The sequence below is a fragment of the Haemorhous mexicanus genome, chromosome 1, assembly GCF_027477595.1.
Source record: "Haemorhous mexicanus isolate bHaeMex1 chromosome 1, bHaeMex1.pri, whole genome shotgun sequence".
NCBI classification, from domain to species: Eukaryota; Metazoa; Chordata; class Aves; order Passeriformes; family Fringillidae; genus Haemorhous; species Haemorhous mexicanus.
In genome coordinates, this window is record NC_082341.1 from 64,407,318 (window position 1) to 64,529,213 (window position 121,896).

Consider the following 121,896-nt stretch of genomic DNA (forward strand, 5'->3'; position numbering starts at 1 on the left):
ACTGGGATAAGCCTATCCTTCACCTCCCAGGCAGGAGGTGCTCACGCAGAAGTTGGGTCAGTATTCCTGCGGGAAGTCTGGGGCTTCCTGAAAAACACTAGTGCTTTCTACATAGCACATAGCTCAAAGTGTGGTGAGGCCAACTTTTAAAGTCATGTGTTCAGTAGGTCATACTCAGAGAACAAACAGAGCTCCATTGAGGGTGATGAAGCCAGAGGTGTAAATGACTGAGTCCAAGTCTGACCGATTTATTGAGCCAAGGTTTCTGCTAAGCTTGGAGAGTGGAGACAGCTTGTCTGTAGATTGCCACAGAAATTCGTTGTTAGACTTCTCTGGACATTTTTCATATTGTTTGTCTTTGCCTCCAGAGGCAGCGTTTTCCTAGTGAGACACACAAACCCAAACCTGTTAACATTAAGTGCTTTTGTAAATTCAATTAGTAACTTGATTGAATTTATGGAATCAAACATGAGGAAGAATGGATTCATCTAAGGGGTAGAAGGAAAGCCATGCTTCTATAAGACTATGACATTAGTTGAATTCTAATCAGCTTTAAATTTGAAGTTCAGATTGTGGATGTTTAGTTTGGGAATGGTCACTTTTGTGTCAGTTCAAAATTGCTTCGAGGTGCTGTAGAGTACAGTGAAAAAATTCCTTGTTCATAATTGAATTAGCACTTATTTGCAATTGTCTTGCTAACGAAATTGGTTTAAATTTACTGGAGTTAAACAGTAATCAAACTCCAAATACAGACACTTTTCAGGCTTCTGCTGAGTCTACTTCATTCAAAGAACTGGAAATCATTTCAGAAGAGTTGTGGGGTATTTTTAAGACCTTACAGAAGACACTGATAGAATGCTATGAAGCAGCAAACAAGGAGTTGAGATTTGTGGTTCAGAGGACTGCACAATTCTGAGGAAAGGCAGGCAGCAATATTAGCAATGATTCATGAAACCGATATTTGGAAAATTATCTTTGCAACTTAAGGGCTGTATACTTATATTTTCACTTCCACTAACAAAATATTAGATTCAGCTATTAGCTGAAATATTTTCACTTGGAAAACTCCATCTTGCCATAGGTGTCTAGGAAGACATTTTGGTCCCAGGGTCAAGGCTTTTGGTATGTACTTTATCATGCAATACCTTTTCCATACTATGTACTAACAGATGTTTTAGGATAACTTTGTGTGAAAGACAAGTATTTATATTTTGCTAACTTTAGGAAGTGGAACTAGCTGAAGTGGCAATATTCACATTTGCACATAAGCAATCTAACAGATGAATTAGTTCCCTGTAAGAATATTTAAACATAAAACCCAGTAGCTACCTGGTCTGAATTGCAAAGAGCCTCAAAGATAAGTTAAAGTCCCCAGTATGGGTCATGATCATGTTCATTGGACAAAATACTAAATGAATTGGTCCTGGTTTACTTCCAAATATGTATATGTGTATAGGTAGCAGAAATGTGCTGGTTTACACCCAGCTTTAAGAAAGATTGTTGGGATGTCTGTTAGATGGGAAAAGGGAAGGTTTGGGGATCACAATCAAAGTATAAAAACACCTGAAGCAAGGGAGGGAAGAGGATAGAGCCAGACTCTTTTCAGTGGTGCCCAGTGACAGGACCAGAGGCAATGGGCACAAACTGAAACACCGGAGGTTCTCTCTGAACACCAGGAAACACTTTTATTACTGTGGGGGTGATTGAGCGGTCACACAGGTTGCCCTGGGGGTCTCTCTCTTAGAGATATTTAGAAGCAATCTGGATGTGGGCCTGGGCAGCTGGCTCTAGGTGACCCTGCTTGAGTGGGGGTTTGGACAAGATGATATCCAGAGCTCCCTTCCAACCTCCACATGGAAACTAATTGCTGTTGCGATTGAGTTCAGATCATATGTGCCAGACCTCCCAGCCAAAGGGAATTTGGTTCTCTTTTTTTTTTACTTTTCTCTCTCTTTTTTTTATGCCACTTGGTTATGTGCAGAGGGTAGTGAGATGTATTCATCTTATCAGCATACTTCCTCCTTTTGTCTGCAGGAAGTGCTCGGCATCAAAGCACTGAAGAACAGTTAAAATGTACTCAGCAGGTCCTTGATTCTCTATTAGTGCTGTTAGCGATTTTTTGTAAAGCAGGTCCTTATGTGAAGGCACAGGAGAAAGCTGCTCCTGTGATCTCTCTGATCACTCTTTCCAAGCGTTACAGCTCCCAGTATGGGGCTAGTTGGGTGTATCCCAGTGAGAGGTTCGGATCTTTATGTGATAATGGCCTCTGTTCCAGCCTTTCACCATGGCATGCTGATGAACTAGGTAGGAATACTCTTTGCCTGCAGAATACTCTACATCATTACTTGCAGTGATAATATCATCACTTGTATATCCTTAAACCAAAAAGAGAAACCACTTAAGTATAATCTCCTCTAGAAACCTGTGGGTAACCAATTTGATTTCACAGAGTCATTCCAGGACCACTTAGATTCATAAAGGCCCACATACAGTGTGACCAAACATGCAGTGGAGTACTAGTGCATGTCAGTTTGCACAAATATGCCTGCACTAGCTATTAAATCTTCACAGTAGACTTTGTACCAATTTATCCTTGTCCTTTTCATTTTATATTTGAAATTATAATTAGTAACAACAGGTGCAGACTTGATTCTCCCTGCAGAAAAGTAAAATGCTATTGGAGAGCTAGCAAGGAGAAGGAATGCAGATTTCAGAATGGTACATGGAGCAGCTACACTACAATTGTATGCTGGATTGGCTGTGGCTCTTCTGAGCCATCACAACTTGTCTGCTATTTGTATCAAGTTCAAAGTTGTCTCCATAAGAAACATTCCATTTCCACACAAACCAAAGATGCTTGTTTACTCTTGCAGCTCTCCTTTCATCTTTGTTACTTAATGATTCTTGGCTTTTCTCTCTTTGCTGTCTTCACTGTCATGTTGATGCAGCTGATAGTGAATGCTGTCCTTATTTTAACCCCAGTCATTTTATGTTTGGCTTTTCAAGCATCCAACCCACAGTGAGTCCAGAATCTGACATTTAGCTACATTAATTGCAATGTGGGTGCATTGCAGTAGCTTTCATACACTGGCTGGCTGTTTCATCATTTAGAGAAATTTCCTCTACTTGCCACTGCCTAATATGCACGTTTAGACTGCTGGGCACCAGTAAATATGTATGCTTCATTGCCCTTTTAATTTTTTTTATTAAGTCTGAAATCAGCTACAACTAGTTTTCTCTCACACAGATTCCTTACGCATATCCTGTCTACTTTATTGGTTGCTGATGGGAAATATAGGAAGGAAGTCGAGGCGAGGGTTTTGAGAGGGTTGAGATTACAGAGTAACTCAGTAACTGTACTGTCTCAGTTTACCACTACAGTTGGACAAATGACAGGACTGTTAGTATGCACCTAGAGCCACTACATATTTGAAACTTAATCTAGTCCTGTCCCAGAGGCCCTGGAAGCTCAAATTTGGATGCTACTGTTGTCCTATTATATTAGCAATATCTATACAAAGTGGTGCCTCAGCTTACCAAGACCTTGGGTTCTGTTGACTTTGACAAAGGGAGAGGAGAGATGGAAATTGTGCAGGGTGAGGTCTCTAGGTGGAATCATTTAATGTCTTGTCTATGTTCTGGTACCACCAGGCTCAAGTATTTAAATGGTCTTAAGTTAATTCTTCAAAGGGTTTATGTTGTGAGATGCAGGACACTAAAGCAAATTATCAAGTGATAAAGCAGCTGTATATTTTTTTTAATAGTATTTTCTCATTTTTGAGTTCCGAGGTGCCAGTTTGGTCATGATTTGAAGTGATTGTGTTGTTTTGAATGTTGTATTTTTTGTTTGTTTGTGTTTTCTTTTGTGTTCTTTGTTTTTTGGGTGTTTTTACACCACTGTTAGTTTAATAGAGAAAATTTAGATCTCACATAACTGCTAACATTGGGAAGCTGGAACTTTAACCAGAACATCAAAGACTGTAACATTTTTGATTGAAATTGTTGGAGCTGGCAAAACTCGGCTTTCTGATTGCCAGTTTATTTTATAGGCATGATCAATTGCAGTAGGTCACCTAAAATAACACCTAAAATAGCTGTAAAGAACCCAAAACCTAAAATGATGAATTCCTTCAGTCGGGTACAAAGTAATTGAGAACATCAAACGCGTCCATCCAAACCCCAAATGTGTTATACATGTTTATCTGTACTTACAGGTTACAGTGTATATATAGAGGATATTAGATTGCATGCTTTATCTGCATACTTGCAAAGATTTTTGTACCTTTGCATAAAGAACACTTTTATTTTACAGAGCATCAAAAGTAACCCTAACTAAGCCATATAAAGGCATATCACATCCTTTGGCTTTGTGACTCACTTCATTATATGCCAAACACAAATTCCAGCTCCCTGTGTTTTACTTACAATAACATTAGTGTTTAATTCCACAAACTCAATCAAAGCTACACTTAATATAAAGAAAACAGAGTCCTTATTTTATAGCTGCATTAAATACTTTCCCCTAAAATGGTTTAAGGGGTGGCTTTTTTTTAAAAAAATTTATGGATTTTTTCACAAAGCTAGAGACTTTGTTTTGTTTTTAGTACTTGTATTTATAGTTGTGGAATGATCATTTTCTGGTTGATTTCACACTGAGCTCTCTCAAAACTAGTTTTAATAGTTCCATGTCCTTTAAATCTTTTTTTTTCTATCACTGCTGTTGCAATATATTATACTTTATATTCTTAAGCTATTAACTTGGTGCTCAGTTAATGATTTGTTGGTGGTTTAAGGGAGTGTATCTGGGTTGTTTGTATGGGTACTAGTTTGTTTTTTTTTTTTTTAGAATGGCAAATAATATAAATAATTCCAACAGCAGAAAAAATAAACCAGCAAGGAGTTTGTATCATGAGGCTTAGATAAGATGAGCCAACACATAATATATCTATCAACCTATTTTTGGCTAAAAGCTTGCATGGTGTTTGGTAGTTAATGATGATGCGCTTTTCTTGGAGAGATGCAAAGGACAAAAGGGATTTTTCTTTTCTTGATGCCTCACCTCAAATGTTTAAGGAAATTTCTGAGTTACTTCTGGGCTGTTTTCATTAATCTACAGTGCCTGTTGGGTTTCTACTGTGGGATGATCTCTAAGCAGAAGATGGAGAGGGAGTAAAACAAAGCAGGAAAGGGGAATATAGGGAATGAAAAGAGAACTGCTTCCCCACTCTCATATTGTGCCTCTTGATGAAGCTTCACTTTGTAAGGAGCAATCTCTTTGCTGTTCCCAGACTTTCAGAATTAGATGGTTATGTATGACAGCACCACACCTGAAATGATGCAGGACACAATGCCCTCCAAGGACCTTGGGTTTCCACTGCGTCCTAGATTAGGGCAGTGCAGGGATGCTTCCCTGAGGCTCCCTGAAGTTTGCTATCACTTGACTATGGATAGTAGCCAAGTGCTTCATACGGAGTTTCTTTGTCAAGTGTGGACCTGAATGTTCTCCTGTGCCCAGTGTCTCGTTTACCAGGTGCTATTTGTTTTCCTCTAAGCTCCACTTTCCCTACAGGACAAAATGCCATCTATCTTTCTTGCTCTGGGACTGACTGCTGTTTTAATTCCTTAACTGAGTGCTGGTCTTCCTTGTCTTTTGACAAGGCTGCTGTTTCTTAATGTCTAGTTTCTTCTTTCTCTTTAGTAGCTGCAAATGCACAGAGTAGTGTCATAGCTTTGGAATGACAAAAAAGATATTTTGGACAGACCAAACTCATGGCATAGCTGTGCTTGACTTATTTTTTCCCTCTTGAGAAGTTGGACAGATATGGAAGATCCTTTTCAGGCTTGTGATAGTTTGTACTTGATCAATATGTGTTTCCATGTAACAAAATAACCTTTATGATTATATTTATTGACTATTTGTATTTTATTATGCTTACTCTGAAAAGGTTTGCATATACATATAAGTCATATAATAGCACAGATGACCAAATGAAAGGTTTTACTCCTTGAGGCTGAGAATATATTTTGAGAAGTGTGGTCTGAAGGACAGGACCTCTGAGTTGTGGTACAAACTGGAGAAGGTTTTACAGTGAAACGTCAGAAAAGCACACCATGAAAAGGTGAAGTGAGAGGGGAGAATGGGCCACTGAAAGGTCTGATTTTTCAGCTGTTGTATTTACAACCAAGCAGAGAAAATGAGTAAAAATGCACAGAGCAAGAAAAACTAGTCGGTGTCCTTTGCTGCAACCTGTGTTTTGGCACTCCTCTTTCTCTTCATTACCTGAATAATAATTCCATGAAATGCAATTTTTCTGCTGAATTTCTTTAGGGTCTGGATCTAAGTGCGTATGGGTAGGATTCTTATCACTGCCTATCATATCCTGCATCTTTTGAAGAGATGTTCTTCCTCTCCATCTGATGCAAATATCTGATATGTGGTGAACATGCACCTGGAGTTACTGTCTATTGGCTTCCCGCTGTAAGCAGCCCAAGGAAAGGTTGCAGCATTTTACCTGTATGGTGGTTTTTCCATCCTCCAGGTGGCTACAGAGATGGTGTTGTTGCAGGTCTTTGAGTCAAAATCTGACAACTCACATCTAAGTACATATCATTCCCCTAGTGCTGTCATAAATGTACCTTTGCATGGAATGTTTTAAATTGAGAAATATGTGAAATACCTGGCCTTGTCTTCCAAAATCAATAAGTTTATAAGTAATTTGCAAGTTATATATGTGTAGATATGCATCTAGTCCTTGTTGTGCAGTTCCAGGGCTGTGTTAAACTGCTAAACATAAATGTGCTCAGGGAGGATTTAAAGTCTAATGCTCTTTCTGAAGCAGAGTCACCAAGGGTTTACTGTTCTCGTACAGAAATGTTGCTGTAGGTGATGTTTTGTCAATGGGAGAAGATATTGCCATGCTGTTTCTGGGGAGCACTAAAATCTATCTATTTTATAACTGTACTTTTTCCTACCTTAGCAGTCTCTAGTCTTAGCATCGTGCTTTTTTGGACTTTTTTTGTGGGTTTTGGTGTTTGGATTTTTGTTTTGGTTGGGTTTTTTGTTTTTTTTGGTTTTTTTTTCCCCCAATCCTAATATTAAACCCGGATGATTCATTTTATTTTGTAAAGCATCCCTCACATAGTATCCACCATCACTCCAGGGATAAATAGGATGGCTTATGCCATCTGGTACGGGTATAAAGATGATTAAGTAAGGTAAGGAATGTGGAAGTGAGGTGTCTCGATTTTCTTTGTCTGAGAAGCCTTTTGCAGTCAGGACATCAGCAGAGGTACCAAAGGAAATGGTGAACTGTAGTGGAAGGGGAGAGAAATCAAGGGGAAAATAAGGTGGCAAAAAAAGTCTTTGTGGGAGTAGAATCTTGCTTTTTGTTGCTTCTGCTGAGTTTTGTTTGTGTGAGTAGATTGGTGACTCACAAAGCAGATGCAGGGAGTTATGGGAGAGAAAGGCAAGAATGAGTGAAAGGACAGAAAGAAAGCCAGTACTTGTTGAATACAAGGGGCACAGTTCACTGGTTGGCCAGATTAAGCCTGTGAAGGATTTTTGCAACAAGGAGATTGATTTTGATCTGAATCCCATAATGATGTGAAAACCCGTGGAATTGTCCATGGCAGCCAAATCCAAGTATTCAAAGCTTGTGACTTTTCTCTCTGTGTTCTCTCAAGATATCTTGAAATTGGTCTAAATGTCACACGACGTTAAAAGATGATCCAAAGTGGTTTTATTTCCTTTTTAAAAAACTTCATTCTTTTCATCCAGATTTATCAATTTTCAGCCTTCTTTGAGACCTTGCAGAGCCCCAAAACCACCAGAAATATTTAGGCTGGCATAGTCTAAGGTGTCTTAATTCTGTCTGGGAGATTCACCTCAGATATTACACTGATGACTTTCTAAATAGGTCATGTCACAAAATATTTGCCAAAAGTATTACTTTTGTTTCTCTCTTCAGTTCATATAGAATGTTTCCTTCATGAAGGCAAGTTTTTTGTTTTGCTGAGGGTTTGTTGTTGTTTTGGTTTGTTTTTTAAATATATTGAGAGAATAATCTACAACATGAATTTGCTCATGGACTACTTTTAATAGTTAGTCTCTGCAGATTCCAAGTATGATTCTGGCATTGTGCAGAGGCCTGACAGTTCCTAGGCTATCATAAGTAATATTGATCTATGCTTAGTTTACTTTTGAAAATAATTTTAGAGCAGCCATCCTACTGCCAGAATACAGAACCTCTCACAAGCTGCCCAGGTAGTGAGTCTTTTTATAAGTGGTAGTGGCATGTGGTTGTAGGGTTCTGTAGTAGTCCACCTGGGGAGATTCAAATACAAAGCAATTCTTCTTTCACACCTTCATCAGAGGTGTGTCTATGCACTGCACTGGGCTCTCTGCAGCAAGTTTTTAACTGGCACATCAAAGCCAACTTGCTGCTTTTAATTGTCCCTGAACAGTGGACAGGAGTGATAGCAAATCATAATAAGGATAAGCATTTGTGTGTGTCACATCATGCCTGCAGTCCCTAGTTTGCAATTTTCACCTCCTATTTTGATAGAAAGCATCCCAAGGACCATGCACAACTTCTTGGCTGTAGTTGTACTTCTTTAGGGCAAGCTGTGTGCACCTTTCACTGGTCCTGCAGTGACTACAGGAAGGACTGCATGAATTCCAAATGCATGTTTGGCACAGGTGCAAAACTTTGGATTTTGAAAAGAAGTTAAAAACCTTCGCTCCATTTGAAATACAGGGAGAGGGGAAAAAAAAGGATTACATTTTCTATGGCAAGTCAAAAGCGAAGTACCTTTCTCTTGGTCTATTTTGATTTGACTTTGAAATAAAGCCTTAGAGCCCAAGCTGTAAGCTTACTGCTTCAGCAGTAGCTCTGTTTCTCAAGTACAGGCTGCTTGCCAACCATCCTAACTAAGGAGGATTTTGGAACTCAGAAGTCGTGGGTCATTTGTGCGTGTTGGGAGATGTCATGGAGCTTTGGGTTCTGCTCTAAGTGCCAGGAATGGGGACAGGACTATACTGAAGTATACATCTGATGCAGACAGCAAAATTACTCTGAGTTAATTTGGGGGCCAGGAGACAACCTCTGCCTTGGTTTTTGCACCTTGCTTCCCAGCAAGAATGGAATGGCATTGCTCTTGGTATTTCATTGTGTCCTGTAGGCAAAGAGTCCCAGCGAGTGCTGAGCCCCCTCAGGCCTGCAGGACTGCTGTGTTAACCAACTCCATGGCAGCAAGCCTGCAAGCTCCGGAGTCCCTGACCATGGATGTGATTTCACTGTGGAAATGGTTGCCATAAGGCACTGCTGAGGCCAGAGGATTTAGCAGGATTGAGCAAGGGATCAAACAGTTTTTTTATAAATAACCAGAATATCCAGAATTGTAGCTGTTAATGTTAACAAACTTTTCAGGTGTAAAAACTACCTCAAACTTTAGAGTTTAAAATCTAGTGATCACCACAAAAAAAACCCAACAACAACAACAAAAAAACCCCACAAACAAACCACCAAAACAAACAAACACAGCAAAAAATCCTTCCAAGGAGTGGCATGTCTGAAACCTTACCTCTAACAGATTTTCTTGTTTCTAAGACACTCAGTACATGGCTCAGGCCAGAGGCAGGATGTTAGAATAGACGGGTGACAAGTAAGATTCTATGTGCCAGTGTTTATGTCTCCAGTGGCTTCCTCTAGTCTTATTCACCACGAAGACTCAGTGGTTTTGGTACATTTATTTATTTACAAAGCATTATCCAGCATTACTAAGGAGAAGTGCCTGTAAGTAAAGTGTATGTTGGCATGAGCTCCTCTCGATAGTTGGACAGCAACAGCAGATGCTCCCTGGCTGTACTTGTTCCAATAACTGGGCATCTTCACAGAAACATGTCAAAGGGTGGCAAGGAAAAAGAATCTCACCTTTCATTAGCTTTGCTTTTGTGGGCTGAAGCTATGACTCATTTTTCAGGCATGAAAAACACCCACAGTACCACACCTCCCTGGCAAAGCCAGGTGCATGTGTGCTCCAGAGGCTAATTCTTGAGGGAAACCCTGGAAAGGTACTTGTTCTCCATGCCTGAATAACATCTAGTGTTGTTACCTCAGGCATTTTTCTGTCCAGCCCTGTTAGTAAAAGAGCATCATACAAAATGTTGCTTTGCTTGGAATAGCCTTGCAGTACAATAAAATAAAGGTCAGCAGCTGTGACCTAAAGAGCTTAACAAGAGAATGCATGGATTTTGAAAGCAAATGGGCTTTAGTCAGTGGTGCCTGGTTCTAATATCTTTGGTCCAACTGAAAAATTTCCATCTTTCTTTTTCCAGTTTATAGGTGGGAAACTGAACACGCACAGGGAAAGAAAATGCTGGAGACCAGCACTAAATTCTGAGTAGTCTCGAAGTGGAGCTGCTAGCAGGGCAGTGTCTGTAATGACCTGCTGCCCTTAAAAGAAACAACCCATGTTCTTCAGGATTTCATACATGCACATGAACTCCAAGTCTTATTTCTCAATGTCTTCTTTGTTTCTGATTATCTTCTTCTGAGCTAGGGTTCATTGTGGAAGTACTAAAAATATCGCAAACACAGAGGCTTACCAGATTTTGTACTTTAAATCAGTTAAATATTTAGTTCTTTGGGAGGTTGTTCTCTAGCTCCTGTACTGTGAACATGGGCCAAATGTCCTCAAACTAGGTAGAAAAATACTCATAAAAGGCAGAACTAATGAGATTCTGAGCAAGGCTTGTTGACTTGCCAGATCCTATATAACTAATGATTTAAGCAGCATGAGTTAGAGAGGCATTATCAGTGTAGGTTGCAACTTTATTCTGCCTATAAGTTGCTGCATTTCTCCATTTAATGAAGGATGCTTTGGGGTTGGAAAGTGCTCAGCAAGAGAAAAGCTATGGTTCCTGCTAAGAAGCAGACTTTGGACAGAAGCTCTTCTGTAAAGACAGATGTCAGATATTTTTTTTCTTTTTCATCTTTTTTCTTCCTCTTCCGTCCTTGCGAAAGAGTAAGTCAGGATGTTGCAGTATTTAAATGCATATGCAGGAGTTCTACCTGCCTGTAAGATCAGGAAGATGAGTTAGGCTGCAGATTGTTCCACAACTGCAGATGTCATGTTCCTTTCTTTTCCTTTTGTCCTCTGAGATGTGTGGCTAGGTGTCCACGACAGTCACATAGTTAAGCAACACTCAGATAAAAAACTTCAAAGCAAAACCTTCTCTTTATTGTAATTCCTTAATCTATTCTGGCTCACAGCAAAGGCTTGGGGAACTTGAGCAAGGTTTTTATTTTTTCCTTTCTTTATTTTGCCACAGTGTGTGCTACCATACATTAAAATATATCTTCAGTGCCAAAAGGGACATCCATTGAGATCTAAGCATATTTCCTTTAAAGTGGCTCTTTGTAAGCATACCTACTTATGCAGAGAGAGCAGATAAAGATGACAGGAATGAGAAGAGAATCCAGACTTTCCTCCTTTTACAGGTCAGGAATTTTAAACCCTGTGGGACAGCACACAAATGTACCCTCTGGGATAGCTAATGACTTTGTTCTGTTCCTCACATGAAAAGCTATTTTGCCTTGATTTCAGCCTTTTTTTCTAGAAGATGCTTCTTTTAGTAAAAATGGCAAATAATGGAAACATTTTTCTTTTGTGCACAGGCATTAATGGATCCAGGCCTCCCAGCTAACAGCATTGCTGGAAGTAAGGGGAGTATCCCACTTGCAAAATGATGCTGGAATTAGTCGTTGAAAGATTACTCCCAAGTGGGCAGTTTCTTCAGTCCACACGAACTACTTCTGAAGTAGGAAATCGAGAGTTGATTTTTTTTCATATGCAAACAAGGCTAGGAGGATTCTAGCTGGAGCACATTTTGTGCACATTTTCTAGTTTTCTGTGTAGTTGGTGGAGGGATGTTAGCCAATAAAAGGGTACAAATAGTTTCCTAATTGGACAGTTGGACTCTAATGCATGAGTCATCTTTTGTCCCTTTTGCTATTGTCCAGTGCCATCCCCACTTTCACATTCACTTCAGATTTCACAGGCTGTAGCTTTCTGAAAACCTCTTTCATCCTCATCCAGAAGTGTCTATGAGAACTCTGCCAATGCCTTCATTTGCTGGATCCAGGTCACACTGATGTGACATGATGTCCAGGAGAACACCTCCGGTGAGGTGATGCAGTCAGCTAAAAGTGAGAGCAGCAGCTCCTTAGGCCTTTCTCTTGCATGAATTGGCCTGTCTAGTGCAGGTGTGTTTCAGTGAGACCTGGCTGTCACTATTCCAGTTTCAGAACTCATTTATCCACAAGGATTTCTTTCCTGTGCAGTGTAGCCAATAAGCCAACATCTCTTTTATGATAGAAAATTATATAAGGTACATTGGGTAATTTTATGCATTTACAACTACAATTCAGATTATATAATAAGTAAAAAAAGATCCTGCTTGATTGAATACATAAGCAGGTACTTTCTCTGGTAGTTTATGATGCTAAAATTGCCAGCCAATTTCATGAGCCTAGTGTTACAGCACTGGAGTTCTCTGGATATCACTGTAGTTCAGACAGAACACTGTAATGGGTAAGTATGTTATTTCAAGGTGTAAGAGCTGGTATCAATCGTTTTCTTTTCTCTGATGAAATTCTGAAAATATATGCACAGCTATGATGTATTTGACCACTCTTGCTAAGTGAGACTCTCTCTCATACTTGTGTGGGATACTGCCAGCAGTAGAGCAGGAGCACTGAAAGCTGGACCCATGGTTGTGGTGGTGTGTTCCAATTCAAAATATCTCAAATTATGTTGGGACTAAGACAGATAAAAACTGAACTGAGTCTTTGAAAGATTGGAAGCAGTAATTATAACCAGACTAATATTTAATTATTTGAAACAAAACAATGCATGTGTATTTCTTTAGTTTGTGATTTAATAAATTTTCTGCTATGTTAAGCCAGTTCAGAATAGACATTTTTGTTTAATGTTTCCAAAAACCTCCTTTTCATGATCCATCCTGTGAAGTTTATGAGGATAAATAGAACTTTGTAATTGATTCTTCTTCCATTAATATGCAAATTCATGGGACTATAACCAGGGAAACTGGGAACTTGCTGCTGTCGTGCTTCCTTGAGAACCTAGGGGCATTACGTGCTTTCCAACATCCCTGTGTTACCATAATCTCTAATCTAGAGGGTGAAAAGGGAATAGGAGGAAGGATGTGTTTAGCCAGAAAGTTATCAGAGCTCATTGTCTGAGGTGGATAAGAAAGCTGACAAAGTAATTGCTGTGAGAACTTCTCTTCTGAGCTTCTTGGCCAAGGCAGAGTTGTTGGCTGGGCTGAGGTCAGTACACTGTGTTGACAAGGTACAGAAAAAAAGGTTAAAATCCTGACACCTGACTGCCAGGCAAGACAGGCAGTGAAGGGTGGGGGCAAATTGAGCATGTTAGGAAGCAGAGAGGGATCCCAGGAAGCACATAGCCACAGACAGGGTAAACTTGCCATTGCGAGATCCAAGAGAATGGCAGCGTTCATCCCCAGTGACTGCTGCTTTGGCTCCTCTCTTGCCTGGGCTCCCAGTGCTAGAGGAAGGGAATGAAGAGGAAGAGTGTAGCTGTCACCTTCCATTTGTTGGTGTGCCTAAAGGTTGTAGAGGTGAGTGCCTGGAGGCTGGACAGCTGGGGATTCAAGAAGAGACAATTTTGGTGTTGCTGCTGCCCTTGGGGCATGTCTCCTTGTGCAGGTCTGTGCCTCAGACACAGACTTTATTTTTTTGCTGTATCTGCCTTACAGAAGTCTGCAACAGAGACATGCCACTTTATAGCATGTCTTAATTGATAGCTTGGTGAGCCAGGACAAGTTGGAGGCTGAAAATTTGTTCTTTCTTTTGGGGCCCTATACTCTGAGGGATACCTTGTGTTTTGGCTCTTGCTTGTGTTTGCCATAAATATTCCTCTTCAATATTCTTCTTCATTTCTTGGGATCATTTTCCAGATGTGGCCCTGAAACACTGCTCTCCAAGAATTTCTTCACATCAATACCTTATTTATTACTTTTTAGTTCCCGAGGAACTTATCTAAGTGGGGGATTTACCTCTGGTCCCTCCTATTTGTACCATCCATCCATTAGTCATGATGTTGAAAAATATGAGGAGCTTTGCAGTTTAAATACAAAGGATTTGTCCTGATATTTTTTTTAATATTTCAGCCATATATGCAGCAGATATTATGATTTAACTAAGAACTGACTATCTGAAGTTTGTCTAAAAGTCATATTTGTAAAAAGATGGGAATGAGTGAATGCTTCCAATGAAAAATTAAAGATCTGATAAGACATAGAGATGTTAATATAGGAGGTGAATGTGCATATTGGAACATTGTTTATATTGACTATGTTTCTCATGCTCACATCTTTTAAGTATTTTGTAGAAATTTTTAGTATTTTTAACATGTGTGTTTTCTTCAAAGGTAGTTTAAAATATAGTATATTTGATGCTTTTAAGCCTAATTTTCCTGTGTTTAAATGATTTCTGAAGAGTGTAGGGTTTTCACGATTTTTTTAAGCACCAAAATTGTCTTGATCTGTAGATTGTTCTCAAGCAGCTTGTTGTGACTACATGGGATAAAAAAATTGTGTTGGTTACTTTGATTGCATTGCTGCATCAGGATTTGGGTGCAGATACTTAAAATTTCAAATCCCAGATTTGATTTCCACAAACATTTCCTACCATTCAGATTGTTCCTGCTTAATGGCTTTACTTGGTTAACTCCTCACAGAAGCAGCTGAAAGCATTAGCTAGTTGTTACTGCTGTAGTCATTTTGGGTATATTGCACTGTTTCATTTAATCATAGTCCTTTTTTTTACATGAATAATTAGAAAAAAAGGAAGCAGGAATTATACCTGATCCAGTGTCTGTGAAGCACATTGAGAATCTTCCTCCCGAAGAAGGAAAGTTAAACAGCAAGTGGAAAACAGCACTGTTGTAGTGACATTGCAGCAAACATTCATTCGTATGAGCAGGGATTTCTAGAAAAAATAATCTTATACATAAGGTGATTAAGACAAGTAAACCCAGCATTGCTTCTTTGTTGTTAAACAAAGATGTTATTCTCGCTCTTGTAAGATTTAGTAAGACATTAAGCATGTGTGCATGATGTCAAGATATTGGCTCTAGCATGTGTTCTTACAGCCTTTATAGTTTGTGATGACATAATTAGGTACATTCTGTGAAAGTAACTTAAAATTTTACTGTCTGTTCCAGTGAATCGAATGTGTTTGGTCCAGGATATCTTGCTGGAACATTTGCAGGGCCTTTTTTCTGGAGGCTTGAGGAGTTCAGAAGTGAAACCATCTTTCTTTTGTTCAGTGCAGTCATGTGCCTGCAGGTTTCCATGTGTTTCCAGTGCCCAGAGATGCTGTCACCACTCAGTGCCTCATAAAACCCCAAGATCCCTGGCGAGAATCCTCCTTTGGATTTCTTGGCCTGATGAACAGCTGTACCTCATTGCAGTTTGCAGGCAATGGTGTTCAGCCTGGAACTGAAACTGCTGGCTTGGATGTTCAGAGGTACAGATCACCAAGCAGCGCTGAGCTTGGTAAGCCCAAGCTGTCTTTTTGTATTTCCTGCTTGTCCTCTCTCTCTCTCTCTCAAAAAAAAAAAAAAAAAAAAAAAAAAAAAAAAAAAAAAAAATCTGTGCAACCAACTCTTGCAACTGCTTTACCCTTCTGTTTCTGGTTCCCAGTTATTAAATACTTTATACTTGGAATGCTGCCATCCTTTGCAGGATCTCAAAGCAGTTGGAGACCTTGTTCACAACATCCTCTGAAACAGGTACCTAGTGCCTCTATTACAGAAGTAGCTCAGCTGAGGGCAGCAGGTTACCTCACCCAAGCATGTCTGCACACATCCAAGAACAGGCTGCAAGTGTCCAGGCTCCAACTTCTGCTATTGTACTCATTGTTTTTGTAGTAATATATATAACAAATGTATTGTAACTCAAACAAAAAAATAGCAAAAAAAAGAGGAAGCATACAGTGAATAAACTGTTGCTAAATTTCTGGTGTTCACTGTCCAATGTCACCAGAGGGAAAAAAGGTAACTCGTTGGGATATGTTTTGAAAACCAAGCTCAGTTTGTTTATGTGTATTAAATCACACTAAGAATATATATAAGAACAAGAAATGCTGTTTCCCTAACCCAAGCTGTCTCTACAAGAGCTACATTTTTTGGAAACTAGCAGTTTTTAAGACAGAGTGGACAAAACAGTAGTAATTTGCAGCTGAGGTCCTTCATCAGTCTGGAATTATTCTAGCTGCATCAACTCCTTGGTTTCTGTAAATCAGGTCTCTGTGGTTGAGCTCCAAACGAGCAAGACTAGTTGTAAATGTTCTTTTTTTAAAATTTCAGACTTGGGACTCAGCAGGATCTTGACACTGCAGTATTTTATAAAAGAGTAATTGTGGTTAGATTTCGTAATATAAGAGCTTGTGCTGGGAGGGGACCCAAAAGGAGGTATGTGTGTGTGGTGCTCCCTGGATCCCTGAACAACGTCTGGTTCGAGCTGCTTTTTCAAGTATGTTGCCATTCTGCTGTGAATGGAAAAAAACCCAGAACATGCTCCAGTCTGCACTTGGCCATGGTGTTTCTCTCCCTCAGGAACTCAGCTGGCCTTGCACGTGTCTCGAGGGTAGAGACAGCCTCGGGTGGACTCTCCAAAAAGCTTCACAGGTTGCACTTGTGGATTTTTAAAAGCTGTGGTTGTTGTACCAAAACAGCTGGGCCCTGCACAGAGAATTTTCCATTTTAAGTCCTCAGCTGGTCTGTTCAGAGCTCTGTGGGTGAACCACTTGCTGCTGGGTAGGGGAGGGACTTACAGTGTTGAACCTGAGTCATCCAAGATGGGTGATCACACCTGGGGGAGTTTCTCTATAGGTTGTGGTGAGAAGCAGTAAATCAGGCTTTGACATCAAATCACCTCTCGGAGAAAATGCCCTCTCTCTTGAGAACCTAAAGTATTTTATATTCTTTGAGAATATCTGACGTGGACTTCCCAGTGTCACAGGTCTAGACAATACAGTCCTGAATGCAGACCTGTGCATCAACAGCCTGGTTGTGCCACTGTGGATTGTTTTGGGAATGGTTTTCCCGACTGCTTCATGTTTACTTGCATGTGGAATGTCGTTTGCACATAAAGGAAAGCTGTGGATATTTCAAAATAGCATGGCATTAAATTCTGGATTTCCAAAAGTCAGGCAGAGAGAAGAGATAAAGGGTAGGTGTGGCATCATGGAAGCAATGACATACATGCAGGTGGTGTGTTTGTATTTATGCAAGCAGCTATTCCCTGAGGTGCCTGCCTTGTCTGACTGTATGTCTAATATAATTCCCTTAAGGCTGACATCCACTTCCAGCACAGAACACTGCAGTATTACTACTGTAGCTGAAATATTCCTTGCATCTAAGTGTTCTGGTTGCAGAAAAAATTTGCTAAGTCTGTTCTCACTGTGGGAACGTTCCCAACTCTTTCAATTATTAAAAAGATATATTGCTTTCCTCATCCTTAGATCATCCTTTGGCCCATGTAGGACTGCTATTACTTGGCTTTCTAAATTTAGCAATATTAAGCACCTCAAAAAATTAGTTTAGTGCCCTACAAAACTGACATTCAAAAAGACAAAATATTATTTTTCTCTTCTTCATAATTGTTTATGTTCAAAGTGCTTCCATTTGATGAAAAATGTTTTCTTTTAAACCATTAAAAGGAATGGAAAGTATTCCAGACAGCCTCACTAAAATAAGTTGGCTCAGAAAACGACATGAAGAGAGAGGAGGGGGGAAAAACCCAAATACATGGAGCATTACTACTACTGAACTGAGAAACAGCACCACTTCACACCAAGAAATTTACTGGACCTTGACAAAGGGCACAGAAAATTGGCAGCATTTTAGGTCTTAATGCAGTATTGGTGCTTTAATGACGGCTGAAGGAAAACTGAGCATTGATGTAGAGGTGATATATGAGCAGAACTTTTTTGGGTCTACTTTTAATTTTGAAATAACATAGCTTTAAATCCAAACCCAAGTACAAAACACAATGGGAATTGGATATACATGTTTAAGCTGCCATCTTCTGCTTTGTCACTGGCAGGTGGTGTGATAAGTGAGATCCTTTTAATTTGTGTATATGTAAACAAACTTAATGTCTTTTTGGTTAATAAATATTGCACATGTGTGTTGCAATGACATTACTTCATGGGCTCTCACCTCAGTTCTTTGGTTTATGAATTTACCGCACAATATCCCCACAGGATAAATATGGGATTATCTCTTTTTCTACTTTGGTACCCACCTGTGTTGTGTCTGCTAGGCCCTTGGAATGCCCTGGAAACCTTCTGCCATGCAAAATCTAGTAGGATAAACATGAATCACTTCCTCTTTGCTGGTTTCCTGGTACTTTGTTGTTAGTCCCCAGGCACTAGTTTTGAAACCTTCCTGGAAGACATTGTTATTTCTGAATCAGTTTTGGTCTGGCTGTACTCTTTGTCCTGGGAGACTGCCCCAGACTTTTTTCTTAATCTGCTGGTTAACCACACAGTGCATGAGCTGGTAGGTGCCAGGGCTGCCATTTGAAGCAGATGTTCTGCCTCCACCTGAAATCCTGGGCATTGAGGGCAGGGGACCTGCATGTGCTGGCCACACTCTTCCCTGCATTTTGGGTGAACAATGGTTGCTGGCAGGTTTGTCCTCTGTATAACATAAATGTAGCTGGGTCATGCCCTCAGGCTTGGGAACTGATGTGTGTTGTGAGCACATCCCTGTGCCTGAAAATTCTTCTCTCCTGGAAAGGTAGCCACTTTTTCTGAACATGTACCTTTTTCCCCTCTAATTACCCTCAGCCCTTACAACAATACTGCTGGGACTCTTTCCTTGCCTTTGGACCTGCACTTAGTAGGGAAGCAATTTAAACCATCCAAGCATGAGATGTAGCATAATCAGCATCTGCTCTCTCCCAATTTGACACCTGCAATCTATCTGCAGTAGCCCAAGGGGCTGTGTTCACACTGTCATGCTGTGGGACGGGAAGACCAGCTCTTCCAGGCTCAAGGACTGGATTCTTGTCCACATGCTTCTCATGTTCTTGTCCCAGTGATGATGTTCCCCTGCAACTTTAAGCTACCCTCTACTCTCTTTCTACCTAGTTCCTGGGAATTTATTTGACTTTACCATGTTACCAGTCATGGAATTGAGTCTTCAAATGATGGTATTTCAGTTTCCTATGTGGCCTGGAATTTCCTTCTGCTTTTCCCAAGTTTGCCTACTAGGGCTTTGCATTTAGCATCAAAATAACATGGCTTCTACAATGCTTTCCATGTTCTGGGGTCCAAGCATGTTAGGAAAGATGGTAAAACTTAGGTAGCACACTGAGTGTGAGCTGCTAGGAATAACTAATAAATAGGTCCATAATGCTTAGCTGTGGTTAAATAACCAGCTTGCAGGTGATCCCTGAAAAGATTCAAGTGATGAATGCTGGAGTTTAGGAGGCACCCTGAGGTGGTGGAGTCCAAAGCAACTCTTTAATGTCTCTGTGGAGATGCAAATGGTTAATTCCTAAATGCCAGTAGATGGCTCCCAAGAGCATTGTCTATAGGCTATTTCCCAAGGCACATGAAGCAGGATTTTGGCACACAGATAGCCAGCCTCCTGTGCTCCATGACACATCAGCTGAAATTTGCGCAGCACCAGGACATCTGTCTCCAGGCTGGTGGTGTTGTCCTGTGGCCACAAGGCAACACAGAGGCCTCATGCTGCATGGGGACAAGTCAGATTTCCTGGTGACTTGGGGGTGGTGGCGAGAAGAGTGGCCCACAAGTGAGGCAATAGGTCGAGATCCTGAAATAACAGTTGTGCTGTGGAATAACTCAGCTGGTTATACGTCAATGATGCTGGCTGAGTGGAGGTGATCCGAGCAGGTGGAAACCCTTCAGAGTTTTCCTGTGCTGGCCAGCAGGACCTGCCTTCTTGTTACTTTCGTTGAATGCCTCCCAAAATGAGGCCCCTGATTTCTTTTCCAAAAATAGAGATAAATAATTGTTATAACTGCCTCCTTTTTATAATTACCTCCAAATGGATTTTTTTTTTTCACAGAGATTCTAATTAAGTTTTACATTAATTCTGAGTGTGCAGAATCCTTTTACCAGCAGAAGAGCCTTCTGGGAATTTCTGCTCTGTTGCAGCTTTGAAGGCCTGGTTCTAGTCCATTTTCTGAGACCTGTAAACCTTGGGATTGCTATTCTGTTTGACTCCCCCATTAAATGTCATGAGAACTCTTTCACTTTCCTGTACTTGAAATCCTTAGTAAGATTTGTGTTTTTGAAGGCAAATGTGGTTCCCTGGGAAATCTGGGGAGACAGTCTCTTTTGGCACTAGGGGAATTCTCCATCAGCTGAAGTCAATCAGGAATACTGTCACAAAGGGCTTTCTTTGTGCATGGGAAATCTGAGGGCAGAGCTATGCTGATATTCATGAACTGGATAGCAGTTTCCTCATGGGTGGCTGTCTTTTAGTCTGGCTCCTGTGTCCAAAACTGCCCAGGAGATGCCAGCTCAGAGCACAGGACTTCTTGGTCAGAATGAACAGAGGGAACAAGGGAAGGAGTTCAGGCTGAAGCACAGGGAGTTAAAGGGAAGAGGGCTGTGTCTGCCAGGTCTGTAGAGAAGGATTTTTCTGTTTTTTTCTGAAAATGATGGGAAGATTGGTGTGGATAAACTTCCTGGGGCAGTTCTAGTTCTGAGGCTGTACAGTGCTTGAAACACAAGGCTCCTTCTCTTTTCCTGTGTTTCCTAAACATTATTGTAATATCCTGTAAACCTGAAAAGAGTATGGAGAAGAGGAAGGGTGCCAGAAGCAAACTGTTCTTGGAGGAGAACCCCAGGCAGTTATTACTACAATTCTCTCTTAGGAGATGCCATAGCTGCGCTGATGTCCCCATATTGCTGCTTTTTTTTTCTGCAGCATCATTGTCATGGCTGATGATAGGTTGCCAGCAAGGAGCGCCATGAAGCCATGCCACATTGCACCTACATCTTTGGTATGGTGTCAAAAGACACACACACCTTTCTCTGGCACTTGGACAATGCTGGATTAGCTGAGCTAACATCTGGAATGGATTGGTGCCATATAACTGTGTACGACACTTCAAAATTAGGAGTATGATCCACATGGGTGAAAATCAGCACTGTGTGTTATGGAGGCTGTGAGGTTAGAAATGCTCAGATCGTGCTTTGTCCTTCCAAGTGAGGAATTTCCCCAGTCTTCATGTGTACTTGGCAGGCATGTTTACATCTTTTTGTTCTTATATATTCATTTGTATGTACATATGTCTTGGGTGCTTAACACAGACAGGGCACCCGGAATGAAGAGGCATGATTTCCTGTTACAATGCAGATAGTGCATTGAATAAAAGGCATTATTTACCTTTGTTTAGTGGTAACTAATGGCTGGAAATCTGGCAAGGTTATGTGATGGTTTAATGAGTTTTTTTGTGTAATGTGTTAGCCTTCAGCAGAAGTTTGGCTTCTGCTAACTGACAGGACTGCAGCTCAACGTATGGTTTAGGTACATTATTTCTGAAACAAACCAGCCACCTGAGGGCAATTATCTTGTGTTCAGTGTCTTTTATACATAAAAGGTTTTTTTAACTGAAGTGTGGGGAGTGAAACTGAAGATAGGAGTTAAAGGGAAACACAAAGCACTAGGTAAACCAGCACCTAATTAGCCTTCCTCGTGTAGTTTTACTTGCTTTTCAGTATGTCTGCATAACCTTCTGGTGGTTGTAACATTTCGCTTTGGTAAGTAGTGTGGTCCCAAGGAGTGAAATAGTCCTGAGGTTTTCTGTCACTTCTATCACTGCCACATATTGCGGGATGGAGCCCATGAGCACTGCTGTTCTGGGATCCACAGGAAGGCTGAGAAACCCACTGTCCAGCAATTTTTCTCTCTCTTGCTACCTAATGCATCTTCCTTCAGGAAATACAGGATCGAGGGAGCTAGCTGGATTGCTCTGGGTGCTTTGCAGTCAACTTTATTATTTCATTCTCAGTTTTGATGGTGGCCTGTCAAAAAAGAGTCATGTTTCTCAAACAGTATTGAAGTGGTGAGAGCACAACTGAAGTTCTTGCCACAATCCTCAGATGCCCGCAGTAGAGCTTGGTACATGGAAACTCAGCCAGTTCTGTGCTGAAAGCCCTGCCTGTTTGGAGGCAGTATACAGTAGCTGAGAACACTGCCAAAAGTGACCAAAGATTTTTGGAAGAAAACAAATAGAATAAGTTGGCAGGGGATCAGGGGCATTTGTTTGGGTTTTTTTTTTTTTGCGTTTGTTTTACTTACACATTTAAGTATGTCATTGATACCTCTGCTCGTGTAAATAAATAACCCCACCCCAGGCTATACTCACTTTTTAATAGAACATCTCATCACGAAAATCTGACCTGCAATGGCAGAGATTTACAGTAATACATAAGTTCACTGGCCATCTTGGAGATGTGTGCAAGTCAGTTGGTTGTGATCCTTGTGGTTCGTTGGTTTAGTAAGCACAGTGTGTTCATCCATGCTGTGTTCAGTTCTTTTGGCTTTGGTGTAAGCTGCTTTTAAAATTCTTCTTTACAGATAGGGAGGTGGCACACGAGAAATGAATATTTCAATTATTTATCTGCCATGAAGACAAACTGTAAATGTTGCTTATATCTGCCTTACCATATCTGAAATCAACTCTAAACAAAAATAGAACAAGTCTAGATCTCTGAGAAACTGTCTTGATGAATAGCTCAATACAATCATAAACCCATCGGACTTGATGTACTACTCTTGGTTATATAAATCTTCTAGTTGCTATAGTGAAAATGTTACAGATGATTGCTAGCTCTTGCAGATCAGTGGATTAATAACTTACATCCAAGTCCACCTTACAAGTTGAGATCTAAAATTATAAAAATGCAGTTCAGCCCTATATTTGTTACCATATATGAATCTGGTGCATTAATGACAGATCAAGCCTGCTGAGTAGAAGTCAGTGTTAATTTAGCCAAGGTTAGAACTTCAAACCTGGTGATGGTATTCTTGCTAAGTTAAAGAATAAATGCCTAATTTTGAAGCATTTGTATTTGTTGAACTGCTTTGATTAAACCATTTGATTGAAGTCTTGCATAGGAACAGATATGTATCTGTGTACGAAATTCCTGACCTATTGTGTGTCTCAAAAGGATAATTCCTCCTGTCTTGTGGTTCTGCAAGTCTGGGATTTGTTGTCAGAGGAAATTGTTGCAGGGGAAGGCACCACCCAGTGTAGGGCTGGGCCAAGGATAGATCTGAAGAGCAGGCAATGAGCTGGAACAAGTTACCCTTCATTTGGGATGCATGGATTTCTGAGAATGACCCTGACTGGGAAGAGTAACCTGCCAGTCTATGCGCACGTGCACAACTCCCAGAGGAGATGGTAGCAGTGACAGGAGACCCTGTTAGAGGAAAATGAGCATAAGCCTTTTCCACACAGCATTGATGCAAGTTATCAGTGGCATATTAATGAATAAGCACTCTGAACTTGGTTACAGTCATTATTTTTATGGAGCTGATATTTTCCCTCAGTCGTGTTTGCTTGGGAATCCCCATTAGGTGAAGTGACAAACTAAGGAGAAAATAACTCACAAAACACATAGTTCTGATGCTATGGTTTCTGTAGTTTATGGGATTCAATAATCTCTGAAGATTACTAGGATGAACTATGGCTGTTAAACATTTTTAAATTTGTAGATCTCCATTGTTTTAGCAGAAATTATTTTTGTAATGCAGGAATAAAAACTAAGATATCATAATTACCCTGACTGACCTTAGGACGGAAAAGATCTTCCTAAATCTGATTCTTATTCATTAATACCAAGTCACTAAGCAGCACAAATACGATCTGGATCAAGTGTCAAATTAAGCAGAACAGAGTGGAATTTATGTTGGGATTGTGCCAGCTGTGGGAGAAAAGACAATGCCTAATCTGGTGTAAGTATGTTAGAAATGAGACGCCCCTTCAGTTTTTAAGTTTTTCTTTTTTTTTTTTTCTTTTAGAATGTGCTTGCATGGAATGAGTTTGCCATAGCTCAGCACTTTGTTTATGGATTTGATCCAACAGAAATTGCCTTAAAACCAAATGCTCTGCTATACAGAAGAGTGGCTTTGGTCAGAAGCTCTGATCAAGATATTTTTAGTCATAGGAATGTCCTTGTGAGAAGAGCTGTGCTGTCTTCAGTTTTCAGAGCAATTTTCAGCTTCTCTTGCCAGTTGTGGCAGTGCAGGAAGTCAGGGGGTTTGCCAGAAGGCTTGCACCACTTGTACTCTCTAACTGTATTCTCACATTTGCTGATGACAGGTTCCTCTCCCTGCCTAAGGCTGTTGGGCAGGCATTGCCCACGGCTTATTTTGCTTACAGTGGTAGCTCTAGCCTGTGGTCTTGTGGGCACATCAAAGTGCTGGCAGGAGCTGTGGATACAGTTTGGTTGTTTCTCCCTCAAATGTATGAAGCTCAACTTAATTAATGCAATTAAATGTTAGCCTTCCAAACTCGGAATTGGAGATCAGGGTGGGCTGAAAAAGAGCAAAGTGGTTTTGCAAGTACTTGGCACCACCAGGTGCTCTGAGCTTCTGTGTGAACATAAAGCTGAAAGCCACTGCTCCGCACTGCTGGTCTTATCCTAATGTGTTGTGCTGCTGGAGTAGATCCTGGACTGCTCTTGCTGCTTGTACAGAAAACATGGAATCACACGGCTAAGCCTGCCTCTTCCATTGCAATGGCAAGCTTGCCACTCAGGGACAAAAGTCCTCTCAAATCAACGATTTCTTCAGAAAGTGGATTTAGCACCCTTGTGAGTTTGTGCTGTCACATCCTCCAATTCCCAAAACCTTCCCTGATCTTATAGAAAAGTCTTTTTGATATGCCAGAGGCATGGATCAACTTCTCCAAGATACAAACACTATGAAAGCAAGCTGCTCTCATTTGTCTGTGAGGTGTATTTACAAAGTAGGTATGAGATGTTGAATTTGCTTTATTTTGGGGTGACAGAAAAGCACCTCTTTGACAAGTCATTTATATGGAGGACAGCTTCTGCATCCTAATGTCTGCAAGGTTAAAATTATTGCTCTTTTTAGTTGTGAAGGAAAACTGTAAAACTAATGATTCAAGGGCATTTTATGTTGGTTTCATTTCTCAAAAAATCTTGTCCTTTTCCAAATAGCACAAATACATATATTGCAGAAGTTCAGTTTCCAAAATAGGCTCTTGTCTGAGATTTGGAGAGATGAGCTTTGGCTGGGAGCAGGGAGAAAGAGCAGCTATATGTTGTTTCTGTGGGATATATTTATAGCTGTTTGTGAATTCAACTGCATTCCAATAGTTTAAAAAAGGCATGCAGAACAGGATATACAATGTATCTCCTTATTTGAACGAGCTTTGAAAAAACTACTGCCGTACTCCTTTTTTAGCTGGTTTTCGTCAGGAAACATGGCTTAAGAGATTATGCTCTCTGCTTGTCTGCACATCTGCACACATCTCCTTTTACTCTTCTCTGTGCTTTCACTGTTTTAAACCAAATTTGACAGAAGTTCTAAAGATACTTAGTTCTTCTGAGCTTATAAAACTGCATGACTCATGGAAGTAAGTAGAGGAGATATATTGTTCACATCCACATTGACATACAGGCAGCAACTTAACTGTGTTACTGGGCAGAGGAGAGTGATGTTATGAATGTCCTGAAAGCAGAGGGAAATCTGTGCCTTGAGCATAGACAGTATCAGACAGACTGTCTGTGGAATCCTGATTGATAGGAAACCAGCCAGTTTTCATTAGTTTTGCTTCTCAAGGAACTTTTGTGCTGCTGAGAGTTAGTAGTAACAATATGTCAACAGATCCCATAACCATCCATTCAGCAAATTGATGTTTTTATGTCTGCATAGATCTGGAAAGATTAGCACTGTATCTAAAATAAATTTAAATCTTTACCTCATGTTTTCTGATGAAGTTTCTTGTGTTTGTCCTCAAAAGAGCTATATAGTGCCCTACGTGAAGACACAATATATATGAGTTTCCAGACTAATTGCACCCTAAAGAAATTCAGTTTAGCTAAAAAAAAAAAAAATCCCAGATAATTTTTATGAAAAGTATAATTTATTTTTCCTCTGGAAAATGAGTATAATGAAAAAAATCTGGATTGGTTTTAATCATCACAGTGTAATTCCATATTGAGCAGAGATACATATGGAACTTCACAGTAGGTTTCCATGATCCAGGGACTTGCTTCTTCCCTTCCCTGAGAAGAGTCAACTGCAACTCCTCAAACAAAACCAAGCATCACCTCCAAGAAGCAGATCTAAAGAGCAGGTTTTTGAATACCAACAGATACCCTAACAGAGACCAGGGAAAAGATTGCAAGAACTGGTGAGGCTGTATGGCAAACAATCCAGTCTCTACTCCCCTCCTGTGATCTGGCATAGCCAGCACAGAGATATAAAAATATGGATTGTTCTCCCAGTATTCCTTCCAGCGCTGTAACTGAAATTGCAGTTACCTACTGCTAATTTGAGCAATACAGAGTTTAATCGCTTCTTGCTGGCTGACCAAAAAAATCCAGGAAGATGAATTTCACTACTTTTGAAGATTTACTGGGACACCAATGAGCTGCTCATAGTTTCTCATTTTGAAACCAAAAAGGTAAAAACTTGTTCCAGAAATAGAAACCTAACAGTGCCCAAATCTACCTCCAACTGAACTCCCCAGCCCCTTCTGTTTTCATTTCCTGAAATTCCTTTGATATGAAAGTGTTTGCCTTCTTTGCACAAAGAAAGGCATCGCATTTTCATCTTGCTGGGTGCTGACTCTGCATTCCTGTCTGTCTGCTGAATTATTGTCTGGATTAATATTCATTAATTATGTTGCCTCAATGAGGCTGTGCTTGGTAAACAGCTTCTTGAGGACATGACACATTTTCCTGTGGATGGTGCTTAGCGTCCAGAAGATTAAAATGTTAGACTATGGGTATAATCCAGATCCAACAAATGCTAACCTTTCTTAGATGTTTTAGAGGCTAGAGAAGAGGAAGGGAAGAGGAAGGAACTATAGAATTGCTCTCACATCTATAGCAGAGTCTGCCCTGTTGTGCTGAGTGGCCAGTGCAGAGCAGCCCACGGCGTCTGGTACTGATCGGCTGTGGATAAAGGGAAGCATACCAAAACAACCTGCTCCTACTACAACTCAAAATACCAAGATATGTTTTTTAATGCTATTCATGTTCATTTGCATAATCAGTTTTTCTGAAAATGATTCAGGCATTAAGATGCATCTGAACAGGCCTCTTTCCTCCCTGCAAAGGTAAATCCCTCTGGTGAACTGAGCATTATAAATTCAAATCCAGGATGTGGGCTTGGTTGATGCATTGTACTTAGCAAGACAGGTACAAATAGATTGAGAAGAAAAACTTGCTCTGAATCTCTCTATGTTCCTATACCCAAAGGGGTTTGCTTTAAAGAAGATTATGAATGTTTTAAGATTATCTTAAGGTAATATGTAAGCAATTAAGAAACCATGAGCAGAGGAAAGTTGGGGTGTTTTTTTAGCAAAAATGGTGATTGACAGTAATCTTTTAAAAGAATAAAAGGTCTTGAGGATGATGAAAGTTCAAGCCAAACTTTCCTTCTCAAGTGAAAGATAACTCAGTAGGCAGCACCTGTTAGTATGAGTATGACTTCTTGCATGACAGTAAAATTTTACTTTGTAGCACGTGGAATCCAGGGATTTTAATGTCTACATATAATTTAATGACTGTTAGAGGTACAGTATTTACATTTTTTTTGGGAGAGAAAATGCTGCCTAGATTTTGCCTGGTTAAATTGGCTCTGTCCATTCGGCAGGCAGAGCTGGTTTTGTTTCATTTTTTTTAATATACAAATTATATTTCTCTGTTTAAAACAAAGCCCAGATATAAGCTTAGTTGTACTTTTAAGTCTTCTTTTAAAGTGTTTAAAACTGCTAACAGTAGTTAAAAGTAGCAGTACTTGTAAAAGTCCTTTTATTTTCCTCTTCTTCAAATGTATCTCTTAAAAGATAGCTACTGCTGGGAGGTTGCAACCAAACTCTTGGAAAAGTTAATTCCTTGCTCCATATTTGAAGCTGTTGGTGCATTGCTTGATCCTGTGCCAGCTAGCCTCCTTCCAAATAGCAGTAGTCATAACTGTGTAAAATTCACTGTAAAATTCACTCAAAATTAGGCAAGCATTTCGAGCTGTGCTCAAGGATTCTGTATTGTCATTAGCTGCATTTGACTTTTCGAGCGTACTAAAAGCAAGACTACTCACAGAACAAACCTTTTGGCAGTAGCTGGCCTGGGAAATGAGTTTCTGTAAGAAAAAGGACCTGAACAGGCCACCTCCCATTTCTTCATGCACCTCCCATTCTTTCATTCTTTCAGCTCTGAGCAAGAAAAGATTGATGTCAAGAAAGCTCTCTGCCCATCCTTAAGAAGAAAGGGCAAGAGCTAACTACTGACAATCTTCATTTTCATACAGTATATACATACCGTATTATTTATATTCAGCATGCATATGATGCAGCATCTTATTTGAGCTTTGTCCCATGGAGTGGTGTGTGTTGTGTTGTGTAACCTTCCTCTCTGCTCTGATTTTAGGAAAAGGCAGCAACTTCTTCCACTTCAACCATGAAAGAGATGCTCAGCAGAATGCTGTATAGCCTGGATTTACAGTCAATGTGTTTGTGTTAGTAAGGGTTTGAGAACACAAGGTTAGACAGGCAGGGTGAGTGTTTCTGCTGGTCAAGAGGCCTTGCTCTGGAGAGGCAGCTTGTGGGGCAGGCAAGCATCAATTCTGAGCGGCTGCAACTGGGCAAATCCTGCTCTGGTGAATTAGCCTGTATGTGTAAGAGATTAGGTTTTTCATTGGACTTGGTTTCACTGTACATTTTTCTATGGTTGCTGAAATTGCTTCACCAGTCTGGCATCGCTTCAGTTTTTAAAAAGAGGTGACCTTGTTGTTCAATAGCTTTAGTCACCCATCATGCTGCTTAAATGGGAAAGTGATATCTTATGTTGTTATTTACTTTTCTCTAAATATTTTCTTTTACTTCAGTTCAAAAACCCTTCCATATTTGTAATATCTCTTGTGAACATTAATGACTGAGGAAGAGTAGATGGGAAAAAACCCAGAAAGTTTCACATTTGCATTTTTTGGGCCTGGAAGTGAACTTTTTCAGGCATAACTTTGCAGGTGGAGGTTACTTGACAAGAGACTTACTCAATTCACCCACTTAAGACACCGCAAGACTTGACCTGAAGAACTTAGCATGTTTATTGCTATTGATGTCAGGAGTATGCTTCACAGGTATTATAAAGCCTAGCAGAAATGTCCGATCTAAGCTTTCCTTAAGGACAGGGTAAACTTAATGTTCATTTTATGTTAACAATTAAATTACTTAGGTGATTGTGTCAATTATTGACCTTTTTTTAATGTCCTTTTTTTCATTATTAGCAAAAGAGTGAATTTTTCAATTATTTCTTGATCAAACTGAAATAAATGGAAATACATAAACAGAGTAAAGATATATCAGAGACTTATGATGGTTTACTGTTCTGAGAAGCCAGTTGGGAAATAGCAGCAGGAACCTAAGCTACAGTTAGTTCTTCTGAAACTAGTTTTCTGATGCCCTTTAAAAAAAAAGACCAAATAACAAAAAACCCAAACCAAAACAAACCTCTAAACAAAACAACAACAAACCCCCAAAATAAAACAAATGAAAACAAACAAAAAAGGATAATAAAAGCACAAAAAACCCCAAAACAAAAACCCCCAGGAAAACAAAACCAAAACTCTGCTCCATTTATGAGCTCATCAGGACAAGGACTTGTTATCCATGTGTTAATCTCCTTCAGAAGCAGTTTACATAGCTAAGATGCTTCCTAGTCTAGGCCCACTATGCCAAGGACCTTTTGTGGCTGCAGTTTAGGATATAACAACTCTTCAGTTTGTGTTTGAAGTGGCTAAAGCTATTTAGCTTTTGTGGGCAGATCCATTAACCCACACACCGTTTTTCCCAAGTAACAATAACAGAAACTTTAACTTTCTTCTGACAATGAAGATCTTTTGTCTAATGCAAGCAAAACAAACCTTTTTATAGATAAACTGAGTGTAAGTTGTGTGTATTCTGTACAGTAGTGCATACACTTGAGCATAAACCCTACAGAAAATTAATAAACATGCTACCAATGCCATTTGGTTGCAAATAAAATTGTGCTTGCAACCTAGATTGCTGTTTTTCAGAAAGCTAGATCTCAGTTCAGTTAGACTATCAGGATAGGAGTCTATCTGCATGATCTCATCTTCTCAAAATAATACGGAGGAAAAACTTAAGTAATGGTGAGGGTGGGGATATGTATCTGCTGGGATCCTTTCCAGAATAAAATATTAGTTACTTTTTGCTTTGAACAGAGTTTCAGAAATGAACAGCAATCTTCAGTAATAGTGTGAGTGCCTTCATAGAGTAAGCATCATAGATAACTGACTCTGTGGCTGGAGCAGATGGAACCTTTTATAGCACCAGCCGAGACAAGGTGGGAGCTGAGGCTAACACTGCTTTTGCAAGCCTGGAAAGAAGGAAAGCACTCTTCTTTTGCTTCTGTAGAAGAGGCACTATTGTGTTCTCTATCATGTCCCTCTCAGGCTCCACTTGAACTCCCAAAGGACTGTTTGGCAGTGCAGAAGCTTTGGTTTGTTTAATACAGAAGGACCTTTCTTCTTCACCAATAATGTTTTGATCTTAGCTGGGATTGAGAAGCGCTTGATTCATTACGACTGCTTGGCAGTGACATAAAGGCATCCAGTGTTTGCAGGTCTTCTGAATGTGCATTGCTTGGAAAGAAAGCTGTGCTTCTTCATGTATAAACGTCTCTTAGTCCTGTGATGCCTGGATGGCTGTGTGTGTTCAAGCTTCATCCCTTTATGTACCTCTTCACAAAACTCAAATTGTACCACTTAGGAAGGGTGGAATTGCTCTTCTTTGGCCATGCCACTTTCATCTTGTACTCAGTTTTGTTCCATTGTTTATTTTTTTGATGATGTTGGGAGCTGTAAACAGCACTAAGAATGGGCAAGGAACATGTCTACTGTGGATCCTATTTTTATGTCTGAGCTCAAGGGAGTAGGCTATTCTTGATAGATCCATAAAATATTTAGTCTGTTTGGGTCACTGTCAGAAGTTGATTAAAAAAAAAGTAATAAAGTGTTTGTACATGTTTTGTTTTCGTGTGGAGAGAGACGGATCTATAAGAGGTACTGTTTCCTTTTGCCAGTCCAGGCAGTCACTTAGAAGGCATCTCTAGAAACAGATATTAAATAGCCCAAATATAATTAGTATGATTCCATTTTTGGAAAGCTTTTTCTAATCCTTGTTCAAGGCTTGCTGGAGGTGAAAGTCGTTGTCTCGGCAAGTGACATTAAGTAGCTGTGTCACCTTTTGAGAAGCAGCAGTTGGTCATTGTAGTCAAGAGGTGCATCCTATCAACATGTGTCCTCCTCCTTCCTTCTTCCTGTTCTACTTCTTCTGGCAGCTCTCAAATGTCCTAAACATCAGGGATTAATTTGAGCCTACTACCTTGATGGGATTACAAAAAAGAGAGTATTGTGCATGTCCTCCCTGCACTTAGGGACACCACTCAATGTATCATACCAGCCATTTGTGATTTGTAAATGAGAGAAAACACATAATTTGTCATTTCTTCATACTTTTTCCAAGGCTGCATTTAATTCTGTATAGAATTGCAGATCTGTCTTGAGGGAGGGAATATGATACAGTATCTTTTCTGAGAGAATTACATGGAATTACCTGGAGGCTGCCTGCACAAGTACCTGCATGAAGCACTGCTGTTTCCTGGCAAGGGCATGCACTTCTGAGGCATGGTGCTCTACTTGCCATGTGCCTGATCCAAAAAGGGTGCTTTAGCACACCTGCTGGACTGGACTTCTCAAACGTCTTGGGGATAATTTCTAGACCATGATGGCAATTGTGAGCACCTGAGGCAGAGGGTACTGAAAACCTGTGTGATTTTTGACAGGTGCAGTGTTTCATGGAGCAGTGCTTGTTTGTGGGTGCTAAAAAATGACATGGGTATCATGGATGCCAAGGGTCTATTGACTTCTGGATTTTGGCTAAATGTTCTCTGCAATTTTGCAGCTTTTCAAACCATACTAATGCCAACTCTGAAGAATGCTCCAAAGTTTCCCTCTTCCTGCCTCTCACCCTTGGTGTGAGATTTTATTTTGGAACAATTTTGGATTAAGTGACATTTCCTTGCAAGTTCTAAAATAGTAGTCATTTCCTTTGAAGGAATGATGTCAGGATGTTTGACAGAAATTGGTAAATCTAATGACCTTAGATTAAAGCCTGCAGCTGTATGATAATACAGGCAAAGACAACTTTGAGGATGGACTCAGAAGCCAGGCATTTAGAAACCATTTTCAACATTTCAGCCTACACAGATTACTAAATAGAGGATTTCAACAAGTGAGACAATGTTTCTGTTTGTAAAAGTGGGCGCTTAGTACAGTGGGGTGATGAATTAAGGACAGCCGGAATACATCAGAGTATACTTTCCCACACATCCAGTACGGTTGAACATTAATACATTTTCATCCCTTTGTAATTATTTTCTCTTTGCAGCTATTTCTAGATTGTTACCATCTGCAACTGTGACACTTTTACAAGAAAATTAATTTAGTCAATTCAGTTTCTCTGATTTTTATTCTTGTCATTGCTTCAAATCCAGAACCTTCTAACTTGGCTTGAATTATATTGTGCAACCAATAAACAACATTTTTTTTTTCCAGAAACCTGATTTTTTGTTTGTTTGATCTTATGACTTTAGATAGGCTCCCTAACAGACAATGGTCAAGTCCTCTGGTGATATTCCAACAAAGAGATGAGTAGTTTTGCAAATTAAAGAGATTGGGGACCAAGGAAGCAGCCATTTTATAGCTGTTTTTGAAAGTTGTGCACTGGACAATGGGAGAAATAGCTGGATTGTAAACATGTATTGTATGACTGAGACAGGCTTTGGGGCTGACTGAATTGAATTCTTTCAAGACAAAGGTAGTTTGAGAAACTGTCCTTTGAAAATCCAGTCATGTTGTTGTAGTTGCCTCCTTATGAGATGCTAAAGTGTGTCACTTCCATTGAATTCAAGGGAATTAGAATCCATTAGCACATTCAGGGCTCTTGATAGAAATTATCTGGATGACCAGAAAGTACAGGTTTTTTTAGAAAACAATATAACACACACCATTTGAAATGAGTCTATTTCCAATGAATTTTTCTATGCTGTGTTACACTAAAAACTAGACTCCAAATAATTTTTGAATATCTTTAAAAGCAACTTTAGAAAATGCCAATTCACAGAAAACAGTAGGGATTACATTCTTTTTTAGTGAAGGCTAAGAAAAGACTGATTCTAATGAAATAAAAATGTCAGTGATTTTGAAAATTGCTTCAAAATGATGTGAACATTTAAAATAAAATAATGGGGAAACATTTATTGTGAAAGATGAAAAACGAATTAGTGACAATTTTCCAGTAATGCTGTTTCAGTGACAAAAATGGTGTGGGGACTATTTAAAAGACAAATGTGTATTGGGTATGTGGGGAGGGAAAACCTTCTCTGTGATGCAGAGTTGAGTTGTGTGATGGCCATGCTTGCTGGTGCATGTAGCATAATGCCTTCAGAGATGTATTATTAAATATCTGAGTTAAACTGATCTAGCTGCCTGTTGTACAGTGGTTTTCTAAGCCTGTCTAAGCCACTATTCTGAATGAGGATCTCACGTGCAAGATCTGGATTGCAAAGAATCCCAGACTTTTGTGAACTTCCATGTTTGGGCTGGATGCGCATCCTTGCAGACTTGCTATTTCCCACAAGAGCGCCCCTGAACGTGCTGGTTTCTGTTGGGGAGGTAAAAATGGGTTGACACTTATTCCAGAAGCACCGTATGAGCACTAGAAGGTTTTTGGCCTCTGCAATCAGTTGTCTGATGGGTAAAGCATAACAAGACATTCTCTCACATAAAGATATGACATAGCAGATGTCATCTGCTCTGACTTTATGCATTGCCGACGATGCACCATCCTCCTGCCAAGGAGCCTTCCTGCTAGGAGTGTGTGTTGGTTTTGCCCCATGCTGATATTCAAAGTAATGGTTTCAGTGGCAGGTGAGCGTTATTCAGGTCATAAATATTCAGGTCAGGTGTTATTTTGGTAGTGGCTGTACATGTAGAAGTAAAACACAAGAGCAAAGAGTGAAGCGATTTACAGAGTGAGCCTTGTGATGTTCTCAGCAGTTTCACTGACAAAGCCATCGTCATAGGTTAAAACAGTTGCTACAAAAAAGAGCTTATAGATGTCATCTTGAAGAAAAATTAAGACAAAAAGAAGTGCCTAGGAGGCATTTTATTTGGAAAAGGAGGAACGACAAGGAGGTGACTCTTTGGCTGCCATGAAGGGGAAAAATGCATACTTGTAAAAGTCAGTGAAAGTTGTTGTCTTGTTGATTTCAGTGGGAAGGAAGATCATCCCCGAGATCAGGCAATTAACATTGGCACCAAAAATGGTTTGAATGATGAGCTTTCCTGTAAGTGGTGAATGTAGAATGGCTGGCTGGCTAATGATTAATGCATATTTCATATTAATAAATCATATTAATTGTTCTCTTCTTCTCTCCCTTTGTGTTTTATTTCTCCCTGTATGTTAAAAGCACTCTATATGGGTCTGAAACCAAAACAATATCTGAGAAGAGGCTATTATGCTTAGGTCTAAAAAGCATTAAAGGAGATTTAGACAAAAATTTCATATTCCTTGTAAAACTACTAATCTGAATTAGATAGATATTTGAGATTATTGAGAGTGTTGGACTACAAGCTGGAAGTTCACCAGTCTGGTTTTGTAAGGTGTGGCTTTCGTATTTCATGTTGTTACGTGACATTGAGTTATTTATGGCTATTAATTGCTATGGATATGACTCATGTATTCCAAGGGGACATAAAATGGAGGTAAATATGAAAAATATGAATCCTAAATAAGTAAAATAAATAAAAAACATGAGGATATTTTCCACAATTCTTCTGAAACTGTAAAAAAATTAACAGAAAAAGCGAGGACGAAAGTAGAAGAGGTATTTACAAACAGATAATGAAGTTGAACAGAGTAATAAGATACCTGAATATAGTCTCAAGATTTGTCTATTCATCCAGTCTCTGAATCAGGGAAATGCTTTAGCATGTCCTTGTCCCTTAAACTCTGAGGGAGGAATATGAACAAACCCTTCATATAATCCTTTGTTTTGGAAGTTCAGCATCTGCTGAGTACTCTAAAACTCATAAAAGCACAAGGGATACCTTTTGGGAAAAAGGATGGTAAGGTAATTGCCCTGTTAGCCTCCAGAGGCTTCAGATTTGTTCCTGTTTGGCCTCAGCCTCCTAAGGGAAACAGTGCAAAGTGATTACACTCTTTCCTGCTTGTACCAACAGTGGGTAAATCACCCTGTCTTTGTCCCTCAAGTATTTTGAAGATGATTGTTGGGCATCAGGCAGTTGATTTTTATGCTTTTGAAAATTATTTCCTTATATCAACTATCATGGTGACACTCAAAAGATAACTTGAAAAAAAACCTGGTTTTCATCAGAAAACATTCCAGAGTACTGCAAAATGTTCACAAAGTCTCCAAGCTGGTCCTTGTGTCCAATTTTACACAAACTTCAGATGCTCACATTATTAAGACCCACTTACCTGAGTAGGATGTTGCAGGATTAAGTCTTTAGTCCACTCCTAACATTTGCAGCTGCTTTTTTTTAAAGTTTTCTACAGCTCCCTTTAGTGGTTATCTCCAACTGCCTGTGAGGTTCAGGCATGAAGTCTAGAAAAATTTGTAAACTGAGACACTAATAAAACAAGAAAGAGGCAGATTAGAGTGTCTGATGTAGAATATATTTTCGCCACATTTTCCCACTCCTTTATTAAGGAGAAGTATTGTTGTGGAACCTGAAGCCTGGGCCACATTATAGGTTTTAAAGTGAGTCTCTCTTTTTTTGTTTTTGGGGTTTTTTTGGTTTTGTTTTGTTTTGTTTTGCTGTTTCTGTGATGGAAAATCTGGAGATTCTCTCTTCAGCAGTCTTATGAATTCTAATTCTATAAAAAAGTTAGGAAAGCTTTTTTAGAAAGTACTTAATGATAAAAGAGATGAAAATAAGCAAACTGTGGCCATTTCCTAGACATCTGATTCATTAAAGGAATATCCAGATTTGGAAGTTCAAGAGGAAAATTTCAAAGCGTAATAAGAATACCATGGAAAAAAAATGTGTAATGTCTGAATAGTTTTCCCTGTGTCCTTTAGGCTCTCTTCTCACAAGGAGTCTCCCATTCAAGGCCAAATAACACTTCATTCTTATTAGTCTTTGGCCTTTGGGAAGATTACAACTGGAGGCAGCAAAATGATGTCTTTAAAACAGTGAAGACCTATTTTATTCATAGTGGTGAAGCATTATGAGATGAAGTAATTTAGATTTTTCACAACTGACTTTTCCCTGATACTTCCTCTTGATAATACGTTGACTACTGAAATGAACTTGCTGAAGGTGGTACTGAGGTGGTCTTGTGCATGTAGCAAAGTACCACCTTCAGTGGTGCACAATCATGTCTCGAGGCTGATAGAGAGTTATGGGATACTTTTTTTAGCAATGGTGCTGGTGATCTCAGCAAATTTATGAGTTTACTGACACTGTTAAATATCACTTTTTTATCATCCAGAAGAAGGAGCATTATATAATCAATAAGTAGACTTTTCTTTTTGTTCATCTTACTCTTTTTACTTGTTGGCTCTAAAGTCAACCTTCAAGTTCTTAGAATCAATTAATCTAATTCATTTGTGTTATTTAACTTCATATGGTTATACTACTCTCAAAATAGATGTTATTGTAAATGTGTTCTGGGAAAGAAATCAGCACCCTGAATTATTTGTTGCAAATGAATTATACAATAAACAACCTACTTTCTATTGTTTGCAGACCATGTCTGTCATCTCTGTGTTGGTTGTAAGCAATAGGTGCATCTGTTTTGGTGTATGGATTATTCATGACGGGTTCACTTCAGCAAGACAATGCTTATGATATATAATAGATTATCTAGTTCATATTCATTCTTTCCCTGTTTCCTCATTGGGTGACTGAAACTTTTCTTTAAGAAATTAATATTTGTGAAATAATCATGAGCCAGAAATATTTTGCAAATGACCTGGCAATTATCTGTACGCAATGAATAATGCAACTTGGTGAATAATATCAGAGCTAACTTGTTTAATGACCTAGTTCTGAATTAGTTCACTGTTTGACCAGATCTACTTTATCCATCTAGTAAGGAATGCAGATTGGTACTCTTTTCTCCCTCACTGACTCGGCTGGTGCTGACAGAAGTCTAATTGCCTGATCAGAGATGTAAATGATGAGAAGCATGTTCTCTGTATGCGACTGACAAACGAGTGTGACCACACTCCATAATGGATATTGCGTCTATGCTCCTCTAGTGCAGCAATGACAGGTGAGACTGGCTCAAATCTTGCCCTAATACCCCAGTGTTATCCCAGAGCTCAGTTATGTAGACTAGTTTACATGCAACGTTGATTTAAAAGGACATGAGCAAACATCCCAAAGGGTTTTGGTCTGTTAGGTATTAGTTCTTATTGACTAAAGTGCTGACATGGCACACGGATGACCCACCAGATTCTATCTGACCCACCAGTTAACACTTGAGAGTTGAAGAATTTGAAGTTGTCTACTTTCTTGGCAGTTACCCCACAAGACTGAGATTTTAGAAAGCTTCTTGGTGAGAAAAACGTAAGCAATGGTTATATGAGAAGTGCCTGTCATGAAAAGTCTTCAAGATTTTGGCTCGGTGGTCAGAAAACAAACCCGTTTCCTGTGAGTTTAGCAACTCTGTCATGAATTATCTCAGTTTGTTTAACACAGTTTTCAAAGGTGTGTTTTTTGTTAATACTGTGTATGATAAGTGCTACAATGTTCCTGACAGCTTGGATAAGAAGTGATGAACACAGTGAATAAGCTCCATCAAGTAGGGCCAGGAATTATATCTGTTCTAGTAATGTCAGCTTGTCTTAATGCTGCATTACTTGGCACTATACCTATATCACATTTCATAGCTTTCTTTGCCTCTTCAATCCCTGCCCCCAGTTAGATTGTCTTCTGACACCTACATTTCTGTCACATTTCTGTATTTCTCTCAGTAGAATCCAAGGGAATAGCAGACCTGTGGAGGTATGAGATAGATGATCAAGTTACAGCATTTCTCAAGTTTGTTCCTTGTCAAAGCTTCATCTTTTGGAGATTTGCAATAGATCTGCTTCTCTTTATGCTTTCTTTTTTCTTTTTTTTTTTTTTTTTTTATTCATCATTTCTTGGCAAGTCACTTGTTTTCCAGTGAAAGCTGTTGCCTTTACTGTAAATGACCATTCAAAACTTTGAGCACTGCAAGAATAATGTGTCTGTTTGGCTAGAAGACATGAGCTTGGGGATAATCTTCTACCTCTTCTCGTACAAAAAGATCTGTTAATGAGCCAGCACATTACTCAAGTGCTGGCAGCAGACAGCCTGCATTTTAGAATGAGATCTAACTTTAAAAATATCCATCAACTCAACAGTGTGTCAGGTAACTGTACCTCATGGCAAATGAAAGTCCAATTTGCTAGGTCATGAAGAATTAATTCTTTTAACACAGATTGTTCTGTAATTTCTATAGAGCTTTTTTTAAACACAAAATAAAATCTCTTGCAGCTCTCCTGCATTACTCTTCAAAATACTATTGGTAGAAAGGAAAAATTTAGTTTTGTTCTATCTTTTGTGAGCTATGATAGAATTTTTTTATCTCCCAAATGGACTAGTTCTGAATATTAGCAGAATCAAATATGGTCTCAGCCTGGCCTCACTGCTTATTTTTTTATGTGTGTATGGCAGGAACACAGGCTGAGATATAAAACTGAAGAAACTTTCCACAATTTATGTGTTCCCCTGGCTGTGAGCTAATTTCACTTTCTAGATCTTAGCTGCTGATACTGAGCTGTTTTAAGGTCTTTGTCAGTGCAGGGAGCTATTTAAACAAATGCATCTCTTTGTTTAGGCAAATCCCAGGACAGAGGCAGCCTGTAGACTTTAGTATATATTTCAGAAGTAGTGTGTTCATTTGATTCATATCCACAGTAGCACATGAACATCTCCATATGATTGTCCCTACTGACTGGGACAAGGACAGTAGAATATCCACTAGAACTACGGTAGTTGTCTTTTGGAATTTGGGGAATCTTTTTATTAATTTAAGTAAAGTGTCTTGATTTTTGCTATTTTTAATAATGGGTGTCATATTTCAGATAAATTGCCTAGCTCAGCTCCATGCACATTCTACGTCAAAAAGGCAAGAACACTTTCCTTTTATAAAGAGCCCCATGAGGGGCAGGAGTCATGGAGGAATCCTCATGGAATTACTCTAAATTTTACAAATTTCTAAATTACACCACATTTTCATTTTCAGATACAACTGAATGAGGCAGTGCTCCCATTCAGGTACCAAATGAGATGGTGATTCAAACAAGGCTGAGAGATGCAGTCCCAGAAATCAGGAGGACATTTTAATGGCATGTTAAGCAGCTTTTCCTTCACAGTTTAGCCCATCTCCTTCTGTTATGAAGGTAAAGCCAGAGGTGCTCCTGTAACTGAAATGGAGATCCTCTTCCCCTATGATTGAGCTGTGTCATTCATATACAGCCATGTAGCACAGGTTCTGCCACTCCAGAAAGATTAAACATTTGTGTTAGCAGCCAGAAAGAGTCCAGGCTTCCACTGACAATTCAAATGGATCTTCTGGTTGGAGAACCTCCCAACACATCTGAAAGAACTATCTTTTATCTGAGCTGAAATCCTGTTCTCTTTGAATACAACAGTTCTCTGACTGTTGCAAAGTCCTTGCTGTTTTGGCATTTTTCCTGGTGTTTTTATGATACTTGTTTTAACATACTGCCCATTTTTCATTCTGGGACAGTGCTCAAAAATTTTCCCATAAATGCCACTTTAACTGAGTGAATGCTGCTTTTTATCACTGATTTGCTGAAGGCATTTCTGGTGTTTTTCCAGACCATTGCTTTAGTTTGTTGATGTTGAAACCAATTTGAGCACAGGCACAATGGGTTAACATTTTCCTGCTTGTTTGTGTAGTGATTGATTGTTTGTCCAGGTTGTGAGAACAACCTGTAGCAGGCAACAGAATACAGACATTTTATAAGAGAGGCACATAAAGATTTGCTCATGTATATGAGAGGAGCATTCTAGGGGACAGAGAGAGGAAAGAGACAGGAAAGCAGGAAAACAGAAAAACTATGGATGTTGTCTGATGAAATACAATGGAGCAGGATTAACATTCATTCTCCCATTTCATGCCCTCCACAATTTTTCACTGTGCAGCTTCTTGTTATATGGGAAAGGCCTCTGTTTCAAGGTGCCTTGATAAGGGGTGCACAGCTTTCAGTGCCCTCAGCTGGGATACAGAGTTCAGGAGCCTTGAGGCGGGGGCAGTAGGAAAGGAGGCAGTGCACACCCATGTTGTGCTCTGAACAGAGTAGCACTGAACCATTGAATGACTCACTGCTATTTCTGCTTTTAAAAATGAGAATTAAATGGCAACAGTCTTCTCTTTGGTCTCTTTAATTTCATCTCCTTTCCGGATTAGCTGGACTGAACAGTTTTAGAGTCACAGAATAGCTTGGGTTGGAAGAAATCTTAAAGATCATCCAGTTCCAACCCCCTGCCATGGGCAGTGACACCTTCTATCAGAGTAGGTAGACAGAAGGATGCAACATTCTCTCCTCTGACCCTCCATTAGAGGTGCCTGGGTAGCACAGGAGACTCAATCCCCTTGCTTCACAGTGGGAGCCTGTCAGTGAGATTAGTCCAGTGAGATTAGGAACAGCAAGACTGGTCCCTGACAGCTGTAGTTCACGCCCGGGTTGCTTTCAACCCCAGGGGCTGCTGAGATTTTCTTTACAATCTACTGCATGGAAAGCCTCATCACAAAAATCCCTCATTGTTTTTCAACCAGGTCAAGCAGATATTTTAATTAAAAACTACCAGTGGCAGTACTGGTATAGTAGGGCACTAGGAACCCTTTCTCTGTGGCAGTTTCTCAGCACAAATGATTCTGTGTGGTTGTGGTCACATATTTGATTGACTTGGTTCCCAAGCTGATGTTCACAGTGCTGTATTCATCTTGTTCAAATGGCTGTGACATGCTGCCTGAATGCACTGATGCTGACAGTGAATGTGAGGAGAACCAGACAGTTGACAGCATCTCCATTTTTCAGAGCTGATGTAGGATGATCTGTCACATGATGCTAGGCCACAGCCTGTCACTTATACAGCTACAGCTCTAATGTGGGTAAAATGAGCAGAAATGAGAGAAAAATGACAAGAGGGGATAAAAAAAAAGAGGGGCGGTGTTGACACTTTTGCACGAACATATCTTATTTAAATGAAGACTATATTTATCCTACATCTCAGGTCTACCTGCTATTTCTATGGGTTGGAACAGCATAGACGGCCCATCCTTGCCTGCTGTTTGGGGAAATGTGTCTGCCCAGGGGCAGGCATTGGAGAGCTTTTGGGCTGGTCACATGCCCCATCCATCATGGCTGCTAGGAAAGCCTTTCTCACTGTTGCTTGGAATGCACAAGAATCAGCCAGAAATGCAGGGGATTAAAAAAAATTCTCTTGAGCTAAATAACTGCATGCTCAAGCTGGGACCTGTAACAACCTTGTATATAAGAGGTGTAGATGAGGGAGAACACTAAGGACGCATTCAATGCTGCTATTGAGCACTTAAGATGGATATGGGGAACTCTTCTGGAAGGAGATTAATAGGTGACTCAAGCCTCCCTTTGAGGTCAAGCATATAATCTCTGTGCCCAGCTTCTGGGGAGATCAGCATAACTGTGTGTTTACAGTTCTTTACCTGGATTTTTTTTGTGTGTAAGGGCAGTATTCAGGAATATCTTCCACTTGGTGGCTGCCTGTTTGCCCCCCTGTTCCCTACAGGAGGTTGAAACCTGTTGTCAAGTGGTGTGGCATGAGCTGGACTGTCCCAGGCTTTGTGCTAAGAGCTGTGAGGCTGAATGGTATCTTGTGAGCCCCAGCTGACCCTCTAGTTCACTTTTTCTCTAGCACGTGTTATGAATTGCTGGTGGCCTAAATGTGCAGGGAAGGTGAGGCGCACTGACTGCCACGCTGGGGGCTTGGGAGAGAAAGAGAACAAAGCTCCTGCCCATTCCTCTCATTCTCTGATCACCTTCTCACATGTGAATGGAAAGTCAGTGGTACTCAGCTTGCTTGTCTCTGGTTATGGGGGTCACATCACTTGCAGAGGCAGGTGTGTGTGTGTGTAAGGAAGGTTGTTCCTGTGTATCTCTAAAGCCTTGCTTGGCTCTGTCAATCATATTCTTGTGCCTAACTTGGGTTAAAAAGAAAGCCCCATGATGTCTGTGGTACTTCAGTGACAAATGTTACAGTTTTCTCAATATCACATACTTCTGTTGAGATGACTGGAGCACCACCCTTGACAATGATGAATTATTTACAGCAGACCGACAGCCATTTATCCTGTGGTACCATCTGCCATAAAGATCACATTTTTGTCTTAGCAGTTTTCTGCCTTTGTTATTCTTTGAAAGAGTATCTGAAGATGTGGAGGCAGTGAGGAATGGATAACCACCTCTGGGCCATGGTTTCAGTGGTGTGTTCAGATGCTTCTGGACAACAGTGTTAAAGGTTAAATGCTCTTGGCATTTGATTGGGAAAACTCTAGCAAAGGTGAAGTGAATGATACAAGCCTAGCATGAGCTTTAACTGTTTAGGATGTTTCCCATGTGCATCCTTTGCTGGTCTCCTTGGTATAAGGGTCATGGTGTGGGCAAGGAGGAGGTGTGACTGGAGCAGAACTGGCAGATGGTCCCTTGAAGGTCGTTTCTTGTTGCTATCTCCTGTAGTGCTGCCATATGCTGTGCAGGGGGATGTTTCCTTCCTCTTCATGGAGTGTAAACTCATCAAAACAGCAAGTGCAGCATGCCATCAACCCTCAGCTCTTGAAGTTTCTGAATAGGTCTGTGGCTTTAAGACATTTTTAGTATGTTGTCAAAGAGTAAATAGAACAAGAATTTTTGAAAAGAATTTTTTTAAAATCTGTCCATTGTGAAGGTGGAGGCTTTCTTTTAATGATTTAACATTTTTCTCCTGAAATTGTCTTTCTGCTTATGAGAATTTTTATTTTTATTTTTTTCCCCTAAGACCTTTCTTGTAATCTGTGAACATCCAGAATATGGACAGTACTATGTAAGAATTTTGGGGGGATTAAATGCTACTACTGCTTCTGGAATCATAGCCACTCCTCTCAGCTGCAGGTAACAGCACAAATTTCCAACAGAAAATATCTGACGAAAACGGCCATACCAGCTGGGGGGTAAAAAGTGCATCAAACATTGTTGGTTATGTCTTGAATTAAGTTAGTATTTCTGAGCTGCTTGTGCCAATTTAAGTCCATTTCATAGAGGAGTCTTTCTAAAACTGGGAATGAAAGCACATGCAAACCATTGTTGCTCCATACAGAACATGATCTTTAGATAATCTGTTCCCCCCTTCTTTTTCTTTTGTTAGTTGTGATTAATTACATCAAGAGTTGTTTATCCTGAAAGAATAGACAAAGGTTTAAATGAGTTTGTAGAGGTACAAATCCTGGTATAATCTTTCAAGGAAATTTATTACAAAACTAAAAGGCAGCAAGTCTGAGTAAAGCAGAAGAATTAGGGTGTCATTGCCCATTCAAATGACCTGAAACCTTTTAGAAAGGACTTGACTATCTTAGTGTTAGCCCACACAATAACTATAATCCTGAACTTTACAGCTCTTAAGTGACTCAATCAGCTGACCTAGAACTAAGGTAAAGACCCAAGAGTTTCTTGTAGCCAGGCCACCAAGGCTCAGAGTGATATAACTTTGCTTTACTTTGCTGTTCTCTTTAGCTCCTCAGGCTTCATTGACATATGTGTGTCCGTCTGTTTACAGTTTGCTGTTAAAGCTGTTTTTGAACACAGTACTTAATGAGGTGAATAGCAAGAGGTGGGTTTAGGATTGCAGGGACTGCACATGAAGTTAAAAAATCAGTTAGCAAACAGTGATATTTGATATTTAAAGCTGTAATATTTATTTGTGGGTTGTAATTAAAAACTAAAGAATTACAGAATCAGTTATATTGGAAAAGACCTCTGAGATTCTCAATAGAGTCCAACCTAGGACCGAACACCACCATGTTAACTAGACCCTGGCACTGAGTACCATGGCCAGCCTTTCCTAAAACACCTCCAGGGACGATGACTGCCACCTCCCCGAGCAGAGCATTCCAAACTCTAATCACCTTGTCTGTGAAGAAATTCTTCCTAATGTCCAACCTAAACCTCCTCTGGCACACCTTAATTCTGTGTCCTCTTGTCCTGTCACTGATTGCCTGGTAGAAGAGACTGATCCCCACCTGGCTACAGCCTCCTTTCAGGCAGTTGTAGAGAGTGATAAAGTCCCCCCTGAGACCCCTTTTCTCCAGACTAAACACCCCCAGCTCTCTCTGACACTCCTCATCTGACTTGTGCTCCAGACCGTTCCCCATCTTTGTTGCCCTTCTCTGGACACACTCCAGCCCCTCAATGCCTTTCTTGTGGTGAGGGGCTCAGAACTGAACACACCACTGGAGGTGTGGCCTCACCAGAGCTGAGCACAGGTGAAGAATGACTTCCCTCACCCTGCTGGCCACACTATTGCTGACACAGGCCAGGATGCTGTTGGTCTTTTGGCCACCTGAGCACGCTTTAGCCCATGTTTAGCCCATGTTTAGCTGCTTTCAACCAGCACCCTCGGGTCCTTTTCCGCCAGGCAGCTTTCCAGCCACTTTGTCTCCTATAGTGTTGCATGAGGCTCTTGTGGCCAATGTGTACAACCTGCTACTTGGTTTGGTGAACCTCATACTTTTAGTCCCAGCCCATCCATACAGCCTGTCCAGATCCCCCTGCAGAGCCCTCCTACCTTACAACAGATCAACACTCCCACCCATCTTGGTGATACCCGCAAATCCACTAAAAGTACAATCAATCCCCTCATCCAGATTATCAATAAAGACATTAAGCAGGACATATATAAGCAGAAATCCTGACAGTGTATGCAGTTATGCAATTTCTCTTAACATCAAATGCTTAGAATTAATTTACTGTATGTGTAAATGTTGATCCAGTAATGGATATCCATCCCATTGTACCAAATTACTAACCTTGTTAAATACCTGCATTTTCTAGGGAAGTAGTGGTGGTGGTGTATTTAACAAGCTACATAATTTATGTTGCTGAATTGACCCTTTATCTATCTTAGTAGTCCAAATAGCATATCCAAAGTTCATCTAGCTTCCTCGATCACCTCTGCCTCTGGAGCAAGGCAATACTTTTGTACGCTGGTAAGTTCAGACATGTGGAAACTGCAATGCTTAAAGGAAAAGAATGATCATAATAAATTTTGCTTTCTTTGACCTTTGATATTGAAAGATGATTATCACACTGACTTGAAGGTATGGAAATTTAAAATTCATGGTCTGACTTGTGTTTGTTTCATTCTCTTCTCTAGAATGGCAATTTGAAACACCAGTGCGTTTTCATTCCTGACCACTGAAAATACAACTTTTGCTACTGCTTCTGACATGGCTTATTGTAGCGTTCTTGTTGAGAAGAAGAGTGATCTCCTTCTTATGAAGAAAAAATGGTATGATATGGCCTGGCCTTTCTCTCTTTAGGGAAGAGGATTGTAGCCAATAATTTCCGATGTGTTGCTGGGCTTTCCATAGGTCTCAGAAATTTTGTTATTCGGTGGAAGCAACTCTTATGTTTAATTTGGTTGAGATTGTTGTAGTAGTATAATTGACATAGTGGTGGGGAAGGATTTTAGAAATATTCAGGACAGCCAGGTACAAAGTGTTGTGCAGGAAGCCAGGGAGATGCAATTCATCTTCAGGAGAAACGCAGCTTCTCTGGCTGAGTGCATTGATGGAGCATCTCAGTGTGAAAAGGGCACCTGTAGCACCTGCTCCCCATGCCCATCTTCCTCAGCAGCCAATTACTTCACTAAGAGTAAGTCTTTGTGTTAATGGGAGTGTATGACAATGTAATGTGACTTTTGGAAGCGTTACAGCAAGTTCTGAATGATAGATGAAATGAAAAATCCCTGTCTGGTGAAGAGAAAGCATGTACTGCTCTGGATGATACACTGCCAACAGTTCTAACAAGAGGCTCCTTCACAGATTTTCCACCTCAATCAGCAATGCAGTTGCTGTCCCCTGAGCAAAATCTCTCCTCTACTCTTTTTTTTTTTTCTGTTCTATGCAAGCAAAGAAATATTCTTCAGCTTTACAGCTTACCTACTGCCTAAAATATTTGATAATCTTTCTCTCCTTCCAGTTGCGACAGTCTCTATGGGAATCATCCTCTCCCCTAAATTCATTCAGCTTGTTCAAGTACTTTTACAGTAGTTTTACTCCATACACTGGGGGAGTGGGCCAGGCAAAACTGAATCAGTCACACAGTCAGTAATATAAAGCATCTGCTGATGTATAACATCAAGTTTGAGAAAAAGGTTAGCAAGAAAATAAACAATAAGGCCAAGTAAAGAGTAATCGCCTTTAAGATTTCTCGCCTTTTAAGATCTTAAGATTTCTTAAGATTTAAAGTTAAGTTTAAGACTTCTGTTGCAACAAAAAGGTGTTTTTTAATACAGTCAAGCCCGGGCTGGTATATATTGTCTTGGAGAACAGAGCAAGTCACATTTTGGAAAATAGTGATTTATGAATGGGCTTAGGTGGCATCACAGATAATTTCTTTAATTTTAATTTTTCCTTCTGTGTTGTGGCAAAAAAGGGATGGCCTGATCCATGAAAAAGAGAAACATTTAGTGCTGTTTGTAGGCTTCTTCATCAGGTGATGTGTCCTGTTCTGTCTAAGCTGGGCTATAATGTGAGTTAAGGATTGGAAAACAAACATCAGGATGAGGGGTGTCAAGAATTCAGAGTATTCAGGTAATTTGAGAGCAGGCTGAGAGGTCAGCCTGAAGAAGACACCTGACAGCAGAGGCTTTTCCACCTGGCTGACAGAAGCTGAAGTTCAGCTAACTCAGTCTTGAAATAAGAAGCTGCTTTCTGGCTGCAAGGTCTCTAGGTAATGAGAGCTCAAGGCTGGCCGGGACAGCTTGCCTTTCTCATCCTTTTCCTTAATGGGAAAGTATTCAAATCAAAAGCTCGTAGACAGCAATTCCACTTTAAGACAATTAACAGACCCGAATTTCTCTGAAGATGATCAGGGCAGATTTCTTTTCATCTCCTCCCTTGTGCAAGGAACGAAGGTTTCTGTATGCAGCTTCTTTTCTTTGTTATGAACTGCTTTCCCCTGCAGCACAAGAGATTGGCCAGAGCAAGAGATCTCTTTGTAGGTGGCATAGAGAGTGATTATGGATTGCCTTAGTTGGTTTGAGAGGGAATTTTCTCTGGGTCAGGTTGGCAGGCTCTGTGGATCTTTCACCTCATATAGCATGAGGTGTGGTTTGTCTGCTAGGATCATTTGTGTACATCTCAGATGATTAATTCCTTGCCATTGCATGGCTTCCTCAGGTCTTGCCAACCCTGTGCCTGTAGCGAATAATTTTCTAAGCAGAGAAATGTTTTTCCCTCACTAAAGTCTTTGAGCATCAACTAGATGTTTTGGTTAAAATTGATGGTCTGTGAACACACAGTAGGTGCATCCAGTATCCTTTTTGGCCTTAACTTTTAGGAAATGATATCTATATATGCTGTCTGATTGGTTAGGGCTGGGGTGGTTATTTAGGAAAGACCTCTTTTCTGTTCTGAAAAATGGCCTGACTCCCTTAGAGATCTTGTTCTGACAGCCTGAGAAAATCTTACTCCCTAAGGAGCAGAAGTCCAGCTTGCTTTAGTTTAATTTCAAACAACAGTGAACATAGACAGCTAAATGGTGCATTTCCATGTGTAAAAACCATGCAATTCTATAGACTGAGCCCAACTGAATGTCTGTACTGCCTGAACATCCTCTTCAATGAGCTTTCTGACTCTGTGTGGAAACCACCAGTGCATAAGCAAAGGTAACTCATGTTAAGTGGTGTTCTGGTAGTTAAAGTAGCTCAACAGCCAATGTATTCCTGTCTTGCTGTATGCTGGCACCAGAGGATCATCCTTCCTGCAGTGACTTTTTCCATTTCAGTGAAGTCAAACTCAGGTATTCCTGACTTTGAATTCTTTTTTCAGAAAGCATTTAGCCCTTAAGTCTGTCTACTTCAGCAAAATAACAAATCCTGCCTTCAAAATACCGACTTTACAGCCTCAGGGGCCCTGTGATATATGTGACACAGAACCTGACCTTCTCTATGTTCAAGCAAGTATTTGTAAATGTTTATGTGCATAGGATTATGTAATGTAACATAATATAATGTGTATTTTAAGAAATGTGTATTGTAATAATATAATGTGTATTTTAAGAAAACTTTTGCTTCACTGAAGCTAGAATTTCACCATACAGGTATATACAGGTGTGCAAAACCAATGCATGCATGAAATGTTAAGTCGAAGTTCCACGATTTGTGAAATATGCAGCAGCACAACAGAAACAGACATCATATAAGCAGTGGTTTTGATAGTTGTCTTTCACATTATGATCAAAACCAGAGATATTTCAGAGGGGTTTTTTTTGTGAAGGGGCCTTTGCAGAAACACCGTAAGTAATCGAGATTCACTCTGTGCATACCAGGAGAAACGGCGCCACTTGCTCGTGTCTGGCTTCATCCTGTAAAGTGGAAAACAGCAGCAATTGTGTGACTCTATTCAAGTGCTGTCTGTTGTTCTACATCTTTCTTCTCTGCACCCCAAATTAAAAACTTTCAAATAAAAATAACTGCAAACCAGAATACTGTATTTCTAAGCTGAGTTGTCCTTAAAAATTTGAATGAGTCATTTAGATAACATTCACAATACCAGCAGCTCCAGGGCACTTTAGAGAATATGTTTCAGCACAGAGACATTTGAAACAAAAATTGTAATGTTCTAAATGGAATTAGATGAGCAAAACCGTGTCATACAGAGATGAAATATAAATAAGTGCTTTAGGCCCACTCCATGAAAAATGTATGTGCTTTTTTAAAAAGAATTTTTATTCTGCAATGGTTTAATTTCTGTAGAAAACAGTGGTTGGATGTGAGTTGTTTTTGTTGTGTTTTCTTTTTTTCTTCCAAGAGCATTCTCCCAGAATGTGCTTTTGCCACTCCATAAAGCCTTCTTTCTACTAAATGTCTGTCTCTCTATTAAGCCCCCAAGGAACTGTGCAAGCCAAAGGCAGATGGAAACAATAGGCATTCCATGTTCAAGTGTACAACCTACAGAAAGTTCATTTGTCAGAAGTCTGAGGAACACTTCCAAGGAGGCTGCTTCATAAACAACATCCACATGGGGCAGATCTGACTTGTGCTACCACTTTTCATACACACATTCCATAAGAATTTAATAGGATGTTTACTCTTCAATTAATAGTTAAAGCAACATTTACAGAAGCATGTTCCAAATCCCAGTCTCATTTCTCCTTTCCTTCCCCTCCCACCCTACACTTTAAATCTCTTCATCTTTTACATGCACTGACTACTTTATTTCTTTTTACTGAAGACTTATCCTAGCCCCTCCATTAAGAGCAGATCAGTCTCAGACTTCTTGAACTCTTTATTCTCTTAGACTTTTTGAACTCTATTTCTGTACCTGTTGGAGTTGAGCTCCACCTTCACTGGTGAGTATGCAAATCCCACCACAGTATCAGTCTTTTAGACATCAATAACTAATGCCAGTATTGTAGTGTTGAAAGTTAATCTAACCTTCTGACTCATGCCTGGAAGAGAGAAGTTACTCTGGTTGGTGCTGATTAGCAGACAGCATACCTGCTTTTTAAAGCTCTAATTACTTATGGTAAAGATTTGCCTTATTCCTTGGCTTTGTATTAATTATTTTTAACGTGATAAAGCTGCTGATTCTCTAAAGCTGTGAAATCACTTTGGCTCCCATGGACTTCAGCAGCTTCCCTGATCAAACCCCAGATTAAGGGCAAGGAAAACAGGGAAGACTTTGTTGATACCTGGATATAGGGACCCTGCTTTGAGTACCATCAATACCTGAACTTGTTCAGAAGTAATCCAGAGCTGAGACCAGCAGAGCTGAAAAGACATCAGCCAGCTATTCTACCCCAGTACCTTCTGCCAAAATAGGCAGCTGATTCAGAGGGCTCTCATCATACAAATGGCAGTAACCACCTTCTATATTAGGCCAATTTGAATTTACCTAGGATACCCAAATCCTGTATCTGGTGCTTAAAACAGCATGTAGTAGTTTCTGGTGCCAAAGCAAGATGATTAAATTGTGATATTAGAAAATTAGTCACCCACCAAATGCAAGATTCAGTTTTGATTCTGTGCTTAATCAATGGCCATGTATTGCTCTGCAAAATAACAAAGTGTTGGAAGGTGACTTGAAACCAGAGGTACATTACATATATTTCTATACATAATCGAGCACTAAAAAATGCATAACCAATTATTAGTCTCTGGACTTCAAAAATGGCATTTGTAAATAATAGATCTGAAAAAGTGAAAACCACCCCTGAAGAGCAGAAGCTACTCAATGGCAGCTTGCCATGTGCCAAAGAACATTGTAATTTCTGCCCAAGAGACATAGAATTCATCTGAATGAGCCATTCCTCAGAGCCTGGATTTCCCCCTTTCCTGAGCTGCACAGAGGTGCAGCAGTGTGAATGAGCATGAAACCAATGGCATGTTAACAGCTTTGGGTAAGGTTTCTCCAGTGGAAGTACTTGCCTCAGACACCAAGGTCGCCAGTAAATTTTTGTCTGTCAGGACTATGGAAGTTGTTGGCTTTCCAGGATGTGACCAGTACAAGAAGAGAAGTTGCAGCCTGAGCCTTGTGTTGGGTGGAAGTGCAGAGTGGATGTGGTTTTTAAATGGATCCAGATCTCCTCACTGGAGCTGCTAAGTGTGTTTATGGCTGTCACAGGAGCTTTCACCTGCCCGGCTTGGTGCCAAAACGCTCCATCTGCAAGATGCTGGTGCAGTGTATGTGTTTCATTGCCCTCTGGTGGCGTGTCCACCGGAGCAGGGGGCTGTTGCTGGGCCCAGTTTCAGGAGTCTGCACTACTGGTGTAAGAGAGCAGGTGCTCCAGGAAATGAAGAAAAATCCAGCAAGTATCGGTCAAGGCCTTATTTTTTAGGAATTGTTGTCTGCTGTTGCTTTAGTTTACTGCAAGAGTTGTAAAAGAAGAATAGTGGGCTAAAGTCTGCTACCAGTTATCCCTGTGCAAATCCAGACTTCTGCTGGAGCCAGACTCAGCAGTCTAGATTTATACCTGTGCAAAAAAAAGTTGGAAAGTGGCTTGAAAAGACAGGGAAACCATTAAACTGTTTGACTATTACAATAGCAAAGTTAGGAGTTTGCCCTTGCAGCACATAGAAATTTTCTTCTTAGAGCACAAGAAACAAAAGAAAATTCTCAGTGATTATCCAAGTGTATTTAGTACTGTATGGTCTCTGAAGCCAATATTCAAGTAGGCTGAACCTAGAACCTCTTCTGTAATAGTCATCATCTGGACTCTGAGACTGGGCACCTCACCACCAAAGTGCCACAGCCTTAAATCACCTACAGCCCTGGACACCTTCCACTGGATTCTAGCAGATGAGGTCATCTGCTTCCTTCAGTTGTGCTGGTACTAGTACAGTTAACCTACATTTACAGCCGTGGATCTGCTGTCTGAGGTGTGGGAGAATAAGAGCATTAGACTGTAAAACGTTACCTTCTCTTTCTTGGTAGAAATGGTTCTGAGGAGAAAAATATTCTGAAAAGAAGTGACAGTCCAGGAATCAGATACTGCAGTTTCTGTTTAGGTCGGTTCGTTGACTTCAGTGGCTGCCTGCATATACATTATGGATCATTTGCATGTCTGGGGTATTTTTATAGGTGGGGAAGAAGTCAAATCTATTTAAGTGTGCTTCCAGGAATAGGTCTTTCCAACCCATGGCAAAAGCATGGTAGGAAGTAATCCAGAGAAACCACAGTTTTTCCATTTATGCTGCAAGATTTTTGTCTCCCCAAGGTTGTCTGTTAGCAGAAAGAAGTCCAGATCAGGAGAGGCAATGGAGAATTTTCTTTGTGGATCGTTTGTATCTCAGCTGCTTTTACTTGCATTTGTCATGGAATATATTAAAGTAGTCATATTGCAGAGTCCACACAGCATGTCAGCTTTGAGACAAGCGCTCTGAAATGTGCTCACAGATGATACATTGCACACTATGTCAACTGCATCTTTGTCATGAGATTCTGTTTTCTATTTATAGTTGAAATGAAACACTTGAGAAAATTTGAAACCAGAGCAATTTCACAGAAATCTCGCAAATTTTTCCTTATGTGTATATCAGTGAAAAGGCCCTCCTGTGCTGTCTCTTAGCTCTGTGGGATTCCAACAATCAGCTTCTGAGATCAAAGTAGAATGCTCTCAAGATTGTGAAACTTATAATGTGCCCATGTAATCTAGCTGGTGTGTCTTTGGAGTATGTTCCCTTTTAAACATGAAGGAGAAAGAGCATGTAACCAGAGCAGAGTGCAAATGCATAAAAAAATTGATACAGTTTTTGGGAATCAAAACACATTATCTCCATAAGAGAAGAGATTATTTAGTCACTTCTATGGCTTGTCATGCCAGTTTTGTTTGAAGCTGTCTGTGCAGCACTTTGCTTTTGTTTCACCCTCTTTCTAGGATGATTCTTTTTCACTTGTCCATCTTAAACACATAATCTGCTGCAATGGAGTAGTGGGTAGCAAAAATTGAAAAAAGGCACTAGGTATGCTTTGCAGCTCGAAATGCTGATTTGCTCTGATTTGCTGTGATTTGTTTTTCTTTTTTCTCTGATTCCAGCAGCCTACTTTTGGAAAAGCATGTCTGGATAGCAGTAATGGTGCACTTTGATGGGACAAAACTCACACTGGCCTAGACAGGGCCAGATATCCTGTAATCTGCTGAATGAATATTTAAGTTAAGTAGGCCTTGTGATGGCTTCTTTCTGCCTTGGGAACTCATATCTTCATGGACAGAAAGCACAAGGAAAGTTTATCAGACAGAATCATCCAGGCAAGAATAGGTAAAGTACATGCAAGAGAGAGGAACAGGTCAAAATCCTGTGTATGGGATTCAAACAACAGCTTGCTTGAGAAAGAACTTGTATCTCTGCATGGTGAACAGAGCATTTGCCCGGGAGGATCCAGGATCCAGATCTCTGAACCCCACATCCTGGGGAAGCCGGGAGCAAAAGCAAGTTACAGCTTCCTTGCAGTTGTGGAAGTGGCTTTGTATGTGTTACCAACAGAAGCGTTTTCATTTCTGTGGCCTTTGTGGCTTTCCCTTACTACTTCTGGGCTTCTCAAAGTATGCCTTCTACCCAGCTGTGCTTTGTTAAATCTAAGAGGAGATTTGACAGTTTATTCCTGATGTGTGTGTGTGTGTGTACACATATCTCTAACAGATTTGAAAAGCAGCTCTAACTTGAACACTAGAATGGCCTGTGGACCCGAAGATATCGATAGTTGTTCAAAACATGTGCTCCTACTTCTGACTCAGCTCTAAAACTGTAGGTTTAGAAGAGAGAGGCCTTGGATTTGACTTCCCTTCAGCTCTCTAACCCCAGCCATCCATTGATCAGAGTGCCCTGATCTAGTTTAGAAGTGCACATGTGGGGCAGTAACTGACAAAGAAACCATTGCAACATCAGTGTACCGATCTGGAAAGGTTAAGGCACTTACTCAAACTCAGTTTGCTAGAAAGGTGACTGACAGTATTTAGCAACATTTTTACAACTAGTGAGCCAATACCTTGTACCCTGTCTTGCAAAATGGTGCAATAAGTGTCTTTCTTTAAAAATTGTCTTATGGAGGAAGACATCTTTAAAAGCTACCTATAAAAAAAAAAAAAAATCCTGATGTTAATAAGATCACCAAGGAGCACATAAAACCCATTTTCCTTGGTGTCAGTACCATAAGAACAGTTTGGCCTTTTTTTATCATTTCTTTTCTCTCTTCCATCTCTCCTTACTCATTTCTGACTCTTTCTTTTTCTTCCTATTCAATACACTTGCTCTATGCACTCCTCTTTAATATTTTGGATGACCTTAGAAAGTGAACCTCCCACCTTGGCACATTGGGCTTGCTCATGCTGCCAGTTTTCTGACAGCATTATGTTTAATCAGGCAGCTTCCTCCTCTGCAACAGGTCTGTCCTGTTTAACTAAATCTTTTCACCCAGAGCAGCAACAGTGTTTTGCTTAACTGGTGCATTGGCAGAGATTACTGAAGGTATCTGTCTGGATGCTGATGTAATGTGCACTTGGGTCAGCATCTTTAACTTTTACTACATGGCTTTGTTGTTAGCTTGTAGAAACAAGCTAACAACAAAGCAATTTCTTTAAGATACTTGATTATTAAATTTGCAATAGGAAAAATAAGCTAACTAGCATCGGGCTCCAAAACTGTTGTGGGGGGAGGGTTACCCACTTGAAAACAAGCAAGTCTTACAAATATTTGGACTGATTAATTCACCAGCTTTTCTTTTCGGAGCTCCATTGTGCTAGAAAGCTATTCATTGACCAAGAGAGTACATTGTCCATTTAGTTACTGTTTTGTATCTTGTGTCAAACAAAAGACACTGCCTCCTACAACAGTAACAGCTGAATATTTTCACTGCTCATGCAGTTTCCTCTTCTAGCTGCTGGATCATCAAAAATTCTAATCAACTCTGATCTAATGCAACGTACTACATGGTATTCATCATCTGTTTTAGCCTTTAATGCACCATGCAGGTTTTAATCAAAGGTATGCAACCATTAGCAAAAAGAAAGACAAGAATTATGATGGTGTCCTAAGCAGAGCTCTTAAGCCAACATCACAGGCAGCAGATAAGTTCACTTCCCCCTGCTGAGCACAAATACAGGAGAATAAGATGGGTCTTTTTTTTTTGAAATAATTGCAGGAGAGCGCCGCTGAGGTTTCAGGGCCATGACTTCTGTTGTTTTCTCTCAGTATAACTGCTGAGACTTACTTGCTTGGCTTTCCTGAATATTGAAAACAAATGTTGGCACTGCAGCCTTAGTGTGGGGGGGCTGCTGGATCATCTCCTCAGTTCAGCCTATGCCTGTGTCTTCTGCTGTTTGCAGAGGGAGCCAAGGGCATTGGCAGTGACTGGCAAAAGAGCCCAGAGCCTTCCTTGTGGCAGACAGGCTTTGGGTCTCTCACCTCCTCCTAAGCAAACTCCATTAGTCACCTTTCCTCTTCTCCTTAAATGCAGGAGTGATGGTGTCACTGTTGGATCCTGGGTAGAATTAGATCCACGTGCTCTTCTTCCACTCAAGCAGCAAACTTATCCCATTTCTCCTGCATTTGGCCTCTACTCCAGCACCCCTTGCTTTCCTGCTTGTTTAACCAGAGATATCCAGCCCTAACAGGGTGGCAAGCAGCCCCCTCCTGCCTTTGCCTGACTCATTACTCACAAAACACCAGGGTTTCATTTGACTGTAAGGATACACATTCTGTATCATGTCAAGCAGTTTCTCCTCCTGCTTCCCCACCCACGCCAGCCCAGTAAATCAAAGCCAAGCAGCAGCCAGCCACTAGCATGGTGTCAGGCTTTGAATCCAGATTGGCATGGGGAATAGGCACTGGTCCATACTGCAAAATGGTTTAATTTCTGCCTAACCGAGGAAAGGGTGAAAGTAGTCTTTTTGGGGAGGGGAGCAGGCTGTGGACACAGTAGTGTGATCTTTCTCCTGCCATGTGAACTCATGGATGCCACCATGCTGGATGTGGCTCAGGTGAGGGTGGCAGACCTGATACTCCTTCACACATCCTGAGCAATCCTATTGGATTTGAGGGTTCACTCCCCTAAGAAAACCACTGTTGTTTTCTCAGCCTTCCCCATTACCCACTTCTTCCTTGGTTCGGGTATTGGCAGTGTGGTTTCAGGTCCTGGCTTAAGAATATGTGGCTGTGACCTGTGCCAGCTTGTAGCGTTTCCTTGAAGCCATGATGGCAACAGGGAACGAAGCTAAGTATTATTCTTTGGCTGTGCCCCACCTAACTGGTATGGGCAGAGTGGGGACCTGGCAATTACCAGGGGAGTCACAATTTAACTGAGTGATCTGGAGGCTTTGGGCTTGTGAATCCATGCAAATGGTGTGTGGGTGAAATTCCTCCTCAGGCCAGCTGCTGCGGGGTATGAACTTTGTAAATTGTGTTGACTTTGGGGCATGCAGGAGAATTTCCCCATGCTGTGGCAAATGCAGAGTGCTTTCCATGGGCTCAACTCCCTCTTATAAATCATTACCACTAGCTCGAGCTGGCTCTGGTCAGACATTAAAAATCAGCCTTTCTAATGTGTTGTCTGGGGGCCGATTCTGCTCGTGCGCTTTGCTCGTTGCGCAGCTGCCGGTGGGGGACAGGGCTCAGTAGGACTCAGTGTGTGCTTGCCTGCATCAGCTCCTGTGTTCAGCCTCCTGCCAGATGGAGGTCCCAGGCGTGCCTGGGCTTTCACACTAGCAGAAACCCTATGTAAATTGCTGGCTTTGATTTCCACATGGCCTTTAATGTGCAACATGTGCGTCTTTTAATGACCACCTCTGGCAAAAGCTTAATTTGGTTGGGGGTGGGAGGAATGGATGCTTTAAATCTACCTGTGCTTCCTGTGTCTGGCCTGTGCCCAGCTATGCATGGGAGCCAGAGATTTTCCACAGCACCAAACAGTGGGATTATATATATTATATATCCAATTTCCTTGTTAACTAGGAAAAAAATAAACATGTTTCTGTTGTTTTAACCCAGATAGGTCATTAGTTTTACCCAATTTCCAAGTATTGGTTCATCATCACAGTGTATTGTTCTGAGTTCCAGAAGTGGATAATCAGCAGCACAGTGTTGTAAGGATCTGGTTCCAGGTCACAAACAAGTAATGAAAAAACAGCAGTCACTGAGGATTTGATTTACACACTGCAATGACTATGTGATAGCCCCTTTTGCAAGGAAGAAAGTGTCCCTCTGGAGACCTCATTCTAACCAGCAGCAAACATTCGAGCTCCCTGGTGCTTCAGATGTCAATTATACCAAAGCCTCTTATTGTATAATGCAGGTCTGTCATAATAATACTGTCTGAGGCAGCAATAATAATGCTGAATGAATTTTCAAACAGTGGAGATGGGAGGGGGAGGTTGATCAATACAGTACTAATGATGGCCTTGTCTTTCACTGAAATAATTGTGATAGGGTTTATAGCACTTCCTTCCTATACCATGCTGTGCAGCAGTGCTAGTTTACTACCTGCTGTTATTGCTTTTGTATAAAAAGGTGTTAAAAAGAAACGTCTGTCAAGTTTTAAGGCTGCGAGTCTTAATGCAGCAGGGTTGTTCTACCCAAGATGGTCTGAGGATATGAGAGGTAGAGCACTCACAGGGAGAAGTGAAATCTTTTATTAGACATCCTGACACAGTGAAGAATAAAGAAGCTTTTGGGCTCAGAAACCTGTAGTAAGGTCCCAATTTTTATAGGGGATTACTCATATTTGATTATAAAGGTGCCATTGGAAGGACAGATATTTTTTTCAAGTGGACTAATTCTGCTTGCTTGGATATACAGAGATATCTGCTTTGAGAGGAAATGTGAATTCTTGAACACATAAGGATATAAAAGAAAAGCTCTCTGGCACTCTAGGAATCTTTTCTATTTATGTGACCCTATTTCTCACCTGATAATTATGGGGTTTTCTCTTTTACTCCACCATGTGTGTGGAGTAAAAGTGGTTTTTACTCCATCATGCATTCTAAGACCTGCAGGACCTATGGCAAGTCATATCCTCATGTATTCCTGAATGCTGGGGGAGAAAGCAGAGAAAATCCTGTGAAGGAGAAGGATAACAGTATATTGTAAATTTAATGTTGGGGGGGGTGGGGGTTGCTTTGTTTGTTTTGTTGTGTTTGTCTTTGATGTTCGTGGGTTGTTGGGATTTTTTTTTTTGGTTATATAATAAGTTCTAACATTTTCTGCAGCATTCCAGAGTTACTTCATTTCTCAATATGCTGGAATGATGAATTCCATACTTTTTTTGGTGAAGTGAGAGAAATTGAAAGAAAATATAGCCAGAGTCTCATGATAAAAATCCTCTCTGCTGAAGCTCTTCATTACAGTACTTTTCAGAACAGAAAAGACAAACTGCTTTTGCAGTGGCACAAGTCCAATCTCAAACTAGAATCAATTGCTTTGCCAACACTGAACACAAAGGATGTTCATTGTTTGCAAACTGAATTTTTCTTAGTGTGTGTGCACAAAACCAATGATCATATTATTATTTTTTTCCTTTAGAGAAACCCCTGCAGTGAAAAAACTGCAGCTGATTCTGTGCTCCTCATCCTGGTTTGCAGGAAGGCTTCTTGCTTCACAGTGTGATTTCTTCATAATAACTGCATGACAACAATATGCCAATATTTTGAAAAAAACAGCATCCAAAGTTATAACGCAGCTGCTTATGTTAGCTACTCACTGTCGGATTTTGGTTTTATTTTTTCCTTGAGAAAATAAATTTGCTTTTGTTCATATTGTTTTGATGCTCACCTTGCTATGTACAACCAATCTTTTTCTATGTCTGTCTCTCCTTCTATATATATAAATTTTGATAGGAGTAGAGGGACCATCCCAGGCCTGTCCCTTCCTGCAACAAGTAACTACATTGTATTATGCTTAGCAACAACCGTCTTAAAAATGAGGAAAGGATTTCTTCCCTTGTTATATTTATGCAATATCTGCCCCAGGGTCACTTTTTTCCCTGAAGCTTATGATCTTTTTTCTAATATCTAAACATATTTCTGGCTGACTTTTCCCTATTGCTGTGCCAACATTGTTTTTACATTCCTCTTTCCTCCTATCATACACTTTGTCCTTGGTATGTTTGCAGAGAGTAATCACATCCCTTTCCATGTCTTTTGACACTGAGCCAGCATCTGAAAATTTAAGGTCATTATGGGGTGGCAAAAACTCACCCAGACATTCAAGTTTAATCCACACAGGGGATATGGCATCTGCCTGGAGCCATCCTGACTCTGACTGCATCAGTTTGTCCCTTAGGGACTGAATCCCAACTGAACACCAGTGATGCTAATTTTGTGAAGATCCATTTATTTATTGGTCATATCCCTCCTGCATAGCATTGCCTGGGATTCCCTGGTACAGAAAGCAGCTCAGTGTAAGAGCACAGGCTCTACATGATCCTCGGAAAACAGTCCCACTTGCTGACAGGACAGTGAAAGTAACGTAGAGGCTGCACTGACTTATGTAAGTATTAAAGCTGCCTCATTTGCTTATTTGAATCTCGCCTCTTTACGCAACAGCTCCCAGTTGGCTGCCGCTTCCTCAGATGTCTTTGCAGCTGACTGATATGTTGTAAATTATTCTGTGGTTTGTGGAGGTGTTCAATATTGGTAATTTAAGCTGTGCAGCCTGTTTGTTATTGGTCATGTGGCACAGTTTTTCTTCCCTGAGTGAATGAGCTTAGCAGGTCAAAATTTTCTGTTGAATCCTCAGAGGAAGTTATTTGAAAACTTTTTGCAGAATATGCAGAGTTAAAGATTTGCTGGCTCTTGCACTTTTGCACTGTTATAACATGACCACAGAAATGCTGGTGGAAAGCTTAACGTGGGGCTGTGTATATAGTAGCACTAATTTGTTTTAGGGCATCCTACAGAAAATTACTTGCAGTATTCCTGAACAATTATGTCAATACATCAGCATAAAAGCTTCCCTTGACATTTGCTGATATGAATCTCAAGCTGACATGCGTCTCTTCTGAGAATATTTGCTAAATATTTAAGCCAGGGCTGTAATGAGAATTTCTTTCCTATGTGTTAAATATTTTCATATATTTTCTGATATCTAGTGTTACAGGATATTCCCTGGTTCTCTTGGTAAGATGTTTCACAGTATCAGTTATGACATTTTTCAAGTAAAAGAAGCAGCATACATTTTGTGAAGCATTCTGCTTTGCCTGTATTTGCAGATTTTTTTGCCCTGCTTGTTCACTAATTGGCAGCGCTGAGTAATTTGTAATCTGTCTTCCCACTGAACCAGTGAGTGTTCTGTGTGTGTATGCATATGTTTACAAAGTCTTAGGATTCATCTATGTGGTAACAAGAACCAAAGGAAATAACTGCATTCTAATTAATAATATTTTGATTAAGGTCTATTTGGAAACCCTAGTTTTGATGTAATTTAAGCTGAAAAAAGAAATCACATTTAGCTGTACTAAAATGGCCCTGAAATCTCTGTCTCACGCTAACTACTGATGAAATGTTAAGAGTGTGATTTACAGCTGATTTAATTGGATTGGTTTCATTTACCATCTAAACAAGCCCTTAAATGTTGCAGTGTTTACCACCTGTTGTGACTCGTACCTTACAGAGATTTTTTGTTCACAGGCAGGAGAGTGTGCACTGTAATGAGAGAGGAAAAGGAGGGCTATAAATGTTCATCTCAGTTTGTGCATGCTAGTAAACTTTACCCTGGAAAATTGTGAAGATTTGTCTAGAATTTATGATAATTTTTAATATGTTGGTGGTGATTTCTTCTAGTTTCTGACAAGTATGCATTTACTTCTCATCAGCTGGGTAATTTATGTGGAAAAAGGTTTCTTTGTTGTAGTTTTGTTATATAATGCTAGCTGTTCTTCTGCTGTTTCTGTACAGATCTAGGTCTTGTAACAGGTTGTGAACAACTCTGATAAACAATCCTGAAAAATATGCAGGATTTTTTTGAAATTTACTTGGGAGTTGGATTTTTGGTGTTGAGTCTTTGCCATAGTCCAAGAGAAAGATACGTGGTAGAAAGGTCTATACCAGAGAAACCCCATGAGATATTTTGGTGCAACCAGGCTGGACTGTTGACACAAACAGTCACCCTGCTTTTCTCATAATCTTTTCTGCAAAATGTAATAAATTGAGTCTTCCTTTGCTAATCCCCTGCAATAGTTCTGTCTTATTTGCCATACTGTGGAACAGATGAGTCAAAGGAGATGATCTTTCCCTTCCCTCTCCTCAGTCCGGGTTCCTCCAGAACCTGGAGTTCTGGATCCTGTTCTGGGCTCCCCAGCGTCCAGCTGGGGTCATGAAGATGATTAAAGTACTGGAGTATCTGACATTGGGAGAGCATGAGACAAGTGAGAGTCTCATGGGGCAAGTCTTTTCAATGTGCAAAAATATGTGATGAGGCAGTGGTAAAGAAGACAAAACCAAACTCTTCTTGATAATGCCTGCTGTAAGAACAAGGGGTAATGAGCACAAACTGAAACACAGGGAACTCTGTGTAAACTTGAAAGACAACTTTTGTAGTATAAAACTGGTTGAATACTGGAACAAGTTGCCTAGAGAGATTGAGGAGCCTTCATCCTTCGAGTTCCTCAGAACCTTACTGGATCAACCTGTCTAGTTGTCCCTGCTTTGGACACAGATGTTGTATTAGACAATCTCCAGAGGACCCTTCAGACCTCAGCAGTTCCATGAATCCATCATTTTTCCACTGTTGTCCACTTAAGGTAAATTTGATTGTAGACTCTGGTAGATACACACTTTTATGGAGAAACTAAACCAAAAAAACAATAATGAAAAAATCAGTCTGAACTTAAACTGAGATAGTTGAGGTCACAATACAGACCAGCAGACTTGGGGAAATATATGTAAAGAAATGTAGCAATCCAAAAGTGGGAAGTTATCCTCCTTTCTCCAATGCATGTTTGCCCTGCTTCTACCATCTATTTCCTTCCTCTTTGACTCCAGGTAACTCTTCACTTTGTTGCTTCTCCTTTTTGATGTTCCACCTCTCACTGCATATTCTCTCTCTGCAATGTTAAATATAACCAGCCCAGCAGGCTCACCATTTTCTGCTGGGCCAGCAACCACGATTAAAATGTCCTACATTAGAGTCTGATTCAAGCAGAAAGCACTACTGGGACATGAGCTCAGTGGCAAAAGCAATCATCAAGGTTTCAAAAGGATTTTCTCTCGACCTTGTTGCATTCTTGAGATGCTGAGAAATTGGGTTACTTTGGGCACCAAATTCTGTCATTTTATTCAGACTTCGACTTCCTTCATTGCTCCTTCCATTTTCCCCACTATTTAGTCCCAAATCTCCTGTGTTCTCTAGGACGCCATCATTTAATTACCACTTCCTTTATTATTTCCCAGAGTTCTTCAGAATTATGGATCTTCCTGTCTGCATACCGCTGCTCAGCTCTTAACCACCTCCTTATTCCATCCAGACTCAACATGTAAAAATGGAACATATTATTTGGGTGGAGGTCTCTGTGGCTCATATGCTGTCATCAGTGAGCATCTCAAATTGCTTCATACATTGGTTTTCACAGCATTCTTCTTTAATGGCTTCCAGCACCCCCATTTTCAAGCTTTAGTGGATCCAAGATGCCAGATTAAATCAATAAATGGGTTTCTAAGACCCATGTGTTTATTGACTTTCATGCTCTCTCTCTCATTAAGGTTGTTTGTCATCTTCTTGTGCTCAGAATTATTATGACTCATCTATAACGTGAAGAGTAACCTAGATCATATCTGCCTACCTTGGACTTATTCTCTGTTCTCTCAGTCTGTCACTCCTCTCCTCTTCCATTCTTTCCAACTCTGGATGCATCTGTCATATATTTTCATTTGCAATTTTTATATATATATTATATAGCCGCATAGTTTATATTTTGTAGTCTCTTTAAAATGCCTTATAATTTGTTTTATTCCTCCAGAATGGACTCTCAGAATTTCAAAAAGCCAGGCACAGCTTTTAGGATGCCAAATGGAGTCTTTAATTGGATGACCCATTTGTGCCTGCAAATAATCATGCTGATTCTCTGTACAAACAGGTACAGAAGTACAAACTCTTCTCATACATAGAGACTGACAAGCCATTAGTAGCATTACTTGGCATTTTTGCAGTTTTTTGGTGGCATAGAGGCCATTAAGAAAGAAACCAATTCAATTTATAAATAGATTATGAATTCTACTGAAAAATAACCTGTCCATGTCCTCCTAATTCTCAGAATATGGAGTTCTGTGCTGTTTGTTGTATATTAAAATAATACTAATTAAAAAAAAAACCCACAAGTTTTTGGGGAGAAAGACCTCATTGTGTTTGTAAAAGTGTATATGTACTGCTGGCTTTAAGACATATCTTTCTCTAAGAGAATATGTTTACATTTTTATGCTTTTAAAGATTTTATTAGCATTTATTAGTATTAGATAGGGCATTGTGCCTGGCAGTGTTGTCTCTATTTTGTGAGCCTACTGAATCCTAGAATTATTAGAATGTTCTCCAAGCTGATGAGTAGCTTCCCTCTACAGCCAGAGCCCATCATCACAGACTCCCTTTGGGATGAATTTTCTAGAGCCATCCAGAAATAAAAACTATAACAGCTCAGCCTCTTACCTGGAGCCTAAAAGCAACCTGTTCTGTCAAGGTAATAATGTGGAAGTCTTGGATATACTTTTCACTTGTCTTTTTGGGCAAAGAAGAGTGAGATCTTTTTCTGATGTTTCTAGAAACAGCAACATTTTTCATTTCATTTGGTAACAGCAAAGATTTCTGCTTCTGAAAGTTATACTGTGGGGAACAGTCCCACTGACTAAATTGAAGCTAAATCTGTATTTTTTCCTCTTTGGGTTAGAGCATGCCACAGAAAATCATGAGGAGACTCGTGCTGTCTCAGAAACATGCAGGTATGAGGGCAGTGAAGGTAAAACCTGATGTGCAAACGAATCTTGGTGATAAAGCTCATTGAAAGAAATGATAAAGATTTTAGATTTACACGGTGGTTTGCATCAGGATGCTGACAGCAATTAGATTTTGCATGCCTACCACTTTATTGCAGATTAATCCACTTTTTTTGGCCTTTTGAGTGGAAGGTGTCTGTATAGAACTGAACTGAAGTGCTATAATTCTTGGCAGGCCTGAAGATCTGGGAGAGAGAGCACACGGCTGCGATGTGGCATGGTATATGTAGTTAGGTACGTTTGGCCTTTCCACAAGCTTCCTTCTGAAATCCCTTTTGGCTTTTAGCTCTCCTCCACAGGCAACTTGCAAACATTTCAGCAGAGATTACATTGCAGTGAATCTCTTGCAAATTAAGTATGATTTGACCAAGTTAAGTTCTGTTTCCAGTACTGTTTTAGATTTAGGACAATTAATTGCAGCAATGGTAAAATCAGTGGAAGTTGCATGCAGAATGGGAACACTAGAGCAAAGGAATGAACAATACTGCAAATAATGGAGGTAATCATTGCCTGGCAAATGCAGTCAGAATTCTTCTGGACTAGAATCTCTCCTGAACAATGCACTTAAGTTGCTTAAATCTTAGTTAAATAAACACATTTTGGAATTGCAGGGGAATCTGACTGTTTACATAATCTTTGTAGCCAATTGATTGTAACAGACTTCTTCTGGAAAAAAAAATATTTTATCTGTCTGAAGGCTTCATCTTCCCTCAAAACTCTTGTAATTATATTGTTCTTAAAGCTATTTAATTTTAGCAAAATCAACATGGAAAAATGAATGAGGTCTGACAATGGAAGAATGAGTTAGAAGGAACTGATCTATAGAGAATGCTTTTCCAAGAAGTATCGTTTGTCTCATGACTGTTGTCCTCAGCTAGAAAAAGCCAAACAGCCTACTTAAAATTTCTTTCTAAAGTGAAACAGAAATAACAATCAATGCTCTCTCAAATGTTTCTATTTGTCAGTCTCATAATTATAGTGTCATTATCTGGATTTTATAAAATGTTTTTGCAGTGCCGAAATAATCATAAAATCATGAACACACACCTGTGTATAAGGTAAATGACATTATCCAAGGTATATCTATACTTTGTGGGTTTAAATATCAGGTTAAAGCAAATAGGCAAAATACTTCTTGTGAGCATATGCCTCTTCAGATGTCAGTATGGTTGCTGATGAATCTTCTGTTGGTATCTTTGCTAAAAGTTGCTCCACTGCCAAGTTACACAGAAACATGAAGTCCTACACATGAGATGCAAAAAAGTGTTTAGAGGTTTTTGGGAATGTGGATTGCTTTTGTGGGTTGAGGTGATTTTTGGTGGGCTTTTTTTTTTTTTTTTTTTTGTTTTCTGCAGGATAATTTCTGCTGATTCAATAAAGTCGAGCTTTGCTCTGGGTCGATGGTGTTGAAAATCTGAAAAATCCTTCTGATGGCTCTACTTTGTTCCTTTGTCCCTTCTATCTTCAAATCCATAAGTCACTCATGCTTCTGTTTTGTGAGGGGATTTATGGTAAAACAGTCTTTCAGGCTTGGAATTTGGCACATTAGACTCCTGTCCACTTGCATATGGGCAAGAGTAATGAGCTGCCTTTAATACAAGGTGGTCTTCAGACTTTTTAAGGTCTACAAAACCAACCTAAATTGCTTGTTAATTCAAGGGAAGCTGTAGCTAGCAAGGCTGTCTGCAATTTTACTGTTTCATCTAGGAGGGCTGGTTGTGGCCAGGTAAAGAAACATTGCTGCTTTAGGAACATATTTAAATCATCCACTCCTTTTTAGAAGCTGCCAGTTGCATAGTCAGTCTTGTGTTTCATGTACATCTAAATGCTTCATTGACTCGTGCCAAGAGATGGAAACTAGCCTGCTTGTTTTAATACATTCCTGATGATTTTGATGGAAAATCTAAATGTGTGAAGAACACAAGATCCTGCCCACTAGCAGCCAAAAGGATACCATTTCACATTTGTTACTCTTGGGAATCAGGGGAAAAACAAACAAGCCAAAAACCCCAAACAAACCAACAAACAAACAAACCCCAAACCCAACAAAACAAGTAAGAACAAGCTCTTGAAATTAGAAATGAACCAAGGAGGAAAAGCTGCAGTTAATGTGAGAGCCATGTATCATTGAGATCTTCCAATCTTATAGAATCACAGAGCAGCCCAGGCTGGAAGGGGTCTTGGAAGGTCCTTTTGTCCAGGCTTTCATGGAAGAGGGAGCCTACTGGATGAGATTATCCAGTACCCTGTTCAATCTTCTCACACAGCAAAGTTTTCTGGCTCCCCACACCCTGTAAGGGGGAGAGCTGAGTGGTGCTTCCTAGCCTGCTTCATCCAATTGTTGTGCTGGTGGCTTTTGATCTGGTAGTAATTCTTTTTTTATTACATGTTTGTATATTAGATGCTTAGCTTTTCTTTGTAATTAGACATCATGATTATAGTATCCTTTTATATTACACTGGAGTGTTCCTTTAATGCAGAAATCAAATAAACAAAACACTTAAAATACAGAAAAAAAAATTACAACAGTAATGCTTGGGTCTGAAGGAGCAAAGAATTGGGAGAAACCAAATTGTAGCTATTGCTTTTGGCATCAGCAACACAGTTCATATTTTTTATTATCCTCCAAATTAGGTTTATTCATTTATTACAATTCAGTCAATGAATTAAGTACAAAACCAATCCAGATTTTTTAAGACAGACATGTGTTATAGTTAAACACAACTTCTTTGTTATTTTTCAAATGCTTAAAAACATTTTTCTCCTTAGTGTAAATGTGTTCTGAGGAAAGGGTTATGTGGGGTGAGGAGAGAAGACTCAGGGCAGAAGAATAAGTAGTAGAGTATTTAATTGCACAAAGCAGGGTTGTGCTGTTCCTCCGTGGCAGCATCCACACAGTGATCAGCAGTCTAAAGCCTTCCCTTTATCTAAGGAACAACACATTTATTCCACGTGGTCCCATCTGGGAGTTTGTTTCAGAACAGTATTACCTTCCTCATGATAAGAATCTCTGCTTGTGAAATTATTTTGGAAAAAGGCCATCTGCTAGGGAAAATAATAATAAAAAAATATGAATCCATGATTCAGATAATAAAACTTTGATTACTGCTCTCTTAGGAGGATGGATGAGGATGCAACGGTCCAAGGAGCTGTCCCTGGAACATGTTTTAGAACAAGCTGTTGGGATTGACTGTAATGTCATGCAGAGGCTTGTTGTGTGAGGTACATCACTCAGCTGGCTCCCAGGGAATGAATCAGGTCTCCTTCACCAGCTTTGGCTCCAAGTGGTTCCTGAACGGGGTGTGGGTAGTGAGGAAAGAGATTCCTTCCTGATACAAGCACATTCAGCTCTTGGTGGCATCTAGTGGGTGGGATAACAGGGTGTAATAAAACCACCCCGAGGAGGCAAGTCCTCAGCTGCTTGTTGTACCCAAGATGGTTCAAAGTAAAATGGTTTTACAGTAGTTCAGTAGCTAATGCATCATTGCCCCAACAGAAGTAGTAGTGCAGAGATGACATCTTATCAGTCAGATATTAGTCACACCTTCTACAAAATCCCTGATCCCATTCAGCATAGAATTCTAAGTAATAGAAGATTTCAGACCAAGGAAAGCTAAAAGTTGAATGAACTCTCATTTTTACATTATTTTAAAAACTGGTTTGATTCTCCCAGTTGCTAAAACAAGTATAAATCAGGAATAACTTCTGGAATGATTGCATTCCAGAGGAAGGTTAGCAAATGAAATAAATCCTCTACTTTGTTGGAGACCTGGGTGGAGGCGGACAATCATTCTGGTAAGTGCTGTGTTTGAAAGTGCACAGGAGATGAGATACACCAGCTGTGTTAAAACAAGCCATTTTCATCTCACACATACACCCTGCAATTCTACTTTTTAATTTCTAGGCAATCACACTGCTGGAATCTTTTCCAGCCATTGAGTAAAATATATGTTTGTCTTGCAATTATGTAAATAAGGTAAGTGGTTAAGATTTAGATCTAGAATAATAATGTTAACATCATTGTCCCTTCAATAAACAGCAAGCAAGTTTTGGATGTAATGTTGTTTTTGCTCTGTATGTTCCATGCCACAAAAAAACACGGGCAGACACAGAGATGATGTGGTATTCTTATTGTATTTAAAACAATATTTAGCAGTGTAGCTCCTATTGCCTTTCACACGTGTTTGAAGGAAAGCCCTGCTTCATCAATGGGAATGTGTCAGAATTTTGTAATAAAGCATGCTGTGTAATATATTTAAACACTGTCCAAATTAATTAAAGTGTAGTGGACGTGAAAGATACATACTCAATGTGACATTTCAAATAGGGAGAAAATATGATAATGAGCTATTTCCATGTGTTGCCATCCTTCTGGTTAAATAATACTTCTGTTTTCAATGAAGCCACTGAGCAATAACATTCATTTTTGGAGTTCCACAGCGGTTAGAACTGATTGTATACAGGCTGTAATCATTATCCTAATTCTGCCCAGGAAACCCTCTCTCCCCACCATGGAGAAATTTGGAATAAAAAGTCTCGTTCCAGGAAAAAGAATTTCCAAATAATCCTGGGCACCAGATCAAAATATGAGCTCCAAATCCGTTCCTTTTTCTTAATAAGAATCAGCACTTTGAAAAATGCTGCTCTGCAAGGAAATAATTGCATTAGTCAGCCTCTTGGCACTGGTGTGGGCTGGAGCCTTCACTTAAAATGAGGCCCAGCCTCGCCCCGTAGTGCATCCAAATCCCCCAAAGATGCAAATAGCCCCAAGACCCTTGGCTTTGTTCTTACAGGCGAAACCTAAAACATGGGACAAAAGGAGAGAAAGTGACCTGGAAACACAGCCTGTCTAATGCTGAGGCAGCCTTGGGTAAGACAGGCATCTTTCGTTTGCTGAAGAGTAGAAACCAAAACAGGAACTGGAAATAAGAGCTTACTGTTTTCATGCTATCCTTTCCTTCTGAAGGATCTGATCACACAGATGCAGGGCCTTCAGCTAACTGTATAGACCAAAGGACGGGGGATGTGTGATTATGTATTTGCCTCTCGACAGGATTATTGTGCTTATGATCAGGACAACTCCAATGCTCAGGCCCTGACAAGCACTAGCAAGATTACTTTGGTTGCTTTATGGTGGAGAGATCATGCATTTAGTCCAGAGAGTAAGCCTATGTGTCTTTCACTTGAAGGATTTTTAGAATCACACCAAAATATTCCTTTTCATTAAGACTCTGATTATCTGGTTATCTGATTTTCAGCAGTGAAAAGGCTGCACATCATTGGTGAGGGATGAAAGACAAATTGGACTGTTGGAACCCTGGATGGAACCCGTGACTCTTGGAACCCTACTTTATTGGATATCAAAAGTGCAATGCTGGAGCCTTGATCTACAGGATCAGAAACAAGACTTGCCTGGCACTGAGACATTACCCTCCAAAAAACCATCCAAACAGCCTGGAATTTACCAGGAGGTAGGTGTTGAAGGGTTTTTTGCATGCCTGTTTTGTCCTTACATTGTTTGAACTTTTGAGTCATCTGCATCACCACCACCAGAACTATTTCCTTCCCAGCTGCTCTTCAAACAGACCAGTTGTAAGGAATGTAGTGCAGTCTGTAATGTAAACTACTAAGATTAGCATGGAACAGAATGGACAACTCATTCCTTTGTTCAAAGACTACCAAGAACTAGATCTGTTTCCTGCAACACAGGAAGAATACTTCATTTCCAAGATGGTTGTATGCAAAACTTTGCATGTTAGTTCTGATGAGTTCTATTGGATATCCAGGAACTGAGTCCCTCAGTGAGGTGGATGAACAGGGCAGGCAGGCAGTGCCCATCCCCAGTGTTCCTGCTAATTGCTTTGTTGGCAGTGCAGTTCAGGTGCTCTATATTCCTCCCTCTTTGGGCTAATATTGTACCAACTGTTTTCTCCTATTCAGCTAAAGAGCCAGAAGCAAATGCTCCTTTGTTGGCTGATATTGACCTAATGGGAAAACACTATGAAGATTCAGCTTTCAGTCATCATCTGAATGTGGTAGAGGAAGATACTTTAACCTGTTCATGTTAAAACTAAGGACAGGAATGTGCATGTGGCAGTAAGGAAAGCATGTGACCTCACTATGCCAAATCAGAGCTGCCAGGGCCCTCACCACCTGGTAGAATCATGGATGGACTCAGACTTTTTGTGCTCAATCAACATCATCTGCTCTGTGCATTAAATACCAGACTGTGCTGGGTTTTTCTGCATTTAGATTTAGCTCTTCTGCTGCTGGAGTGTTCTAGTATTGTGGCCTCAGGTGTTATAAGGTGTTTGAACAAGAAACCAACCTGCCTTGAAGATGGTTACTTCAGAAAGAAACACAATGGATAAGGTTCAGACCAATAGGGTCTAAGTGAGCCTTGCTGCCCTGGTGTGCACCTGTCTGCCTGGCAGCCTGGCAATGCCCAGCAAACACCCTGAGGGGAAGGAGTGCTGCTGGAAAAGGGATTGCCATGGGGTGTCTCGTCCTGAAGAAGGCAGGGTTATCCTCAGATGAAATACACGTGCCATGTGTTTGGGACTAGTGTGGGATAATGAGCCAATAACAAACCTAATGTCTTCTGCCACCAAAGAAATAGCTCAGGAAGAATTTGTAAATTGGCAGAGGCATTACAGATGTCAGTGTGAGATGTTTATGGCATTGAGGGTGTGAGAGTTTAGTACTGGTCTGAAATTTTCCACCAAGGTGTTTTTTTCTGACGGGATGATTATACAGTCCTTTTAAATGGACAGAGTTTTGTGTGAGAGAGACTCATCCTCACATTCAGAGCATACTCGGTGTGATAAGGGCATGGATGTACCTGTCCTCCCCAGTCTTCTCTTGCTTCCCAGTACCTGGGCCATGAATCTGAGATGTAAGTGACTCATGCCCCTTAGCCTCCTGCAGATCAGACACTGATCATTCACTACAGCATTTTCTGTATGTTTGTCCTCATGAACAGGAGCTACACTGTCTCAGGCTGAATGACAGCTGGCCCTCTGGCTTTGGTAGTTCAGAGATCTCTGCTCTTTACCAAATAGAAAATACTAAAAAAAACTTTTCGTGGAGTACCGGGAAAACTAGACTTGCTTCTGATCAATGCAGTTACCCCTGGCAGAGGGATGGTGGGAGTTGATTGAACAGCAAGAAGAAAAGATAGTGGGTTGCAAGGCAAACCCAAGAAAGCTGTTTGATGCAGCAAATGAGAGAGAACTAGTGGAATGGTGCATGGAGGGAGTAGCATCCAAGAGCAGAAATAACACATCAGGTAGCAATGTTACTAGGAGGAAGAACAGAAGTGCCAGCTCCACAGACCAACAACTCAGACAAATTAAAAAACTAGCCCAGGAGAGGTTTTAGACAGAAGCAACCCAGTTCTCTTGCATTATGCTCCCATAGTTTGTGAGAATAGCACTGAATCAAATAAAGCCCATGGGAGCACAGAAGGCAACTGTTGATAAAAACCTGTGAGAGAGAGAGAAACAAGGACCCATGCAGAGCTGCTGGGTTTAGAAAAGGGAGGATTGAAGAGAGCTGCAAGGGCAGCTGTTGATTTGGACCCATTCTGAACCTGGGGTAGGATCTAGAGACGTGGGGAGGGCATAAAATGGGTGAGACTGCAATGAAATAAGTCTGGTTGGGAGGGGAATGGGAATAAATAACACAGGACCTGTGGTAAATAAGGGAGGGAGAGGACATGATATCTAGAGAGCAGGCAGAAAAGACAGAAGGAGGGGGATTGCCTTTCTAATTATGGGTATCTGTAACTTTCCTGAGATATAATGGGCAGAGGATGACTAAAAAAGGGCTGAGTCACAGAAACCATGTGACTGAGATTCTAAATTCATCTGCTAAGGGGCTTGAATATTCACACAAAACTTAGAAATGTTCCTCTAATACTATTCTGGTAAAGGTGATCCTAAACCTCCTATACCAAAAAAGGTTTCCAACTGTTATTTGGAAATATCTGTCTCAGTAAATTGGTCAATATTCATGTTGGCAGGCAAGTATATTACCTTATTCCTCCGTTCCTGGTGGAGAAAGCGACTTGTGGCCAACTAAAAAATTGTCCATTTTTACCCATAGAACCTTCTGCAGGGAGCTTTATATGGAAGGTTGTTTGAGCCTTCACCATAGCAATTTGGTAAATGATGTTGCTTAGAGTCAGAACAGTGTTCTGCCAGCCTTTGTACGACAACTTATTAGCATTAACTGCCTACTCCTTATAGGATTTTCAAATACTTGATGTGTCATGAAATAAGAAGAATGAGTGCCCTCTGTCTCAAGGTGCTGACTACTGGAAATCTTTATTTCATGCAATTTTAGTTCTGTCAGAAATTGGTAGAACCATCAAAAGAAGTTACTCGTGCCTTCCACTCACCCTCGTCTTCCCATGTGACTTAGATTCAGGAACTGATGTAGGTTAAAATTATCTGTTGTCCTGGCCATCATCTGATTAATCAGTACAATCATCGTTGTCTGAATTATTTCAGATAATATGTTTAGAAGAAAGACATAAATGTGAAATTTACCCCCATGCCCCACTGCTAAAGAATGGGATAATTTCTTTTCCTTATAGCAATTACTGAAGAAGTACATTCTGATGAAAATCAGGATTAATGTCTCTCCCCAGCTGAGCTGGAGTTTCTGTGTGTGCAGTTAGGGAGATTTGGACAGCAGCGAGCTTTTGAGAGTACTGTTACATTAATGAAGTTTCCTTCCTTTTGACTTAGCAATCTCTAGTTTACTTGAGATGAGTGAGTTGCCTTACTTTTCTTTTACAGTTTTGTCATGGAGAAAGAGCAATAAAACAAGCAAGCTGGCTACTGAGGGCAAATCTAGAGCAAGCAGGCTTTTAGCCTCAGGTCTAGGACATTAGTCACATGCAAATCGGTGATTATAAATCAGTGCCACCTGGCTCACAAAGCTGCCTAGGAAATCACCAAATGAAAACATGATTTTTAAAAGTACACAGCTAATCCCTCTCAATATAAAGAAACAGTCCTGACTTCCATGTCTAGCAACATTTTTCAGAGCAGGAGCTGGACTTTTCCACAAGTTCCCCTGGAAGTTCCAAGGAGTTAGCTGACTCCTAGTCCTTCATTAGTGCTCTTCCATCCCTTTTTCCTAAGAGCCAGAGAGTCTCAGCATCTGATGCCTTTATGAAACAGCAGAGAGGAGGTGGTTCTGATTGTGTTTCTTTGTAAAAAGTTTCGCTGCCACAATTCCCTGGATGGTACACAGTGCTCTGAGCTTCTGCCTGCACAATAACTGGTTTTAAACATTTCTGTTTAATCAAGAGTGAAGTAAATGTCAGAGATTCAATGTTCTAGATCAGCAGTTTCCAACACTGATACATCTTAATCAAGCAATTAGGTGCCTTTTTTTTTGTCATTGTTTGGTGTTTTCCACGCTGGAGAAGGGAACAGATTTGCTGCTTTGCTCTGATGACTGCTAGCAGCAGTGTTTGTTGTTAACAGAGACATGTACACCTAACCACCAGTTGGCAGGTGTTAACACTTTGTTACTCGCTATTCCCACATGCTGAGGATTGTGGGAAAGCTGTCAAGCTCTCTGTCTTGTGAAACACTCAGCTTTTACAATAACAACAACATCAACAAGCTCTGAACAAATTCAGAAGCTCTGTAGGAATGCAGCGATGCAGCGCTAGCAAGGGAAACAATAGGATGGATTCTCCTGCCTTTGATGGGAGCTAATGTGAGGCTTTGTGGAAAGTTTGAGATATTTCCTTATCTTTGCTTGAAAGCAGGTAGATGGAGGCAGAGTGCTTTTTTTTTTTTTCTTTCTTTTTTAATTGGTGATATGTCTGATGTTTAGAAGAAGCCAAGAATGCATTATGTGTGCCCCAGCATTTCTAGGCTGCATCTGACATTTGTACTTGCCCATATTCAGAAAAGAAAGCCATGAATACAGCACACAAACAGAGAAAATAGCACAGAAAAGGATTGGAATATTTGCCTTTTTTTTTTGTTTTTTCTTTTGGGTGGGGGGTGTGACTACCAAACGAGAAATGAGAATTTCTTTTAGTATAGTACAACCCTTCTGGCAAGCTCAGATGTGCCAAGAAGAAAAGGTCCTCTGTGAGCCTTAAGTATTATTAAAATACTTCTTTTTCTCTGTTGCTTGCTGTCATCCAGGTGCTCAAACATAGTCTGCCTTTGCAGCTACAAAGTCATGGTTTTGTAGTTGAGTAATCCAAAGAATTGATTTATTACTGAAGAAGTGAGGTTTGATGGATTTTTGATTTACATGAAGACAGTAAAGAAGAAGGAGTGGGAGTTGCAAGGCAGCTGCAGCTGGAGTACAAGACAGAAACTCAAAAGAGCAAGTGGGCCAAACAGTGCAATGGATTAGAGGAGCATCCAGTTTATATGGATGATTTTAATAGCACTGCACTGCATAATTGTACCCCTTCCTCCCAAACAGCATAATACAGATCACTTCTTGAACCTGCAGAATTATGCTCTGTGTGAGGAGAGATTTCATGCATTTTCCTTTTGATGAGAGTGCTTCAGATGATGGGAGCATGATCAAAGGAGTGATCATGGGTTTTCTGGCATGTAGGCTATGGCTGGGCTGCCTTTTGAGCACAGTTCCAAGTCTGGGGTCGTTCTCCTGTTCATCTTGCATCCAAACTGAACAATTCTTGCACTATGGATGGGCTGGGTTCAGGATAAGGCATTTCTTGACATACACCCATGCTGGCTTGAGCCTGCCAATGCCTGTCCTGTGAAAAATGAGGAAATGCTCCCTGAGAGGTTGGTGGGCCAAGTTCTCTCCTGGAAAAGCTCCTACTGCATGACATGGATGCTCCATGGGATATGGAGAGGTTGAGCAGCAGGTTCAATACAGTTGCACAGTCATATTTTAGTGGCCTGCCCCCAGGTCTGTGTTACACAAGGCAGTGTTGACATGGCCCTGAAGACAGTGACTTTTAAGCTAATTTTAATTCTCGAATACAGGTTTGAGGTTAGTCAAAAGTTAGGGGCTTAATGAAGTGGGATGTGCAAGACAACTGCAGGAACAAATGGATGAAATCCCCTGGGCTGTGTTTTGCATTGGGCGGGATTCCAGTGGTCTCTCCCAACTTCACAGGTCCTTGAATCACTGCAGAAAGCAGGTTTTTTTAATGGACTTAACATTATTTTCTTGGCATGAAAATCATCCCTGTACCTGTGCACTGCTTTAAAAAGCCTTCCTGCTTGCAGGGCCACCTCCAGCAAGCTGATTCTGAAAGATCTGTCTGCCAAACTTGGGGGTGAGAGGGAGATACTGGCTCACAAACATCTGCAGGTTGTATTTCCTAGCTTCAGATTTCTCTTAAAAATTTATTTGCTCTTGTTTGGCCACAGAAAACCAGTCAGGGGAGTCACTAACATTGGTAAGATCAATATGTAAATCAAATATTGATAAACATCTATTTTGTGGATGCGTGGTCCTGAATTTGGTCCTGCACTTATTAAAGGACTCTTTCAAAAACCCTAGAGAGAGAAATCTTGTTGCTTAGGGAAGCCATGGGGAAAGTGAGAGAAGACTGATCCTTTCATGAATGGGATTTATAAGGTGGGTTTAATTTCCTCCATGTACCCTCTCTTGATCAATTAGCTTGTGCAATGCTTGTCTTTTTTCAAGTGCGGACATGTATTGTGATATGTAGACTTTTCAGGCCTTGTTTTTGAGGTGCTTAGGTAAAAAATAAGTGATTTGGTGCAATGGAATTGCAGATTTGATTTGAGAATATGGCTACAGGCTGGCAAAAGACCAAGTTAACAGGCAATAAGAAGACCCTTTCTTGAGTCTGGAATTCTGTCCTCCCACCTGAAGGCCAGGCATAGCTATGAGCACAGTCCCATCCCCTGGCACTGGGAAAAATCCTATTTACATGCTGGCTAGTGGCATTTCACTCTGCTGCGCAACAGGTTGGAAAAGATACTTGCAATTCCCTGCGTGTTCCTCTGTTGTGGGCTGAGATCTCCCCGAAAACATGGCCGTGGCTTTGCTGTGGTCATATGCTTTTCTCTGCAGTTGCTGTTTTCTGCTTGTACTGTGGAGATGCCTGGAGGACTTGAACAGAACTGGTTTGGGCTGTGGGCATACCCAGGAGTCAGTTCCTCCTTAAGGATTAGAGCGTTGTGCTGATCCTGCAGACAGGAGACCTATCACTTAAGCTACTTGCTTTTATGAATTATCTGAAGGACTATAGCTGAGCTTCATGGCTTCTCAGCACCTTAGCTGCCCTAGTTTGAGCAAAGTAATCAGCATTTTGCAGGGGGATTCATATTTAATTTGGATTTTTTGATCTCCATAAGCAAAACAAGGAAGAAAAGATTTCCTGAATTTCTGGCATGATTTCTGCACAAATTTTTCCCCCCTTCTTTAGCAACTTCATTTGTTTCTCTTTTTGCTTCTTCTTTTTCCCACCCCACCCTGCCTTAAACAGTGCCGGGAAATTCTGTACTTACCCAGCTGTACTGTCTGAGGAAAGCCAAGCTGTTTTTTTTCCATGCATCAAAATTATAATGGTTTAAAATTACTCATTAACTCTCTGAGTTTCCCAGAGAGAAGACATCATATATTTAACTGATATGCCCCTTGTACTTAGACAAAAGGCCAAAGGTTAGGGCAAGTGGATACACATGACAACTTTATCCAAGTCCTTAAGGATTTCCCATTGACTAAGTCACAGTTTCATTCTTGTTTTTTTTTTCTCCAAGTGAAAATAATTAACATGACTCAAGTAAAATGAGTTAATTTATTTTCATTGCAGGTCTCTTCCTGCAGAAGTTGCAGAATCTGCAGTCTGTGGACAAAGAAGGTATAGCTGTTACTCAGATGGCTGTCTTGTCCCAAAACATGCGGTGATCACCTCAAATAGCTCACCTAAACTGGGTCACTGCTTGAGAACGCATATTATGAAATAGTTTTAGAACAAGTTGATTTACATGTTAGAAAATGGATCAAATAAACATTTCCTTGTGTGTAACCACTGCTGCTGTGTTGATGACAAAAATGTGTTACGGATGTTTCTGTGTCACTTCATAGTAGTGCGACTTTTTTCTTGCTACTATTACATGAAGTTCCAAAACACTGCAGTTCTGTGGATTAGTACTCTTTTGCTCAGCTAGGAAGGGAAAAACATTTGTTTGGACTGGCAGGAAACACTGGTTTTTAATTTACTGTGCTTTTTGGTGGGCATATTATATGTTGTGGGCTATGGTGAGTGATTATTCCCTGTATAATCCTGCAGCATTCGCAAGCATTCCCACCCACATCAGGATGGTGAAACCTTTATCAATAAAAACATTGTGACCTAGAACTCAGTATTATTGCGTCTGGAGTTTCCAAAATGTCTGGGGAATGCTCAAGCAACAAAAAAATGGTGCACCAAAATAGAATTCTGCATGAGAAAGCCTCCAGGCTGCAATAATATTTCCTCAGCCACCCTCACTGTTGGGCCCTTCCTGGCAGAGCTGGACCACGTCCACAGGTCATGTTGACTTTGTCTGGATTGATGGTGTTTCAGCAGCTGTCCCCTGCTGCTTTCAGGAAGCCAGGTTTGGAGCCATTAGGTGAAACAGTGCTGTAAGATTAAGAACAAGTGCCAGTGCCTGGCACGAGCAGCAGTATGATTTTATGTCTGAGAGAATAGCATCCAGGAACACGCATTGTGCCCATTCCCATGTCTGGGTGTGTCAGAGGACTCCATAGGAAGAAACAGGGAATCTGGGGGCAAATCTGGGGCAAGTAGGTCCCTAGCTCCCTTGCTCTTCTGATCCCATAAAGACCTCCAGCAGATGTGGTGCATAGCTCCCAAGTCATTGCCCAGCTCTTGCCTTGTGACTCTGTGGGTTCCTTGCTGGTTTGAGATCTGTGCCCACCCGTGAGACTGCGGTGGCACAAAAGCTGTGCTGCCTAATGCAGTGCTTGCTGTGTTGTGTAGGTTTCAGGAAAGTATCAGAAAAGAAATGGAAAAGGGGTCTGAATTTCCCCAGAACAGGCAAATTTATGAAACCTGCTGAGCCTACAATAATGCCTCAGAAATCTCTTCCTTTCTCCTGTGTTTGTTTATATCTCACCTGCACTTTACTGCCGGACTTGGGACTTGGGACTTGGAGCTGTAAAACAGATTTTCAAGCAGCAAGTTTGAACTGTAGAACTTGGGGAGTCGAGGAATGGTGTTCTCTCATCCAAAGGTCACTCCTTGAGTACAGATGTTTCAAAGACCTTTGCTTTGATACCAATTAATTTTCTGGATTTTTGAATAGTTGGATCCTAAGTGGCAAATACTTGGATCCAGGTGGTAACTGGTACAGATAGCAGAAAGTGAAAAGCAACTGTGCTGCTTTTTTTTTTTTTCCTTGGGAACTTAAAAATTCCAATCTTGCTGCATTAAACTAAGTCATGCAGAAATGCTCCAGCTGTTCTTTGCACTGTGGAAGCCAAATTCAGCATTTTGATGGGTTTTTTCCTTTTGTTTTTGAGAGACCAGTTGTGAAACTGTTTAATGTCTTAGGTAACAAAATCATACCTGTACTCTCCTTCCAGTTATTTGGGTTTTCCTAGTTATTTTATTTAAGGTGGACTCCTTACAGGTCATTGTGTAAAATATCAAGTTCACCAGGAGGTAAACTGGTCAGCCTTCTTTGCAAGCTGAGATGTCCAGTAGCACTGACAGGCTTTTAGTCTCTTAGATTCCCTCCTCTTCTTTTTCACTGAACACTCTGATGGCAGCCGAACTCGCAAGAATTTTGGTCAAAAGCAGTAGAACACACCAGCAAATAATTCCTGTGGCATGAGTTCTGTTTCTAGTAAGAGTTTTATTTGCTACAAAGTGTGGTGAGCCCTTCTAACTCCCTACATTTGCAGGAAGAGGCAACCCTTATTTAAATACTCCTAGAATCCATTGAAGTGGTTTTTATTATTATGTTGAAAATTAGATATGTTCTATTTTTCCTAGCAGTTTTCAGGCGTGAGAGTTCTCTGAAATGTAGACAATGGTCATCATGGTGTTTAGATGAAGGCTTATGTCTCTGCTTAACAGTGGGTTTCCTGCCCCTCACTTCCTTCTCAGTGCATTCAGGAACAGGAACATTGAGTTTGGGAACACTTACTCCATAGCATTGATGCCTAGAGCAATGTTTATGCTGTGGTTTCTGGATGCATGATCAGGAGAACAGTACATGCAGTGTGGAGCAGCTTGTACCTGAGCAGACACAAGGATTGACCTAGACACTGGGTATCCTCATGCTTACATGCCACATGGGTTAGTCCCCTATCCCTCTAGTAGGCACGGACTTTCAGTGCTCAGTTCCTCCTGGTTTCAAGGAGAAGAAAGTGATCTGTGTCCATTATCAAATTATGTCGAGTCCTTTCCACAGGGCTTGTAATTTCAAAGTCATTCCTCTTGTTTCAGTGAAGCTATTTGGGGATTTCCAGGGTTACTAGTACTTTTAATTTAAGTGTTTTAACTTAAAAGTTAGTCAGCCCTCATAAGGCTGGAGCCAGGTGACACGTGAAGGTCACAGCAAAGTGACATGTGCAGCAATATCTAGCCTGTTATCAGTGACTGCACCAGGCACAGTTCAGTACCTGACCATATGACAGCACAGTAGCCTGCTTTGATCTTCATTTTCTCACTTTAATTGGGTGGCCTTTCTCATGTCTCTCCCTGCCTCTAGTCTTATTAACTTGTGAGCGTGGAACGGACTGGCTGAGATATCAAAAGACTGGGTACTTAAGATGAGCAAAACCATCCAGCAGTTTGTAGTAATTCAAAGAATATGGAAGCATTTGCACTTTGTGATACTACCTGCTTTGCATGCCAAAGATTGTAATGGGAACAAAAAGCTTACAAGTTTTGGGATGGGAATAAAAGCATTTTTGTGGGAAAAAATTAAAGGGCAACAGAAGTTGTCTTGAGATGTGAGTGAAATAGAAACATTGGTCACCAACTGAGTGAAGGAGGTGGATCTAATTACTACATAACAAAACAAAGGAAGGTGGCTTAGCAGCCATTTAAATTGCAGATACTAAGCCCTGCTGCAGAGCTATAGATTAGACTGTTGTAGGTAAATGTGGAAAATGTCAGTCCAGTCCTTTTTATGGGAATTGCCAGGATCACAGAGATACTCGTAGAGAAATTCATCAAATACTATTATCTCTGGATATGTCTTAATAATATTCTTAATCTTCACTCTATTTTCTCTTGGGCCTATATACTGCATGAATATTTCTTGGCATGCCTACAGATCTCTAATTGTTTGTATATTTGGCTTGCCTCAGGCCTACTTTAAATGAATGTATGCAAGAATCTTTGCTATGTATGGGATTATTTAAGTGCCTACCATATCTGTGCGATATTGTTTACCATGTGTCATACCATTAAAAAAAACCCCAGAAAACAAACCACCACCAAAAAACCAAACCAAATCAAAGAAGATCCAGAAGGGGAATGCTGTCAAGTTTTTGATCAACATGATATGTTGAGCAATCCAGTCAGTGATATTCAAATATGTTAGGGCTACATCTGCACACTTAAATTCTGTTAGTTGAACTAAACCACCACTAAACCACATTTTTGAACTAAACCACTCAACCACCATATTTTTTCAGAGTTACCTGAGAGGGTGCAGGGCTGTGCTTGCAACTCATCTAGAAATGACCAAAGTAGCTCTAAGCTACCTTGTCCAAGAGCACTGAGTTCAATGTGGACAGAAGTCTTGCCTCCAAAACCTGATAAATACACAAGGGACACTTCCTCTCAGCTGATCTTATTCCTTAGTCTGAATCCTACCTGAGCTATTGTTTGGTTTTGCCTCCCTCAGCAGTCCTTCCTTTGGATGTCAGCATTAAGCATGTTACATGAAGCTGTGTTTTATGTGCACTGGAGGGCCCTAGGTGCCTCTGGGGATGGGTAGTCCGTGACTTGAATGCACCTGCAGCAGTGGAGACTGAACTGGGGAGGCAGAGGCAGACACAGATTAGGAAATTGGGCCCTCTAGGTAGCAAAAGAAGTTATGAAATATAGTGCCATAAAAATTCTTCTGGGGGGTGCCTCAAAGGATTGGCATGTCTCTTTTGTGGTTTATGACATTTCTGGCGTGACAGAGAATGGCAGCCCCATTTTTCAGTATTCAGGCTTATTTATTGTGTGTCACTGTCTTTGAGTTGGCTGTTCCAGACAGGTACTTTTGTGTCATTTCCTTATTCCTGCAGTGTTGTTCTGGCTTGCTCTTTCTGTGTGGAAAAAGAAGACAGGGTGAGAAAAATGTGCTGGTGGTGTTTGCCTGAATGGCACACTACAGGAGCCAGATTTCTCACAGAACATTTGTGCCTGTGTGGCACCAGCACCCGAAGCAGGGCAGTTGAGTGTGCATAATAGAGCCAGTAGAAATCTGGCTGATCATGTCTGACACACTGATTCAGGCAAAAGTGCTGATTATGGGGCTCAGTGCTGCACCAGTGGCACACTCAGAAATGTTTGGCAATGGTCCTGAAAGTGTTAGAGTTAAGACTATGGCAAATAAAGATACTGAGCTGCGTGGATTTTCCCCATAGACTGTACATGGCCCTTGGACCACTTGCTGATCTCCCTAAATGAAGTCATACCATGGTTAGTATCCCCGACTCAGTTCCTGTTGTGAATTCTCTCGGATGGGTCAAACTGGAGAGAGTTCCAAACTGTTCTAAGTGGTTTGAGAGCGGTGATGTGCTGAGTGGGCTGGCTGCAGTCATGCTGAAGTGCATTCATTTTCAGTTCTTCAGCATATAAGAGTCTCCAGCCCTAAAGCAATGGGCAGACTTCCCAAAAGGCAGGGAGGCAAGCTAGAAGAGTGGCTGCTTGCCATTTCTTTTTGATCCATTCAGGCTAAAAATCAGCTTTGCATGTGAAGAAAGATAGGAGGTCTCTGTTGGCTGCTTTTCAAGAGACTTTCACCTTTCTTCTCCTCACTTCTGCAGCAGGCTGTTGTGCCTTCTTTTCCCTTTTACATACCCTTGCCCCATCACAGACGTACCCTGTATCTAAAGCTGCTATCACAAAGAACCTGTCCTAACTCTCTGCCCTGACCCCAGTATCTTAACCCACTCTCCCTGTGCTCCCACACTTCTTGTTTTCCTCTTCTCTCTCTCTCCATTTTCCCTCCTGCTAGACAAAATCTGTGCTCTGCGGAATAGAGGCTGAGCGTGGGCTGAGAGGAGAGAAAGTATTTAGACACCTCTAAGCAGAGTGTGTCTTCTTGACAAATAGCCTGGTTATTCTGGATGAAGAAAGAGAAACAGATCTGACTCTGGGCCACCACCACGGAAGTCTGTGTTTCTGCCACACTTCAGGCATTGCTCAGTTCCCGTAAGAGGAGCAGGTTGATGGGAAGGTTTCTGGGGCCAGCATCCAAAGTACTCCCCAGGAGTCTCTGGGAGTGTCAGCAGATTCCTCAGTGAGCCAAGAGAAGGGCCTCTGTGCCTGGCCGGGCTGGCTGACGGCACCTCTGAACTATGCGTAGGATTAGCTGCTGTCATACGTGCAGCCTTCCTGTAAAGCCGGGGTGTTCAGCCCCGACCACTCCCTCGGAGCCTTGCAGAGGACGGGGCTCTGGAGGTGTTGGATCCAACCTGGGGTGTTCAGCCCCAACCACTCCCTCGGAACCTTGCAGAGGACGGGGCTCTGAAAGTGTTGGATCCACCCTGGGCTGTTCAGCTCCGTTCTCTCCCTCGGAGCCTTGCAGAGGACGGGGCTCTGGAGGTGTTGGATCCGCTGGTGCAGAGCTCTGGCTAGCATGGTATCTCTGAGTGGGGAGAGAGAAGGGCAGGAGTTGTGAGAGGCTTTTTAATTTCATTATTTTCTTCCCATACCCTGTATCCTCTCTGTGGAGAGCTCTCAGCAGACTTGTGGACCTGCGCTGTCGTGTGAAGTGAAAAAACAGAAAAAAAGTGATGGAGAGTGAGAGAAAACCAAGGGAATCCATTAAAAAATGCCTCTGCTACCTCATTAATCTTTTGCAGCAAATAATATATGCAAAACTTGGGCTAGCAAAGTCTCCAAAGAATAACATTTTTTTTGGTGAGGTTTTAACAAATTAAAGAAATAAATTAAGTCAATAGCACAGCAGGAAAGTGCTTGAGGCCTCCAGGATTTGTATGTTTTACCATTGTTCTAAAAATAAACTGGGGGAGAAAAAATTTAAAAGTCTTTCAGTTGAAAAATAATATTTGCTTTAAGTAGCCGTGTTTGGGTTTTGCTCCCGCACAGTACTTCAGCACCTTCCCTGGCCCTGAGGCTGACTTTTGGAAAAAGAAGGTGGAAAATAGTGGAAGCAGAGGTCGCAGAGCCATGTGGTGAAGGGAGAGGCATGCTGGGCGTTAGCGGGAAGGATGTAAAGCAGAAATTAAAACCCTTGTGCCTCACCCCACTGCAACTGCTGAGACCAAGCATGTGTTAGAGATTAGCAATCAGCTTACTGGCACCCTTAGGCCCAAACCAGTGGGAAAATTTCTGGCTGATTTGGTCAGTTTTGGAAGAGAGGTGGCTGGCACCCTCCTCTCTTGCTGTACTGTAGGCTGGTCATTATTTTAATGATCAGAACAAGGCTTTCCAGGTTGCCAGAAATCAGAGAAGTTAAAGGCTGTCTTCTGATTTTCCTTTTCCATGCCCCTTTTTGTAATTTGCAGGAGTGACCTGAGTGTCAGCATTACAGCTCTTTTCTTCTTCCCGTAAACTGACCACTTCCCCTCTCTTTCCAGCTGCTACCTACCAAGACAGTTTTCCACTGCCTCTCCTCTCCTCCCCGGGCCACCTCTTCCCATCTGCTGCCTGCTGTCATTTCTTCCAGCTCCACCCAGGCCTTGCCTCACTCTCTAGCCTGTCCCAGAATTGGAACAATGGCTTTTTTTTGATCTACAATCAAAACCTATCATTCGATCAAAGATCTGCAGGCAAACAGCATTCTGGAGAGAGGTCTGCATGGTGGGTAGGTGCCTCGCTTCCTACTTCCTTTACTAGAGGAGAGGTATCATAAAGTTCTCCTACTCCAGCCATTGCTCATGCTGAAACTGAATGCATGCATATTAAAAAAAATAAAACTAATTAAAGGATGCCCTCAGAGTTGCAAAGGCTGTTGTTTTCTAGTAGGTAACCTGCAAATTGACTCTAATGGTCCTGCTACTCTCACAAACTCCTCAGTAGTGGGAATGATGTATCTACATGAACAGTATAAGGAATCACACTGCTCTTCTGCACAGCTTTTTGTTCATAGATCTCTAACACTTGTCCTTCTAGCATCAGTTCCCATCCCTCTAGCATTCTCTCTAGGGACTGGACTACTGATTTTATGTAGGTGACTTGTGCATGGAGCAATCCCATGTGCTCGGCCTGAGTACACATATACAGACACCCTCAGACATGCACGTGCTTGACAATTCCAAGTCAGCAAGTGCCAGAACTCCAGCTACCCCTGGTATCTTCTGTTAGTCCCTGTGGGATTGTTTATGTGTCATAGAATTTAATTACATGTGCTTCTGCTCTTTTCCTCCCCTTCATCTCTGCCCTATTTCGTACACAGCACTGTGCTGTGCTCAATTACTGAGCAGCAACTCAATATTTAATTTTCTCCTTACTGCTCACTGTGTGGCCCCTACCCTTACTGGTGGGATGACATTCAAGATCTTCTCTGATGAGAAAATGGTTGATCCCCTCATGAGCTTTTCTGTGTCCCCATCATTGCATGTGTATCTGTGGCTACACAAGTGCTTTATGGTGGAATTGTTCTGATACTTGTACCCAGCCCCCTGAAGGTGCCCACTGACTGCTTCACTCTTAGGATGATTTTAGAGTAGAAAAATATGCCAAACAAAGCTGTGTAATTTGCTGTAAAGGGAGGCAGCTATTTTGTTTTTCTGCTAGTGCATGCTCTGTTAGAAAAGCTGTGGGTGAACAGCAAGGTGCTTTATTCTGCCTGCTTCAGTTCTGAAGAGAGGGGAAAACTACCCCTTCTCAGAAGGCTTTTGGGAGGGGAGGAGAGCTTTTACAGAGGGCAGCGTGGGACATCCTGTTCTACCTGACACATACCCCTAAAACTGGAGCAGAGCTCTTGGGAAACTCCTGAGCATGGGCCATGACATCCCCACTTGGCCCTCATAGAGCATCTCCTGGGAGCCAGCAGGAATGGTCCAGGACTTGGAGCTGAACATTGAAAACTGCTGGACTTAGGGAAGATTTGGGAGCTCCTTAGCATGCGAATATATAACAGTTGGGAAGATGAGGTGGGGAAGGAGTAGTGAGGACTCTTGGGTTTTTTTCTGTTCCAAGTTTTGTGTTCTCCTTGTTTGCAGTTGCCTGAGCTCACATCTGTGCAGATCCTAACCCCTTGGCATGCTTGGGCTGCTCACATTAAGGAAAAGGTGTGAAAAGGCCACCTCAGAGTGCTGGCCAGCTTCAGATGAAGTTGCAACTGCAACCAATTTGGCAGCAGCTGGATTTCTTTGGCCACATCTGCCTGTGTTGGACCCTGTTAAATCCTAGTGGCAGTCCTGGATCTGGGGCTCTGTAGAAAACTTCTGGCACTTGCTGATTACTGTGCTGACTCCTGAGTATTTTGGGGAGGCAGGCTCATCGTGGTGCTGGCATTTTTACCTGAAAAGAAAGGGAATACATTTGGTTCCTCTAGGGCTGCAGCAGCAAGCCCTGCCTGTAAGATCTGAGACATTGTATGGTATTGGACTCGAGTGACTAAGAAGGATGATGCTTACTGGGCTGAGGGTGACAAAGAATAATCCCAATTCTCCTGCATTTTGCTAGTGAGCAAAGTGTTAAAGATATTGCTGGTTGGATGGGACTGAGACCAGATCAGTATTTAACATAAGCCCCCAGCAGGCTGTGGAGAAGGTCTTTGAGACAGGAACTGATGATTGTAAGTGTGGGCTTATGTGTCAGGACGACTGAAACCAGAGAGGAGGATGCTAACTGAAGGAGAATAAGTGTTCTGCCATCTATAATGTTTTACTGAGGTTCTCCTTTCCATCCCCTTAGGAGAATGTTTTGTGTTTTAAAGGCCAGCAGGACTATCCAATCTAAGGTATTGTTGACCTGATCCAAGTATTCCAGAGCAGGTGACTAGGCAAAGATATGCACTCAGCTTCTTGAAGTGTGGGAGACACCCTTCAGCAGCCATCATTTAAAACATGGGGAAACATATTTACATAAGTGATATCTCAATTCCAACACTGTGGGAAAAAATAAATACTCATTGCCCTGGCTGCTGTGGTGTGCAGCCAAGGCTTGGCAGGAGCTGTGGTTCAGTCTCCTCTGAATTGCCAGCTCTCTAAGCAAACTCTGTGTTATTGAAACAGAAGAATCTGTTTTCCACTGGGATTTAAAACAATTTGTGATGAATGCTGGGAGTTTTTGAGCTACCAGATTTTGAAATTGTCCTTGTTAAAACAGGAAGGAAGGGGATCCTAGGGCATAGAGATTTTTAGTCAGTGATCTGGATTTGCTCGTCATGTGAGTAGAGGGGAGACCTGCAAGTGGTTTCAATAATCAGGCGGCAATATTTGTCAAGGTAGGGAGAGAGATGCTGGCAGACTCCCCTGGAGCACCCCCCATGTGAGCAGAAAGCAGTTGTGTTGTTGCATGTTCCCCTCATTACCCGATGCCTGATTCCAGCCTCGAGTATCAAAAATCTGTAGCAACAGGTTTCTGGCCTTAGAGGGAGAAGGGCAAGGAGGTGGGCTTGCAAGAGGTTTATAGGTCATGTCACACAAGACAACTAATATTTGCCTTTGTTTCCTGAACAGTGTATACCAACTTAGGGTAGGTTCTCTAGAAGTGACCCTAGGACACATGTGGGAAGCCAAGCTGTTTTGAAACTGAGAAATGCTTTATGGCCAGAAAACTTAGACAAAGATCAATTTTTTGTTAAAAAAGGGCAGTTTGGAAATGTGTCTGGTTTTGAACCAGAGCTTAAGCCCTGTAAAGGGCAGACATGGGGTTAAAAAGGGTTGGTCTTGGTAAAGGATATTCCACATAGAACCTTGGATTTGAGGGTGATTTTGGTGATAAGAACCATCTTTAATGTAAAGCTGAAAAGATATTATAAAGATGAAACAATTGGAAATAAAAGAAGCCTGGCCAAGTTTTTTATTTACATGGGCCATGTAAATCTGTCTCTTGAGCTGTAGTTATTGATCTATTTTTACTTTCTTTGCTTCCCAGAGGCAAAAGAATAGCTCTATGCCAAAAAGGCCAGTTTTCCCAGCACTTACCAAAACCAGCATGAGTTCCTCAATGGCCAATGTCACAGAAGTTGCATGTGTAAAATTTTAGAGGGTTTTTTGTAAGCACTGATGTTGTGGACAGAAAGGGGCCAGCTAAACCCCAGGCCCTAGATAAGTTTGGATCGTTATCTACATTTGATATCATGTTTTTGTGATCTAGGTTCCTCTCTGCTTGATGTCTTTCCAAGATTCCCCTGTATTCATTTTATCCTTGACAGGCTAGTGAACATCTACAGGCACTGTATCAAAAGGTTTGCAAAGGCAACAGCTGAACATAATCTTCAGATAAACACAACATACCATGGCCACATAAAAATGGTCTTTCTCATGAACAGAAAAGTGAGGCCTATAGCTCTGAAAAGCTTTTGACTTAGTTTTCTCCCTAGAGTGTAGTGAAGATCAAGTTATCACAGCTGCGATCCTGTAACGTGGGAGCTGGGCTGTGGAAACCCTCAGGTATATACCTGCAGCTTGGCTACTCAGAGGATTTTGAGGTTTATGTTGGGAATGCCCTGATGGGTGGTATGCTGCCAGGGTTTCATGACTTGAGCCTTCCCCAGCTTAGACAAAAGAGAAGAAATGAGCTGCATATTCCACCCCTGATGCAGTATAAGCATACAAACAAATGTATCCATCTCTGCAGGGCCACATTCAGATGCACATGTTGGTTCCTCAGTGCCAGATCCTGCTATGAACTCTAGCTCTGCATGCTGTTAGAAATGGCAGAAGGAGACAGATATCTGTATCTCTACACATGCACAGGGTTTTATTTTTCTTTTTTGACCTGCTGCATATGGTGATGTTTGCTTAATCCATAGAAAACTCACATACCTATACATGATGTAACAGATATTTTCCTCACAGCATGCAAACCATGGTTTTGAACTGGGCTATATTTGTTCCCAGATCCTCTCCATTTCTGCCGCATAGATAGGCAGGTATGCTTGGTATTTTGGTTCTTTTCTTTTTCTTTTTTTCCCTTCTTTTTTTTTTTTTTAATCCCCTAGAAAACACATAAATAATTCAGAACACATGCTTTATGTCAACTGTTTCAATTATTTTATCTGTAAAAAGAGGGCAGAGGCAAACCCCATTCAAACAAGAACAGGGAGGAAGATGCACTGTAAAATGATGGCTGGGGTCATGCACTGATATATATTTGACTGGAAAGCCCAGCTCAGAAATGTGATACCTGTGTTTTAATGCTTGGGCACTGTGAGTTGCTGAGTGCACATAAAGAAAGTTGAGAGCCCTCTGACTGCATCTGTGCAGTCACTATTTGTCTGTGACTGTGGGTCAGGACGGGCTTCCAGATGTTCAGAAATCCCACACAAGTATGCTGTAAAAAGAAACTCCATTGGAGGGTGCTAAATTTCTTGGCATTCCCTAGGAATTCAGCCCCTTATAAAATATGAAGTTTGGGTCATTTTTGTAAGGTGAAGCCAAGTCCAAGCTCCTGAAGTCAGATGGAAGTGCTCTGTTGAATTGAAAAAGGGGTTGGACCCATAAGATCTCATCTTCCATGCAGATGTGGCTGTTTCTTTTGCTTTTCCAACTCATAGATTCTTGACTGACCAGCTGCTGAGAGAATTCCTAAAGGTTACTTTATTTTTCAGCACACCTTACATACTCCCCATAGTTCATGTCAGAGCCCTAGTCTCTTTATACAGAGATGTTCCCTCTTTCCCCACTGACCGTGCCTCAGCATTGCTGAGACACCCTGTCCTTAGCCCTTCGTAGCTTCTTGGTTTATTCTAATAACTTCATGAGCTATATAATTTTGTTTATCTTGTGACACAGTAGACTTAAACCCATTTCTCTTTTAGCATGGTGATAATAAATGTCACCACTACTTGTCTACCACTCCAGTCCTGATATGCACTGCAAAGCTGAAGACAGCAAAACAAACTAGATAATACCCTAGGCTGTCGTGTCCACAGCATAGAACACAGCAGGGCAATTCCATCTTTCAAAAGACCCATTCCTGAGGATTATTTACCAGCCCTTTTTGAAAAACCTATTTGAAGGACAAGTCACCAGTGTTGCTTTGAATATCCTGTCCCTGTATCTCATTTCTCCGCAGTTAGAAGATTCCCCTCATGTCCAACACAGCTTTGATGTAAATCATGCTCCCTCCACAGTGACCACAGAAGCAATCAGTAACAACCTTTGATGTACCAGACAGATGGGGGACCCTGTAACATAGATGCTTCTGCTGAGGTTGTGTGGAACCAGAGTTCTGGGGGCCTTTCTCTGACATGTATTTTACATCTGTCCTCAGAGAACTCTGTTAATCTCTATATTTTGATACCCCAAAAGAGTTCTGTGAGGGTACATTCTTTGGTGTTTCCCAGGGAGTTCAGATAATGCACTGACAGAGACTACGTAGGTGAACAGAGAGAGCGAAAGAAAGAGATCAGGCATACAAATATTAATCTGGTAAAGGACTGATATTTAACTCAGCAATGCCCCCAAACAGATGTCAAAGACTATATTATCAGCATGTCTCTTATCTCTGGAATTTTGTTTTCTGCTGTCCTGCTTTACTGATTGCTTTGTGGTTTGTTTTGCAGCTTCCTGGAAAGGAGAACTTTAAGAACAAGAACAGAAAAAAAGCCTGGTAAAAGCTGTAACTGGCTCTGCCTGTCTGTGCTATGACAGCCAACAATATCACCTGCTGATGATTTACAGATTCCTGGGAGATGTGTTGTTGAGTCTCAAAGAACTGGAACAAGAACAACTCGCTCAAATTACTTCCCGTGAAACAGCATAACGTATCCACCCGCTTCATGCTCTCCTAATTTAGGACACGTGTAGTCTGTAATGATGAACTGGCCAACTGATTATGTTGCTGTAAATCTCGTTCCCCACCTTACAAAACACCCCTGACTGACCCCTTTTTCACGATAGCTCAGTGCAGCATTTCCAGTCCACTTCTTGAGAGGGAGAAAAATAGCACTAGCCACTTGCAAAAGCACTTCTCCAGAGAGAAAAATGCAACATTTTGTTGTTTTTATTTCACTGGGCAGCCTTTTCAAGTTCTGTGACCCACTTTTGCTTCCCTTTAAATTGTGACCAGTATTTATTTATCCCTCTTTGAACACAATAACTTAATTAAGAAACTAATCAGCAGTGTTGAACTGATCTTTCAACTCACCCCTATCACTGAAGGAAATTTATGAATGCATAATACAAGAAAGATCCTATTATCTAAAAAGCTTTCTACTAAAAGCATTTGGCATCTAAAAAGTAAGACTTGAAATTCTGTGCTAAATTTATAATGTAAATATGTGGACATTATTTATAGAGTCTGAAATGTACCCCAACTGAATCTAACAAATTTTTTCTGGATTATTTATTAAAAATAAAATTGTCACACGTTTAAAGAATTGAATTGTATATTTTGGAGTCTGAAGGACAGATTTTAAAGGTACCTGTGTAAGAGAGAGAAGTTTATTGGTTTAGGTTGCCTCTTCCATCAGTGGAGAGATGTTGGCATGTTCCATTTTCTTAGGCACTTATCTTTGCATGGAAATTTATTGGCTGATCATCTCAGCAAGGCATTAACAGGATGCCTGTGGTTAGTCATCATCATCGTCTGTTATTCCCAGCTCCCTTGGCTTCAGACTGAGAGAATAATTCTGAACACTACCTGGGATGGAGGCACCTGGGGCAGAGAGTGACCAGATCCCAAAAGGAGAGCTCCCACTGTGCACTCTTTCTTACCCTGGGAGTAGAGCTGCTGCTGGCTGTCTAACCAGACAGATTCAATAGGACTGTCTCTTCTCCACAGCTGTGTGCTGAGTGAATGTCAGCACTAGAGGACCTAGTTCATAAGTCCCAAATGCTTTCTTGGGTAGGGTGGCTCCAAGATGTTTGGCTCAATGTAGCCAAAACATTTATATTTCTGGACATGCTCAGCCGATGAATTAAAGGTGCCTGAGTAACTGCTCTGGAGGAGAACTGAGTGGTTAGAGAAGGGACAAAAGATCCCTTGCTATCAGGCCTCTCCACCTATCCAAGTGGCACTGTGGACACCTAGCTGCAGATTTAGATCCAGTCCTTTGTCCTCCATGGACCTGTTCAAGATCCCTTGCTATCAGGCCTCTCCACCTATCCAAGTGGCACTGTGGACACCTAGCTGCAGATTTAGATCCAGTCCTTTGTCCTCCATGGACCTGAACAGACAGGTAGAGATAACAATTTGTTCTATCCAAAAGCAGGCCTCAAATTAGGGTCTGATTGCTAGAATTAATGAGTGGCCCATGAGATGCCTGTTTTTCTACGGCTTTGGACCTTGTGGCTGGATTAACCTGTGTCTAAGAAGGTATGAGCTCTATTCCAAGGTTCGCCTGCAGCTGGGAAACTCCTCAAAGTTCTTTCCTCTGGGGATTCTCTGGTGACTAAAAATATGGTGAAAGAACTCTTAGAGTTCTCTTTTGTTTAACGAACTACAATTATTTTCTCCCTTCTTGCTTTCACATGATTTATGGGATTTCATCTTTTACCTTCCAGTCCTCTAGTAGCTAGCTTGATATGTGCCAACAGGCTCAAAAGGCTGGGGTGGGGGAGAGAAGATAGATAGATAGATAGATAGATAGATAGATAGATAGATAGATAGATAGACAGACAGATAGACAGATAGATACAGGCCAGCATGTAGTGCTTTCCTGAGAAAAGTAAAATTAAAAAGGTGTAGTGTCTGTCCTATGAAACTCCCTGTATCCCTAAGGGATGGGCTAAAGACAAGAGAATGGACTGAGGGAGGCATGGAATATCAAGGACTCATGTTGGAAAGAGCAGGTAATTCTTTTAGCAACTTGAGGATCCCCCCAGTTCAGCTTGCCACTGCCTACACTGCTGGGGTCTGTTGAGCTTGCACAAAGGTGTGATGCAGGAATTAATGTCCTCATGCTTTATGTTGCCCCATTTGCTTAGTTATGTTTTATATACTCCATATGAGATCTGTAGTGAAAAGAGAGGACTGCCATTTTTCCCAGAAAGAGCAGATTGCAAGACTGTGGCATTTTTCCCACACATCTTGAATAGTTTTGTGCTTGAGCTTTTGGAGGAGTTTTTAATTAATTTATTGTTTAAATAACTGTAATGAGAAGAGCCCTGGCCACACTGATTCTAATGAGGATTGCATTTGCTCTGTATCTTTCTCGTTGTGGACTGTATAATTTAAATATCTTAGCCAACATGTGCCATGGCAGATTTCACTTATATCTGCTTAAAGCTTGTCAGTTTAGGAGCTAAGAAGCATGCAAATATTTGAGAGATATTTGACACTCACTGCTGAAATCATTGCACTAAATATCTGGCATCAATGACATTACTTGAGAAGGGTTAAAAATTCTTGCTGTGCTGTACAGGCTGGACATTCTGGACTTAATGAAGGAAAATGCACTTATCCTTATGTGCTCATAATTAAGGTCTCCACCAAAATTTCAGCTTGTTTTTCTTCTATATTTTCTCTGAGCAATATGTGACTATTTGAGTATCTCAAAGTTGCTGCTAGGAGAACAAACAGTACCAATCTCTCAGAAGTAGTTGGAGTAATAGCACAATTTAGCTGTAAAAGGAATGGCATTTCCTTATGTTCTCATCCTCTAGAAATGCAAAGGAAGATGGCGCTAAGCTGGAAGAGTCTGATGGAACCTTGGATGTTTGAACAGCTCCAGGAGATGAAGATTAATTTCCTGTGAGTGTGTATTTTTTCCTATTATGGGTCACTATATCAAAACACCATACTATATGTAGTACGTACAGCATGCAAATGTTCTGTGCTGCAAAGTACTGGCTTGTTGACACGCTGAAGTCAAAACTGGATATTAAAACAGAGGTGTTAGACATCTAGGTGTAATCTCAATTATAATGCAACTGTTGTGGTACTTAATTGGCTATTACAAAAGGCAGAAGAACCCAAATATTCTAACACTGAGTCCTTGCTACCAATTATAGAGCTGCTTTCTTTTCTGATACAGGATCAGTTAACACACAAACACTATCAGAGAAAGTATGATCACAGGATAATTAGGGGGAAAATATCTCAGGAGGTCTCCAGTCCAACACCCTGCACTAGACAGGATTGCCATAAGATGAGACCATGCTGCTCAAAGCTTTATCTGAGTGGGCCTTGAAAACCTCCAAGGTGGCTGCACAATCTCTGGGCAGCTCTGGTTGGCCCCAGGGGAAATATAAATATCCTTATAACCAGCCTGAACTGCTTTCCACTTATGCCTTGCCTTCCCACCACAGACTGCTGTGGAGAGCTTGAATCTTGTCTTCTTGGTGACTTCTTTGCTCAGCAACAGGGTGCTCTGCTGACCCCCCACTTTTGCTGACAGAGACACAAAGAGGAAGCCCCGATGTTCTGACATCTTACATGGTATAAAGGCAAGTAATGGCTGCTAAATACGGCTTTTTCTCTTCCAAATTTTGTGTGCTGATCTACTACCTCACTCTAATCGCTCCTTTCATTTTTTTTGTTTAGCCTTAGACTGGTGGGTCTCCTACTGTTCAAAGGTTTTGAGAGCTAGGGAGAAGGAACATTTTCTTTGATCTCAGTTGATTTATGTTGTTTGCAGTTAAGCACAGGACAAAACACCACTTCCCCCAGAGAATTTTAGTGTTCCATTTTCCACAGTTAATTCCCCATTTCCTTCAGGATCTGACTTTTAGCCATGAGCATCTGTCTTATTCATTGTGAAAGTCTGTGTATGTGGTGGCACAAGCCCTGAGCACGTCCTACTCTGCAATCTCATCAGAGCCAAGGAGAAGAGCCATGAACTCAGCTCTTGGCTCTGCTACCTGTTCACTCTAACATGTGTCGGCTCTGATTATTGTCCCTCACATGTAGCACACTGCCATGTCCAGGTTACCAGCTCTGAAGGAGCAGCAACCTGCCCCTACACCTACTAAAGTCAGCCTAGGTGAAGGTCAGATCTGTCATGCTGATCTATTTAAAATTTGAGAGACACTGCAAAGAAGTTGGTGGGCAGAACACTGGTGGGGAAGATGGAGTTAACAGAACTGAGCCATCTTTTGTAGTACTTGAATTTTCTCGAAAGGGAATTTTGTTTTGTGTTTGAATTCAGGGCAGGTCCAAGTGGAGGTGTTACTCAATCCAGCAGAAACCATGTGGAAGAGTGGGTTCCTTCACCCTAAAACACTGTGCAACTCTGACACTTTGACTACACTTCTTCACGCCATAGACTCACCTCTGTGATCCTCTCCCTTTCCTCCTGCTTGCCCAGTTTCAGGTCTGGAACAATTCCTGTTGGCAGCCTCCTTTACACTAGAATGCTGAATGTTTCAGGCTGGCTGGTAAATCTTCACTTTTTGGATAAGAAAACTTGTATGTAGAAAAATGAAATTTCATGGCACTGCCCCATGTGCTTTTCAGAGCTGCTGTTTACTGTTGCCTGAGCCCCTGTTAGTTGAAAAGCTTAGGAGGGGTTCAGGAACCTCACACACCCAGGGTGCCTCTGCACTTTCTTCTCACTGATGGCATTCAATTAATTTGTTTCCTCTGAAGAATTGGACAGGCTTTCTCCAGATTTGGAGGCACATTAATGCTTATGCATAATGTGGCTTAAAGAAAAGATGAATTGGTGAGCAGTCTGGAAACCTGAGGCACATTGCCCTTTTGAGTAATGATTCTGCATATGGAAAGCAGAGAAAAACATTGCCATAGGGCCTCTATGACCTGTTCATGGGTAAATAATTATTTAGAAAACATTGATTTGGAATGAAAAGTCAGCTCAAAGGCCTGATGGTTATACAGCAGTCCACAGTGTTAATCTGGGAAGGTTGTGAAATCAGTCAAAAATCAAATTAATCCGTGAACAAAACTGGCCTGGTGAAGTTTTTATTTTGAGAAATAGAGAGGAAAACAAAGCACTGTTGATTGCTATGGGTGGAGAAAAGCATCCTTCAGGCTTTTGACATTTTTAAGATGCAATGTTGTACATCAGATTAATTAAGCCCAATGCTCTATATATGCATAGGAGCAACATTCTTGTGAGTGGTGAATGGGTAAGTTCTCTGAGCATTTCCAGGACATGGAAGACTTTAAAATGGACTCATCTAAATTTTTATGGCATTCCATATGAGTCAGCCAAGTTGGAGAATTGGTCAAGGCACCTAGGAAGTCAGTGTCCCCGCACTAATCTTTCTTATCTTAGATGTTTCCTTTTCCTGGCTCCTGTTTCCCAACTGAAAAATTAGGATAATGCCAAGGTTCAACTGACAGTGTCTGTTTTACTTATCCTCAGTTTAAAGTTTAGATTTCATTGTAATAAGATACAGTTGACTCAATTGCAGCCCTTGTGAGAGGAAGATGGTTCCTTCTACCCTTTTCATCCGTGAAGTGTCAAGGAAAAGGTGACTTCATAGAAGAGGAAGGGTATGGCAGGCAGGAAGGAGCAACCACTTACTTAAAGAGGCTTCCAGGTGGGCAGGCTGGGACATAATGGATAAAAGCAAGAAGCAGATTCATAATGAAGTGTCTTTGGATGGGAAGAAGCAGCTTCGTGGACTGGTTATGCATGGCCTGCTCTGGTCCAAAGATTGACTGAGTTGAATGAAACCAGGATGGAAAGCATCCCTGCAAGGATGCAGTGGGCAGGGGAAAATGGATTTATGTCATCCATTTTATGTTTGACCTCGTCAGTCCAATTTGTGGAAAAACTGGCTAGATGGTCTGGCCCAGAGAGTGGTGCTGGATGGAACTAAATCCATTTGGCAGCAGGTTGCCAGTGGTGTTCCACAGGACTCATCTTCTGGTCCTGTTTAGCATCTTTATTGACGCTTTGGACAAGGGGGCTGAGTGCATCCCTGGTTAGTTTGCAGACACATCAAGTTAGGTGGGACTGTTGGTTTGCTGAAGGGCAGGAAGGCTGTGCAGAGAGGTCTCCATGGCCTGGATCAATGGGCTGGGGCTGCTTGTGTGACCTTCAATAAGGCAAAGTGCCGGGTCCTGCACCTGACTCACAAGAACCCAAATCAGCACTAAAGGCTTTGGGCAGAGTGGCTTGAGAGCTGTCACTTTGAGAGAGCAGAAAGGGACTTGGGGGTGCTGGCTGACAGCCACTGAAAATGAACCAGGCTGTGCCCAGGTGGCCAAGAAGGCCAATGGCACCCTGGCCTGTAGCAGCAATCGTGTGGCCAGCAGGACCTGGGCAGGGATTTTCCCCTGTACTCAGCACTGGTGATGTCTCAAAATCTGTGTTAAGTTCTGGGCACCTCACTTCAAAAAGGCCATTGAGGGTCTGGAGCAGTCTGTACAAAGCAGGGCAAGGAAGCTGGTGAAGGGTCTAGAAAACCTGTCTTTTGAGGACTGGGTGAGGGAGTCTGGAGAAAAGGAGGCTCAGGGGCGACCTCATTGCTCTCTACCACTGCCTGAAAGGTGGCTGTAGTGAGGTGGGGATCATCTCTTACGCCATGTATCAAGTGAAGGGACAAGAGGAGACAGCCTTAAGTTGCACCAGGGGAGGTTCCAACCAGCTATTAGAAATTAAAAAATTATTGAAAAAGTGACTAAGCCTTGAATAAAGTTGCCCAGGGACATGGTGGAGTCACATCTCTGCAAGTGTTGGAGAGACTTGTGGCCGGTGGGAATCAGGTTTAGGGGTAGCTGTGGTAGTGCTGGGGTGACAGTTGGACTAAATGACATTCAAGGCCTCTTCCAGCCTTGATAATTCTGTGAGAAATTAGGAATTCTCATTTATATTCTAGTAAAATCCAGTTGGTTTTTGTTCAAAAGCCTTTCTTTTGAGGGGCTCTGAATAAGGGAGGTTTACCTGCTGAATTGGGATCTCATGACAGAAGAAAGCTCTTTCATTGCAAGATGATTTGAGGTTATTGGAATGAAAACTACCACAGAAGTCTTACATAGTAGTTATTGAAGTGCTGAATACTCCCTCAGGTCTAGAAGCCCGTTTCCTGTGTTCATATGGTGCTCCTCCCAGGTGATGAGAGCCTTGCTGAATTTTGCAGAGATTATAGGAAGTTAATCCTTGAAGGTATTCTCTTCTCTATTTAAGTGAAGTACAAGCAAAAGCAGTGAAGATTCTGCTTGTCTTGACTGCAATGGAAATATCTTCAGTCAATTACACCAATAAAATTATCTTCTGTCCTTTGATCCCTATTTGTACCCACCTGTCCCTTTGTTATATCTTTTCTAGTGCGAAGAGAAGGCTCATTTGCTGCTCCTGATTCTCTGGAGGTGGGCAGCTCACTGCATGGTGCTGCTATGGAATGGTTTCCATCAACTCCAGGTCCCAGTGGAGTGTATCATTCTTCAGAAATGGAAAGGCAAACTTCCAGGCTTTGCCGCAAAGAAACACACAAAGGAAAATGTGCAACATACAGTTCCTTTTCTTTTGATCCCTTTTTCTTTAGATAATGCACATCAAATTTAAGTTGAATAGTCCCAGTGAGACCCACTTTATTAGCACTAATAATTTATATGTTTTACAGACATAAACTTCTCTTCCTGCTCATTTCTGAAGAAGTCAGTACACTAAATTCCCAAAATATAGTCTGAGCCTACACAGATATCAAGATCCTAGTAACTGGAACATATTGTTTTAGTCAGTGGGAATTCTGGAAGTCTTTTCACACCCAAAATCACTCATTGATGGTAAGTAATAATATTCATTATTATTAATTATGGCTATAGAATTATATTGGACCTTTTCCATTTTTTAATGCTTTAGGCAATGCTCCATGACACTTTGACCAACATTTATGAAAAAGAAAGGCCTGTATGTCTTTTTCTCAGAGCAAATAAATTAATTTTTATGGAATGGTAAGTGCAGGGTAGAACTGAATAAGCTAGTTGCAATGGAAATAATCTTTCAAAACATTGGAAAAGTTAGACACTTGCAATAGCATGTGGTCTAATTTCCTGAACCTGTGAGAAAGGACATGAATTATTATATAGCTTACTGCTGAACATATGCCTGATTCCTTATGTATGCAGAAAGCAAGGGTGGAATATGTGCGTGAGTCAGGTCCAGCCTTTCTCATTCTGTCTCTTCCAGGTTTAAAACCAAAGCAGACATTGTGATTGACAGGAAGGCATGCCAAGATGTGAGCCAGAGCAACTTAGAATAGTCTAGATGCTTCTAAACTGGACTTGACAAGAAGAAAAATAACTTTTTCTCTCTAATTTGTAAATAGTTTTTATTGTATTTTGTTTAAAAAAAATTGTCAAAAGTTTGGGAATAATATTTTTTCAGTGTGTATTAAAATGGCCAGTGTGGTAATTTTACACATGAACCATACTCATCCACTGTTCCTCTGGAATGGCAGTCTTTCTCTAATATTCCTGCACGGTTTTCACAGCATTTACAAATAAGTTTATTGAACCTTGTCATAGGGGTGGGGTTAAAGATGATGCAATGAAGTTTTTTGGAGGTTTTTTTTCTGGTTGGTGGGTTTGTTCATTTGGAGTATTTTTACGAAAGAAAATACACCTGAGTTTAAAATTCAGGTAGAATCTTGGCTCCTTTAAGGTCACATCAAGGTGGGATCCTGCAAACACAGGTTCGGTTGCCACCTAGGGAATGTAGGATGCTCACAATTCACATTCAATTTACTGCTTTTACGTGAAAGGTTTCTGGATTTCAGAGCTGGATGGTGGGGTGACATTGAATACAAGATTGTGTAGCATTTTATAGAACTTTTCTTTTATTACCAGCTCGATAATCACATTAAGTTAAACTGAAAATTTGAACTAATTCTTTCCCTTGAGGCCTGGGCTCTAATAATGGTAAAAATCTGTGAAATAAGATGAATACAATTCAATAATTATATTGATAAATAAAATGAAAATCAACTAATTGTGTCATTCAGTCAGTTGCCTGCCTCCGTTGTTGCTGCCTTTCTGCATCAGCGACTGCTAAACTTTTTCTGTCACACTTCAATAAATTTAATTGTGCAGAATAAATGAGCTAATTTTTGAAGTCACAGGCACTGTTTGCAAGATAAGGATGATGATTTATTGACCTCCTTCTAACTCTGCAAGAATGTCACCCTCCTTTTTCCTGACAACCATAAAAAGGGGTTTTGTCCCTCTTCACCCAGCATCTTGCTAAATCCTACCTTGTGTATTTACCTTCCCATCTCATTTTCTTGAAGTCACATAATGCAGCACAATAGATCAAAGATCTCTGCTTGAGTTTGGTGGCCATATAGAATATTCCAAATGATTATGAGAACCATGGGGATTTTTTCTTTCATTTTATGCTACTTTCTTCTGATGATTGTTTCATTTTGTGTATTTTGGAAGGGTGTGGGCTAACAGGAAGTACGAGGCAAAGGCACAAATTACTGCCTGTTTTTTTCTGGATGCTGTGTTCTAAACTCAGTCATGGTTCTGTGAGTTCTTATACCCTGCCAGGATGGACACACACTCCAGTGCTCATTTGATAGTTTGACCAAGGGAAAACAGGTTAAAAGGCTGATATTAAGCATTGGACATGCCTCAGGAAAAAAAAAAAAGCCATCTTTTAAAAATTTGTTTCTGTTTCTTGGGCTTAGATGATGAGAAGATGAGAAGATGACACTGACTAGCTTGTCTGTTGATACTGCTGCAATTTCACAGCATTGGGTGTGTTAAACTCACAAGAAATGGTAGGACTGAAAAGGCTGCACCCATTCTTTCCCACCTCTCTGATTTTCTTTGTGAGTTAGGGCTTGTTTCAGCAAAACATCTGTCTGACAGCAACAGCTACCCTTTTTCATAAGGCTGGATATTTTGTTCTGTTCTTTAAATCAAAGCCTCCAAGTAACCTATATGTGTATGAAAAAGGTTGATTAGATGCTGTGGAACAGTTGTGGTACAGCTGTGTCTCTCTTACAGCAGACAAATTGGTTGTCATGCTGTAGCAATGTGATCCCTGAATCTAAAATCTTGGTAATCTATTGAGTCGATAAAACTCTTTAGAGAAAAAATAAGATCAGCATCAACACATCAGCTGTGTCATAAAATGCTCTCAAAGTTCTCCCTCCCTGCCTCTGTCAAATAAATCCAATAAATGACAAGGATGGGGACACCTTTTTGTGTATAAAATGGTTGCCTCCCGAGGTGCACTGGGCTGTGCAAACCACCTCACTGTGTACTGTGTTTCTTCTTCACACTGCTAGATTGAATCTGCTATTCTTTGACTATGATGCTAGGCAACACAGTAGGTCAAATATATATGAAAGCTAGCTGGATGTTAACAAACCTGGCATCCTGGAAGTGCACAGAAAAAGACTCTTTATGGAGCCAGGATTTCAGCCAGGCACCTAGAATACAAACTGTGAGAAAGCTTTTTTTTCATGTTTTAGTTGTTATATTGGACCTCTTCCTGCTGCAATTTTCTTCTAAAGAAGACTTATAACCTCCTAAATATTTCCTGTCAGGTGTTGGCTAGGTGAAATGCATCCTAGGGAATTGCAGCTGGAGGAATCACAACATCCCACATACAGAGCAGTCCAAATTTCTGCCAAACTCTTTACTGTGTCTTAAACCACTTGCACTCTCTGTGACTGATCCTTGTAGCAAAAAGGCAGAAAAGTCTAACCTAATCCAGAAAAGTCTTCTGCATCTTAGCTCTGCCTTCCTTCAAATAAAAACTTATGCCTGTTTTAGCAGCCTGCCTGGGAGCTCCACACAAACCTAACACAGACAGCCTTTGCCAGATTTTGCTTTTTTGCTGGTAATTGCTGTCCCTCCACATTTTCTCTGTGTAGTTGGTGTTTGTGCCTTGGTTGCTGTGGGTCACTTAATTTGCACTATCTCAGGAACCTTTCAAACTGCACTGGAGTGATTCTATTGATTTTGGGAGGAGCACTAAAAGCAAATTAAACCTGAACAAAACTTACTCTTTGGCAGAGAAAGCATTGCCAACTTTAAAAGGACAAAATTCCACCAGCATGTAATGTTTTATTGGGCTGTAGTGAAATACTTCGGAGAAAGATTTCCAGTTCATAAAGTACTTCCAAAATGTTGATTGACCTTCTGTTTCGTGGACCACTATAATTTTTCTTTTTGCAAACCAAGTTCCAACTGTCCCACAGATTTCTTGCACCAAGAACAAGAAAATAAAGTTTGTAATAAACCTTGAACATTGCAGGAGGTACAGGAGAATTCTGAAAAGGCTAAGTCTGATTCAGATCAACATTTCTAAAGCCATGGCTTCCACTGAAGAAGCTCTGTGTGTTTCCTTTGAAAGAAAGAGAAAAGTCAGTAGTCTTGCAATTAAAATAGTGCTAATTTTCCAGTTCAGATTTTTTTTTCTGCTGTGTCATTCACCAGATCTTAAATTGCAAGTAGATGAATAGGACATATTTTATAATTAATCCAAATTGAACATATTTATCATGCTCTGTAAATTGTAACACAGTTCTGCCCTTCTTTATCCTTTTTTGTTTGTTTTCTGATTATGTGGGTATGACTGAGCATTGCTGGTCTGCTCTGGAAGTGACTTGGCAAAATGCCACTCGCCTGTCACTCCAAGTCTGATTTACAGACTAGCCGAAGGGTACAAGCTTTGGTGAAGTAATTCGTCCACGAGTGAAACCTAAGTTAGGCAAATAAGGGCTTCTCATGAAAGAAAACTTATCTTCCTCATTGCTGAATGTAGAAGCGGAGCTTTTCAGGTGTGGGGATAAATCAGAGATTAGACTGGTGAAATTTTGTTGTCTTTCTAACATACCAGGCTTTTGTTTCATTCTGATGAAGATGTAGAAGCCGGCTCCATTACCAAGACAATGCATGGACAAGACCAGGTTTGCTATCTTCCTAAAAATACTGGGCTTTTTGTTCATTCTGCTGAATAAATGGAAGCCAGGAAGCCAGCCCCGTTATTCAGGCAATGCATGGATTTGAGATGATTTTGTGTTCTTTGATGTTTGAAAACTAAGTTGGCAATAACAGAACCATCCAATTATGTAAAAATCAGGAGCTTGAGGGTGTATTGAAGTCCAAGTGATACAAATAGAAAAGAATGTCTAGAGATAGTAGCCATTCAGTGTCCATGACTGGCTTGGGTTCCTCTGTTGCCAGACCATTTCCAGTCCTCAGGACAGACCTAATATGATTAGATCACAGCATCCCCTATTTCACAATATATACTTACTGAAAGACACTTGTTTCCAGTTGAGATTTTTTCCTAATATGTTGTGGTTTTGAGACTGCCTTGGAATATTTTATATAACATCAGCCACTGTGCAGATTTGTCTATTGTACAGTAATTACTTAAATAGGGGATTTTGTATGCTACAGCCAGTGATTCAGGAACTGCAGGGTATCTGCAAAAGCAGGCTTTCATTGGGATTATGGGATGCAAAAAGCCTGAAGGTTTTTGCCTTTGATAGCAGACCTGCCATGGCATCCACATAGGGTTTGTCTAATAAATTGTATTAGTGCTGATAACTTCCCTCCCCCAACTCCTTACTATTCTGAAGTGTTTGAAAAAAACTGTTTCTGTGTGAATTACGGCTGTGGCTATCATTAAAGAATGTGTTCAGCATGCATGCTGTTGACCATGAAGTATAACAGAGAAGTTGAAAAAGTCCTTCAGAAATTACTTAACAATATGAAATTTGCAATTATGTGATTTCTAACTAGAAATAAGGGAGCTGTGGAAAGTGTGGGGAAAAGAGCACAGTTCAATGTTCTCAATGTCTTCAAGGGGATGTGGTCTCTTATTGTCCATCAGTTTAGGGTTAGGGAGCTAAATTTCCTACCTGCTTTTGGAAAAATCTCAGCCAGTGGCAAAAGTGGAGCTACTGACTGATTAAGGGCATTGTCTAATTTAGCATATTGAATTATTTCAAGCCCACAAGAAGGAGGAGGATATGCTGATGACAGCATGTTCAGGCCTGTGTATTCAACCAATGTGTTAGACTAGGGATCCGTGCCAGACACAGGTAAGCCTAAAGCTTTTTCCTTCTGTGAGATCCAGCAGGAACTGGGCAAGGGGAATCATAAATATTATGATAATGGCTTGCTGCCTGATAAAAATACCTAATTTTTCCAGGAGATAGAAGGTTTCTGGTGAAATTTCCTTGCTGAATTTTCTGTCAGTCCATTTCTAAATCTCTGCATGTTTCATGTCATAAAGACAGAAACAGTTGTGTCGTAGTTGCTCGTGAGTTTTAATTATAGCCGGCAGAAAATTTCAGACATGCTGATTCTTGTTTTTATGTTGGGATCCAAATGGCTGCATTTTGTTTCCAGGGGTTGGGAAAGATCATTTTCTTAGTCATATTTCTCTGAGATCTAGAGCTGCTCAGATAAAAACAAAACTGAAAAAGAACCCTTAGTGCTATTAACTGCCTTCCTTCCGAAGTCATCACTGTTCAAGCAAAGCAGTTCAGTAGAAAGTAAATGCAAATTGGGGTATGTAAAAGCAGAGTGCATGTTTGGTACCTGAGATTGTTTACTGACTTTTATTGCCGTACAAAAGGGTCACATCAGACATTAGCAGCAAGAAAATTCTAGATGTCCCACTATCTATCCACCCTTGTGCATTTTTGGCTGTGCCTGGTTCAGGCTGCCTGGTGTGCAGCAGGTTGCTTGCTATTTTAAAAACTCAATAAAAATAGCAGGACAGCAAGCAGTGAGTGCATAGTAATGTTTGTATTTTGTATGTACAGACAGAGCTGTATATCTTCAACTGAAATCCTCTCTTCAGTGGGGGTTCTGTGGGTTAGGTGCTTTGTAAAGATTTGGTTTAAAAGTCCTGTCTGATTCTACTCTCACTATTCTCAGCTCTATTTTGCAGCACTTGGCCATGCAAAGTGATGCTCCCAAACAGGGCATTGGAGGAGACTCAGCTCAGCAAAGCTGCAGGTAGAGCAGAACTCGTTGCCACTGTTTTCCATATGTTCCCCTCTATGGGGGCCTGACTGGACCTCGACCTGAGGAAGATGCGGAATGGAAACTTAATGGAGAAACAAGTCCCAACCCAGGTATATGAGCCAGCCAAACTCTTTTGTTCTCATTGTCTTTGGTTTAGGATGTTTCTGTCCTGGAGGGAGGAGCCTCTCTGTGTGTGTGTGTGTGTGTGTGTGTGTGTGTGTATGTGTGTGTGTACTACAGGAAGCACATTCATCCCTTGCTCTGCTAATTCCATGAACACATTTAATGCTCAGCCTTAATCTGCAGCCCTCAAAAAAAACCTTCCTCTATTTCCTTTTTTTTTCCCTTTAATTTTTTTTAATTACTTTTTCTGTTTTGTTTTAAGTTAGTTCACATTGGTTAATCATTTTAGAAATGTTTAGGGCTGGGATTGTGAAACCTTTGCTGGCAAGAGTTTTTCCCCTGGAGTCAAGGAGACTACTCATTAGCATGACTACTTGCCAGCATGAAGGAGGGATTCACAATCTGGACGTTTGTAGTCTTAAAAATATGTCTCTATTTAGCTGATTTGAGCAGCTGAACAGGGCTAGTTATGAAAATCAGGCTGTCACACTCTGGTGTTTTACTTCAAAATGCATCTTTGGTGAAGAAATGCATTTTTGCATAATACATGCACATACGTTTAAATAGTATTTTAGTTATCTGATTGGTGCCTTCCCTTTCACGTACAAGCATTGTGTGATGCCCTGCAAAAACCAAGTCATTTGTTGATAAATCTCTGCTCTCTACCCCTGTTAGCTTGCATAGAGTGCAAAAATGTATGTGGGTCAGCCCTGACAGAAAAGCCATTATGGGCAAATTATGCCAACTTCTTGGATGTGGGTAGTGCTTGCAGGACAGCTGTTTTTGAGCCCAGTGGGTGGAGGGGGTAGAAGGTGAGGAGTTGAGTATGGTTGAATCTGCAGGACAGGAAGGTGGCATGGCTGTACCTCTTGCTCCTGCTTGCAAGAAGCAGAACTCAGAGGAAGGAAGTCTGGCTCTGTGACAGAAAACCCTGTGCTTTATATTTACACCAGTTCCCTACTGCGAGTCAGTCATTCTCCCTTTTTTTTTCTGAGGCATGGCTAACAGCAGCAGTGACCTTCAGGCTTGCCACTTAAAGCTGGTGTGGGATCATCCCAGGGAAATTTCAAAACAGCGGTATCTTTCCTTTTCCCTGCTGCTCCTCCACCCCACTCTGCTCCGTGCCTCCTCTGCAGCCATCAAGTCTGGGTACTGGGCTGCTGGAGCACCGAGTTCCCTCTTCTGTCTGCCTCTCCCTCCACCTTCCACAAAGCTGACAGGGGGATTTTTCACCTCCTCACTTTCCTTTTTCCTCTTTGATTAACTTTGGACCAGATGGCCAGTCCCCAATCTCTCAGCATGCATTTGACTGACAGGAGCCTTTGATAAACCTCATAAGAATGAAGTCATCTTCAGGTCACCTCCTCTGCCTGGCCTTTAGCATCCCACACATACCACCATTATCTGCTGAATAGGAGACAAAGGAAATTAGCTCCAATTCCCTATCATCCCCATTATTTTCACACTGATTTAAACAATGAGGCAATGAGATGCCCTTCACTTTCCTTAGAAAGGTACAAATGTCAGCTGTTAAGAAATGCAAACAAGAGGGTTCCCATGTTAATGGATGGGCTTCTTTGTAAAGCCATGAAGTGGTAAAGTGGATTTATTCACAGCCTGCCTGGAAAATGCTTAACACACTTCTAAACAAATTCTTTAATGACTTTTATTTTATACACAGTGTGGAGTGCTTGAGAGATCTCATTGTTTGGTCTGGATATATACAATGAGGTGATATACTGCTCTGTTGTTTTTCCATAAGCAGTTACCAACTGAAATCTTGGAATCTGAATTCCCTGATATGCAGAAACATTTAGCTGTGTATAAATCCAAGTACTGCTATGTAGGAAACTACCTCCAGTTCCAAGTGAGGAAAAAATTTAGTATACTCTGGACAGAGGACCAAAGCGCATGAATCAAAACATCAATTCTACAGAGATTTGTAAATAGCAACCTTATATTCACTTGGCTATTAACATTTTATCTGAGAAGAAAAATAACAGTACACCTTAGGAATTATTGCCTATGGGGCATTTTAGGGCAGGCATGCTAGAAAATATCTGCAAAAATATTTATTTTGATGCAAGTTCTTTCCCAAGATTGTAGTCTTCCACTTGAATTGATTTGACTGTCAGATAATCCTAGTTTTTTTAGCAACTGAAAGTGTCTGGATGATTGGGCACTTGCATGAAAACATTCTCCAGATCACTGGCACACCCAAATACATGGCAGGAGATTAATTCATCAGTGGTCTCCAAATTAACACTTGGGAAAACTGGTCCATAACTTGGACAACATTAAGTGGTCCAACATTAAATTATAATTTGTTTTTTCTTCTTTCCTTACTCTCTCTAGCAAAGCAGTCATCATCTTGCCTCCAAAACAGGAGTTCCTACAAATCTCTCCTGATGTACAGTTGAAAAGACTACATTTATATATTCCACACAGCAGCAATGACACTGGGAGCTAGAAACTGGGAGCTGTATTCCTGTTGCCCAGTGTGAAACAGGAGCAAGGACAGTGTGTCAGGTCAAGAGACTGGTGAGCAATTCTGCACACCTTGCCAAGTTGTTAGACCTTGGCTTCCTGTGCAGCCAGCGGAAAGAAAAGTCATCTTGGTACCCCAGTCAGGCATGTAGAGAAGTCAGTCCTGCCTGCTTGATGCATCTAGTGGTCCCTGCTCACTAGGAGTCTGAATCACTCTTTGCTTATTGACCTTAGATGCCACTGTAGTCGGGGTTTCTACATTAAACTCTTTCATTGAGCAGCCTGAATGCAGTGGCTCTGAAAGCAATGGTCTGTGAAGGCCTTTCTGTTGTTTTAAAGTCCTAGGGGTTGTTTGCCACATACCTTTGGCCACTGGTGAAGTCTGGTCTTTTTCTTCACACTGTTATCACAAGTACTTCACTTCACCAGTGGCAGAGAGAATTCAGATGATGAATTGTCTAGGCTGATTTATGCTTCTGGGCACCCCTGGCTACCCATCACTGTAGGGGGATACAGTGTGGGTAAATGAAGGTGGTATAGAAGGTAATCTTATCCCCCAAGGAGTTGCAGCTGGACCAATTACTAAAGATTAGAAGCAGGCCTGATCTTAACAGGCCACACCTGTAGCCAATAAGAGCAAGTGGTATAAAAGAGTGGATTGGTGGGATCTGGGGTCAGATGACTGCTGCAAGGACCAGGAACAGTCAGTGCTTAGAGGAGCTGCCTGTGAGAACCATTGAGGAGGTATGAAGCTCTGGTGACATGAAATCCTTGCACTATAATGATGTTAGAACTCATGCTAACTAAGACAACAAATGGTGACCCCGACATGATTCGGGACTAAACTGTATTGCCATGTGGATTCAGGATGACCCATGGATTTAGGACTAAACCACATAACCCCGTTATGGATTTGGGGGAACAGGATTTGACCATATAACCCTGTGGATTCAGGGGAAAAGGATTTGACCATATAACCCCGTGGATTTGGGGAAACAGGATTTGAATACTAAACTATTGGCAAAATATATCAGTTAGAGCTATTGGTGTTTGATAAATATGAGTGTAAAAGACCTTGAAGTTAAGTGCTTTGTAAACTGGGAAAAGCCATAGAACTGAACTAACATTTAGAAATATATATATCTGTGCTGTAACATGCTGTTTGAACACTTGTATAACTCTTAGTTCTAAATTAAATGTACAAATATGTCATAATGTTAATTTATTTGAATGTGTACTTCTGGTTCTGGAAGTGCTGCGACTCTGTGGTTAAAGGAAAAAGGGGGAATTGTAGGGAGATACAGTATGGGTAAATGAAGGTAATCTTATCCCCCAAGGAGTTGCAGCTGGACCAATTACTAAAGATTAGAAGCAGGCCTGATCTTAATAGGCCACACCTGTAGCCAATAAGAGCAAGTGGTATAAAAGAGTGGATTGGTGGGATCTAGAGTCAGATGACTGCTGCAAGGACCAGCAACAGTCAGTGCTTAGAGGAGCTGCCTGCAAGAACCATAGAGGAAGTATGAAGCTCTGGTGATATGAAATCCTAGCACTATAATGACGTTAGAACTCGTGCTAGCTAAGACTGTTTAACATGTCACCATGAACTCTGTGTCTAGAGAATGGTTGCAGAATTGGAGCATGAGGGGACATCTAGCTTTTAAATAAAGACCCTCTCCATGTGAATTCAAACATACTCTTGCTTCTGAAGGAGGATGTTAATATGGAAGTCAGGCAGAACCTATATTGTTTTGCTTTGTGAGTCTTTTTTCTATGACTTCTGTTACTGGTATAAGAAGATCCATTCTGTGGTACTGCAGTAAATGATTCCCATTCCTAGCTGGGCATATGAACCCAACAGTATTCACTAGTTGAGAGAAGTCTTCAGAAAAGTGAGTTAAGCCTAATTAAAGTATTAATTCTTCAATCATTCCTGCAAAAAAAAAAAAAATCAAAAGAAATATTTGCTTCTTTTTTCCTTCCAGCTAAAAAGCTTCCAGTGTGGCCTGTACCATCAAAGTGTTTCAATTGCTTAGCAATTATGCCTTGTTCCTCTTTCCTCTATAGTCCATCTTATGGGGTGAACCTTAAATCACCACAATTTTATGGGTGATGACAATAAAAGGATAGTCTCTCAAGAACCTGTAATTCATGTTACTTTTTGAAGCATTTGAATAGCTAACGCAAAGGCCAGATGTTTGCTTCCATTTATCAAGTCTCACCTCCTTCATGTTGTGGTGTTTCTATCTTGATCTGACTTTCCACCAAGTAGTCTTTTTTCTGACCCCTTGACAGTCAATCCCCAGCCAGTCAAGTGGCTGAAGATGGGCACTAGGCTTAGCTAGCTAGAACGTGGCACAGGAACAGATGGCTTCTGCCCCAGCAGCCTCGCTAGTATTTTAACACTTCTGAAGGCACCTTTGCACTGGTAGGGTGGGAAGCTTAACACATTTCCATGCATCCTGTTGCACCCTTTCTGATCAGAATCTGGAGGAGGAATTGAACTTCTGGCAGCAGTTATGAACTTGGCAGCCAGTCAGTTTCTTTTAAGGACCCTGCTGTGTCAGGGTGCAGATCAAGGTGCAAAACCAACCCTCTGAAAAGCTTATTTTCCTTAGACAGGGAAGAATGAATTGCATGGGGCTAACCTGTGGCAGGGATTGAAAACTGTCTGCAGTACTAAATAAGTTTTTTTTAAGCACCATTCTCTCCCCCAATTTGTTTTTCTCACGCAGCCTGTCACTACTTGGTGTATTTGTCTGTCCATCTCTGCACAGGAATGGACACACCAAGATGGACTGATGTACTGGCACCAAGAGAGTGTGACTTAAGTTGCATTACAATAGAAACTCAAACCAATCTGAAGAAGCAAGGGCATGGCAAAGCTTCTAATCTCAAGGTTTTGACTTTTGGGGATTTTTAAGCAGAAGTATTAGCAATCTGCAATTCAAAGTGAGGGGTTGAGGGTGGGGGGCTTATGCTTCCCATTTTGTTTTTAAGAAGGTCACAGTGAAAGCTTGTGATTGAATATTTTGCATGGAACTGCCTATGACAAAGAAAAAGACGAGGGGTTTGTCAGAGTACTATGAAAAGAGAGAAAGATCTGTGTTAGATTTTTAAGGTATATTTGAAAGAATGAAATAAAAAAATGCTTTCAAATCCTCAGGGACTTTGCAATTTATCAAGAAAGACACATTCTTCCTAATGAAAGGTTACTGACCTTCATGAATGTGACAGTTCAATTACAGCCCATTCATATGCAGAGCAGTCGTTGATAAAGGATTTAGGAAATGTGACTAGCATAGCAAAAAAAAGGGGGGGAAATGTCTAGAAAATTATTTTTTATTGTGGAGCAAGAAATATAAATAAGATTCAGTCAGGTAGTAGAACCTTTTCTTCTCTGGCCCAGCAACCCATTAGATTTGCTTCAGTGAATACATTGACTTTTTCCTCTTCTTTTTCTACTAATATTTCTGTCTTTTTAATCCTCTGAACTACTAAACCTAACAAATCATAAAGCCCTCGGGGTGCTGAGATGCAGGGTTTCAAACATTTTTTCCCTCTGACTGGCAGAGAAAGCTGGAATGTGTCCTAATGTTTTTTTAAGTGCTTGAGTAGTATTTAAACTCTTAAATGGATGGAAAGTTAAAGCAGCAGCAAATGCACATGCACATACATGTAACCCCCCTTCCTTTTCCTTCCACCTTTCCTCCCCCTGCTTCCCCACACACACTGAGCTTGGCCTCTCCAAGGCTGTTAATAGCCAAAGCAGATATTGGCTAGACTCTCTGGAGCCAGCCTTCAGCCAATGGAGTGTGACACCTGTGAGCTGATGTTTGTTGAACTCCTCCAGGTGTAGGAAAGATGCTTAAATTGACATAAGGCAGGAGCTGTGAAAAAAGGCAAGTGTGTCACTCATATATACACACAGCTCCCTGGAAGATCCCAAGGCCAAGTTTTTGCAAAACAGCTAGAAAGAAAGACAAAAGGAAAGAAAGAGAAATGTTTTCCTTGCTGTGAAACAGTTCCAGATTATCTGTTTATCTATCTGCATGCACACGCACTCATGAATCGGGGCCAATGAGCACATATAAGCGTGCACAGAAATAACTTAAGGTACACATGTACAAACCCATCTTGTGTCTTAAGGTGAAAGCAGGCTGGGCACTTGTGAAGTTAGATAAGGACAATCCTTTGAGTAAACCTTCTTCACAGGTGGTCCTGCATGGAGAGGCTGTGGTGCAGGCTGAGCTCTCAGTACCTTACATCTACCCTGGGTTGGGGTTATAGAAGAAGGCATTGTCTTCCAGAGAGCAACAGATTCCCCTACTTAACCAGGAGCTTGAATTCAAGAGCTGTCAGGTGGGTGTGAAGAAGTGCCAAACCTGCCTTTGAAAGTAAGAGCCAAAAGGTATTTCCTTGACCCTCTACTCAGTATCTGTGAAATGGCACTGCCCAGGCACAAGGCTGAGATTTTCTGCACTGCCCAGGCAGGGAAGAGCTGCAGGGATGGACCCTGTGAGATCTCTGTTATTCTCAGAGGAGCAGCTGCAGGGAGCAGAAGTCAATGCACAATACCTTCTCCTTCTGTTACGGCCGATGATGGCTTTTGGGAAACCAAAACCACTCTGAGTTCTTCACGTTGCTGCACAGTCTGTCTCCCCTGCCTAGTTACCTTCTCTGGGTAAATTTCAAGCCATATCCCTAGGGAATATTTTGAGCGCTTTGCTGACTGGGTGCTGAAATTTGTGTATGTTCCCAAGAAAGTTCCAGGGGGCCTTTTTGGAGTTTCTGTGGTTTTTCATCAGCAAACACCCATTGGCACTGACTGCTTTATGGTCTCTCAGCCTCTGTTGGCTCATTTGGGTTCAGGTGATCATTGCAGAGGAAAGAACACTTCCTTGTCCTTACTCTAATTTTAGATCAAGGGCTGGCATGGAACTGGCTTTGGCAGCATCGAAAGATAATGTCTCATAGCAATGTATACAAATAAAGTAATCAATCTGTCTTCATTGATACTTTCAGATGACTTTGAAAAGCATAATTGTAAGGTATTGAATTATGGAAATCATGGTAGAAATTACAAGCATCCCTTTGGAATGGTCATATTCCTACTTTTAAGCTGAAGTTGATCTGATCTTTTTTGATGGGCTTTTAAAAGCAGAATTCTTTGTTCTCCCTTTTGTTTGGCACCTACCTGAGACCTTCATGAGGGTGTTATGAGGCCCCAAGAGAAATGAATCCAATATATTTCCACAAGGTCTGTTTCCAAGAAATCCATTGATGCAGTGCAGCAGGCAAGCAAGCATCTGTCTGGGACATTCTGAAATTTTTTATGACCACCTTGCTTTTCCTGGTGCCCAGACTGCATTAGAAGCTCTGGGCAAGCTCTGACAGTCAGATAACCATCTCCTCTGCCATAGCTTTTAGCTGTCTCACAGGGTAGTAAGATTACAATCAAGATCCTTCGAGCAGTGGAGTTTTCTAGTTGTATGTACACCACTTGCTTCTAATGTTGAAAAGGAAAAGAAGATACAGGGATTGAAAAAGCTGTCATTTTTAAGTTTAGACCTCTTTGGAGACTGTCGGTGCTGTTAGATCCATTGCAGGCAGGGTCACAATCCAGTAGAACAACTAAACACTGAAACTGGAAGATTATTGTAGCTGAACTGAGGACTGAAACAATTATATTTAAATGGAGAAAGTACAAGAGCTAATCCAAGTATATTCTATTAAATTCTGTATGTCATTACTCAAATATGTTTTCTGCAACCTGCTGTAGTCTATTTGGACTATGAAATGATATAAAGGGTTTACTGGAATTCATCTGGGCTAACCTTTCTGCAATGTTTTGTCTTTGCCTGTTGTAGATAATACATGCCATCTAAGCTTTTTTCTTTTCTTCCATGTGAGATCCCCAAAACAAGACTGTAAAACATTTTTCACAGAAGGGCTCACTTTTCACCAGTGGTAAAATGTATTTAGTCTATTTACCAATGACAATATATCTGATCAACACTCATTTTTAATACCTTCATTTTCATGACAGAATTTAATATTCAAATAGAGCTAAAAGCCGTTGCTACTGAATGCAAAATAATAATTATCAGTAGCAGCAGCATGGGAACATTTCTGACCACATTAGCTTTGCTGAAAAATGAAGACTTTGTTTTCTGCTTACATTTAATTGGCAGGGTTCCTTCAAAGTTTACTCTTGGCCCTGAGACTTGAGAGTGCAGTCAGGCATGTGGCTGAGAGCAGTCCTAATAGGCAAGGCTGCATAACCTCACCAGCTAAAGCTCAGGGGCTGAGAGGGGGTTGCTCACCAGGGGAAAAACAGAGTGCGCTGCCGCTCAAGCTAGCATGAACTTTACATACTGCATGCCTTGCTGATTGATTAAAAATGTAGTCATCCTTAAAGGCAAACCTCCTAAGGACTTACAGTAAGTCACAAATACAAAGATGGTTTTATGTTGTGCACTTTTATGTAACAGACTCTTTGGGGATGAAGACTTTGTTTGCAGTCAGTGCCAGTTGGTTGGTGGCTCCTGTCAGCTCGCTGGTTCAGGCAGGTTCTCCTCAATCAGTCCACATGGAAACCAAGCTGCACCTGAGCAAACATTGGAAGGTGGAGAAAGAATTGCTTTCAGTTCACAGCCACAAAAGTTGGAGTGACTTATGCATGTTCCAGTAGGGAAAACTTTCTCTCATGGCTGATTGTTTGATAAGATATGGCAGGAATTAATTTTAGTGGGGCTAGTAATCATGAAGTATTGTATGGCTGGCCCCCTTCTAGCCAGATTTCAAGGTGTATCTGGAGGAGAAATATTGATCAGACGTGGTCTCTCAGTTCTCTGGTGCCCTCAGTGAACTGGTATGAGATAACACACAGGACAGTATTTGCATCCATACTCTCTAAATAGCAAAAAAGAGGGATGTGTGTGACAGGCCATGAGCCTCTTAGGGGGTAGGGTTAATGTCTTGTAGCCACAGTTTCAACTCAGCCTGGAAAGCATCAGGAACTAAATAGCAGGTCAACATGCAAAAGCACATTGTGGTCAGGGTAGGAAAATGTCCTCTGAGGGAATACTCATACTGCTGATAGTCACTGGATCAAACTATTGATAGATTTCCTTGTGTGAAGTAAGGCTGAGGGGAAGAAAAGGCTCCTTTTCCAAGCAGATGTGATATGCCAGCACTGTGTCCTGGAACTCTAATTTCAACATGGGCATAAATTCTTTCAGGTGCTGTTCATTAAGACTGTGGTGAAGAAGGTGAAGGCACAGAAGGTTGAGTGTTTTACTGTTATTTGTCTGGCCTAGTGCATATTCTGCATGTTAGGGTAGACACTGCTCTGTCTAGTGTCTTACAACATATTGATAGGAAGGACTGGATCCAGAGAAGGCAATGTTGGCTCCTATTCACAAAATGTTATAACTACATGTGTATATATGTCAAATTTGAAGTATTTAAACAGACCCCAATTCTGGTGTATCAAAGTGTCTAGAAAACACATTTCTTCAAAAGAACCTTTTCTACTTTGGAAGAAGCAAGAAAAATAGTAACAGGCAAGATATATTACAAAATCTGGGCCTCAGTCCAGGAAAAGCACAAGTTTCCAAGCTCCTCACATTTCTACATTATGGCCTATATTGAGGTCAAACCTTTTTAAGGTGCAGATTTTTCTTCTGGGTACTTCAAGAGGAAACAATGTGTGTTCATTTCCGTTTTTTGGTTTGGTTTTTTTTTTTTTTTTGTCTGTATGGTAAGTAATAGGATTCTGGTATCCTACTTTCTTTTTAAAAGGTTGTGACTTCTTTTTTATTGCTGGGTTCTGTTCATGTCTTGTCTTCTGGTTTGCAATGAGTCTTGATGGTGCTCTTAAGGGTTAAGAATTGTGGATTTCCCTTGAAGAGGAAGGATACTGAAACTTTAACAGATTTTCTCCAACATGCTTTTTTAGCAATCAAAGAAAATGTATGAGAGCTGGAAACTTCTGAGTTTGCTCATCTAAACCACAGTTTTCTTCCCTTGTAGTTCATAATTCTACCAGTTTTCCTACAGTCTTACTATGCCAATGAGATAATTAAAGCATGAATTGCTATTGTCAGACAAGGAAATAGCTGGAACACACTGGAAAAATATCCCTAAAATCATTTTAATGAAAGTAAAAAAGTTGAGAAAAATACCCCATCCTTTTATCTATGACAGGGATGGCCCTTAAAGATTTTTGTAGGACAAAGAAAAATCTCTTCAGTGATTTCAGCAGTTCATCTCTGCTGATCACAGGAAGGGAGGGTATAGCTGAGAGATTGCTCTGCTCCAGCTACCATCCCCTTAAGAGAGCAAACTGGCACCAGCACAGGGTGGTATCCAGGGTTACTTTCCAGACTGCCTCTTGATTTCCTTGAGGGCAGTGCTGGGGTGACTCCAGATGAGGCCTGTGTTCAGCCTGCCAGGGCAGTCAGTCCTGCCCTACTGGTCTGTACCAGGTAAGAGCAGTTGTATGATCTACTCCTGTGTGCCCTTGACCTTGCTGTGTGGACAGCGATGAAAATCCTTCCCACTCATCCCCCTGCCTGCCACAGTTGATCCTATGCATTCACCCCTTTTAACACTGTATGTGGACACATGCAAATGCCATTACTGAGGTGCCTTGTTGTCTCTGAGTGCAAAGGGGCCCAAGGGACTCCATACAGGGGCACATTGTGACCATCCAGTGGTGCTATTAAAAAAGCAGAGGTAAGATATAATCAAGTGGGGTGTCTTTCCAGCCAGCCAGCTACATTGTCTAGCACTGGTGGTACTTTCATGTTTTGCATGAATTGCTGACTGGAGTTTCATGTGGCTGCTCTATTATACATTAGTAACATATACATTCCATGCAAAAGCAGGCTTTGTCTGTGCCCAGACACTGTTCGAACACTTATAGCTGTTGACAGTCTGTGGGACAACCAGTAATCCTTATTTTCAGCCAGATTTCTGGACAGATAAGAGGACATATTTGGTGAAACCAGCCCCTAGAGCAGCCTCAGTAATCTGTCAGTTCTTGGCTCCTGTCTCCCATTCTAAGGACGGGAGGCCAAGACTCCACTGTGTCTCGGTGTCTTCTCTGCAGTTCTGGAGTGCCTTTGTTCCATGCAGCTCCTCTCCTGTAAGGAAGGCCAACAGAAGGAAAAAGGTTAATAGGGGATGGGTTGTCTCATGATCCCCAGGGACTGGAGTAGCCCTGCAACCTTGTTAGGGACACTGTAATTTATAGTGAAAGTTGAAGTGGTGCAGAAGATTCAGTCTTCAGGTTTTAATTCTGGGCGCTTTCCAGGGCACTCTCTGCATTTCCACAGAGATCTTGTCATTTCCATCATTTTTTTCCTGGCCTTTTCTTGAATTAAGTGACAGCAACTACTCTGTGTCTCATACTGAGTAAACTGGGAAGTCCATGCTTTCTACTCCTGCTTCATATCAAAGTTTGTTGCCCATAGAATGAAAGATAGGGGGGCTTGTTTGTTTTTTTTTTTAATGGCTTTTTCTGGATTTGTTGGTTGTTTTTTTTTTTTTTTCTGACAGAGAATGTGTGGGTAGGAAAACATCTAATCCGTCAAACTCTTCATGACTAATAAATATTAACTGCTTCAAGTATTCTAATTATCTCAATTTTTAAAAATCTGTGGCCAACTACTTAAATATTTAACCATCTGCCATAAAGCACTCTTGGAGGTTTATTCTACAACATAAAGGCACTGTTGTTGAAAATAGAAACTTTTAATATAGTGTTTAGATTATTGTGACATTGATTTCTTTTTTCTTTTTTCTTTTTTTTTTTTTTTTTTTTTCTGATGAAGATAGTGTCTTAAATTTTGTCAGGGTCTCCACATAACTACACTCCTAGTCTCCTCTAAACATTCCTCCATTTGAATGTGCCCGAAGATCAAATTGGAAGAGAAAGGTTTAAAAACTCCCTGTGTTGGGATATTGGACAGTTGGTTAACCCATGTTGAAGGCAATGGAGCTGGCCACAGGATATGCCCATTGCCTCTTCTGTGTGATGCAATAACCAAACACAGTAGGATGCAGCAGAACAAGAATAATGATATTCATTTTCAATTCAAGCTTAGCAAAGCAGATCTATGCCAGCAGGGCCTGCAACTCCTGGTCTCTCACTTTCTTTTGCATTCTTTGCTTCTCTTGATCTGGCAATGTCTGAAAGACATTGGGGGGGGGGGGGGGGGAGGGAGGGAGACAGTGAGACTTTGAAATCCCAGGCAGCAAGTAGGAACAATTGAGACAGCAGGTGATATTTCAAAGCTTCAGGTCAAGAAGAGCCATCAAGCCCCGAGGCCTTATATCACTTCAGATCCCCAGAAATCTTCTGAATTCCAGAAGCTTCCTGACCTCTTTAAAGGTAATAATGAATAATCAATACTACATTTGATCCCTTGCATAAAGGCACTACAACAAATGGCACCAGGTCTTTTAAAAGAAAGAATAACATTTTGATCTTACATTGTAAAATTGCCATACTCAAGACTACCTCCTGGCTCACAGGCCTAATTATGTAATGACATCCAGCTGGACTACAAAGGGCTCTTGCAGAAAGCCAGGCTCCTCTGGGAATAAAGTGCCTGAAAGGAAATGTTTAGGTTCAGAGATTCTCTGGAACAAAATGATGTTTCTGAGGAGGATCCTATGTTGTATCACTTTTATGGTGTTCTACTTGGGACAGGGCAATCAAAACAAGTTTATTTTCAATGCAAGAGACTCTGATTTTTTGGGGAGACAGTTGCACCAACACATGAATAAAACGCTGTTTTATTCAGATTCTCTGAAGTGTTACAGAAGTGATGAATGTAAACTTAATTCCCTCCTTTCCCACCAGTTATATGAAGTTATATTTGCCTCCATTGTTATATTAGAATTGTCTACTGATGAACAAAAGGTGAATTACACCAGCTTGAGCTGACGCCTCACTAGTCAGGCAAAGTAAGAATGTCTTTTAGCTGTGGCATAAATGATGTTTTGTTACAAATGTCTGAGCACACATGGACTTTTGAATGTGCATTTGTTATCCAACCAAGGCAAGGAGCCCTGCCTAATTGAGGAAGAAACCCTGGAGAGGTAACTGCCTCTTTTCAAGACGTTAAGGTAGAATTTATTTTCCTTTTCTTCTTTTTTGTTTCCTGGTGAAAGCTCTGAAAATGCTCATTTTGAGTTAGGACACTGGGATGTCTGCCACATTGGGTACTGTTTAAATCTGAATTACATGTGGGACTTGCATGTCTTCCTTGCTGTCTGGGTTGGGATATGTACATCTTTACTGGTTTATATAAGAGTTGTCTCTTGTACATCATGAAGTGCTAAGTATGTACAGCCTTGGGTCTGGGGCTTGAGATTCTAGCATTCCCACTAACAGTGCACCAACGTCCTACAAGGCTGTATTGATCCAGACAGGGACTTCATGCCATTCCTGCCAGGAGCAAAGTCCATTGGTGCAGTGCTGACTCTGGTCGTGTGCTGTATTAATGGCTGAAAGCTCTGAATTCAGTGAAAAGGTAGAGCAGAGCAGCTTTGCTTCCCATCATTTTTGGCTGAGGGTAAGGACTAAATGATATTTTACAAGCAGTGATTTCACAGGTTCTCCAGATGAAGAGTCCTGCTTTTATCACCTTTAATGAGACTACCAATTCTGTGCTCTGCCTATGAGGTACAGCAATTACTTGCTGACTTCCTTCATTTTTCATTCATTGTGCTTGGAACTCCCTGGGTGAAAATTACACTGTATTGTTACAACTCTTGTAGATATTTCTAAATTGTAATAAAGACAGAAGAGTTTTCTAAGATCAGAAACTTAGCTTTTCTAAGTCTTAGGGACAGAAGAACTGACACCAAGTCTGGTAGACTCTTGTTAAATCACATTGCAAGCATGCTCTGCTCTCCCAGTCCTATGTCTCCCTTGAGTGAAGTTCACATCCGTATCACCACTAGAAACCAATATTTATGGAGGCAGGTATTGCATGGGAAGAAAGTACAGCACAGGAACAAGTCCTAATGTTGGACCAAAGCTCTTTGTAGTTGGTGGGAACATGTGCAATGACTTCACTGAGCTGCTATTCTGGCACTGTTAACTTGAATCTATTTGTGCTTTTCAGCTTCTGCCCAAAGACAAAGGCTCCATAGCTGTTACCACTCTCCACTGACTGTGCTGTATTCTTAGCATGCTCTTTTCAGTCTTTTGACTCCAGGTTTTTTCTTTCCCTCTAAACAAACTAGTCAGGTCTTTCTCTGTGAGTATCCCAGTTCAATGGCATCTTCCAGAGGGGCTATCTTCTAAAAGATAGGTATGCAAAAATTAAATGTCATAATCTTAGAAACAGAATAATAACAGAAGAACAAAATGTAAAATATGTCTAATAGCTAGGCTGTATAATTTATAATTCAGTGTTAATTTTCTCCTATTTCTGAATATGCTAGGGGGTTTTTTGCCTTCCAGTAAATTCTGCTATTCACTGTCAGGTTTAATGTTAATGTATATATGAATTTGTGTGTGGGTCATATATATACATGGATAGGGGGAATCTATAGAGAAAGATATGCCACAATTTGCTTCTAGGTAAATTTATTGTGGTGCTGATAGCTGAAGCAAGAAATGGAGGGAAATTAATATATAAAGAAATTGAGTTATTAATGGTTCTATGAGGCCAAAATAAAGGAGCTTTCTGTTTCAAAGAAAATTCCATGACTGTGCATTTAATGAACCCTTGAAAGTCAAGACACCAATGGGGTGGAATGCGTTGACAAGGAATGTAACCCTCTTTCAACTGCTGATAGATTTTCTGTAGATGGTATCAGTAGGCACAGCAGAAACTGGCGGCAGTGTATTCCTTCCCTGTAAGAAAGTTGCAGCTTTTGACTTCTGTGACTGAAATTTTTCATTCTCTTTTTGCTGCTTTGCTTGTCTGGTTATGCTACCAGCTTCATGGGAGCTTTTTACTTAGGGGTTGATTTACCCCTCTCTACATTTTCCCTCCATCCCCCAAGACCCCAGTATTTCCTTTCAAGCTTTGGCTGAAAGTGTAACTTTCTGACTGTCAAGCATAGCCAAAACAAAACTTCGTCTAAATCTTAAACAAAAATCCAAGAGGGCTCAGTCATGCCCTCTAAGTCCTAATTCAAGGCTCTGATCTGGATGGTTCTACCTGTCTTGGAGGAATCTTTCCCAAGAAATAGCCTTTCTCTTCTTTGTGATCAACAGTGAAAAAACATACCAGGCTTTTCTCTCACACTGCCTTGTCATCTCGCTGAAATCCTGTTTAGACTAAAAGAAAATTGCAAACAATGTACTGAAGACAAGCTTCTCAGTAAATAAAAATGTATTTTTATAAGAATAGGGATAAAAGAGTTAAAAAAAGTAAAACATCGTCCATTCCAAGCCTTTACATTTTGAAAACATTGATTAAATTAGTTTTTCACAGTTTTACCAGCACTACTTTTAAGCTTTCTTCCCACGCTGTTGTGCAAGTTACTTGCAGACTACTCAGGGATACAAATCCTCACCAAGCCTGACTCCTAGTGCCTCTGACAAATGCTCATGCTGTGAAAGAAGAGGCATTCGGCTGCCCAGGATTGAGCAGGCTGTCAGACATCCTCGGAGAAGTTTCCATGAAAAGAAACTCCAAAACTTTGTTTAAAGTGAGGGCTGTTAATCAAGGCCTTGATGCTCTCATTAGACAGGGGAGGAACCATTTAAAGATGGGAAGCTGCAGTATATGAAAGTCATGAAATCAAACTGAACACATCTTTTGCCAGCTGGTTTCACACCCCCAGTTGGCAATCCACAAAGGTTTAGAGGGGGAATTAAATCCATTTTTCAACAGATACAGCTATTTTTGTGATTATCATATAGATTCTATGAGCTGCACTTTGGTCCTATCAAGACAGGAAGGCAGCTGCATGAGAGGTGGAAAGAGAGAAAATGATAAAGATGAAATCAGCACCAACAGCTATCATGGGCAGGGAAAGCAGCGTTGGATCCCAGCCACAATAACTTTGCAACCTGGTTTGAATGGGCCTGATGGGATGCTATAATGGAACCTATGCTGAACAAGGTACGTGGAAAGCTGTCTGACACAGGGCTCTATTTCAAAGAAAAAATACAGTTTCCTTCCAGGCTCTAATTGTTTTTATTTTTGCTTGTTTTGCTCTTGGGGCTAACACTGCCTTCAATAAAATGAGATTAAAAAAGTAGAGTGAAATAACACTCTAAACCAGATTCAAGTGAGAAGAACTTGAAGGAGAGATTTCCTCAGCATCAATCTTTAAATCAGCTGAAAGGCCAGAAATAAATGGTGACTTGAAGTCAGTCATCAGTCTATGAGGTACAGTTCTGCTCCTGTTTGTTGTTTTCTTATTTCTTGCTTTGCTGGTTTTTTTTCCCCCCAAAATCACTGGCCACCTCAGTCCATGAAACATTATTAGGATTGGAGGTGATTATGGTCAGGAGACTGCTGCCACATTCTGAAATGATGACTCAGATCCCACCTTTATCAGCTCTGGGTGCAGTCTTACCCTCCAAGCACAACCAAGTTTCCAACTGACAATAAATTTGTTTTGTCTATCAAAGGCCAGGACCAAGTCCTCAGCTGTGAACTGCAGGAGTATAAATAGTTTCTGGCAATTGGACTTTTGTTGTCTGATATGTCTTCCTAGCCAAAAATTTTGGTGCCTGCTGTTTCTGACAGCAATTTCTCCAACCCCTTTTGGATTACCAGAAATTCATCCCTGTGCAATGAGCACATGTATCTCTTGTAGTCCCAATTTAAGTCCTGTTGTGATTATTTAAGAAGTGCCTGGGAGCCTTGTAGGGACACAGTCATGGGATGAGCTAAAGATTAGTTTCTATTTACTGCAAAGGGTCCTTAGAAAGTGTCATAGCAAAACACCCCT

At 40.9% G+C, this 121,896-nt stretch overlaps 2 long non-coding RNA genes across 3 annotated transcripts; both read left to right on the forward strand.

Moving 5' to 3' along the window:
* The first annotated feature begins 59,408 nt into the window (after positions 1–59,408).
* On the forward strand, positions 59,409–90,871 carry LOC132325240 (uncharacterized). 2 transcript variants are annotated; one of them, XR_009485863.1, is made up of 3 exons: positions 59,409–59,682; positions 69,431–69,643; positions 90,056–90,871. It is a non-coding gene; the product is annotated as an uncharacterized LOC132325240 (long non-coding RNA). The 2 variants fall into 2 exon arrangements; XR_009485865.1 differs by lacking the exon at positions 59,409–59,682 and adding an exon at positions 68,918–69,042.
* Positions 90,872–104,285: 13,414 nt separating this feature from the next.
* Positions 104,286–120,917, forward strand: LOC132325290 (uncharacterized). The gene is made up of 2 exons (XR_009485873.1): positions 104,286–104,456; positions 120,857–120,917. It is a non-coding gene; the product is annotated as an uncharacterized LOC132325290 (long non-coding RNA).
* Positions 120,918–121,896: the final 979 nt, after the last annotated feature.